The 114,034-nt window shown below is 41.3% G+C and overlaps 2 protein-coding genes across 8 annotated transcripts; one reads left to right on the top strand and one right to left on the bottom strand.

Moving 5' to 3' along the window:
• Positions 1-34,196: 34,196 nt before the first annotated feature.
• On the top strand, positions 34,197-82,115 carry HEATR1 (HEAT repeat containing 1). 5 transcript variants are annotated; one of them, XM_032608332.1, is made up of 45 exons: positions 34,197-34,316; positions 34,619-34,792; positions 35,365-35,581; positions 37,433-37,574; positions 39,092-39,193; positions 39,631-39,771; positions 40,561-40,772; positions 40,925-41,058; positions 42,301-42,403; positions 43,311-43,421; positions 43,824-43,941; positions 45,038-45,145; positions 47,723-47,818; positions 48,256-48,344; positions 49,436-49,647; positions 49,986-50,107; positions 50,677-50,868; positions 52,581-52,764; positions 52,915-53,051; positions 53,803-53,995; positions 58,485-58,654; positions 59,262-59,420; positions 60,748-60,990; positions 61,249-61,380; positions 62,482-62,582; positions 62,754-62,897; positions 64,008-64,126; positions 64,222-64,343; positions 65,876-66,004; positions 67,475-67,705; positions 68,462-68,588; positions 70,012-70,172; positions 72,714-72,760; positions 72,864-72,987; positions 73,552-73,692; positions 74,207-74,496; positions 75,150-75,300; positions 76,275-76,433; positions 76,595-76,729; positions 76,856-76,960; positions 77,046-77,214; positions 77,931-78,085; positions 78,899-79,057; positions 80,734-80,842; positions 81,812-82,112. In XM_032608332.1, the coding sequence occupies exons 2-45, from the start codon at positions 34,651-34,653 to the stop codon at positions 81,898-81,900; spliced, it is 6,426 nt and encodes a 2,141-aa protein (XP_032464223.1). In that variant the 5' UTR covers positions 34,197-34,316; positions 34,619-34,650; the 3' UTR covers positions 81,901-82,112. The 5 variants fall into 5 exon arrangements, with proteins under 5 accessions (XP_032464223.1, XP_032464226.1, XP_032464227.1 ...); XM_032608334.1 differs by having other exon boundaries at positions 34,225-34,539; XM_032608333.1 differs by having other exon boundaries at positions 34,227-34,276.
• On the bottom strand, positions 79,613-113,730 carry LGALS8 (galectin 8). 3 transcript variants are annotated; one of them, XM_032608340.1, is made up of 11 exons: positions 113,483-113,730; positions 110,344-110,493; positions 93,176-93,264; positions 92,052-92,262; positions 91,029-91,148; positions 90,155-90,211; positions 89,354-89,380; positions 89,121-89,232; positions 88,537-88,657; positions 87,638-87,803; positions 79,613-84,876 (listed from the first exon to the last, which is right to left on the bottom strand). In XM_032608340.1, exons 2-11 carry the CDS (start codon positions 110,386-110,388, stop codon positions 84,727-84,729), a joined length of 1,098 nt encoding a protein of 365 aa, XP_032464231.1. In that variant the 5' UTR covers positions 110,389-110,493; positions 113,483-113,730; the 3' UTR covers positions 79,613-84,726. The 3 variants fall into 3 exon arrangements, with proteins under 3 accessions (XP_032464231.1, XP_032464228.1, XP_032464230.1); XM_032608337.1 differs by lacking the exon at positions 89,121-89,232 and having other exon boundaries at positions 88,537-88,625; positions 113,483-113,637; XM_032608339.1 differs by lacking the exons at positions 89,121-89,232; positions 113,483-113,730 and adding an exon at positions 112,773-113,462 and having other exon boundaries at positions 88,537-88,625.
• Between the last annotated feature and the right edge of the window lie 304 nt (positions 113,731-114,034).

Genomic DNA, 114,034 nt, shown 5'->3' with positions numbered 1-114,034 from the left:
TGTATGCTTGACTTCAAGGAATTTAGAGTCAAATAAAGTAGATACACATGCAAAAAAATATAATGCAAAAATAAGAATGAAAAACCACACTAGAGGTATAAGCAAAATGCTACAAGAACATTGAAGATGAAGGAATCACTTCTGAAAGCAGAAGGTAGATTGTAAATAACCTTGTAGGGCTTCCCTTGTGGCACAGAATCCTCCTGCCAATGCAGGGGACATGGGTTCAAGCCCTGGTCCAGGAAGATCCCACATGCCGCAGAGCAACTAAACCCGTGCAGCACAACTACTGAAGCCTGTGTGCCACAACTACTGAAGCCCGCATGCCAAGAGCCCGTGCTCCACAACAAGAGAAGCCACCACAATGAGGAGCCCACGCACCACAATCAAGAGTAGCCCCCGCTCGCCGCAACTAGAGAAAGCCCGTGCACAGCAACGAAGACCCAACACAGCCAAAAATAAAATAAATAAGTAAATTTTAAAAAATAATAATAACCTTATAGATTATGAATTGGCTTTTTTGTCCTCCAAATCTGAAGTGTACAATAGTAACTGAGCCATTCAGGAAATGCATATTGATTGGTTAATCCCAAGATTAGAACATAAACAGCTAAAGTTTATGAAGCATGTACTATGTGCCAACACAATGCAGTGTGCATTGCTTATGTCACCTCGTTTAATCAAATGATGAAAAGCAGATTGGAAAGAGAAAACATTCACTTTGCTTAGTCATGCATTCATGTGCATTCCAATAGTATGCTGAAACGACATCTCTGTATAATTGCATTTCTTAGTAATTCCATAAATTCAGGAAAGCTATTAATTTATACATGTAATTTTACATATTATAATTAAATATTTTCTAATTAGACATAAATGCCAAATGATCTAGGAAATTATATTTATAATTACACACTGATTGTGAATGTACATATATATATAGCATATTACCATATATTACTAGTTATATTTAAAATGTAATTTTACTACACATTAGATACATCATTTCTGCTTCTGCTTGTTGCTTCCTCTTACCCTTTTCTTCTTGTTCTTCTTACTCTTTTTCTTCTCTTCCTCCTCCTCTTCGCCTTCCTCCTTCTCCTTCAGTGCTGTCTTTAACTACAATAAAGTAAGTATTCAAGTTCCATTTTTCCTGTTACTTATGGTAATCCTTACGGACCAAAGAATATTCCCATAGCTTTGAGAATTAGCTTTTAGTCTGTCTCTTATTATTAACCTAAAAGAAACCCCTTAGTCTTCTTTCTTTGTCCAGTGATTTTTTTCTTTCTATAATATTTCCTTTTTCCAATACCAAATTACATGGAAACGTCAGTTCTACCTAGTGCCTAGATTTTTTTTTTTTTTAGGCCGTGCCATGCAGCATGCAGGATCTTGCATGTTGAGCAGCCAGTTTTCCTATGCTGTTATCCAAAAGGGCCATGTGTGTGGCCCCTCACAGTTGCAATACAGCTGCCTCAGCCCAGGCATTCCAGGCAAGAGGGAGAGGACAGGGTCATGTCGCCATGTCCTTGTCTCCTACCTGGACCTTTTGGGAGGAAGCAGAAGCTTTCTCAGAAACAACTGTCACCTACTTTTAGGTCTCATTGGTGAGAATTCAGACACATGGCCACTGGATGCAAGGATGCTGGATGCAAGTTAAGTCAGGAAAGCAGATATCTATTTCCTGTTTGTTTTCCCCACTTTCTATAGTGGAACCATAAAGAGCTTTTATTTATGTGGCTTATATTTCTCAATATTTACCATAGCAGATATAAAAACTGAGAAATTCTGTGGTATGTACTTACACTGGAATATTATTCAGCCTTAAAAAGGAATGAAATTCTGATGCAACACAGATGAATCTTGAAAACGTTAAGTGATGGAAGCCAGACAGAAAACGACAAAGACTGTATGATTCCACTTACGTGAGGTACCTGGTATAGTCAAATTTATGGAAACAAAGTTGAATAGTGGTTACCAGGGACTGGGAGAAAGGGATATTGGCAAGTTATTGTTTCATGGGGACAGTTTATTTTGGGATGATGAAAAAGTTCTGAATATGGATAGTGGTGATGGTTGTACAATAATATGAATGTACTTAATGCCACTGAACTTGCACACTTAAAACAGTTAAAGTGTTAAATTGTGATGTATATTTTATCACAATAATAATTTTAAAAAGAAAAATCAGAAATGTTAAGAATATTTCTTAATTCACTTTAGAATAACAATAACAAACCCATAATATAGGTTTCACACAAAGAATATATTTTTATGGGCTTCCCTGGTGGCGCAGTGGTTGAGAATCTGCCTGCTAATGCAGGGGACACGGGTTCGAGCCCTGATCTGGGAGGATCCCACATGCCGTGGAGCAACTGGGCCCGTGAGCCCCAATGACTGAGCCTGCGCGTCTGGAGCCTGTGCTCCACAACAAGAGAGGCCGCGATAGTGAGAGGCCCATGCACCGCGATGAAGAGTGGCCCCCGCTTGCCACAACTAGAGAAAGCCCTCACGCAGAAATGAAGACCCACAACAGCAAAAATAAATAAATATATTAATAAACTCCTACCCCCAACATCTTAAAAAAAAGAATATATTTTTATGAAACATAACTTTTTTTAATGATTTTTTTCTTTTAATTATTTGTTTTTATTTTTGGCTGTTTTGGGTCTTTGTTGCTGTGTGCGGGCTTTCTCTAGTTGCGGTGAGCTGGGGCTACTCTTCGTTGTGGTGCGCGGGCTTCTCATTGTGGTGGCTTCTCTTGTTGTGGAGCGCGGGCTCTAGGCGCGCAGGCTTCAGTAGTTGTGGCACGCGAGCTCAGTAGTTGTGGCTCGCAGGCTCTAGAGTACGGGTCAGTAGTTGTGGCACACGGGCTTAGTTGCTCCGTGGCATGTGGGATTTTCACAAGCCGGGGCTTGAACCTGTGTCCCCTGCATTGGCAGGCAGATTCTTAACCACTGAGCCACCAGGGAAGCCCCATAACTCTATTTTCCAAGAAAAATGAAAAAAAAATGGGTGGGTGCAGTAGCATTGTTTTGCCTTTTTTGCACATCTCTTTATTATGTATCTTTTTTTTTTTTTTTTTTTTTTTTTGCGGTACGCGGGCCTCTCACTGTTGTGGCCTCTCCCGTTGCGGAGCACAGCCTCCGGACGCGCAGGCTCAGCGGCCATGGCTCACGGGCCCAGCCCCTCCACGGCACGTGGGATCTTCCCGGACCGGGGCACGAACCCGCGTCCCCTGGATTGGCAGGCGGACTCTCAACCACTGTGCCACCAGGGAAACCCTATTACGTATCTTAATAGAAGACAGCTGGATTCTTCTGTCGGCTCCTGCAATGTTTCATTATCACATGTCATATAACGTCAGGAAAATGTGACTGTACGCTCGTGAAGGGATGGGAGTGGCAAAGGCAAGTACTGTCTTCGTGTTGGAAGAAATAGTTCACAGACCCCCTGAAAGGGTCCCAGGACCACTTTGAGAACCAGTGCAGCATAAATTGGTCTTTAGTTGGGAAGCCCTGGGTTAGCCATCGAGGGGTGTCTGCCATGGTCTCATTTTCCAATTTGCGGCTTTGCCTTTTATTTGCATAACTAAATGGTCAATTCAAGTGTTAACCTCAGAACCAAGGAACAGTCTTCCCCACGATTATGTGCAGCTCCTAATGGCTTACCAAACAGAAAACGACCGGCAGTTTTGTAGTTACAGGCTCATTTTGGTTTCCCTAATATGCATTTGGATTCAGAAAGTCATAGGGTCTTTTCAGTCACGGGTCAAATAAATGTTGCCTGTGCTTTCCTTCTTCCCTTCTCTGCAAGAAGGAAGCTTCCCTCCCAAGCTCGTGGCACGAGAGAAGGATATGGAGCAGGAAGATGTGTCTGAGATGGGACAGTAGAAGGATGCATCTGCCTCCACCGTCAGCCCTTGGCTTCAGGCTGTGCAACCATCCCTGTTCTGCAGGGATTATGGAAGATGTGATTGATGACATCCAAATTTCCATTTGAAATCTTCAGCAGCTCCAAGGAGTAAACCTAAGACATTCAGTCAACTGTTGTCAATATTGAATTATACCCACCTCATTCTCTGTATGCTATTCAGCCTCCTTAGCTACGCTCTCCTAAGTGTGAGAAAGTTCACAGGGCAGCGCTGGGGGAGGGAGGCTTAGGTCATCTTCCTTAAGTGCTTCAGAAGTTAACTCTGAAATGTCAGGAGCATTGTGGGCAAATAGCAGAAAAAGCTAGAGAGGCCCTCCACCAGCATCCAAGATCTGTGCCAGTGGTTTTCTGAAGAGGCATTGGGGTTTGCAGGTGGGATACAGAGTCACCTGGGGAACTTGCTCAAAGTACACATGCTGGTTCCTTCCCCCAACCCCCTGGAGATGGATCTTGTCTCACCACCAGCCCGGCTGAAAATCACTGATATGGGTTGTTAGGAAAGAGCTTCATTAAATTTAAATTTAGCATGTGAGGCTGTGGATAACCCCATCTCTGTTTCTGAGAAACAACTGTTTACTGTTCTAGCACTCTGGAAACCTGGCAACCAGCTAAGGGAGTGCTGGCAACCCTGAGCTCCTGAAGCTTCTGTGCAGCTGCTCTGTAAGGGACCCCTGCCCTGAGGGCTCCCACCTGCCCAGCTTGGTGTTCAAGTTAGGAGGGGTACAAGACCGAGAACTTTGCAGGACCCAAAAGGGCAGCCGGGACCTATTTGTGATGATCCTGAGGATTATTAAGAAAGGAAATTCCACAAAGTCCATGTAACTCTCAGAAAGTATTTTGTTCCATTGCTTGCTTTCTTTGTCCCTCCGATTTATTTCTGGATTTCCGTCTTTACGTTTCTGCGTCTGGAACTGAATAGCAATGAAGTGAAAGTGATTGTCCTAAAGAGATATTCCCGGGTGGAAAACTAGGTTACTAAAAATCCCTGCCGCTACCCATGGGATGGTAATCTTGATGGAATTTCAGGAGGACTTGAAGGACAGTTGGAGCCCTGCCTACTCAGAGGGGGACTTTTTATCCTACTGTCTCTTATTGTAGGGAAAAGGTGATGTGGGTTACAGCTACCTAGGTATTTGGACTGAATTTGTTGCTGAACACTGAGAAATTGCCTTGCTCACACTTCCTTTTTGTATTTTTTTTTATTGAAGTATAGTTGATTTACAATGTTGTGTTAGTTTCAGGTGTACAGCACAGTGATTCAGTTATATATATATCTTATAACTATATACTTCCATTATAGTTTATTACAAGATATTGAATATAGTTCCCTGTGCTATACAGTAGGACCTTGTTGTTTATCTGTTTTATATTTAGTAGTGTATATCTGCTAATCCCACTCTCCTAATTTATCCCTCCCCCCTCTACCCCTTTGGTAACCATAAGTTTGTTCTCTATGGCTCACACTTTCTTTTTGAAAAGTCTGCTGCAGGCAAAGCCTTCTGCTCAGATGCCCTTCTTCTAAATCACACACACGGTACATGACACGGGGTGTTGGAGTGGGGGCACTAGACAGTAGACGCAAAACAGTCCTGGTATCTCTGCAAGTGACGTGATAGACACACTGCATGATCCCTGCAGCTAAAATGGGACTCCAGGCGCCGGAAGGAATGGAAAGTGATGACTCGGGTTGCCCTAATGGTATCTTAACCTCAGAGGATGTTCACAGCCAGTGCTATACAAGCAGAATGGACTGGAGCCCAGTGCATATGACGCCATCGTGGACAGAGAATGTAATGACGTCGCCTGTTATTCCCTGCTTCAAGTGTCCTGTAACGAACCTACCCGTTAAGGAGAAAATAAAGCTTTAGTTCATCACCATTTGATGTTGGAAATGCACTCTGGAAGAGGATAGAGTTTACTCATTTAAAGGGTATGTTTTAGCCAAACTTGTCCAAACCCAGCTTTTCTGTGGTCATCTTTACCATTTGTGTCCAGCAGGCAACAAACAACTAATTAGTCCTAACTATGGTCAAGGCAGTGTCCTAAAAAATCAGACAAATAACAAAGATAAAACAGACATGGAACCTGCCCTAAAGAGGATCACAAGCCAGCAGGAGAGGACATATGCATAAAGTGTTATTCTGCATGTACACATATAAGTATATACGTATATATCTGACGTCTCAGAGTAGTGGCCACAGCACCTTCCATCAAGTAGGTTGTACACAAGTGAATCATATACATGTGAGCAGCGCTATTTTAATGGAGGATGCACAGAAATAACGCTTCTAGAAAAATTTTCCCCAAGAATTCTGGAAGCCAGGGCAAGATTCCAGAGCCTTCTTTTTAATAGATATTAGTTGCTGGTATAACAAAACAAACCGTGAAATATAATGCTCAAAAAATGAATAAACCCTAGTTATAAGCTTATGTATATTCCTTACATAATTGAATGGATGATATCTTTTATTTTTGAGGTTTTTGCTCTTTCTCCATCTGTCTTTTTTTAACCATTTTTAAAATTGAAGTATAGTTAATTTACAATGTTATGTTAGTTTCAGGTGTACAACAAAGTGATTCAGTGATTCATATATATATATGAATATATATTCATATATATGAATATATATTCATATATATGTATATTTTCAGCTTTAATGTTTCAATTCTATGAAAAAGTACTGGTATTGTATAACCACATAGTTCTTATACTTTGACTTTACAATATATATACGTATTATATTTATCTAAATACTGTTCATTTATGAGGTTTCAATAATTAAACTGACTCCATTAAAATTTAAGTTTAAACAGTTACTTCTAATAGTAATGGAATGAGGTCTTGGTGGAGAAGGCAACTTTTGTGATCCAAAATCTTTTTTGTGCTGTTTTAGGAAAACAGTGCATAGAAGTGGAACTAGTCTAGGAGTTTGGTGAAAAGGCTTAAAAGCAAATTTGTAATATGTCTTCTAAGCCTCTTAATTAAAAAAAAAAAAGCAATCTGACCAGCAAATGACTAGCATACTTTTCTCTAATTTACACTCTCTTGGTCCTGCCGTAGGGGAGCAATTCTTTCCACTGAAGGCCAATACCAGTTCTGTGGGAGCGCATCAGGAAGTTCTTGGCAAGAACCTCCGAAGCCACCGCAGTAGAACCACGGAGCCAGGTCATGTGCCTTCCCATCCGCTAGGTGGCTCCGGCCCTGGGCTGCGGGTCCCTGACAGCATGACATTAATCTGTGCTGCCCCTTGTACCTGCCTCTTTCCCTCCCACCCACCTCCCCAACTGGGTGATTCCAGAGATTCCCTCTCCCTCACTTCATAACCCTGGAGGTGCGCGTGCACGCGCGCGCACACACACACACACACACACACACACGCTTTGCCTCTCTTTGCCCAGTTCCTTTGCCATTGCAGAATCATCGCTGCATCACACCATGTCTGAGGTTAGCCACGTCTCCCACATGACAACCCCGCCCCCAACTCCTCTCCTGGTTCTACTGTGAGTATCTGTTGAAAATAGGACCGGATATCCCTGGTGATGCAGTGGTTAAGAATCCGCCTGCCACTGCAGGGGACACGGGTTCGAGCCCTGGTTCAGGAAGATCCCACATGCCGCGGAGCAACTAAGCCCGTGTGCCACAAATACTGAGCCTGCGCTATAGAGCCCGCGAGCCACAACTACTGAGCCCATGTGCCACAACTACTGAAGCCCACGCGCCTGGAGCCCGTGCTCCTCAACAAGAGAAGCCACCGCAACGAGAAGCCCGTGCACCTCATTGAAGAGTAGCCCCAGCTCGCCGCAACTAGAGAAAAGACTGCACGCAGCAACAAAGACCCAACACAGCCAAAAATAAAAAGACAGATAAAAATAGAAAATAGGACCTTTGGTGGAGGAAAGTGGGGGAGAGCTTCCCTCTCCACCTCCTCCACCTCACCCCACTCCCTCTGTTCCTCTCCCCCCAACTCTAGCCCCTGGTATTGAATGTGGAAAGGAAAGGCTCTCACCGACGTCCTGCCACTGCACCTTCCTCTCCTCCCCACCACCTCGTTCCTGCCACGTGTCCATGGTGAGAAGAACGAGAGGAAGATGGGAAAAGATTGACCCCAGGAGGTTGGGGCACAGTGCTGTCCCTCACAGCCCCTGACCCCCTGGACCACACCATTACTCAGCACCCACAGGGCCCTCTGCCCACCACCCTTGTCCAGTCTTCCCCCAGCCCTTCTTTGCTCCCACATCTCCTGCCATAGTCCCTTCCTCCTTAGGGTCCCCAATCCTTGTTCCCCACTTCTTCCCAGCCTCCGAGGCTCAGTAACTTCTGCCCTGAGATCCCTGCTAGTGGTGTACACCTGGGAGGTTCTCAATCCATTTCTAGGACTGCAGCGGAGGAGACGTAAGTTCCTGACATTCAGAATTAGGTCTCTGTCAAAGTGGGGTTTGTGGGCTTCCCTGATGGTGCAGTGGTTGAGAGTCCGCCTGCCGATGCAGGAAATATTAGTGGAAATATTAGTGACATTTTCTCTGAGATGAATGATAAGAAGGAAACGGTGAAGGTCTGGGTGGCACAACATTTCAGACAGGGAACAGCAGTTATACAGCCCAAGGTAGGAATGAGTGTGTCATGTTTGAGAAACTGAAAACTTAGTGCTGATGGAGGAAAATGAGAGAGGGAGTGCCGTGGACTAAGTTACATCCTCCCAAGATTCCTATGTTGAGGCCCTAACTCTTTATGATGGTATTTGGAGGTGGGGTCTTTGGGAGGTAATTAGGGTTAGATGAGGTCATGAGGGTGGGGCCCTTGTGATGGCATCAGTGACCTCATAAGAAGAGACAGCAGAGAGCTCATGTGTTTTATCTCTCTGTCATGTGAGGACACAGCGAGAAGGTGGCCATTTGCAAGCCAGGAAGCATCCTCACCGGAAACTGAACCTTGACCTTGAACTTCCAGCCTCCGCAACTGTGAGAAAATTAATTTCTGTTGTTTAAGCCTCCCAGTCTGTGGTATTTTGTTATAGCAGCCCCAGCTAACTAGCACGGGACGTAATACCAGAGGAAGTAAGAACAGCAGGCGGAGGAACAGATCTTTTAGGACCTTGTGCACTGGGGTAAGGAATATGAAAATGTCATACCATCTGTGTGCTGCCTAGGGCTAGGTATTTCAGCCATCTCTTTCTGCACAGAAACCACCTGAACCCTTAGTGTCTTGAAGCAAACACCACCATTTATTTGCTCCTGATTTTGCAATCTAGGCAGGGCTCCGTGGGGATGACTTGGCTTTGTTCCATGAGGTATTGGCTGAGGTCCCGCATGCAGCTGTGCTCAGCTGGGGGCTCCCCTGGGGCTGGAACCACAAAGAAGTCTTCCTTAACTGTGTGTTAGGGACCGCACACAGCAACCAATGAAGCTGGATGGCTGGGGACTGGCTGGGCCTTTTGCTATCCATGTGGTTTCTCATCATTTAGTGGTCTATCTTGAACTCCTTTTTAGGTAACTGGATCCCAAGAGGGTGAAAGCAGAAGCCACAATGCCTTTTTAAGTGCTGAGACGGGAAGTCCCAGAATGTCATTTCCTCCACATCTGCCAATATTCAAAGGGGCTGGAGATGCTGAAAATAAGAAATAGTTTTATTTTCCAGCCCAACAAATCGAGAAATATCTCCTCTAACTTTTGCTTGAAAAGAGGACAGGTGTTTTTTGTTTGTTTGTTTGGTTGGTTTTTTTGGCCATGCTGTGTGGCATGTGGGATCTTAGCTCCCCAACCAGGAATCGAACCCACACCCCCTGCCGTGGACGCTCAGAGTCTTAACCACTGGATCGCCAGGGAAGTGGTTCTCTCTCTCTTTTTTTTTTTTAAAATGGTTAAGATAGTCGAATTTATGTTATATGTTTTTTACCACAAGGAAAAAAGTGATACAGCTTCTGCCTGGTTCTCTTGGGATCCTTAGCCATGTTGTGAGGAAGCCCAGACCAGCCCTGGCAGAGGGACCACGTGGAGAGATCTCCCCAGGTATGGGGTCCAGCCCCACCGAGGTCCCAGCCACCAACCAGCATCAACCACCAGGGTGTGAGTTAAGGCAACAGCAAGTCCCCCCTGCCTTCCAGGCTTCCCAGCCCTAACATTGCTGGAACAGAGACTAGCCAATTCCCTTATTAACTATAGACACCATGCTGTACATTGCATCCCCAGGGCTTACTTATTTTATAACTTGAAGTTTGTACCTCTTGACTCCCTTCACCCATTTCTCCCATCCTCCCACCGTCTCACCCCCATCTCTGGCAACCACCAGTCTATCTATGAGTTCAGTTGTTTGTTTGTTTTCAGATTCCACATATAAGCAAGATCATGTAGTATTTGTCTTCTCCGTCTGACTTACTTCACTTAGCGTAATGCCCTCAGAATCTATCCATGCTGTTGCAAATGGCAAGATTTCCTTCTCTTTTTATGGCTGAGTAATATTGCATAATATTTTTATGAGTAATAAAATATAAATATATAAAATATACTTTACACCATAATATATGGCACATTTTTCTTTATCCACTTATCCATTAATGGACTTTTAGGTTGTTTCCTTATCTTGGCTGGTGTAAATCATGCTGCAATGAACATTGGGGTGCATGTATCTTTTCAAGTTAAGGTTTTTGTTTTCTTTGGATAAATACCCAGAAGCGGATTTGCTGGATCATTTGGTAGTTCTATTTTTTATTTTTTGAGGAATGTCTATACTGTTTTCCATAGTGGCTGCACCAACTTACATTCCCATTGACAGCACACAAGTGTTCCATTTTCTCCACGTCCTTGCCAGCACTTGTTATTTCTTGTCTTTTTTTAAATTTATTTTTTAAAGTAGAGTTGAATTACAATGTTGTGTTAATTACTGCTGTACAGCACAGTGACTCCGTTATGCATATATATACATTCTTTTTCATATTCTTTTCCATTATGGTTTATCACAGTATACTGAATATAGGTTCCTGTGCTATACAGTAGGACCTGTTGTTTATCCATTCTATATATATATAACAGTTTGCATCTGCTAACCCCAAACTCCCAATTATTTCCTCCCCCACCCTCTATCCCTTGGCAATCACCAGTCTGTTCTCTATGTTCCTGATTCTGTTTCTGTTTCATAGATAGGTTCGTTTGTGTCATATTTTAGATTCCACATGTAAGTGATATCATATGTTATTTGCCTTTCTCTTCCTGACTCTGAGCACATTTTCATATACCTGTTGGCCATTAGTATGTCTTCTTTGGGAAAATGTCTATTTAGATCCTCTGACCATTTTTAACTTGGACTGGTTTTTTTTTTTTTACTACTGAGTTGTGTGAGTTCTTTATCTCTTTTGGATATTAACCCCTTATCAGATATATACTTTGCAAATATTTTCTCCCATTTGGTAGGCTGCTTTTTCATTTTGTTGATGGATTCCTTTGCTGTGCAGAAATTTCTTAGTTTGATATAGTCCCACTTATTTATTTTTGCTTTTGTCACCTTTGCTTTTGGTGTCAAATCCAAAAAATCATTGCCAAGGCTGATGTCAAGGAGCTTACTGACTATGTTTTCTTCTAGGAATTTTATAGTTTCAGGCCTTATGTCCAAGTCTTTAAACCATTTTGAGTTACTTTTTGTGTGTGGTCTAAGAGAGTGGTCCAGTTTTATTCTTCTGCGTGTAGCTGTACAGTTTTCCCAAGACCATTTATTGAAGAGACTGCCCTTTCCCTATTGTACGTTCTTGTCTCTTTTGTCATAAATTAATTGATAATATATGTGTAGATTTATTTCTGGGTTGTCAATTCTGTTCCGCTGATCTGTGTATCTGTTTTTTTTTTTTAATTTTTTATTTATTTTTATTTATTTATTTTTTTTGCAGTACGCGGGCCTCTCCCGTTGCGGAGCACAGGCTCCGGACGCGCAGGCTCAGCGGCCGTGGCTTATGGGCCCAGCCACTCCGCGGCATGTGGGATCCTCCTGGACCGGGGCACGAACCCGCGTCCCCTGCATCGGCAGTCGGACTCTCAACCACTGTGCCACCAGGGAAGCCCCTGTGTATCTGTTTTTTTTCCCAATACCATTCTATTTCCAGTCTTCCCAGTGTTAGCCATTCTGGCGGATGTGTAGTAAAATCTCACCGTGGCTTTAGTTTGACTGTTTATAATCGATGCTAAGAACATATCCATATATTTATTACACATTTAGAGACTGTCTTTTTTTTTTTTTTTTTTTTTTTTTTTGGGTACGCGGGCTTCTCACTGTTGTGGCCTCTCCCATTGCGGAGCACAGGCTCCAGACGGGCAGGCTCAGCGGCCATGGCTCACAGGCCTAGCCGCTCCGCGGCATGCGGGATCCTCCCAGACCGGGGCACGAACCCATGTCCCCTGCATCGGCAGGCAGACTCTCAACCACTGCGCCACCAGGGAAGCCCTAGAGACTGTCTTTTTTGAAATGACTGTTAAAGACTTCTGCCCATTTTTCTATTGGGTTGTCTATCTTTTCTTTTTGATTTGAAGCCGTTCCCTAAATATTCGGCATATGAGCCATTTGTCAGATATATATATGGCAAATGTTTTCTCTCTAATCTTTGGCCTGCCTTTGCACTATCTTAGTGGTGTTTTTCGAGAAACTTGTCTTTTAAGTATCACTACTCCTAGATGGCCAATTGCTAAACTCGACTTCCCAGTGGGGTCCCCCCATTTCTGTGGGTTCTCTCTAACCTAACTGCTGCCTGTGCCATTGTCTCCTAATGGCTGCGTTGAACACCCTCGGAGTGTAGTGCACCTGTTCCTGTCCTTTCGGGGCCTGCCCCATCCCAGTGGGCAGATCTGGTTCCAAGTTCTGGTATTTTCCAGTCTTCTCAGACTCCGTGCAGTTAACTAGCTGTGCCCAATCGTGTTCTGAAAATAAGTTCAGGATGTCCAAACAATTGACTTATAAATGAACTTTGGAGCCCACGACTTTGTTCATTGGGGTAGCCCTAGATATTCTCTTTCCTTCTGCCTTAGTCACTTAGGATCAAGTATCAATACTTCTAGCCAAAAGGAACTGAAATATTAAAACCATAATTGTGGATCATCAAGACACCTCTGCAACTTAGTACCAGCCTACCAATCTATGGGAGAAGTTACACTATGAGAAAATGAAACTTTTAAGCCAAGTTGAGAAATTCAACAAGTAATGATTGACATGTGTCAGTCACTGTTCCAAACTCTACAGAAGTAACAAAAGAAAAAAACCAGACACCAATCCATGCACACACGACACATATTTTAGATGGAGCAACAGATAGCAAACAAGCTAAATACGTAAAACATTTAGCACGTTAGGTAATAAGTGCTAAGGGGAGGTAGGCGTGTCATGACAGAGTTGGGTTGATAGTTTTAGATGGAATTTCCAGGTAAGGGCTCACCAAAAGAGTGATATTTGAGCAAAGACCTGAAAAAAGGGAAAGAGCCATGGAGATATCTGGGGGAAGAATACTTAAGGCAGAGGAAACAGCAAGTGCAGAGGCCCTGAGGTGGAAGTGTGTCTCTTGTATTGGAAAAGCAGCGAGCATCAAAGAGGCAAATGTGGCTGAAATCGAGAGAGAAAAGAAGAGAGAAATAGGAGAAGAAGCCAAAGAAATGTAAGGGGTAAGTAGGGCCTAATAAGTCATTGACTTACAATACGTATAAGACTACACCAATTTGGTATGGTGATGTTCAGAGGCCAAGTTCACCTCATCTGTAGATAAGAAGGATGGTTGTAATTTGGGAGTCGTTAGGAAAAGCATGCTGCAGCCCTGACAAAAAAAGGAAAAATGAGCCATGGAAAGGGAAGGGCTAGAGGCTGCACTACTGGATCAAGGGTTTGGCTGGGGGTAAGTGAGGAACACTGAGATCCTGAGTCCACAGAGACAAGAAGATTCAAGGAAAGGCCAGGACATAGGGCAGAATTAACAAACTCCAGACACAGAGGTTCGGCAGTGCCTGGCTGGCTTCTTGCAGAGAATTAATAAATGAGAAAATGGGCTGAGGTCACATTAAGAGATCTTACTGGTACACGGCTCATTATTCAAGGATCAAGTTCTCTGCAATGTCTGCCTGCTATGGGTCATTCTCTAGTCCCTTAAATTATTAGGTTTTTAAAAAATATTTCATGAAGATGTAATGATTTTTATCAGCAAAAATATTAGTCCATCTTAGGTAGTATACCAGTACTGGAAGTGAGACTTCTTTTATTACTTTTTTAAAATTCAAGATGTTGGCTGTCATCTTCAGCAACATGTGTTTTGTTAGTTCTGACTTAAACTCCTCTTTTTGGCAATTCTTCTGAAATAAGATGTATTTTTCTTTGTTGGCTTATTGGGCTCCGGTCTGATATTAGATTGCCTAAGTCGATAGCTCCCTTTGTGTAATAAAAGCTGAAGCTGTCTCTCCTCCTATGGCTTGACAGTATAGAACAAGGTAGGCGGACAGTCCCATTGAGGATCACAGACAAAATCTTTCTGTTCTCAGTTTCTTCTTATTTCCTAGCCTCAGGATCAGTGATGACTCAGGACATTATTATTATTATTATCAGTAATCATTGCTAGGTACCAATATTACTGCAAACAGTGGTTTAAAACAACACATTTATTATCTCACACTTTCTGTGGGTCAGAAATCCAGGCACAGCTAGGCTGGGTCATCTGCTTCAGCATCTCACAAACCTGCAATTAAAGTATCAGCAGAGGGGCTTCCCTGGTGGTGCAGTGGTTGAAAGTCCACCTGCCGATGCAGGGGACATGGGTTCGTGCCCCGGTCTGGGAAGATCCCACATGCCGCGGAGCGGCTAGGCCCGTGAGCCATGGCCACTGAGCCTGCACGTCCAGAGCCTGTGCTCCGCAACGGGAGAGGCCACAACAGTGAGAGGCCTGCGTACCGGGGGGAAAAAAAAAAAGGATCAGCAGGGGCTTAGGGCTCATCTAAGGCTCAAGGGAAGGACCCATGTCCAAGCTCATGTGGTTGTCGGCAGCATTCATTTCTTTGTGGGTTATTGGACTGAAGGCCTCCGTTTCTCTCTGGCTGTCAGCTGGAGGCTGCCTTAAGTTCCTTGCCAGGTGGGTCTTCCCAACAGTTCCTTGTTTCATCAAAGCCAACAAGGAGGAGAGTCTCCTGGCAAGATTAATGTCACAATTGTATGCAATGTAATCACACATATCTTGTCACCATTGCCATATTCTGTTGGTTAGAAGTAAGTCATAGGTCTCATCTTCACTCAAAAGGCGAGTGTTATATAAAGGCATGAGGACAAGTACAGGGGCTGTGGGGACCACTTTAGGACCTGTCTGCCTCTTGGGGCCAGGAAGACCAGACACACTCATGCATTCGAAGTCAACCTACCATAGGAAGGAACATCGATTTTAGCAGTACATGTTCTACCCAGGAGCCTCTCCTTTATGGTCTTCATGTAAGAGTTTCCTGATATTTTAGCCTCCATGCTCTTCCCTGGTACCTGGAGAGCAGCCTCACCCTCACACATGGCAAAGGGTCTACTTCTCCTAGCTGCTGCTACAGCTACCTGGTCCAGGTGAGGCACAGAAAGTGAAGTTACAAGTGAGCCTCCCTCAGGTGGCACATACCCAGAATTCTCTCTTAAATATATTTTTTAGTAACATGGAATATTTTCCACAGCTTAAGTGTTTGGAAAATATTTAAATAAATTTGACACCCATAAATTATAGTACACTCAAATTATGTAGCTATTAACAGAGATTTTACCATGGAAAAATGTTCCTGGAGAGGGGGGAACAGTTTGAAAAAACAGTAGATATTTCAAACATGATTCCTTTTAAATATATGCATGTATGTGTCTATAATAATGTTAAAAGTGGTTATCTCTAGGTGATAAGAATAATAGGTGATTTTATAGTTCTTTTGACTTAGCTATATCAAAAAATACAGTGAAATGTATTACTTTTGTATTGAAAGTCCAAGCTTTAGAAGTTCTTGCTCATTTTTATTTGAGAGTGTGATCTACTGGAGATTGAGGACTGTGTTATGTTTCTCTGTATTTCTAGCAAAACTCCCTTGGACATATTAAGCTCTTAATAAATGTTTTTTGACAAACATATGGGTTTCAGAAGATTCAAAACCAATGTCAAGATATTCTGTGGAGATATGCAGCAATACTAATTTATATGCAGTGTTACAAACAAAAAAAATATTTCCAAAACTTGCACTCCACTTCTTCTAAGGAACCAACTCCACTCCACCTTCCCCAATGCAATCAACTATTATAGGAGGCAAAGGTGGCAGATGGCATGGTTCCTGGTTAAGGATAGTTTAGACAAGTGAAATTCACAGATATAATCTAGTTTTTCTTGTTTTAATCTATAGTTTCAACCGTCTTCCTCGATATGACTTGTGAAATGAGTACTAAGAAGAAGAAAAATGGAAGGAATTGTCATTACATTTCCTATTTCGGACCACCACTCTAGGAGTTGGTAATAAGTATACAATTGATTTTGAACTTTAGGATGAATGAGGAGGAAAAATAAGGAACCAAGTAAATAATCCTTGTAATATTGGGAACTTACTATAAATAATTCCTTGTTATTTTTTACTTCACCCAAAACAAACTGTTTTTCACCAGGAGTGAGTGGGCTAGAGAATTTTTCCCCAAGAGTACTAGATGGTAACATATCACGATATGTTCATAAGTTGTTATTTCAGCACTGAATTTTAATGCTTACACTATTTTTAAGGAATATGGGCAAGTATAACTTGGGTCCTATTTTACAGAGGGGAATATCAAAGCATGGAAAGAGGCTAAAAAATTTTTACAAGATGGAAAAGTCAATGGCCTATTAAATAATAGATATTAATATTTTTACTTTGAAAGTCAGTGGTCCATCAGATAATAGCTATTAATATCATTGATCAATCTGTCTTTAGTATGACTAAGACCTTTTTACCTCCTACTCAATGTTTTCTTTCTTTTTTTAATGTGTGAAAAAAAAATTTTAATTTTATTGAAGTATAGATGATTTACAATGTCGTGTTAATTTCTGCTGTACAGCAAAATGATTGTTATACATATATATATTCTTTTCCATGATGGTTTACCCCAGGATATTGAATATAGTTCTTTGTGCTCTACAGTAGGACCTTGTTGTTTATCCATCCTATATATAATAGTTTGCATCTGCTAATCCCACACTCCCAATCCTTCTCTCTCCCCGTCGTTGGCAACAAGTCTGTTATCTATGTCTGTGAGTCTGTTTCCATTTCGTAAATAAGTTCGTTTGTGTCCTATTTTAGATGACACATATAAGTGATCTCATATGGTATTTGTCTTCCTCTTTCTGACTTACTGCACTTAGTATGATAATCTCTAGGTCCATCCATGCTACTCAACGTTTTCTCGATTCCTAGGAAAATAAAACAACAAATAAATAATTAGATCATTGGTCTTTTCTTTTTCCTTCTACAATCCTAATCTTTTATGATGATTAGCTCAGTTTCCCCTTCTTAGTCTACTCGTTGCCTAATCGTTTTCTCAGGACCCAAGACGGGGCTTTCAGTTACAGACTCTTCAGCCTTGGCTTAGTAACAGAGCTGTCCACCAACATCATGATCCCAGCAAGAGTTTGCTGGTGTGTTCCATCTTGGGTTTTCCCATATAATTGTAGCTACTACCTCAATCTCATCTAGGTTCAAACAGCTGCTGCACTTTCCTCATTTATCATCCCTAAAAAAAAAAAAAAGACCCTGCTATGTACTAGACACTGTGTAAGGCCTGGCTGAAGGATGGGGTGAGGAAGGGAAAACCCAGTTACAGCTGCTGCTTTCCTGTGGCCAGAATTTTTTTTCCTTTCCCTTTCACTCTATAACACACCTTCTTTCTCTACCATCTTCCACAAGTCCCTGCTTGGAAGTACCCCGGCTTTGTACGTCCTTTGTTTGAAATCTGAGCTCCACCCAGGCAAATCAACAGTCTACTTACCGCTTTTCTCTCTTTCCTTGTCTTTTAGTCTCCTTTTCTCTCTCTCTATTGAAGTCCACTTTTTCTTTCAAAAGGTCAAACTTCAATTAGACCTTGCCTCATATTAACAAATTAATATGAGGTTATGTCATGCCCTTCCAGGAGTGCCTAAAGTTGACTATTGTTCTCAGAAATGACATTCAGGGGACTTCCCTGGTGGCGCAGTGGTTAAGAATCCACCTGCCAATGCAGGGGACACGGGTTCGAGCTCTGGCCCGGGAAGATCCCACATGCCACGGAGCAACTAAGCCCGTGCGCTGCAACTACTGACCCTGCATTCTTGAGCCCGTGAGCCACAACTACTGAGCCCATGTGCCACAACTACTGAAGCCCGTGCACCTAGAGCCTGTGCTCCGCAACGAGAGAAGCCACAGCAATGAGAAGACCACGCATCACAGTGAAGAGTAGCCCCTGCTTGCTGCAACTAGAGAAAGCCCGCGTGCAGCAACGAAGACCCAATGCAGCCAAAAATAAATTAATTTTTTTAAAAAAGAAATGACATTCAGGAAGTATTGTTTTAAGTTAAATTGGCTTCCAGGTCTTCAAACATTTTTTTCTGATGTCAAAAGTAAACATTCTTTTAACAAAACCAGAAATTGCAAGGAACACAGAGAAGAAAACAGAGTTTCATCATCCTGAGTTAATGCTAATATTGGCATACATTTCTTTCAAGATCTTATTTTATGCATGTATGATTGCATATAAAAATACATGTTTACTGGGCTTCCCTGGTGGCGCAGTGGTTGAGAGTCCGCCTGCTGCTTCAGGGGACACGGGTTTGTGCCCCGGTCTGGGAAGATCCCACATGCCGCGGAGCGGCTAGGCCCGTGAGCCATGGCCGCCGAGCCTGCGCGTCCGGAGCCTGTGCTCCGCAACGGGAGAGGCCTGCGTACTGCAAAATAAATAAATTAATTAATTAATTAAAAAATTTAAAAAATACATGTTTACTGACTAGGGATAATTTGAGATACACACTTTTGGTATCTTTTTTTATTTAGCATAGAGACATTTTCCAACATAATTAAATGTGCAATTAAACAGGCAATTACCCTTGAATTACTTTCAGATGTTTCTCTTCATCTATTAATTGGGAAAAAGATCAGCCCAATAATTATGGCCATTCCTAAAGTTTGAAAATTCTAACTCCACACTGGGAAATTTTTAATCACTAAAAGTAACTTAAAACTTAAACATACAGAAAAAGCTGCTATTGCTGTAGATTTTAAACAAAGATTTCATATATTTTACTTAATGGTGCCATCCATCATGGATACCAAAATGCAGCTAAAAATAACAACAATAGTAAGACTGCAGAAGATATTCTAAGGACAGGTGAGGAAGCATGATAGCAAATACCTCTGTAGTTTGAGAATAGACTTTTGAGCTCTGTTGGAAAGTCTGGGTCTTCTGTTCAACTATGAAATAATATCCAGGTTAATTTTGATCCTGTCTTTGTGGGCTAGTGGTTAGGGAAATGATCAGAATTGGTCATCTAAGTAAAATATGGAAACCATCAATGAATATTTCCATGATGATTACAATAGTACATAGAGAAAAAATTTTTGAGAAGGATATATTGTTGTTTAAGAGACCCAAAAATTTATTTGCCTTGATAAAAGCAGGAAACCACACTTTTTACCTACTTTCTTAAGAAATATGAGATCTGACTAGATCTGTGGGAAGCTAGATTTTCAGGTAGTCTCTCAAGGCCTTGCTGTAGGAGAAAAAGCATCTGATTGGGATTAGAAAACCTGGGTTCTCGTCCTGTCATCTTCACTAACCATTTGAGTGATTTGAACAAGTTACTTCACTTATCTGAGGCTCAGATTTTTCTTCCAAAAAAAGAAAAAGGAAAAAGAAAAGACAAAAATAATGCATGCTTATTGTAAAATTTTAAGCAATATTTAAGTATGTAAAGTAAAAATGTACTTTGCCTCACTCTCTGAGTCTACTCCATGGTATAACCACTGTTTAAAATTTGGTGTACATCACTCTATACATTTCTTTATAAGCACTTAAATATATTTTTAAAATAAAAATAGGATCAAACTCTATATATTCTTTTTTTAACATCTTTATTGGAGTATAATTGCTTTACAATGGTGTGTTAGTTTCTGCTTTACAACAAAATGAATCAGTTATATATATATATACATATGTTCCCATATCTCCTGCCTCTTGTGTCTCCCTCCCTCCCACCCTCCCTATCCCACCCCTCCAGGCGGTCACAAAGCACTGAGCTGATCTCCCTGTGCTATGCAACTGCTTCCCACTAGCTATCTACCTTACGTTTGTTAGTGTATATATGTCCATGCCACTCTCTCACTTTGTCACAGCTTACCCTTCCCCCTCCCCATATCCTCAAGTCCATGCTCTAGTAGGTCTGTGTCTTTATTCTTGTCTTACCCCTAGGTTCTTCATGACATTTTTTTTCTTAAATTCTATATATATGTGTTAGCATACGGTATTTGTCTCTCTCTTTCTGACTTACTTCACTCTGTATGACAGACTCTAGGTCTATCCACCTCATTACAAATAGCTCAATTTCGTTTCTTTTTATGGCTGAGTAATATTCCATTGTATATATGTGCCACATCTTCTTTATCCATTCATCCGATGATGGACACTTAGGTTGTTTCCATCTCCTGGCTATTGTAAATAGAGCTGCAATGAACATTTTGGTACATGACTGTTTTTGAATTATGGTTTTCTCAGGGTATATGCCCAGTAGTGGGATTGCTGGGTCATATGGTAGTTCTATTTGTAGTTTTTTAAGGAACTTCCATACTGTTCTCCACAGTGGCTGTATCAATTTACATTCCCACCAACAGTGCAAGAGGGTTCGTGGACATTCCAACTGCAGTCTTATATTTCGTGGTACTTAGATACCCTAATTGGTGAAACAATTTCCATTACTGATGGACATTTACTTTGACCCCAATTTTTCACCATCTAAAAGTCATGAAACAGGGACTTCCCTGGCGGTCCAACGGTTAAGACTCCATGCTTCCACTGCATGGGGTGTGGGTTTGATCCCTGGTTGGGGAACTAGGATCTTGTGTGCCTAGTGGCGTGGCCAAAAAGTAAAAAATAAAAATAAAAAATCATGAAACAAGCACATTGGAACATATATTCTCATGTGTATGTATTAGGTTCCTTTAGGATAGCTTTTTAAAAATGAGCCAAAAGGTATATATATTTTAAGTTTGTGTAGGTGGTGAGAAACTGCGCTCCAAAATCATACCATTTGATGTTTCCCCTAATTCCCCCTGCACACTTTAGCCAACATTAAATATCACATATCTTCTTATATTCTGCCAGTCTGATCAGTGAAAATGGAAACTTATTGAAACTTTCTTAATCTATAAAAGGAAGAGTTGGATTGCATGATCTCTAAGGACGTCTGGGTTCTAAAATGTTACATGTGGAATTATGTGGAAAACATAATTGCTTTCCCTAAAGACATAAATGTCTGCCATCATAATGGACTTTTCCGGGCCCTTCCTGACCCATCTGCAAAACTATAATGCACAGTCCTGAGAGTTTCTGCTGAGGGTTCCAGAGGAGGTTGGACATCTATTTAGAGATATGGGACCTGACAATCTCATCTAAAGTGAACGAAGACAACTGTTGCTATTTTCAGCATTTTTAACTAAAAGGGAGGAAACTGTACCAAAAAAAAAGTAACAAAAAGGCTAAAAATATATAATCCTTCCTTCAATACTGTATGTTATAAATAAACCAAGGACAACAGCTCGGTACTTAAGATCTAGCATTTGATAGGGACTCTGTAACTATTGGTAATAATTCTACTGATGAAACTATCTCTGTTAATGTCTTCTTTCTGGCTAAACTTTAGATATGTAGATATTAGGCTAATGCTAATAAAATTTTCAGTTAGCCCTAGGGGGAAAAAAAGATTATGACAGAGCAATGGAAATCTACCCAGGGGAAGGTTAATTTGATTGATGTGCCCTTCTGGCTTTGGCACTCAATTGCTCTATTAAGAGTTACGTCTTTTAAGTAGCAGTTTGGAAGCTGTCTCCTAGATTTGAGGTACTGCTGAGTTTCCCTCCAGCTCCGAAAGTCGGTAAAGGCTTATGTCTTAATTACCATTGGTTTTTGTTTAATGCTTTCCTTTCAGGTAGCTCTTTTTTTTTTTTTTTTTGCGGTATGCGGGCCTCTCACTGCTGTGGCATCTCCCGCTGCGGAGCAGAGGCTCCAGACACGCAGGCTCAGCGGCCATGGCTCATGGGCTCAGCTGCTCCGCGGCATGTGGGATCTTCCCGGACCGGGGCATGAACCCGTGTCCCCTGCATCTGCAGGCAGACTCTCAACCACTGCGCCACCAGGGAAGCCCCAGGTAGCTCTTTTTATTTCATAAAATCCTTGTGCAGTTTTAAAACTTTTACCTTTCAAATTTTCAATCAATCATACTATAAAAATGGAGGAAATAATTTCTAAATGGCACCTGTAGGGATTTTAAAAAATATTTTATTTATTTATTTACTTTGGGCTGAGTTGGGTCTTAGTTGCGTTGCACAGGCTCCAGAGCGTGTGGGCTCTGTAGTTGCGGCACCTGCTCTCTAGCTGTGGCCCACAGGCTCAGTAGTTGCTGTGCGCGGGTTTAGTTGCCCCGCAGCATATGCGATCTGAGTTCCCAGACGAAGGATCGAACTTCAGTCCCCTGCATTGGAAGGTGATTCTTAACCACTGGACCACCAGGGAGGTCCCTGTAGGGAAATTTATTAAAATGTTAACATAACCCCAGGACTGAACTATCATAATCACCTCCTACTGGCCTCTCTACCCCCAGCCTTGGCTCCTTTGACCCAACCTACAACGTCCCTGCCTTATAGAAGATTTGGCTTAGATCATCTTCCATATCTGATCTTGGTCTCCCGATCCCACTTCCTTCCTCGCCTTTTTCCTTCTAGCCTACCCCCACGTTCTGGGTGTGTCAGCCTGGCAGTTCTCCGAATTCTCTATTCTGTATCCTCATGCCTTTTCACAGGTGGACCCACTACCCAGAATGACTTGTCCCCCGGCATGTCATCCCCTTGTTCGTTTCTATTCAACGTTTCAAGATGCAGCTCAAATGTCACCTTCTCTGGGCAGATGACCTCCCCAGGGAAAGCTGACCCCTTTTGTGCCCTCAGTGTCTGGCCTCGTGCCTGTTAAACAGAGGGCAGAGGTTATTTTCAATGGCTGCTTTCTGTACTAGACTCTGCTAACGCCTCTTTCTGGGTAAATATAGGCTCTGTGTATCGGTCATCTTTCCAGCATTTATCAAAGTGCCGGGCATACTGTACAGACGTAATCAGTGTTCATTGAACTGACTTGAATTGAATGACATAGTGGCAAATCTGAGTGTATTTGGAGACTCATTTTATTGGTGATCATGGAATAAGTTCCAAGAAAGCATTGTCATATAAACTACACTTATAAATCATGCAAACTCCGAACGAATCACGTCTGTGGCACGGTGATCTAGTCTCCTTATTATTGGGAGAAGGAGGTATGAGAAAGATTTCATTCTGTTATTTTTACAGTCTTCTTTGATGTACTTCTTGTACAATAGCCATGGTTCCCTAAAGATTCTGTGATCTTTTGAGCTGTTTGAAAGCACATTCAATGAAAACACAAGACTAACCACATGTGTGAAGTAAAATACAATTTGCTTTGTTAGTTTTCATCCAATTAATTTTTTAAAGGTATACCACCATCCCCAGCCTTTAAAATGTTCAAAGAATTTTGACGTGACCAATTTTGGAGCTTTAATGGAATGGATTCCCCCTCTACCTATCTGACAGTCCAAAATAATAACTGCCTATACATAAATACCTCACCCTTTAATCTAAGGCCTTCAATTCCTTAATGTCTGCAATTATGCTGATAGCTTAACATTTTTATAAGTATAATGACTTTTACAGAAAAGTCCTCTGAGATACATACTGAAAAATTTCTCAGTGTCTTTATAAGTATATTAAATGGAGTTAATTCATTTCATTAATCCGTCTGTAATAGAAACCTGATTCCCAGAATGGAATGTCTTTTTCAAAGTATGCTGTTTGTTCCCAGGCTAAAGAAAAGCCTTTAAAAAAGAATAGCATAAGGTGTAAACATCCAGTTATAAAATAAATAAGTACTAAGGTTGTAACAACACGGTGACTATAGTTAGCACTGCTTTATGATATATAGGAAAATTAAGAGAATAAATCCTGAGTTCTCATCATAAGAAGAAAAATTTTTCCTTTTTTCTTTCCTTTTACTGTATCTATCTACACGAGAAGATGGATTTTAGCTGTACCTAGTGTGGTGGTAGGTTAATTATTTCTCAATCAAACTGGAAAAAAATAGCATATCACAAAATGTCCATTTTTATTTAAATACTTGTTAATAGATATTCTCTAATCAATTATATGGAGTTATTTATGAAGAAAAATGTTAACTATATTAATTAAGGTTTAAATATTAGCGGCTGACTTAAAATGGAAAATGACATGTAAAAATGGTTTGTATGCATAGATAAATTAGAAAAAGACCTTTGATTATATCTTTCATTTTTAATTGATCTTTGATTATTGTTTAAAACTATCAAATTATAGTTTTAAGTTTATAATTTAAATTTTATACTTATATTAACTGTATATTTAATTATATATAATTATGCTTTTTAAAATCTACCATTCCACACAATAAAGTGACAACAGTCTGTTTACAGCTGTGGAATGTTGGATTGTTACAGAGTTCCAGATATGGAATTAGGAAGTTAATGGGTCCAAACATATTTTGAATTCCTGATGCATATTTCCGAATTGCTTCTGAAAGGGTGACACCACTTTATAGTATCACTGGTAATACATGAAAATATAAATTAAAAATCTGCTTTTTCTAGGAATAAACAATATTACTTTGTAAAAGAAGTTTGCTAATTTAGTAGATATTTGGTGCATTATTCTAATCTACATTGTTTGCTTTCTAACAGAGTTCAACATTTTCCTGTAAATTTAATAATTGGATTTTGTGTGTGTGAATCATTTGTTTCTGATTTTTGGCTGTTTGTCTATTGAAATCTTAGTGTTTTTCTCATTATTATTATGAGCTATGTGTTATATGCATACATATGTACATATATAATATCTTTTATCTTCTATGTTTTCTGTTTTCTCACTCTTGTTGATTGTCTTTTAAAAGTTGTTTAGTTTGTTTACATGTTATTTTAAAAAGCAGAACTACTTAAATTTGTCATTTATATGTAGTTATACCTGCTGACCTTTTCCTCAATAATTGTTTTCTGAAACTTCTAGGAAGTCCTCTCTCATGACATCCCCCAAATTGATAAATACACAATTCCATTATTTTCTGGGTTTTCTAATATTTAAGTTTTTATATAAATTTTGGCATTTGATTATGATGAAACTTGGTGTCATTTTCTTCTTGTTTCTTGTGTGGGTGTTTATTGAGCTTCCTGGATCTATGGATTCATCATTGTTCATCAATTTGGAAAATGTCCAGCCATTATCTCTTCAAATGTTTTTTCTGCCTGCTCCCTTCCTTTGGGGAGTCTAATTACAAATACATTGTCCAATTGAAGTTGTCCCATAGTTTACTGATGCTTTGTTCATTTTTTAAAAAAATTTTCTTTTCCCTGGGTGTTTCATTTGAATAGTTTCTATTGCTATGCTTTCAAATTCACTAATCTTTTCTTCTGTGATATCTACTTTGCCATTATACCCATGCAGTGTATTTTTCATCTCACACGTTGTAGTTTCCTTCTCGAGTAGTTCAATGCAGGTCTTTTTCTTTTCTTTCTAGTATCCCATATCTCTTTTAACGTATTGAACATACGGAATACAGTTATAACAATTGTTTATTGTCCTTGTCTGCTAATTCTAACACCTGTGTTAGTTCTGTGTCTGTTTCAATTGATGTTTCTCCTCACTGCATGTTGTGTTTTCTTCCTTTTTTTGCATGCCTCATAATTTTTTTTTATTGCATGTCTCAGACATTGTGAAATTTACCTTGTTGGGTGCTGGCTGTTTTTGTTTTCCTTTAGACATGCTTGAGTTTTGCTCTGGAATGTAGTTAGGTTACTTGGAAACAGTTTCATCTTCCATGTCTTGCTGTTAAGATGTTAGGTGGGATTGGAGCAGTGGTCAGTCAGGGGCAATTATTCCCCACTTCTGAGGCAAGATCTTTCCATGAATTCTACCCAGTCATGAGACTTTCATCTCGCTGGTGACATGAGTGAGATGAAAGCCTCATGATTGGATAGAATTTCATTCCTGGTGAATACAGATATTGTTCCCTCTGATCCTTTCAGATGACTCTTTCCTCAGCTTGAGATAGCTTCCTCACAAGCAAGTGCTGACCATTACCTGAGGCGGACCCTCTGCATATCTTCAGAGCCCTCTCTGAGGTTTTTTCTTCTTCATACTTCTTCATACTTCATACTCTGACCCACAATCTCCAGCCACCTTGTCCTCCCTGGACTCTTAGCTCCATTTCTTCAACTCAGAGGGTCCGTTGTGTTCTGCCTGGGTTTCCTCTTCTTGGGCTGCAGCCAGGAGACTCTCCCAAGGCAGTAAACTGGGACAACCATGGGGCTCACTTCGTTTATGTCATGTCTTTCTAGGATCACTGGCAGCTTAATTGCCTGATGTACAGTGTCTTGAAAGCCATTGTTTCATATATTTTGTCCTCATTTTGGTTGTTTCCAGTGAGAGTGTAAAAATGGTACCTGTTACTCCATTCAGTTCAGAACTATAATTTCTTTAGGTATCTGGAATCCCTTCTTTCATATGGGTTGAAGTGCATATCTATTTTGATTTTTTTTTACTCCATCCAAATTATTTACCCCAACATTGATTAGTGAAAATTTTCTTCCCTGATTGTTGTTGATATTTACATTGCACTATTTTAAACACGCACTTAAATTGGAGTTTATTTCTGGATCACCTCTTGGGTACTGGGGATCTATTTGTCTAATTTTGCCCCAGAGCTATGCTCTTTTACTGACAGGTGCTTTGTCATATATTTTTAATATGTGATAATGCTAATCTTCCCTATTATACTTTTCCATTAAGTGTTCCTCTGAGAATTTTAAATTTTATTCTGTTATTCTTTTATATCCGTTTAAGAGGCATTTTGTCAAATTTAAAAAACCATTCTGGGATTTTTCTTAAGACTGAATTAAATATGGAAATTAACTTGAGGATGGCCCACAGAAATTTTATATAATATTTGTCTTCCTATCCAGGAGCATAATATAGCTATCAATCTTCACCACTCATTCAAATCTTTCATTTTAATTTCTAAAGGTTTTTATAGTTTCTTCACAAAGATCTTGTGAATATAAGTTTTCTCTCAGGTACTTCTGTGTATGTGTTTGCTATTGGAAATTGACCTTTTTTTTTTTATTTTTTTAGAAGATGTTGGGGGTAGGAGTTTATTAATTAATTTATTTATTTTTGCTGCGTTGGGTCTTCGTTTCTGTGTGAGGGCTTTCTCTAGTTGTGGCAAGCGGGGGCCACTCTTCATTGCGGTGCGCGGGCCTCCCACTATCGCGGCCTCTCTTGTTGCGGAGCACAGGCTCCAGACGCGCAGGCTCAGCAGTTGTGGCTCACGGACCCAGTTGCTCTGCGGCATGTGGGATCTTCCCAGACCAGGGCTCGAACCCATGTTCCCTGCATTAGCAGGCAAATTCCCAACCACTGCACCACCAGGGAAGCCCGGAAATTGACCTTTATTTTGTCAATTTGTTTTTCTACAATTACAGATAAAATGTTCGTGACGCCACATGTGTGCCTGTGCGTCTGTGTGTATATACTTGCACTGATCTGGCTTCCCATATTCTATACTATATCCAGTTGTTTTTAGAACTGAACCCTTGACTTTTCTAATCATGTCACTAGGAAATAATGGTATTTTTGTCACTTTATTTACAATACTTAAATAATTCCATAAAATGGGTCGTGAAACTGGCTACAACATAGAGTTACACTACAAGAAATATTAGTCTGGATCCCAAATTGAACTGAAAATAAATTGAAATCTTCACAGAATTCTTTTAAAAATACCAAAGGAAGAATCCAAATGTAACACAAAACAAAAGATTTTTATTTTTTCTATTTACTTCTTGTCTATCTAATATCATCTCACACAGGGAACTGCTCTTCAATTTATCCCCAAAACTCCTCTCTCTGCCCCACATTCTTCAAATCCAGCTCACACAGAGCCAAGTCCTTCCCCCACCAGCACCACCCAAAGTTTCCTGGATTTTCTGATAACCCTATTAATTCCACTTTGCTGGCTTTCTTGGTTCTCTACTTCACCATTACCCTAAACAAAAAAAATCTTTCCAGTGGCAAATATTCAATGGAACTTAAGTTAGGATGGGCCTGGGGCAGGGGCGGGAGGTGGATTCAGGCTACCCACACCTACCGTTTAGTGTACTTATCAAACAGATGACTTTGAATGCTTCTCATTAGCTAAGAAAATATAAACATTTTAAAGTCCCGTGGTTCTCTAAAATAATGTTGAAAAACATTATTTTTATTACATGTTATAATATATGGAAGAGTTAATTAACCAATTTTTATATGATTGTACATCATTTTCAAATTTTAAAAGTTAGAAAACTGCTGCTCCACAGAAGGTACCTGGAGGTATAGCTGAATGCACTCCGGGGTCAGGAAGATGCTCTGGTGCCATCTGCTGGTTCCTGAAATTATACCAGTTGCTCTGGTTGATTTCCAAGCCATTTCTTTCAACTCCCAGCTCCCTACCAATGGCTTTCAAAATAACCAGAAAAATCATTGCAATTTTGGGTGGCAAGACCACAGTGCTCAACCTCATAATAATGTAGATTACTTTGTTTGGGACGCAACATGAAGAAACAAATTCTTAACTTCTCAGTCATTGAACTAGTCATGTATTTGTTGGCACTTGACTAAAATGTAGATTTCACATGCTGCATTTACAGTGCTAATTAGGTACATCTTACTTGGTTTGTCATCAATAGATACATTTTCAAGGAGACAGTATGCCATCAGTTGTAATATATGATGCAAATAATCTGCTAAAAATACAATTTTGAATTTTCTGAATGATTTACTTTTATTATAGTTAGAATAATTCTAAGTTATTCCTGTAACAATGCTACTCTTACTTGCATTCTGATACATATTTCTTGAACAGGAAGGAGATACAGATAGAGCTTACACATATTTACATTCATTCATTCATTTGTTCAGCTCATAAATATTTATTGTCAGCCATATACCATGCACTTTACTGTGTAGCAGGGATTCAGCCATAAACTTGAGGACGCCCTGTCTTCAACACCATCCTTGGACCAGCATAAGGTCTGAGCATGGATATCACAAATACATAAGAAATAATTTTTTTTTTAATGTAGAAGCCTGTCCCTCAAAAACTGCCACTTAGGTCTGCACATCCTATAACTCTGAATCTCCAGTCTCTGATTTTTGTATTTAAATTTCAGGGAAACAGGTCTCTTAACCTGTGTCCTCAAATAAAAGAAAAAAGCCTGTTTGAATGTTCTGGTTTGTGGATTGTACTGTTTCTGGACACTGCTTCAGAGTAGGGGGAAGATTTGAATCTGGAAGTGCTTAGATAAGAGAAAGGATAAATTGATGAACTTGTCACAATCTTCCTTTCAGACTGCATGTACACATTACATTTTTGCATAGTAAAGTATTATTCCTAAGTAGTTCCAAACATGTAATTTCTTGTTTCCTTTTTTTTTTTTTTTTTTTTTTGCGGTAAGCGGGCCTCTCCCGTTGCAGAGCAGAGGCTCCGGACGCGCAGGCTCAGCGGCCATGGCTCATGGGCCCAGCCACTCCGCGGCACGTGGGATCTTCCCGGACAGGGGCACGAACCCGTGTCCCCTGCATCGGCAGGCGGACTGTCAACCACTGCGCCACCAGGGAAGCCCATCTTGTTTCCTTTTGTTTTCCAATTTATGGTTCTGGAGGTACTCAGGAATTACTGTACTACATGTTCTCAAAAATTGGATGTGGTAACTGAGGATCCTTTAACCACATTAAAGAATTCATAGGACTCTTACATTTAAAAATAGGTAGATATAGATATAACATGAATGAAGGGTGATACTGATTCTTTACACTGGCAACTAGAAAGACATGGATTAATAAACTTGTGAATAATTTTTTATGAAAACATTTTATTGAAGTAAGGTTATAAAATTTTCCAAAAAATTAAAAAAAAACCTTTAACTTAATTTAATTTTATTTAAAATGTTCTCATTATAATCTGTACTTTTGCGTTCTTGAAGATAATTCTCTTGAAAACAAGTAAAAAATAAATATAATGTATTTATTTTTACATAATTTATATTTTTTGAAAATATATTCAAATTTTGTGCACTTTGAATGTAATTAAATTTTATTTTTTAATCTCTTTTATCATTTTTGCCAATAGAACGCAAATAATGCAAGTCTGGATTAAACAACATAATTGGTAACTTTGCTGAAATGAAGGCAAAATTTTATGGGCTAAATATATAGGATATGTATTAGCTCTACATATCTTTATTACTCATCCACAATCATCAGCCAATCAATATTGTACCCAGACAGTTACAATGGTAATTAAATGCTGCCATCTTTTGTATTTTGCTGTCTTTCAGCCGTATGAAAACATTTTCATGTTATCATTATAATTGTTTACTTGTCAAAATCGGAGGTTATAACATATCCGAGGTAACCGTGTGTGAGGTTGATTTATAACTCTTAAGTATTTAGACTGACAGGTGTGTGCCCCTCTGTATCCTTGCCCTGGCTCCAATATCATAGGGGCAGGCTCCATGCCAGCCTATATGGAGACAGTATTCTAGTGAGGGGATACAAGAAATAAATAGATATGCAAACAAATCAGATCATTTCAGGTAGCCGTAAGTGACATGAGGAAAATACAAGCATGGTGTATTTGATGGGCAGAAATTAGCCCTCTTGTGATTGGAGTAAATGGAGTAAATGTGATTGGAGATATCTCCACTTTATCAAGAAGTGTCACTCAAGTCTTAGCATAAATATTCCCTCCTCAGAGGGTACTTCTCCAACCACTCAGACTAACGATGCCCTCCCTCTGTGACCCCTATCATATGGCTTTGTATTCTTGTCATCAGACCCCTTATTACATTGCCTGATGGTTTTCTGATTTACCTGTTTGCCTTTTATCTGTCTCTTCCTGGTGGGGTGTAAGCTCCGCAAAAGTAGAGAACTTACCTGTCTTGTTCACCACCATATGCCTAGCCTGGTATAAAGTACACATGGAATGAATCAAAGTATCCATGCTCTGGATTAAAGGGGAGTGGGGTGAGGAAGGGCTTTTTAAAAGTCCTTTTTTTTTTTTTTTTTTTTTTCGGTACGCGGGCCTCTCATTGTTGTGGCCTCTCTCTTTGCGGAGCACAGGCTCCGGACGCGCAGGCTCAGCGGCCATGGCTCACGGGCCTAGCCGCTCCGCGGCATGGGGGATCTTCCCGGACCGGGGCACGAACCCGCGTCCCCTGCATCGGCAGGCGGACTCTCAACCACTGCACCACCAGGGAAGCCCTAAAAGTCCTTTTTAAAAATCCTTTTAAAAAGAACTCATTCATTCAAATCACTTATGAATTTGCTTTTTGGGGGTAGAGTCCTTGCTATGAAGAGTGACTGAAATAAGGAGTAGAATCATCACTCTGCCATATGACATCCCCCATAAGATGTAAGAATGCATGGTTAAAATACCGTCTCTGAAAACAATGTTTACACTTGCATCAAGAAATATGTATCACGGGCTTCCCTGGTGGCGCAATGGTTGAGAGTCCGCCTGCCGATGCAGGGGACGCGGGTTCGTGCCCCGGTCCGGGAAGATCCCACATGCCGCGGAGCGGCTGGGCCCGTGAGCCATGGCCGCTGAGCCTGCGCGTCCGGAGCCTGTGCTCCGCAACGGGAGAAGCCACAAGAGGCCCGCGTACCGCAAAAAAGAAAAAAAAAGAAATATGTATTACTACGGCTAAAATTTTGGATTTAATGAATGTAAAATGGCACAAGGCGTTAAAAGGATTATAAGATAGGAGGAATTGCAGAGCTACAGATGATCTATAACCAATATTTTAAATTCAAATAACAACTGAGAAAGGACACTGGCTCTGGTCCTCGGCTGAATAATCAAACCAGGAGACAGGCTTATAATCACAAAAACTGAGGTGGTAATAATCAGAAAACAATTAGGAATATATCAAAAGAATTCTTTTTAAATTCTGGAGAAATTAGATGAGAATTCTAGAGAAATTCTGGAGAAAAAGATGTAACTCAAGATCACGGCATATTTTTTTAAATCAAAGCTTTTTGAAATGAATATTACGTTTATGGATCTCTGACTTGTTCTTTTTCTTTGCTAGTTTACTTCTTTTTAAAAATATATATTTATTTACTTTTGGCTGTGTTGGGTCTTCGTTGCTGTGCGTGGGCTTTCTCTAGTTGCGGCGAGTGGGGCTACTCTTTGTTGCGGTGCGTGGGCTTCTCATTGCGGTGGCTTCTCTTGTTGCAGAGCATGGGCTCTAGGCATGCGGGCTTCAGTAGTTGTGGAACGTGGGCTCAGAAGTTGTGGCTCGCGGGCTCTAGAGCACAGGCTCAGTAGTTGTGACGCACGGGCTCAGTTGCTCCGTGGCACACGGGATCTTCCCTGACCAGGGCTCGGGCCCGTGTCCCCTGCATTGGCAGGCGGATTCTTAACCACTGTGCCACCAGGGAAGCCCTGCTAGTTTGCTTCTAAAGTAAAATTCACACGGTACCATACACCATTGGAACTGACATAAAAGTGGTTGAACCAAATACTTGCGGTAACTTTCCATTTATTTTCACTTTCATGAAGCTTTTAAAAATATGAGGATTTTTTTTTTTAGGCAAAAAACCAAATATGTCTTTGTGGATAAAAATAGGCCTGATTTTCATTTCTCACTACTTTCACTTCTCCCCAAACTGACTGCTTTTGTAAAGAAAAAAAAAATTCCTTTGAGAGATCTGTTGTTAAGGATGAAAGAGATACCACCAGAACTTGAAAAACCACACTACAAGGCAATCAACACCCCATGCAAAAGGAGGTTATTAACTCTGTAGAAATAACTAAAAAGATTTTTTTGGTTGTTTTAAATGCTGTTAAAGCAAAGCACAACGGAAGATTGTGTTCACAAAAGGGAGAGATCAGCACGGAGTATAGAAGTGAGCCCCTCAAACTGTAACTCTGTTTCCAACAGTCTCCAAGGAGGAATACTGACACCCTGGCATCGAAGAGCTCCACATCCTAAGAGCAACGAATGCATCCAAAAAAGATAGGTAGGATATCCAATTTCACTCCTGTGTCCTGTGCAGCTTCTTGGAGAGGCCAGTTCACTCCATTTGGGCACATACTGCTGCTTTGGGAACAGATTGTTGTATATCCATATGGGACAGTCGTCAGCAACACCAATCTATAGTGACACCAAGAAGACCAATGGTTATCTGAGGCCGGCAGTGGGGTGGGCATCACAGCAAAGGGGCAAGAGGGAACTTTTTAGGGGCGATGGAAACTTTCTATGTCTTGAATGGGGAGATAGTGTTACCTGCTTATTCTTTTGTTAAAACTCATCGAATTGCTAAAGTGAAGTGTGTGATTTCATTTGTAAATTACTTCTCACCAGGCTTAGTTTAAACCAACCAACCAACAAACAAAAAACAATGCGTGGCCTCCAAGAATGCAAAGTGGAGGAAGGGACGGCCCCCAAGCCCCTAGAAGGGTGTGTCCAGAATGTGCGGAGCGGCTCGCACCGCGATCAGTAGCTCATCGCCTGAAATTCGTAGCTTCTTTTCGTTTTATAGAGGAGGTAAGAAACAGAGAGATGAGAATTCGGTGTAGCTCACACCACCCAAAGGCGTTAGCGTGGGTATATGAACCCGGGCTGTGACATCACTGCGCGATGCTGCCGGTACCTAGTAAAAGCTGGATACGTATATGTTGAATGAATGATTCCGGTTACAGAACCTTAAAGCACACAAAAGGCCCGCCCAGAAACTGAAACTTCCAGCCACAAGCCAAAAACGAACCAACCACTAGCTCCCAGCTAGCGGACCGCAGATCCTGAGCCTGAAGTCCCGCGCAGCGGAGGGGCGGGGCTTCACCGCTTGGGGGCGGAGTCGTCTTTTCTCATTCCGGCAAGCTTGTACCTCTTCACTTGCCGTAGTGCCTGAAACCGGAAGTTCGGCCGAGGAGTGGTCCACGTTTCCGGGCGAGAGCTGGACTTATTGGTACCACGTGGGACCTGCTGTGAAGGTTCGTTGGCCTCTGAGTCCTGCCCCAAGTCGAGCTCCGGGTGAGCAGGAGCTGTGGGTCGGAGTGGTATACAGGGGAGCGTAAGGTGCCCGCGGGTTTTCGAGTCTCCGCGGAGTCGTGGCTGAGAAACGTTCGGCGCGGCCCCCGGGGCTGTAATTAGCTGTTAACGCTGTTGCTTTAGTGTTTGCACCTCCGGCGTCCGCGAGTCCCTGGGCAGCAAGTGATGTGCCCGCGACCGCCTTGAGTACGGAGGAAAGTTGCTTGTACGTGAGACATTTGCTGCTTACTGTTAAGCCACCTTCTTAATTTTGTAGAGGCTTCTCACGGGGTTATGTTTCTTAGCCTGTGTGTTTAGAAATCCGCTGGCCTGAAAGATGACGTCCTTAGCTCAGCAGCTCCAACGACTCGCCCTCCCTCAAAGTGATCCCAGCCTCTTATCTAGAGATGAAGTTGCCTCTTTGTTGTTTGACCCCAAGGAAGCGGCCACCATCGACAGGGACACCGCCTTTGCCATTGGTGAGCTACCCTTTAACTTAGGAAAGCTCTGGGAAGCGTGTGTTTCCTGGATGTTGGTGTATTTTCTTGTTTTCTTTTCTGACCCGCCCTCTTCCTTAGCGGTTTCTAACTTGCTAACCTCATTTACGTTGTTAAGGGGAAAGAGAATAACAAAAAGCCATGCGCTAGATGCGTGAAATGTATATAGGCAGCGGCATCTGAATGTCACAGGTGATAAACAAGGTTGGGGGGTCGTCTAAGCTGTAGAAAGGAGGAACAGTCAAAAGAGGGGGGAGGCTGTGGCTGGAGGGTTGGGGAGGAGCCTTCCTAGGACTGGCCTAATTATTGTATTGAAATTGTATTGTATTGAAAAAAGAAAAAAGGCCCCCTGCCAGAAGGTACTTTCTGTTCTCCTAGTTGGTGAGATGAGATTTATTCTCTATGTTGGAAACTAGAAATCTATGTTTGAGACTGTATTACAGATTACATATGCTAAAAGAATTCAGAGAGTTTTAGGCGAAAGTAACACTGTAAAAGAGGAGTGAGATGAGTTTGCTCGCAAAGAATTGTTAAATAAAGTGGCCTTTTCCTAGGATGCACTGGCCTGGAAGAGCTGCTTGGTATCGATCCTTCCTTTGAGCGTTTTGAAGCACCGTTGTTCAGCCAGCTAGCAAAAACCTTGGAGCGGAGCGTTCAGACCAAGGCAGTGAACAAACAGCTGGATGAAAACATTTCATTATTTCTTATCCACCTATCTCCTTACTTCCTGCTGAAGCCGGCACAGAAGTGTCTGGAGTGGTTGATCCACAGGTAGCAAATGGAATTACGGAAATAATTATGGACTAATAACATTGATCTTTTTAAATTTAAAGTTTAAAGTTGAAAAATCAGGTGTATTAAGAGATTAACACAATTTGTATTGGGTGAGGTAAGCATGCCCTTTTACTGTTGAACTCATTTCTGTTGATACTGAGAAGTAGAACTACTGAAGATCTTGAGTAAATAGTCTAGCCTCATTAGTTCTGAGGGGCTTGTGTCAGTTTGCCGTTACAAATTGTTACTGCATATTTGGGGCAAAGTATGTTATTAAACTTCTTGCCAAAATAACAACAAAAAAAAAAGGTTTGGGAACAGGTTAAGAGTATTCTCTAAAATACCATAACTTAAGAAAAACAATAATAGTTAATATGTATTGAACATTTGTACACCAGGCCTTCTGGTAAGCACTTTGTGTGCATTATCTCAGCGCTCACGACATTCCTGTGGGGAGATGCTTCTCTTATCCCCATTTTACAGTTGAGAAGACAGGTGTAGAAGAGTTAAGTAGGCTGAGTCACATGACTGGTAAGCAGAGATGCAAATTTTGTTTCCAAGGTCTGATCTTTACTTTGGAAATTGTCTCAGTAAGTTTATTCAGTTTATTTTCTCATTTATTTGTATTACATTGGTATTATATCATAGTTGACACATTTTAATTTTTTCTCCTATGTGTGTTTTAAAAGTAGAAAGGCTTCCACTTCATTAATTAGAGGCATGGGGGTAAGGGAAGCCAGTGAATCATTGAGAAAACATAAGTGTAACCTGGGTCTTCTCATTATCGTTTCATTAGATTCATCAGACCAAAAAAAAAAAAAAAATCAAACCTGTACTATTTCCCTCTGTCTTCTAGCATTTAATTTACCCCAAATAGATCGTTACTGTAAGGAGTATTTTTTACGTTTGGTTTTGCATTTATTAATTCAGGTAACTTATTTATTTAGCAAACAGTAAGTTCAATACAAGGATGAATAGGCTGCCCTTTCTTACTCTTTTGAAAGAAATGCCGCAATAAGGGTGTATACAAAGTTTGGGGCATGTGGTGCTGCCTGAAGTAGTTGAGGAGAGCTTCATGGAGAAAGTGATGTCTTGGCTAGTACTAAAGCCATATTATAGAACTAATAAAAGGCAAGGGGTGTGGTGCTGTAAGAAAGGTACAGGTGAAAGGATAGGAGAGTTTAGACAGATGTAAGAGGGATCACTTGGCTGGGAGAATTAAGAAAAGCATCTTGAAAAAGAATGCATTTGAGTTAGATCTTAAAGACTAGACAGGATGTAATGGATCTGACAGAGTTAATAAATCTGTTTTATGTTATTAGGGTGGCATGACCAATACCAAGTTTTGTAAAGTTCATGTACAAATTAAATATGGTTGTAATTTGATCTTTTTGTTTTATTCAGAGAAGATAATATGATTTTCTTTATAATTAGTCTTCTGGTTTTAGGATTATGATAGTTAGGTGAGGTGAGGAAACTAAGCTGTGGAAGGTGAACTTTGGAGCATGGAGAGAAGCTGAGTGTTGCTGCCTACTTGACCAGTTTGGTTTTCTGTTGGTTTGACTGCAGTGATCCCAAAGTCACGTTAATGTAATAATGGATTTTTAAAAAAAGTTGAGAGACAGTGAATGGATGTCAATTTTGATAGTGAATATTTTAAAATGCTACTGCATGAGAATTGGCAAACCCTGTTGAGTACTTTCATGCCTATGCTTTAAGTGAGCTATACTTTGCTTATAGTTGTATGGTTGCTTTAAGTGGGTTTAGCTCACTGATACACCGTTTGGACATGTAAGGAAATACACGCTTGTAAGTTTTGTGTCAGAATTGTTTGCTTTTTTTCCCCAGGTTCCATATCCATCTTTATAATCAGGATAGCCTCATTGCCTGTGTTCTCCCATACCACGAGACAAGAATATTTGTGCGGGTTATACAGCTTCTAAAAATTAATAATTCAAAGCACAAGTGGTTCTGGTTATTGCCAGTTAAGGTATGATTGTTGAATGACATGTATCTATAATCATTGCAAACCTTCATTAAAGGTATAATTTGGAAAAAATTAAGTCTTTGGTGCTCCTGAGAGCAGACCAAGTATTACCTCCATCACTTTTATTTCCTAACTTCCAGTTGAAACTGTTATGAATAATAGCTGGCTTTCATTTAGTACCTGATATCAGGATAGGCAATTTGTATTATCTTGGATTCTCACAAAATTCTATTTTTACAGATGAGGACAGGTTCAGAGAATTAAGTTACTTGCCAAAGTTCATGTAACTCTAAAGTGGCAGAGTTGGGATTTGAATCCAGATCTGATTATAAAGCTTGTCTTTCCACTATACCGTGCTGTCTGGCATTTTAAATTTTGGAACTGAGAAGCTTAAAACAAGTTAGAGGTGAAGAAATGCATAAAATACTTACAAAAATTAAAGGGATAAGGATAACTTGAAGGACTTTGGAAATTATTAAAGTTGTGAAGAAGATGCTAGAAAATTAATTTATAGATGAATAATAGGATGGTTGTCTTACAGGATAGCTCTGGCTAAGATCAGATAGCATGATTTTGTAGTAAAACAACTGACTTGCCATTATCACTTTGTTTGCATCTATAGTAGAGGAAAGTAGATGTATGTTGTTAGCAAGAGTTTTACTGAATGTTGAGCATGGCGATTCAGGCCAGCAGGAGGGCAAATGGAGATGAAAGTAGGTTAACAGGCTGGGCCTGTGGAATGAGTTAACTTGATGGGTGATGACAGGAGGTCCATGGTCAGAATTAGTAAAAAGAAAGGGAATGGGAATTTTTAATTAGAAGAAAAATTTAAGTGTTTGAATGTAAAGCACTTGAACTTAAAGAATGTTCAAGAAGAGAAGGCCAACCTAAAATAAAGCTTCTTAATCCAACTACTCGACGTTCACTCTGCTAATAACATCAAAATTATTTTTCCCCTAGTCTACACACAGACCCTGCTGTTCTCTAGGCACACTTGTTTCAGGTATCCAAACCCCCCTTACCTATTAAAGTTCACTTCAAATTATTTTTTCATTGATTTATTCAAAATTTATTGAGCACTAATACATGCCATGCATAGTGCTAGGCAGTGGGAAGAGCAGTATAAGTTGACCGTGTTCCTCTCTGTTTCTATTACTTGTGTTATTCTGAAGCAGTGACAGAACCATAGCACATTGGCTCAAAAACCAAATTTAACCAGTAGAGTTACTAAGAATCTAGAGAATCCAGATTTAGATAAATACATATCAAAATGCAACACGTGATAAGTAAGCGTTTTTCACTGAGTACATCCACACTCATTGCTTGGCCTTCTCTTGAATTTCTAAAGTTTGCACAATTTTATGTGTTAATTTCATCTTTACCAACAGCGATAAGGAAAGACTATATTTCGTATTTATGAACTGCAGCAGTTTGAAGCTGTTACTTTGGTAGGTACTTTAAAAATAATGATGAGTTGATGAATGTCCTAAGTAATAGCTGGTTCTTTCTGTCTATAATAGCAATCTGGAGTGCCCTTAGCTAAAGGAACTTTGGTTACCCACTGCTACAAAGATCTTGGATTCATGGATTTCATTTGTAGTCTGGTGACAAAATCTGTGAAGGTGAGTAGTAAATTGTTTCATGAACATATAATTCCATTAGAACTTCCTCTTCATACAGAAAACAAATGAAGGCCTACTCTAATAATGGTGGGACTTTGAAGAAGTGCCCTTTTTTTAAAGGATCTGCTGTTTTGGAGCATGAGCAGTGATCAGTCTTTCATCAGCAAAGCTGTTTTTCTACAAAAATAAATTATTCTCTTCCTGGCCAGATTCTATTTACAGTGACTGTTTAAACAAAGACACAGTCTAAAAATGTCAGGAAGGTTGTTCATTCTTGTCATATTTCATTGAACTGTTAGATGTGTTTATGTAATGTTACATATGGTAAAATTAAAGTGTCAGCCTGAAGTAGTTGAGGAGGGCTGTAAATATTTTTATACTTTCATCTGATTGGCCTTTCACTCTTAAAACTGTGTGTGGTTTGTGGTTTTTTCCAGGTTTTTGCTGAGTATCCTGGGAGCTCAGCTCAGTTGAGGGTGCTCTTAACTTTCTATGCTTCTACCATCGTGTCTGCTCTGGTGACCGCCGAAGACTTATCCGACAATATAGTCGCCAAGCTGTTCCCATATGTTCAAAAGGTTGGCCCTGCTCATGTGTAAAGTAGATTATTTTGTACCTGAAGGAATTTTCTTGCTTTTGAAAATTTCACGTGGACATCAATGTTTTTACATTGACAATTTATTTCAGGTGGTTAATGAGATTTAATTTATAGGTAAAAAATATGACTTCTTAAAAACTTACCAGAGTGGGATCTTAGGGCTCCTTAGGGATAAATGTTGGCTGTTTGGCCCTGCCATCTTCTCCCAGATCTGTTTTCTTAGCAGTCATGTTACCTCAGCGGAAAGAGAACGGATTAGAAAATCTCATCAGGGCAGAGGCTCTCTTACCATTCCATTTGCATTGACTTCTGCTTCTCAGTGTTTCTTCTCCCCAAGTGCCTCATTGCCTCCCACTGTCCCAGATTCCCGATGGAGGAACTGCTTTGCTTCCCACCAGTGTCCCAAAACTATTGTCTTTAATTAGGCACTGTTTTGTTCCTGATTGAAGTCTCCCTTACACAGGTGGATGTTTTCATATAAAAGAAGACTCCTTGGCTCCTCTTAGGATGTGTTGTGGAGGTTTGAGTTGGGAGACCTTCTGAGATCCCTTCTGTCATTCAAGAGACTTGTCTCATTTCCATGTCCCCTCAGGAAAAGGGGCCAACATCTTGATTTTTCACTTCCGAGGAGTGTTGACTCTCAGTGTGTGTTAGGTTGTATTAATCTCTAATTTATGACGTTTCCAATTTGTCAAAGTAAAGTAACATTTTAAGTAGGATAAAATAACACAGTTTGTCATTTTTCCCTTATATTTTAAAATATATTTAGGGATTGAAATCATCTTTACCAGATTACAGAGCTGCGACGTACATGATAATATGTCAGATTTCGGTGAAAGTGACCATGGAAGATACCTTCGTCAATTCCTTGGCTTCACAGATCATCAAAACACTGACCAGAATTCCCTCTCTGGTCAAGGATGGATTGGGGTGCTTGATAGTGCTCCTGCAGAGACAGAAGCCAGAGAGCCTGGGGAAAAAGTACGTATAATTGAATTGGCAGTGATAATTACAAGTGAATGAAGTTATTTTGAATAGTTTTTTTTCATAAGATAAATTTTACACTATTTTTAAAAATTGCCATTCATTGTCTAACTTGTGAAATCAACATCTTATGTCTTGCTTCTTCAAAGGCCATTTCCTCACTTATGTACTGTTCCTGATCTTGTTACACTACTTCATGGGATTTCTGAAACATACGACATCAGTCCTCTTCTGCGTTACATGCTTCCCCATCTGGTTGTCTCCATTGTTAATCATGTTACAGGTATGTGGTTTTACATGTTGTGTCCAGAAACTTCCTTTCTCAGATGCGATTCTCTTAAAATAGGAACCATATCCTTGTTAATATCTTTAAGATACTTAGAGTTTCTGCTAATTGTTTTTGTGTAATGTATCTATTTTTATGAATAGAGAAACATTTGAGGTGGGGAGCAGATTTAAAGGAAATCCTTGTAAAATGAGTAATATGCTCAGTGTTTTTTTTTTTTTTTAACATGTGTTCGCACACAGTCTCTACATGAAAAAGACTGGAATTATTTTAAAACAGAACACTACTCAGTACAACTTTCCCTTCTCATTTAGGTATTTAATGAACTTTAGTGATTCATTTACAATAAATATCCAGTTGCCAAAACAGTTTTTCTCCCTTGAGTCATTGAAAATATAAGATCAAGAAAATCTCATGCATGAAAATCCAAATTTAAAAAAAGCCCAAAAGTTAATTAGAAGGTGATTATTTGCATTATATGTTTTTCACCCTTCAATAAATATAGAAAGACAAGGAAGAAATACTTGGTAGCAACTCCTGTTGCTACTGGACTAAGAAAGACATACTAAGAAAGTCATTTCCATTTATTGGAAAATAAGATTTGCTTAACTCCATCTCAGTTTAAACGTGAGTTTCAGAAACATGACTAGCACGAATGAAAGTGTACTTTTCCTGTTCTGATGGTGATGAGTAATGAAGCCAGGGCTCATGTTCATTCATAAATGTGGAATGGAAGATGACAGCTCTTGGTTCGGTAAGGAGGCTTTGAGATGAAGTTTAGCCTGTATTCAGGATAGTTTATTGAGATGTAGATTCAGATCCCAACTTCACCGCTTGTAGTGTGGCCTGGGGAAAGACTATATTCTTTGGACTTCTGTTTCATTCACGAGAGAGGCAAGATAGTACTTGTTTTTTTTGTTTTTTATATTTTTATTTATTTATTTTTACATCTTTATTGGAGTATAATTGCTTTACAATGGATAGTACTTGTTTTTAAAAAATGTAGAGAATTTCAGGTAAAGGATAAATGAGGGTAATGCATACAAAAGTGGTTTGAAAAGATATAAATGACTAAACAGGTGACGTACACTTTTGAAAATAGGTAAAAAGGTGGATGTCGTTATATATATGTTTTGAAGTTATTCCTGTAGAAAGATTTTCTGCTGTAAAAAAACTTAATAGCATACACATGCGGGAAAAGTTTTCCCCAATCAATTTTAATTTGCTGTATATGCTTAGGGGAAGAAACTGAAGAGATGGATGGTCAAATCTATAGGAGACTCTTAGAAGCCATACTTACAAATATATACCTGAAGAACAACTTAGACCATTTGTTGGCTAGGTAAGCTGTTACTTTTGACATGCTTTTGATTTGTATTTTTGTGGCTTAGTATACTTTTGAGGGTTGGCTAACAGTTTTCCGGTATCCCTTTATAATGTATTTCTTGCTTTGTCCATGCCATTTCATCTAATTATAAGTACTTAGTCCAATAATTGTGGCAACAGAACGTGTAATTTCTCTTGTTTGTCTTTAGTGCTTATATGTGGTCATGGAAAGTTAATAGTGAAAGTAAATTTGGGTTATACTACATGTAATTTGTGGTGGTTTAAAATTTCCTAGTACTAAGTGGACCAAAATGCCTGAAACAATACATCACAGTTGGTAATCAGTAAATATCAATTAGAAACTTAATATTGAGGGTTGGCATGAAGTAAAGGTAGTTCAGCCTCCTGTTTTCTTTTCTTATTCGAAGGGCAACTCGATGCATTGAAAAGAATGTAGTCATGGTGGTCAGTTGTAGGTTTAAATCTTATCGCCTCCGGCTAGTAGAATAGTAAGTTCTGACAGTCAGGCTGCGTGGATCTCGGTTTGCCGTAGTGTATCGTTGGGCAGGTACCTATCCGGTGGGCGTGTCATTTGTCTCTTGCTCCCGTAGTTGGCTTGTGAATTTAATGAGGTTAAATATGCAAAGTACTGTTGAGAGCTTGGCTCTGGACTCAGACAGGGGTGGAAAACCTGCTCTACTTTTTATGGCTCAATAGGGCTCACTGAGGATTGCCTCTTGTTGCTGTTCTTGTTTGACCTCAGGCAAATTATAAGACTTCTTAGTCTGAGTTTTTGTATCTGTAAAATGAGTCTAATTTCTATCTTGTAGAGGTCTGACAGAGAGAATATTTCTAAAGCACCTAGAACGTAGTAGGTATTCAATAAATAGTAACTCTCATGTCTGCGTTGTTTTGTTCTGCAGCCTTCTTTTTGAGGAGTATATTTCATATAGCTCACAGGAAGAAATCGATTCTAATAAAGTATCTTTGCTTAATGAGCAGTTTCTTCCACTTATCAGACTTGTAGAAAGCAGGTGAGTTGTGTGTGTGTTTGTGCCCTTCTTAATGTGTACCTCTTGTTTTATAAAGAGATGATTCACAAGTCACAACTTAATATGGTGAATGAATTGTAAAGATACTGTTCTCCTTTTCAGGAAAGGACAATTATAGGATTTAAATATATTTGAAATATAAGGGAAAATAGGGGTTGTGTGGGGACTATGGAGAGTATACTTTTTTTTATATAGACTTTCTGTTGTTGAAAGAGTCATAGTAACAAACTTGATCAATATCATTTGGTTTTATATGTTCCATTTGTCAAAAATTTAAGTCTCAATCTCAGTAATTTAAAAAATTATATTTTTTCTTTTATACATGTATGGTGTGTGTGGTTAATAACTTTGTTACGAATAATGAACTCTTTAATTTCATCCCAGATATCCCAAAACATTAGATGCCGTATTAGAGGAACGCCTAAAGGAAATTACAGACCTAAAAAAACAGGAGCTTTTTCACCAATTTATCTCTCTTTCTGCAAGTGGTGGAAAGTATCAGGTAACTTTTTTTTCGGGGGAATTATGACACTTATGGGTATTTGTGTGGTTAGTTGAAAAGCTCTGGAAGGAAATTTGCTACTTCACTTCTGTTGGGGAAGTTTCATAGAGAGAGAAGATTTTATACAGTTTGCGTAGTTAGCTGAAGTAAGACTCTGAGGCAGGAATTAAATAATTGGAGAAGGGTACAGTGATTTTTAGATAACTGTGAACCTGATACTTATTTCTGGAAAAGCGTTTGGAAATTTTGTATATATGATGCTCATCAGCAATCACCAAAAGATGGCCTAACGTAGGTTTCTAGTGTTCCTTGTCTTTCTCCTGTACCCTTATCTTTCCAGCGCAGAACCCACCAGCCACGTGTGGCTGTTTAAGTCATTGATTAGGAAAAGGGAAGTGGATTTTGTTTCATGATTATGTTAGAACTTCAGAAATTTTCTGGTGATTCGCCCTAAGTCTTTATACTAGAAGTTAGACATTTAAGTAGTTCTTATAATTAGCCTTGAAAATAAATGTTAGGAAGAGAAATATGATTGTTTGGGTTTTTCTCTTCCATAATTAGACTTTTGTCTTTAATGGTATTCCATTTCCAAAACCATATGTTGATAGACTTCCTTCGTAGTCTAATTATCAATACATAAATAAAGTCGTCACTAAGTTGAGTGTCACTGTTACATCATTTAGATGAATTGCATTCTCTTCAGTGATCAGTTTTTTTGATTTATATTTTCATTTAGGCGCTAATACAGTGATTTATCTTAGGTGCTTTTCACCTTGGAATCAGATATACGTAAAGAATACAAAATCACTTCATAGAATTACTTCACTAATTTAAACCTACATGTAGACACAAGTATACATGAAATCACAACATTTACAAAACAAATTTTTATCTGCTGTTACTCATACTCTGTTCTGGAGACAAAGATTGTGCTTTACTTTTTACTTTCAGTTTGGTGTACTTTTTGGTTTCTGAAATTAGATGGTTGTTACTGAATAAGTTGGGCAGCTCGGGGTGGTTTTCTCTGGTTCTTCTTGATCATGTGCTGCTCAGATTGAATGGCGAGATCATGTGGTAATTGTGCTGAATCCTGTAGTTTTTAGCAGATTCTGATACCTCCTTGATGCTCAGTCTGAATCATCCACTTGCTCCTGTGAGACTTCTGGCCATTAATCATCTGAAAAATGTCATGACAACATCAAAGGTTTGTGTCAGATAGCCTTCATTTGTGATGTTTTTACCCTTATGATGAGCAGTGTAATTCTAGAATAAGAAATTGAAGTTACCACCTAGAATCAATACTGTTTAATTATAGAGATAAGCCTAATAAAGAATATGGGCATTCGTTGGACAAAGATTTAGGACCATACATGCCAGAAGCCACCATTTTAACCTGTGTATGTTTCCACGTTGCAGATGATTAGGTTAGCTTTAGTTGAGAGTTTTTCAACCTGGGATTTATGGATTAATTTACAGAGGGTCATAAATTATCTGAGAATTTTTTAGTTTTGAAATTTGAATTTGATAGTCTTAAGTTTAACATGAGCGTGTTTGGGGACATCAGAATGATAGCTTTTGGAGCCCTGTTCATGATTTCGGTACCTGCCAGTTGCATTTGGCTTTAAAATTTTGGTGGCTCCTAATAGTAAGTACAGAAGCTGACTTAATTTGTAAATAAAGCCTTTGGAACAAAATGATATTTTACAAAGACTTTGCAGTGATTCAAATAGAGCGGTATTTTCCAAACTTTAGTCATTCAAGCAAATTTTTTGCTGTATTAGCTGACCACTGATGTTATTATTTTTTTTAATTTTTCTTTAGTTTCTTTTAAATGGACTCATTTTTTCACATAGCTTTCTTTTTTTTAAATTGAGTTATGGTTGATTTACAATATTATATTTCAAGTGCACAACATAGTAATTCAATATTTTTATAGATTATATACTTCATACAAAGTAAATACAAAATTTTGACTATATTCCCTGTGCTATGCCTTATATCCTTGTAACTTAATTTATACCTAGTAGTTGATACTTCTTTATCCTCTTCATCTTTTTCATAGCTTTTAAATCATGCGTTTGAAGTGCTAATTGTATGTACATTTTATTGTAGGTAATACAGTTTGAAATAAGAATGTTCATCTGTTAATATCTAAAATCATCTCATGTACTACCGTTTGCATATTTGGAAAATTTCTAGACTAGATAAAAATGCTACCAGAGTTTAGTTTCTCCATAGCACATAGTAGTATAAACACACTGAACTCTAAACTTGTGTCATGGCCATTAAAACCAGATTCATATTACAAGTAGAATTTAATTTCAGCTAATCATAATTACCACGTTAAGTTTATTTAATTTTAAATTTTACTGTCTTTTTCTTTAGTTTTTTTACTTTTCAATTGGTAATTTTAAAAATACTTTAAAAATATTTTTGTTCTCTTATATTTTTAAAGAGTTATACATAATTTTTAAAGTGGTAGACGTATTCAAATTTGAAAAATATTGCTTGGCTTGATTCATTTCTGATCTGGTACAAATTATGTTTCTTTCATAAATTGCTGGTAGGTTTGTCTCATTGATTTGTTGGATAATTAAACTCAGTGAATACTGTTTTTTGTTGTAATAGGAAGATTTCAGCGCCTAGAATAAAAAGCGAGATTCCTGGAATCTCCTAATATTCTTGAAGCCATTCTTATCCTTCCTGCTTTTACTCTTAATCCCGTCCTACCCTGTCCTCCTCTGGACTTGTTAGTTTTTTCAGTGAAGGGCAGTGTATACATTCAACTTAGAGGCTTTAGTATTGTAATTGCAGTTAATGTCTGTCTTTGCATGCTTTGATTTCCTTTTCCCTTCTCTGTTAATGTCTGGACATAGGTTCTGTTCTGTTCTCGAATTCCACATTGAGCTATTTGGCTACTTGTTAGCTTTTGAGAAAATTTTGGCATTTGGCATTAAACTTTGACTTCAGTTTTATGAATTTTAGGGATTTTACTTTTTGTCTCCCAATGTTCCGACATAAATTATTTTCTGTGGGCTTATTTACTTGTTTTTTTTCTTTTCACCACCTACAGGTAGAGATATATTCAGTTTGGTTAGCAGTCTTATTTTTCTGTTATTGTGAATGATTTTATGCTTTATTTTCTTTTGTTACTTAAAAGAAAAATATGAACTTTTGGGGGCAGACTGCACTGTCATCAGCACGTGTCATCATCCTTGTAAAAACCGTGAAAATTAAAAGCTGACTTTTAACACTGCTTACTATGTCTAAAGCACTGTTTTAAGTATTGATATGTATTATTTGATCCTGTAACAACCCTTTGAGGTAGGTATTATTATTAGCCCTGTTTTATAGATGAGAATAATGAGACCTAGGAAGGTTATGTAACTTGCTCAAGGTCGCACAGCTAGTAAGTGGTGGAACTGGGATTTAAACTTAGACATTCTGGTTCTTTAGTTTGTGCTCTCCCAAAATCTAGGTTCTCATTTTAACAAGATGAACTCTTTAATGCAAAATTGTATTTTAATTGCACATCTTATTATATTTTCAATGGAAACTGGAAAGAGTTTGTACCAAACAATTATTCATCTAAAAAGGACTTATAGAGTTTGCCTGGTTCAACGCGAGTGTGCTTAGTTTTGAATTCGCATCTGGGGCAGCAGAACCTGTGTTCCTTAACTGGAATTTTGGAGTGCTTTTCACAAGACCATACTTTCTTTCTAATGTAAAGTCTTCAGAGGTTTTAGCAACAACTAAATTAATATTTTTTTCTATTGCTCAGGAGAGTATCGATGAGTCTTTCATTAAAGAAGCTATTTTAACCCGATTAGGTGATGATAGCATAGATGTTGTCTTGTCAGCTATAAGTGCATTTGAGGTGAGTGAATTTGTTGTTCATTGATGTGCATGTTTTGTTTGTAAATTTTTACTTACCCTTCTCACATGAATCTCTGCTCTAGGCAGCAGCGTATTTGGAAGTTATTCTTTCACTGGAAATTTGTTCTGTTGAGAGCACAGACTTAAGCCTGGTTGGGGAAAGCACATGGGAGTAATTAGATCATACAATTTTATATATTTGGAAGTTCTTTTAAAAAGGAAAAGTGCTTTGTGAATTTTTACCAGTAGTAAACACGTAGGGATCCTGGGAAATTGGATCCTGAATGGCACTCTTGTGAAATTGCTCTCATAGAACTTTTAAATTATACTGGAATTCTTGGGAGATAAATTCTTTATAATTCATAATTTTTTAAAGTTCGTTTAACAAGCACCATATTTGAAGCAAGCAAAAATTTATGGGTATTTTTTTCTCTCTAGATTTTCAAACAACAGTTTAGTTCAGAAGTGACAGTTTCACATCTCCTGAATCTCTTTCAAAGAGCAGAACTTTCAAAAAATAAGGGATGGTATGTATTTGTATCTCCTCATACAAATAAATTAATGAAATTCTTTTCTTTTTAATATATTTATTTATTTATTTATATTTGCCTGCGTTGGGTCTTCGTTGATGGGCGCAGGCTTTCTCTAGTTGCGGCGAGTGGGCTTCTCATTGCAGTGGCTTGTTTTGTTGCGGAGCACGGGCTCTGGGCGCATGGACTCACTCGTTGTGGCTCGCGGGCTCTAGAGCGCAGGCTCAGTAGCTGTGGCGCACGGGCTTAGTTACTTCATGGCACGTGGGATTTTCCCGGACCAGGGATTGAACCCATGTCCCCTGCATTGGCAGGTGGATTCTTAACCACTGCGCCACCAGGGAAGTGCCTGAAATTCTTATATCAAGTTCACTTTTATTTGGGTTTGTATGGATTTGTTGTAATATTCTCTATATTTGAAATTTTTCTTAATAAAATGGAAAAAGAAGTGTATAATGTATGTAATAATACTGAGATCTGGGAAGTAGGATGGGAAGGAGCTTTAATTTTTTACTTCATATAATGTATTTCTATTTTACAAGGATAGTACATTACACTTTATAATTAAAACAATTACAAATAAGTAAAAAATAAGCTCAGAATCACATGATACCTTCTGTAATGTTTTGATGAGCTTTTGTTATTTCATTTTTGGCACCTAAGCTTTTTGCATGAAAAAGTGACTAAGCTCCTTAGAGTATGAGAGCATGTCTTACAGGTTTTTGTGTCCTATTTAGTTCTTAGCATATAGTATGTGTTCAGATAATATTTTTTGAACTGATGAGTGAATCTCTGATTTCTAGTGGAGTTGAGATGTATAGTGTGATATGTCTTATGTTATAGTTAACCTAATGATTTCTCAAAAAGAAAGATTTGACAGAGTTGGTTTAAAATTAATGTTCCAGATAACTCCTTTGTTAGCATGGATTTTAAGTGATATCTTGATATTTCTCAATAATGTGTTTGTTAAAGAGACCAGGATGGTGTCAGTTGAGCTGGAAAAATGTGCTGGAAAAATGGAACGATGATTTTTTGCTGAACTGAAGTCTCTAATATGTCTCAACCAAATGTGTTTATGTATCTTTTAGGTACAACGTGCTTGAGATAGCAGCAGACATACTAATTAAAGCAGAGATACTGAGTGAAAATGAAAAGTTGTCGAATCAGGTGGTGGTGCACCTGCTGCCATTTATGGTCATCAGCAATGATGATATGGAATCTGCTGAGATGAAAATGGCTATATATTTATCAAAATCAGGAATTTGCTCTCTGCATCCTTTATTAAGAGGCTGGAAAGAAGGTAAGAAATTCAGTTGTTTTTTAGAAAAAGTGAACAGGTGACACTTTAAAAAAAGATAACCATAATTCAAAATTGGCAGTGATTGTTATTTGAAATTGTTCATTGTGTTACATGCCAGCAAGATATTTTAAAATTTTTGCTAATATGGAAAGTATACAGTGAAAAGGACACTGACCCACTGAAGAATTCGTAATTTTATGAAAAGAAAAAGAAAAAGCAAAACTTCGTAGGAAAATTATAAGACTTTTGCCTAAATTCTTTACTTGACGTGATATTTAGGTGAGTGTTAGTAACATAAGGGCCCTCTGGTGTTCAGTTCCTTTTTTTTTTTTAAACAGCTCTTGAAAATGTGATTAAAAGCACAAAGTCAGGAGAACTAATTGGTGTAGCAAGTCAGAAGATGATTGAGTTGCTGGCTGACAATATCAATTCAGGGGATCCCTCTTCAATGTTAAAGATGGTAGGTATGTTGTCGAAGTCAACCCCCTGGGTTTCCTTCTCATAATCTTATTGGATCCTCAGTGTTTGCTTTACTAGATTCTTCTTCTTTTTTTAAAATAACTTTTCCATTCTTGAGTACTTTGTTTTGTTTTAAAAGCATAGTGTTTAGTATATTTTGCAGGTTGTTTGAAATCCTTAACATTTTATGTAATTTATTTCATCCTAGTTGTATATTGGACCAGTAGGAATATAATGTCTACTTTTTAACCTTTTTTCCTCTCATTTAAAATATTGAAGTCATATTTTTTGTTAAAATATCTAAAAGAGGAGAAATTTTCTTTTGCCTTAGTAAATCTTTTAAAGGCATAAAAACATCCAGTTGGCAAGTGCAGTTGTGTTCATTATAATTTCTGAAATTATTTATTTTTATGGTTACCCAGAAATCAATGCTTACTACTTTTTTAAGGTTTTATATTTATCATCTCACTCTAAATATGAAATACATGATACCTAGATAGGCAGAGGTAGAAAAAATTGTTTTTATGCAAACCAAGAGCTACCATTCACGGAGTCTGTTTATTTTTCAAGGTGGAGGATTTAATAAGTGTTGGAGAAAAGGAGTCCTTTAGCCTGAAGCAGAAAGTGACTTTTCACGTGATCATGGCTGTACTTGTCTCCTGCTGTTCGTCTTTAAAAGAAACTCATTTTCCATTTGCGACAAGAGTCTTCAGTTTGTTGCAGAAAAAAATAAAGAAGCTTGAAAGTGTCATTACTACAGTGGTAAGGAGTGCAAACTCTCTGGAAAGTTAGATGTTAGAAAAGTGACTGCCTGGCCTGTTAATCACAGCAGAACTGAAAATCGGGGGCTGAGATGCTGAGTCTTTGGATTCTAGGGGTGAAATGCGAGTCAGCCTTGAGTAGCGATAGGTAGTGGATTAGGTGCTGTCTTTGTAAGAAATTTAATTGAATCATGGAATTTCACGTTTGTGGTGTTTGTGTCTGATAGTTGACTCTCCCCTGTATCATCTTTATTGGGTAAGTATCCAAGCTATACTTAACTACGTCTAGTGGTGAGGAATTCGCTAGATATATTAGTGCTTGAATAAAGTATTGTTTCATTCTGTTGTTTACTAGAATAGATCTTTTGTATTATTTCAATTTGGATTTTGCCAGTCTTACTATTAACCTTTGACAGTTATTACTAAGGAACATGTTTTCAGTCTTTGACAGTCTTACTAAGGAACATGTTTCTTTGACAGTCTTACTAAGGAACACGTTTCAGTTGTTGATATTTTTATGAAATACCACACCTTGGGGTTATAGATTATTTCTTTTAATATCTGCCATAAAATAGTGTCTTGTATTTAATAGTGTCTTGGTTTTATTTGTTCTCCAGACTTCAGAGGGTTCCTTGTTGTAGGAGATGCTCAACAAATCCCATCTTTTTGACGTTCACTTGTACTCTCAGGATTTTATAAGTTGTGGTCATAGCCATTATAGCTAAATTTATGTAAACTTTAAGAGACTGAATCTTCATATTTTAAAAGGTAACCCAGGGAATTCCCTGGCAGTCCAGTGGTTAGGACTCGGCACTCTTTTACTGCCAGGGCCCGGGTTTGATCTCTGGTTGGGAACTAAGATCCTGCAAGCCACGTAGCATGGCAAATAAATACATACATACACACCCCCATACCCAGATGAGCCCTTCTTAACTTCTTTCTTTATTTTTTTGAAAGTGTGGTGACCTGGACTGTACTTGTTCTCAGTGGTAAAGTGTGGACAAATGGAATGTTTTATACACACGTAGATAACAGGTGGTTTTATATTTGATGCCCTTTCTGAGAGACCCGAGCATCTTTTCGACGGTAGCAGCACTTTGAGCCAATGAAATCCCTCACTAGAGACATTATCTTAAAAGTCTGGCTTTGGGTTATTTTACTACCAAGTTATTATTCTGCGCTCACCTACGTGGAGTCTCGTTTGTTGTTTTCCTGCACCATTTCTCATGCTTCCTTTTGGCGCTTGTAGTGTAATATCTAAACACCTTAACGTTTTGCTTCTTGTTTAGAATCATCTGCAAGTTTGGGGATTTGACCATGTACCTTCTTCAGATAAGCAGTAAAAGTATGAAATGAGAAAAGTCCCTTTAAGGATCTCTTGGAAATCCAGTACCTTATTTTTCTGTTTAGAAACGTGCCTACCCTTTATTTGACGAGGATAAATTACATGAATAACATTTGTTTTTAGGGATGATGTTTTAAGAAAACATAGATAAAATGAAGCCATGATGAACTTATTTGTGTCTTGTGAATAGTGATGGTTATATCTCTTTAAAAATCTGATTAAAACTATTATTCCTCTCCCCACCCAAATACACATATAGACAAGATTTTGCAAATTACGCAGTCATATAGCCATTGCAGTCCATCTGTATAACCCATGTTCAGAACCCCTTTAAACTTGTGCTATTTTTGCTTCCTTTAACATTTCAGGAGATCCCCTCAGAATGGAATTTTGAGCTGATGATGGACAGAGGGATACCATTGGAGCTGTGGGCACATTATGTAGAACAGCTCAGGACTGCCCGGAGGATTGCTGTGGAGGACTCAGTTTTACTCGTGTTTTCACTGAAAAATTTTATTCATGCATTAAAGGCCCCTAAATCTTTTCCTAAAGGTAGGACAAGCTGTGAATCTTTTGAATGTGATACTGTGGAAAACTGAGTCATTGATTCCACAGCTTGTTCTTTGTCTTGAATGAGAAGTTCCCAGTGGTGTATTCGCATAAGTTTATGCACCTTTTCTCCTTCTCTTCACATCCCTGTAGACGATACCTGGTGGAATCCTGAGCAGCTGAAAGAAGACAGCAGAGACTACTTGTGCTTGCTCATTGGGCTCTTCGAGCTGGTTCTCAGTGGTGCTGACACCGTCCATTTTCGGGTTCTGATGAAACTTTTCATGAAGGTACTAGCTCACCTTTTTCAGGCAGACTGTCCCCTTGAAGAAGATGTTGTAGATTCTTTGAGTTATGACAGTTTTTAATGAACATGAAAGTAGACTTTTAGACAGTGACGAGCGTGTGGTGATGGATGCAGACCCTGTAAAGCAGTGCTGATTCGTGACACCCGTCGGTAGGTTGGACGGAGACTGACATTGCTGCCGGCCTCCTCATGTGTTAGGCCTGCTCAGGTGTTTAGTAATCACAATGGCCAGATATGTTCGGTTGACTACTGTCATCACCAACGAGAAACTGCAGTTCAGAGAGGTGATTTAGGATATGCAGTCGCTCAGTGAAGAGATTTCATCACGGCACCGTGACCTCCGTGCCGCCACACCCAGTGGTCAGTTCTTTGCTCTTGTCTTACTTGCCCTCTTGACAGCATTTGACACAGTTGACACTGCTCACTCCACCCTCATGGTACTTTCTTAGCGAGGTTTCCCGACATGACTTTTGTCTTGGTGTTCTGCTTGGCAACCTCATCCTTTCCATTGTTGTTAAATGTGTTCAAATGCAAAATTACAGTGAGTCTAATTCTTTCACACCCTTCCCAGTCGGTGAAAGTACCAAGCGGAGAATAATTTTAAGCGACTAGACAAAGCAAAACGTTGCAATAAATTGTTTTCTGTAATTGTACACTGGTGGAAAGAGGATTTGGAACCAGCTTATGTGAGGAAAAATTAAATTAAACTTCACTGTGTTTTGTTTTTAATTTAGGTACATCTAGAAGATGTTTTCCAGTTATTCAAGTTCTTTTCTGTTTTATGGACCTATGGTTCTAGCCTTTCAAATCCACTTAACTGCAGGGTGACAACAGTGCTGCAGACTCAAGCTCTTTATGTGGGCTTTGCAATGCTCTCTTCTCAGAAAGCTCAGTGTCAACATCAGCTGGCATCCGCATCTTCTCCAGGTACTACAAGTAGCATCGTTCTATTCCGTCGTGACCAGATGGTAATTCTTTCTCCACGTGTGGTGTGTGAAGCTTGTAGTTTGGAGAATTTCTTTTATTTTTTTATTAGTGTGGGTGGATACTCTTTTCTGTCTGTGTATGTATGTATTTGTGTGCTTATGTATTTTTGTGTATTTGTAGACTGTTTTTGGTTACTTCTAAGTATTGCTTTTAAGTTCTAAACGTCAGTGGCAAAATCCACCAAAACAGATAATAAAAATGGCAGGTGGTTAATCATGGGTTTTTAATATCCATCTGTTCATTTTTTGAATAGTAACTGGGCTGTCTAGGGAAGCCAAACCATCATAATACAATTCAGCATTCAACTGATTAATTATTACATTGGTCTCCATTCAAGCAACCCTCCTGGATTTATCTCTTTTATCAGGTATAAAGTAATTTTCAGGTTGAGCGCTCACTAATGAAACACCCAAAAATAAAACTTCTGTTTTTATAAAGTAAATTGTAAATTTTGCAAAAGATGCAGAATTTCACAAAGTTGATAAATAAGCTGTTGAGAAGTGGATTGACTTGCAAAGCTGTTGACAAATGAGCGGATCTGTCAGAATTAGACCCTATAGTGATTGAAGATGAAAAAGTTGATGAGGATGATGGAATCATTTAAGTATCAGAGGAATGAGAGCGGCCTGTGGAGAATCTGAACATGGTCTTGATTCAGTTTTTTATTCCCAAATCACTTGTTATAAATTTTCTATGAAAGCAAAGTGAATGATCATACATTTTCCCCAGAACAATTTCTCAATATTTATCTTTTATTAGCTCCTTGAAAGAGCACGTAATTACAGTTGTAACCAAAATTTTGTTATATGTGAGATAGATATACAATTTTAAGCTTTACTTACACAATAAAATCCCACGAATGTAATTTTTTCTCCACTACTTACTGAAATATTGCAGTCCCTTTTTAAGGTGGATTTACTTTTAAGAAGGTTTATCCAGGTTTTTCGGATGTGAATTTCCTGGACTTTTTTTTTTTAACATCTTTATTGGACTATAATTGCTTTACAGTGTTGTGTTAGTTTCTGCTGTATAACAAAGTGAATCAGCTATATGTATACATATATCCCCATATCCGCTCCCTCTTGCGTCTCTCTCCCACCCTCCTTATCCCACCTCTCTAGGTGGTCACAAAGCACCGAGCTGATCTCCCTGTGCTATGCAGCCGCTTCCCACTAGCTATCTATTTTACATTTGGTAGTGTATATGTGTCCAGGCTACTCTCTCACTTCGTCCCAGCTTGCCCTTCCCCCTCCCTGTGTCCTCAAGTCCATTCTCTACGTCTGTGTCTTTATTCCTATCCTGCCCTTAGGTTCATCAGAAACTTTTTTTTTCGTTTTTTAGATTCCATATATATGTGTTAGCATACGGTATTTGTTTTTCTCTTTCTGACTTACTTCACTCTGTATGACAGACTCTAGGTCCATCCACCTCACTACAAATAACTCAATTTTGTTTCTTTTTATGGCTGAGTATTCCATTATATATATGTGCCATATCTTCTTTATCCAGTCATCTGTTGATGGACACTTAGGTTGCTTCCATGTCCTAGATATTGTAAATAGTGCTGCAGTGAACATTGTGGTACATGACTCTTTTTGAATTATGGTTTTCTCAGGGTATATGTCCTGGGCATTTTTTAAACTTTTTGAATGAATACATTGTAAGCATCTTTCTATATTAATAAATATAGAATTATATATATTTTTAAAATGTCTGCAGAATATTTTGTGTGGAGATACCGTAGTTTATTAAAATAGTTATCTACTGTTAAACTTATGAGTTTTCAAAAAAACGAAGTCATAAGTAGTTAGATTTTCTAATTAGGTGTGAAATGTGCTATCCTTTGGCATCAAAGGCAGTGGCTTCTGAGGAATATATGCCTCTTTGTACATAGCATGACCAGAGGACCTAACTTTTCCTCTGGTATTGCTGCAAGACGGGCTCCCTTTCTACCCCTGCTGTCTTGCCTTCTGTCACCTCCCCACTTCCTGAAGTACTTTTGCATTTATGCTGCCTAGATATGTCACAGTTACTCCACTGAAAACAGGGGAGATGCACTCTGTTCTTCATGGAAGCTCAAGGACCACTAGAGTCCCCCGGGGCCTCAAGTAGAGGGCTGCTTCCTCATTGCACCTGTCCTCAGAGCACTCCACTGTGAATCCACAGTGAGCTTCTAGCCATACCTTTTCCCTTAGGAGTCTAGGAAGTGTTGGCTGGTATTTGTTTTCATATATTTACAAGAAAATATTATGCTGCGCAAAAGAAAAAGGGTTTGCAATATTAATATAATTGTATGAGTTAACTTTTTGTCAGTGGCTTGGGAATCTAACCAGTTTTTTTACTTTCTTTGCAAATATGTATTCCAGCTCAGGCTTGCATAGAGCAAGTCTTTGCTAAACGAATAAGAGTTTAACGTTTGTAAGCTGGAGGCTGCTGTTGGTTTGTTATGCCTTATCAATATAGTAAGTTTATCTACATGTTTAAAAGCAAAACTCAAGTATTTTTTTCAGCTTTTATGTAAAATATGCTATTTCAAATCTGAAAAAAATTAGTTGGGAGAATGAAGTCACATAGACTTTTAAGTGGAAGGACATACTTAACAGCTGATTGCTTAAATAATGTAGTTTAACCCACCTTGGGTTCCAGTAACTGACTTGAACATAGTAACCATAGTAGTTAGTACTTTGTTTTTGAATTTGGCTTTTTCTGAAAGCTCTGCCCCACTCTACTGGGAATTTTAGCAAACAGATATCTTGGCCTGATGCTGCCCTTTGTATGAATTCAACTTCTCAGCTGTTCATTTTTGGCTTTACTTTATAAATTAATGTCATGGAGACCAGGAAGGATTTCCAGCTTTCATATGACCTTCTTGGAAGAGTATGAAAGCTTGTCACACTCTTTCTTAGCATTCCAGAAGTAGTGTATGTAGAATGGATCATTTCCAGCAAGATAAAAATCACCAGAATTTGCCCCAGTAAATAGTATGGAATAAAGCTTAAATAACTAATTACCATAAAAGGAATTTAGATGTCTCTTTATCCTGGAGACTTTTCTTCAAAAAACCCTGATTCACTTGATTTCTACCAGGTCCTTGAAGCCGGTTATTTCAATGGTTTTGAAGTGGGCAGGGCATAGAACCAAGGAAGGCTTCCAGATTCTTTGTCTAAAACCAGCACAACATCCTTACAGATAAAAGGCGATGGCTGTATTTAATAATGATGCAAAAATTCTAAATAAAATACTTGCTGGGTCCAGCAACATTATTTTAGAAAATAAACATTTCCCCAGAGTTCATTCCAAAATACAAAGTTGGTTCAAAACAAGGTATTCTATTACATAACTGGCTAGAGAAAACCCATATAATCATGTCCAAAGATCTGAAAAGGCATGAGATAAAAATCAGCAATTACTCCTAATTAAGTGACAGCAGAGTAGGAGTAACATGATGAAAATACTTCTCAAATCAAAAGCTAGTATTTTTGCCACGTAATTGGCGAAACAAAAGCATTCCTGTTAAGTGCATCATTTTTACTGAACATGGTTCTAGAAGTATAGTTGGCAAAAATAGATACATTTCAGATACTAATGAGATGTATGAATGACAAAGCTGATATCCCAGATCTGTGGGGTTCTTAGGTTGACTGTTAAATAGGACATCTGCTAACCATTTGCAAACATTAAAGAAGCTTGACTCCAACCTTATTCTTTAGACAAAAATTTCACCTGAACTAAAGATTTCACATGAAAAAAAACTTAGTTTTAGTGTTAGAAGAAAATACGGAATACTAGAGGTAGATACTTTTAAAACTCTTCTAGAGTGGGGAGCACCTTTCAAAGCAGCATGTAAAACTATAAGAAAAATTCTTCTATAAAGCTATAAAATTTCCGCATCAAAAAGAAAGTGAAAACAAACATGTATTCAGGACAAAATATCTGCAAAGTATCATGCACAGATGGGTTATTTCATCTGCACTCTTGTGCAAGGATGTATGTAGAGGGTGTTTGTTGCAGCAGTTTTAATGCCAAAAGACTAGAAACAATCTAAACTTTTACCAGTAGAGTAAAATACAGTAACCAGTAAAGTAAAATACAATGGAGCATTTGTATACAGTTTTAAAAGGATATTTAATGTAGATATGTATGTACTTATATGGAAAACCCTTCCAGTATACATTGAGATGTGATAGCAGTTGGTGCAGAACAGGATATGTATGCTGTGGTCTCATTTGTGTGTTTTCAAAAGAATATAACAGAAAATGTCTAACACTTCTCTAGAATAGAAAACAAATAATTAAACAGTGACTGGTCTTCAGAGAGGGAGTTGGAGTTGAGAGGAAAACTTGCATCTTGCACCCTTTGGTACTATTGAAGTTTTATACTGTTTCAATGTTTTGAATCGTTACTGAAATTTTTTTCCCTTTGGTTTTAGTGGTGACATCTCTACTCGTTAATCTGGGAAGCCCCATAAAAGAAGTACGTAGGGCTGCCATTCATTGTCTCCAGGCCCTCAGCGGAGTGGCATCCCAGTTTCATCTGATCATAGATCATGTGGTTCCTAAAGCAGAGGAGATCACCTCAGATGCCACCTATGTTGCTCAGGTAAACTCAGTAGCAAAGAAGATTGAGAGTGTGTATGCCCGTGTGGACACATGAACCTTTTTCTCCTTTCTTGACATTCTGCTTTGCAGGGATTTTTTTTTTTTTTTTTTTTTTTTGCGGTACGCGGGCCTCTCACCGTTGTGGCCTCTCCCGTTGCGGAGCACAGGCTCCGGACGCGCAGGCTCAGCGGCCATGGCTCACGGGCCTAGCCGCTCCGTGGCATGTGGGATCTTCCCGGACAGGGGCACGAACCCGCGTCCCCTGCATCGGCAGGTGGACTCTCAACCACTGCGCCACCAGGGAAGCCCTGCAGGGATTTTTATTGACTAAGTCATTGAATTTAGAAATTGATACGTCAGTGTCTGCACATCTTTCTTCCCCCATTTTAAAAAGATAGCAATGCCATGTTTCATTTCTGCTATCTTTTTACTGGCTAAAAGGCCAGTGTTTAGCTTTTGATAGTAAGCTACCTGTTGGGTAGCGATACCCTTTCCTATTAAGGGTATTGAAAATCATGAGCAGTGTCGCATCATTTGGGAAAGAATCTTCCATAAGTAGTACATGTAACTTTTTTTTTCCAATCCGGTTTTCTTTTTTTGTATACTAGGATTTGGCTACTTTATTTGAGGAACTACAGAGAGAAAAGAAGCTGAAATCTCATCAGAAGTTGTCTGAAACTTTGAAAAACCTACTTTATTGTGTATATAGTTGCCCATCTTATATTGCAAAAGATTTGATGAAAGTACTTCAGGACGTCAGCAGTGAGGTATGTGCAGTTTAAGTGGGCTGTCCAATCCATGTGATGTTACTAAAGATTATTGTAACTGCTCACATGTGCGTAAGACTTTGTGAAGTTGCATATATACACTCAGATGTGAACATTTTATTAATTTGGGAGGGGGAAGAGTTGAGGTGGAGAAAAGAGATACAGGATACAAAAAGCAAATATTAGTGAGTTTCTTTCCATTTTAAAATTGTGTGTTATCCCTGTCTCATCATTGATGTGATTTTAAATGAATTTTACAGTTACACAGGGAAAAACACTGGCGATGCACTGCTGAAAAACTGTTAGTTTTTGTTTGTTCTTCAGGTGAAAATCCTCCACAAAGTAATATATTTGAACATAAAAGTCTGTGCACATTCCAAAATCATTTACTGATTTTTAAAATGTATGTGGCTGTACATTTTTCTGTGGGGAGAATCCAAAGCTTTCATTATGTTGTCAAGGAAGCCTGTGATTCAAAATAAAGAGGTTGTGAATCACATGTTTGTGTGGTGGTTTGTGCTGGTACAGAAAAACTGCTTCTCATCCTTGTGTTCCAGAAACGCCCGTGGACCTTACCGTTCTTGGACTGACTGCAACTTGAACTAAAAGAGGGATCAAATGGAGTAAAAGCCATTTGATTATATTGTCTTGTTGTAAGCAAACAGATGGCCTTTATCAGCTCTGTGTCGTCCCTGGTATAAACAAGGAATTGACGGTCTTGGTCTGTAAAAAACCAAGTAGTAAATATTTTAGGCTCTGTGGGCCATACAGAATGTGTTGCAGCCACTTAGCTCTGCCATTGTATTGCAAAAGCAGCCTCAGACAGTATGTAAACAAATGAGCATGCCTGTGTTTCAGTAAACAAAATTGACAAAAACAGATGGTCCTCTGGACTTGGCCTGCAAGCCGTAATTTGCTGACTCCTGGTTGAGTTATTAAAGACTTCAGATACATAATTTGAATTAATATTAATTACACAGCATTGGAAATGTAGTGTAGAAAAACTACAATTTATTTTTATAGTCCAAAACTTGAGTTTGCATTTCCTATTTTCAGAAAGTGTTAGGATGCTCACAGATTATTTTTCCTGTCATCTCTAAAGGGTTTGGAGCTTTTGACTGTTACAGACTGAACTGTCAGAGGGGACCTGGGTGCCTTACTTGGATTAATAGCTATCCCCGTGTCTTAAGAGGTCATTACTTTATTGGTTTTTTTCCTCCAGGCTAAGCTTCCAGTTTTGCAGCGTATCTTCGGATATCTTCGTACAGCAAGCAAAAACTTGTATCCATATAGATAACTATTTACTAATAAATTTTCCATACTTTAGATGGTACTTTCTCAGCTGTTGCCTGTGATTGAGCAACTGTTAGAAAAGATCCAGAAGGAGCCCACAGTTGTCCTGAAAGATGAGGTCACTGCTCTGCGTCTCATTCTGGGAAAATATAATGAATATTCAGCTTCCCTTTTACATAAGGACCCGAAGAGTCTAGATATATTTATAAAAGCTGTGCACACAACAAAGGAACTTTGCACAGGAATGCCAACCATTCAGATTACAGCCCTCGAAAAGGTCAGTGATTTCTGTCAGAAACTAAAGCATGTTCAGGGTTTCAAAGATCTGTAATGTTTTACTTCAAGAAAATAGACTGGGCATATCTTAAAGGAATATGATATATTTGACCCATGTTGCAAAACTGAATGATGTACATGAGTCATTTAAACTGACGAAATGGAGACCAGTTTCACATTGTAAAAGAGAATGATAGAAAGATCATGTTTGGAATTGAAGTTTGTTCATTTATCTCAATTGCCTTTTTTCTGCCTCTAGATTACGAAGCCGTTTTTTGCAGCTATTTCAGATGAAAAGGTTCAGCAGAAGCTTTTGTGCACATTGTTTGATTTATTGGTGAACTGTAAAAACTCACATTGTGCTCAGACTGTTAGCAGTGTTTTTAAAGGGGTAAGTTGCAAACTTCCTGCCATTTGTTTATTGATGTTTACTCTCTTCCAAGTAATACCATGTTTAAGTTTCCTCCATTTTATAATGCTTTTAGGAAGTCAGATGTTCCCATTAACCAGAATCATGGAAAAGGAAGTCATAGAGAAAGTGCAAAATCAACGTTATAAGTCTTCATCATTATTTTATTATTATTATTTTTTGTGGTACGCGGGCCTCTCACTGCTGTGGCCTCTCCCGTTGCGGAGCACAGGCTCCGGACGCGCAGGCTCAGTGGCCATGGCTCACGGGCCCAGGCGCTCCACGGCATGTGGGATCCTCCCGGACCAGGGCACGAACCCGTGTCCCCTGCATTGGCAGGCGGACTCCCAACCACTGCGCCACCAGGGAAGCCCATCATTATTTTTATTGTGTGAAATAATTATAGTTTTGAACACATAGGGTGTATGTTAGTTTGGATCTTACTCATATTAGGGAGGATCTCCCTCTTACACAAGAACAGGAATGAATGGTGGCTTCATGTTCAGCTGGGTCGTAGATTATTCTGCTTGATTTAAATAGCTGTTTAATGACATATAGAATGGAATTGAGAATCTGCTCATTGGTTTATATGTATATTGAAACCTAGCTGTAGATCAGAATAACCACCTAGTTACTTAGTGTTTTGCTTTGTTGTGCTTTTTTAGGAAAATACTTTCACAAAAATAGATAATAGTGTGGTAAAGTCTTAGTATCCAGATTCTGCAGTTTTCAGAATTTTAACATAATTACTTAGATGTCTAAGATGAGTTAAGTGGAACAAATTAAGGCACAGAGCAGTGTACATAATATGCTCCTCTGTGAGTGTGTGTATGTGTGTGTGTCTGTGTCTGTCTGTCTGTCTGTGTTTAATCTTTATAGAGCTGTTGGTATATGGAAAATTTCCCAAACAATACATAAGAAATTGTCAGTGATATTTGCCTTTGGGCATTGGACTGGGCTCTAGGGTTGTAGGGGGACAAAGTGGACAGAAACATGTTCATTGTATCTGTTTGAATCAACGTAAACTGCTCTAATTTTAACCCATGGAATCCTGTCATCACCCATTCTTCCTTCATATTCCAGATTTCCGTTAACGCTGAACAAGTCAGAATAGAACTGGAGCCACCAGATAAAACTAAGTCCTTAGGCACAATTCAGCAAACAAGGAGGCAGAAAATGCAGAAGTAAGAGCTATGAATGCAGTGAGAACACAGTTGTCCCCCAGGCCTTGGATGTTTTGGAACCATTGTGATTTTTTGATACCCATCAATTGGGTATAATCGGATACAGTCCTTTTTACTTATTAGCGTTGGTAATGTTTACTCTTCTAACTTTTTGTCTTGTCTGTTTCCCAGAAAATCACAAGATCTAGAATCTGTTCAGGAAGTTGGAGGTTCTTACTGGCAAAGAGCAACCCTCATCCTAGAATTACTGCAGCACAAAAAGAAACTCAAAAGTCCTCAGATATTAATACCGACTCTTTTTAACCTGCTGTCAAGGTAATGACACTTGCCTTTGATCTGTGAGAGAATGAGATTCTCATTCTTGCCCATCTTATTTTATTTAACATTCTCTTTTCACATTCACTTCTTCCTTAGCTAGTCTGTAAAAGAGAGCAAGTTGAATACTATAGTTGAAAGATTTAAAGAATGATTATAGGAACCCGTTGCCAGGGCCCGAAACTAACCTTCATCCTGTATTACGTAATAAATAAGCGCTTTCTCCAGCCTACTTTCCTTCCTCACTTTCAACACCATGTCCCCGGGGGCATCATTACTTGTATTTAAGGATATAGTGTGACACCCGCTATATTTTTCAGGTGTGCGTTATTAGATAGCTGTAGTGTATGCATTGCATCGCGGATGTATGCTCTCATCCAAAAAGAAAGTAATTCTCAAGGTTGTCCTCTAAGGAGATTTAAAATAGGTTGATGGAAGGTGCGATAGAGAGGAGAGGTAATGTGACATAAGCGCCTGCCTGCACTAGAAGAATCAGAGTTAGAAATCTTACGTCATGTTTATAGACTTGATGTTTTTTGGTTTTTTTAATAAGGTTATTTATTTATTTTTGGCTGCATTTGGTCTTTGTTGCTGCTTGCAGGCTTCCTGTAGATGTGGCAAGCAGGGGCTCTAGGCACGTGAGCTTCAGTAGTTGTGGCATGCGGGCTCAGTAGTTGTGGCTTGTGGGCTTTAGAGCGCAGGCTCTAGACTTGATGTTTTTTTTGTTTTTTGGTTTTTTTTTTGCGGTCCGCGGGCCTCTCACTGTTGTGGCCTCTCCCGTTGCAGAGCACAGGCTCTGGACGCGCAGGCTCAGCGGCCATGGCTCACGGGCCTAGCCGCTCCGCGGCATGTGGGATCTTCCCGGACCAGGGCACGAACCCGTGTCCCCTGCATCGGCAGGAGGACTCTCAACCACTGCGCCACCAGGGAAGCCCTAGATTTGATGTTTAAATAATGTTAATATTTTATTAACATTAAATGTTTAATGTTAATGTTTTATTTTAAATTAAATGTTTATTTAATATGTGTTCTGGACAGTGGTCATTAATGCAGCACTGAAATTGTACAACTCTTTCATTTCCCATCATTTCTCTTCTGGGCATCCTGAAGGTGTTTAGAGCCTTTGCCACCAGAGCAGGGAAGTATGGAATACACCAAACAGTTAATTCTAAGTTGTTTGCTTAACATCTGCCAAAAACTCTCTCCAGATGGCGGCAAAATACCAAAAGGTGTGTAATTTGTTGGAAGGAAAGGGGGGAAGGATTATCTACTCTGAGTATGAATGTACCTACCACTTAGAGATTTTTTATTTCTCGCCCTGTAGATGTTCTCGATGAGGAGAAGTTCAACGTGGAATTGATAGTTCAGTGCATCCGCGTTTCCGAGATGCCTCAGACCCATCACCATGCCCTTTTACTTTTGGGTACTGTTGCTGGAATATTTCCTGTAAGTGTTAATGATTTAAGACTTAAGCAGATATTTTTTTCCGTGGAAATGCGTAGGCCTGCACTGTTCTGAATTCAGTGGACATTTTGGATCTTACAGCACTGAGGGACTCTTGGCCCTGTTTCTTTAATAGCTGAGACAGTAAGCTGGTTGATCTTGCTCAGCTTTGGTTCCCCTTTTTGTGAAGTGGAGAATAATGGTAACCTTCTTCGTAGGATTGTTGTGAGAATGGGATTGGATAATTTATTGTTAGCACTTCGCAAGTGCTAGGTGCAATGTAGCTACCCAATAAGTGGTGGTATTAGTGTTATTTGGAAAAAAATCCCGTGAATCCTCAGGTAATCCTCACACAGCTTTCACAGTGACTTAAAATTAATTTGATTATAAAGTACCTCAGTTAAAGAAATTGTGTTCCTTATAGAAATACGTCATTTAAAAACTTTTGAAGAGATTGAAATTATTTTCATGTAGGGGATTTAGGTCAGATGTACTTAACCTGGAGTTGGTTCTCCATGACCTTTAGCGGGTCTCTTGATCTACTAAAATCATATGCAAGATTTAATGTGTATGGGGTTTTTTTCCCCTTGGTGTAGAGTCAGTAGATCTCAAAGGGGTTGATAATCCAGAAAAAATTAAGAATCGTTGATATTTTTCTTTTGTTTTTATTAAAATATAGTTCGTATGCCATATGAATATATAGTTAAATGCCACCCATTTAAAGTATACAATTCATTGGTTTTACTTTATTCACAGAATTGTACAATCATCACCATTATGTACTTCCTAAATGTTTTCCTCAACCCCAGAAAGAAACGCCGTATGCATTAGCATTCACTGCCTGTTTCCTTTACCACCAGCAACCCTGATCTACCTTCCCTATCCTAGACGTTTCCTGTAATGGAATCTTATAATACGTGGCCATTTTTGTGTCTGTTTTGCACTTCATGTAACGTTTCCAAGGTTCATCCGTTTTGAAGCTTGAATCAGTATTCTTTTTATGGCTGGATAATATACCATTGTACGTGTATACCACATTTTGTTTATCATTAGTTTACGGACATTCAAGTTGTTTCCACTTTTTGGCTGTTAACAGTTACGCTGCTGTGAACACTCGTATAGGAGATTTTATGTGAATGTGTTTTCAGTATTTTCAATAGGAGTGGAATTGCTGGGTCATATGCCAACTTAACTTTCTGAGAAACTGTCAGACTATTTGCCAGAGCGTCTGTACCATTTTGTACCCACCAAGCAGTGTCTGAGGGTTCTATGTCCCCACTCCCTCACAGCTGTTATTGTCTTATTATAGTCATCCTAGTGGGTATGAAGTGGTGTCTTCTGATTTGGATTTTGCATTTTCTTAATAATTGATATTGATCATCTTTTCATGTGCTTATTGACCGTTTATTTGTGGAGAAATGTCTGCAAATCCTTTGCCTATTTTTAACTTGAGTTCTTTTTATTGCTGATTTTAATGAATCTTGATACTTGATGTGCTTAAAATGGAAAATATGGAAAAATGTGTTTTCTTTCAGGATAAAGTTCTACACAACATCATGTCTATTTTTACATTTATGGGAGCCAATGTGATGCGTCTAGATGATACTTATAGTTTTCAAGTTATTAACAAGACAGTGAAAATGGTAATTCCAGCACTTATGCAGGTAATTCCAGCACTTATTCCACCATCATGGGTGTTATTTTTCTGATTTTTAAGATTTTACATAGAATGAAATTCAAGTAGTGGTAAATACAGGACATGAAAAGCCTTTCTGAAATGCTCAGGTATTTATGCCCATTAAATTTTAAAGTGGTGACGCTAAGGGGTACTCTTGGAAATAATGTCTTTTCCAGAAATACCTATAAACATGCCGAGCTGGTTCTGCTGTACTGCCAGGGTATAACTATACAAGTGCCTTAACATTCCTCTGACAAAGTGCATTTACATTTACTGTGTATCTCAGGACATTGCGTCAGTTCGATAAGACCCCGGTATAGGTCGATGAAATAGGAAGTTTTAGAGCAAATGTGTTAACATACAATTCAACAAACATTTACCAAGCATTCCCTTGAGAGCTCAGTACGCAAAGAGATGAGTGAGACCTGGTCTCTGCCGGACTAGTCTCGGCAAGGAGTGAAGACTTTGAAACTAAAAAGTAGCCTTGAACATGAATGGGCATGGCTGTCCACTTGCGTTTTCTGTTTACCCCCACTGTTGTCACTGTCTTTCCTCATGCTATTGACCATTTCAGCGATGACCATACCCAGCACCTCCTCCTTTTAATCTTGGTACAAGGTTGGTATTCTCTGTCCAGCAAGTTGGCCACTACAGGAGATGTATATAAAAAGGAAAATAACGATATGCGTTAATATGGTATATGCCAGTGGTATTTGATAAACGCTGAAGAGTTCAGGATAGGGGAAGGTCCACGTGGGCCAGGATGACCACACAGACTTTATTAAGAACTGGACTTTGAATGGGTCTGAAGAGGAGATAGGATTTGCCCCCTGAAAGGGCAGGCAGTCCCTGTCTGCACAGGCAGTGGTGTGCGCAGAGTGTGTGAGGGACGTGGAGAGCCGAAGCGGGTGGAAGTAGGGGCACCGGGCTAGCCATTCGTGCAGGTGTTTGTTCCTTCATCCTTTCATCCGTTAGGCTGTTATCTTCTGAGCACCCACACCAGGTGGTTTGAACTTTATTCTGAAAGCATCAGGGAGCTGATGGCCTTGCCACACTCTGCTTTCAGATTAAACCGTTCTTCTCGAGGCACAACTCAAATCCTGCTTGGTTTTTGCAGGACGGCCCGAGAGCAGCCTTGCTCTCAGGGCCCGTCTTTGGCATCTGCCATCTAGTGCCTCCTGTTACCTTTTCACAAGTGTATTGTGTCGCGTGGAGATGATACATCTCCTTTGGGGAAGTGCTCACGCCATGCACTTTGTAGTCCCCTCAGGGCCACAGAGTGCTGAGGACATAATCTATATATGCTCCTTGAATACTTACCGATTGGTCTTTGATTGTTAGAATTCCTTTGATAACTTTTTCGGGGCACATCTGAAGGCCTTTCCGTGTCTGCTTATAGCTTGTCTCTCGGAGGGTTATTTGCGTCTACTCAGTGTCCCTGCTTGCTGTCCTGCAGTCTGATGGTGGCGACTCTGCAGAAGTCACGAGGAACGTGGAGGGCATCGTGGTCAAGATCATGAACGTGTTTGTGGACGCGCTGCCCCACGTGCCCGAGCACAGGCGCCTGCCTGTCCTCGTCCAGCTTGTTGGCACCCTGGGCGCAGAGAGATTCCTCTGGGTTCTCCTCCTCCTGCTGTTTGAACAGTATGTCACCAAAACAGTGCTGGTGGCTGCCTTCGGAGAAAAGGTCAGAGCGTAGGGCGCGGTGACAAGAAAAAACGGGGGGTGTTTCACACAGATTTTGTGTGACTTTCCACTTTAAACGTGGGGCTGGTGATGCCTAGTGTGCGCTACTTAACAGTGTGTGCGCAGAAGGGCTTTCAAAGGTGTTTCTAGCATTCTTTGAAATTGCTTCCAGAGCCTGAGGCACTGAATACCCTCCGGAGCAACAGGGCTTCTCCTGAGAGTGACTTGACTTTTCTAAGAAACTAGGCTGGTGCCATGCTGGGTGGGTGTATTTTAATTAAGCCCCAAAGAGTACAGCTGTACAGGAATTAAGCTGTCTCCTGAACATGGTGTTGAAGGCATTTTAGGGGGCAGGGGAGGAGGGTCGGTGTCACTGAAGTCACTGAGATGCAGGTGACAGTTTTGAAGAGAGATGAGGGCAGAAGTTACACGTCCAGGGCTGTTTTTAAATGGCTTCTTAGACGTGGAATCCAGGAATAGATCTAGAGCCTACTCCAAGTAAAGTAATATGTTCATTTCTGCCAGATATCATAATGCAGTTTATCCTGGAATTATGCCTCATAATTCTCATAAATTGGCTTTTTTATGTAAGAAGCTCAGTACCTGATTCCTCTGGTCATACACGTGACCATAAGGAACAGCGTGGAGTGGCTTTCTGTGCGAAGAAGTACTTTTAAAACGTTTCCCTTATTTGTACTTACTAAGTAACATAAATTGGAGAGGTACAGTTTATGACCTACTTCTCTCCTCTACACAGGATGCTGTTTTAGAGGCAGACACTGAATTTTGGATTTCAGTCTGTTGTGAATTTACTGTCCAGAATCAGATCCAAAGCTTGATGAATATCCTTGAGTACTTAATGAAGCTGCCAGAGGAAAAAGAAGGTGGGCATTAAGTCCGATGTTAATTACTGTTTAATCTGGAAGCTTGAGAGAGGCAGAAGGCAGCTTGTCTTCAGAACCCATGGTGCATCCTTAGAAGGATTTTTTAAAGTTAGTAATTTTTATTCGAGTATACGGTTGTTACCTTCTCAAATGTTGATGGAAAACAGTAAGTGGGATTTCTGCTTGCCGTTCCTAACACGTTGACTTTCAGACCTCTGTGCCTCTTTGTGGGCTGTGGAGTGTTCCAAGTGTCTGGGATGAATTGATGGTAAAGTGACAGCAAGTTAGCAGCATCTTATTAGCTGTATCTTAGTTTCCCCTTAAAATGCGAAGCTTTTTTTTTGTTTTTTGTCCTCGCTGTGCGGCTTGAGGGATCTTAGTTCCCCAACCAGGGACTGAACCTGGGCCACGGCAGTGAAAGCGCGGAGTCCTAACCACTGGCCCGCCAGGGAGTTCCCGTGAAGACCTTTATAAGAAGAAAAATAAAGCAGGTACCACAGCAGTGGTAACTCAATATGAAAATTTTATCACGTAGGGGTCTTGAAGAAAATTCCGCTAATTACAGCACCAATGAGGTTGGCTTAAGAAAGGGCTGACGTGTTGACTGTTCTTAGTTCTCTGCCTTTGGAGCAGAACAGTGAGGTACATTAGAAAGAAGGGTCTGAAGACTCCGCAGGGACTGTTGTCTGGGTGACCGGCCGTTTACCTTGTCTGCCCTGCTTGGCCAGGTTTGGGAGGGACAGAGCTGGGAGGCGCCGGTGAGCTGTGTGTGGTGACGTGCTGAGGACGAAGCCTTCATTCTGAGTCACTCTCTAGGACAGTGGTTTTTAAATGGCCCACCATGGACCCCCAGCCATGGCACCCCAACCCCTTTCATATTTGATACATTTGAATGTGGGATTGTACAGAGTTTTAGGACAGACATCTGCAGCTTTTAGAGTTGAATGTTGAAGGCAAGGGATGACCCTCCTTTAGTCTGTTGTGGGCCATCAAAGTAAATGTCTCTGCAGCTTTGGAAGTGGGGCATGGAGCCAGTTCAGACTCCTTTTGCAGTATCTTTGTCTTCTATTTATTTGTCTCAGTTACCTTATTTTTTGTTTGGTTGGTTTTGTCTTACATACTCTATTCTCAGGGCTGTTTGGGTACTTTCTTGGTAAATATACTCCTGTCTTTCACTGATTTAGAAGAGGAAAAACTGGGTATAACAAATTATATATACACATGCATATGTATAATAATATACATATTGTATATTATGTGTATAACAGAGTAACAGATTTCTCTCTAGAAATCGTATGAATTTGAATGTGGGATTCAAATTTGAATTCAAATTCAAATTACCCTGCTCATTATGTCTGTATCTGTATACCAAAGAATCAGGTCGAAGATGAGTGAGGTCACTTGTTTTGTTGCTCTGTTTCAGAAACCCTTCCCACATCAGTATCTTACAAGAGCGAATCACAAGAAGAAATGCTACAGGTTTTTAACATAGATGCTCACACTAGCAAGCAACTGCGGCATTTTAAATTTTTGTCAGTGTCCTTCATGTCTCAGCTCCTGGCTTCCAATAATTTTATCAGAAAGGTGAGCTGTTCTTTAAATGTGTTTGCTTTTTCTGAAGGAACTGTGTTTCAGGCTAGTAAAAACAGCTCGGCAAGTGTCTCATGAAAACGTGAGGCATGCCTGTAATAGAAACAGGTAGTGCTCTTCACCTCAACATGAACACCCGTTGGGCACGATCTACTAAGACTGTATATACATAAACCCTGTGGCTCAGCAGTTCTGTTCTCAAGTGGTATATACCCGCAGAAGTGTGTGAACATGTGCACCAAAAGACATCGACAAGAATGTTCGTGGTAGCATTGTTCATGGTGCCCAGAACTGGCCACAACCCAAGTGTCCATCATCAGTGGAGTGGACAGAGCGTCTCGTCATAGCTGGACGTGGGTGCACCTCAGTGACACACAGCTATCTGGTGACTCGTCAGCATAACATCGAAGGAGAGAAGGCAGACACAGAGCAACGCATCCTGTGATCCCGGTTGTATGAAGTTCAGAAACAGGCAAAGCACGCCTGTGGTTTTAGACGTAACAACAGTGTCTATCTTTGGGAAGGAGGAAAGGGCAGGGTCAAGTAGGGGAAGGACTCTGAGGTGCTGATAACATGCTGTTTCTTTACCCAAATATAGCGAGCTCTACACACATGATTCGTGCACCTTTCTGTTTGTGTGCTAAACTTTAAATTAGAGAGGAAGAAGGAAATACAGAAACAAAATGAAGAAATAAAGAAACAGAAAGGAGGATCCAGGGTCATGACCAGGAACGTAAGAATGGCTGAGCATTCAAATATCTGTATTCTGTTTCTGTTATAATGCATGAACAGATCCGGGGGAGACCTGTGATCATTGAAATATTTAGAGAAAGAATTCAGTGAATCCAGCGCTTATTCGTGATTTCAGAAAAATAATCCTCACCACTGTGAGATGGACAGAACTCCTCAGCCTGATAAAGACATCCGTCAGAAGCCTGTGGTTCGCAGCACACTTCATGATGACACATGTGCCTGTTACAGTCTGGAACAAAGGCGCCCTCGGTCACTATTCCTACTCAGCAAAAGAAATGAAGTGTAAGAATCAGAAAGAAAGAGACTTGATGAACTTGTAGAACTGGGAGTTAGCTCAGCAAGCTCACTTGAGAGTGATCAGTGTAGACATTGCTCTGTGTCCAGCAGGCTTGCCGAGGACGGCGGTGCTTCCCAAGCACGCGGGCGGGTCAGTGTGACTGGACATCAGGCGGACACACCCATGCGATGTAAGAAACGTGCTCCATGGCTGGTAGCACCGCATGGCAGTGGGGCGAGAAAAAGGTCCAAGAACTAGAGCTGGCACGGTCTGTTTTCCAAGTGGGGGGAAGAAAGACTGATCTTACATATAAACAAAAAACAGTTTTAGGTGGATTAAAAACTTCAGTGTGAAAAGAATTACTTAGCACTTTGAGAAGAAAACCAAGGGAAAAACATCGTTGTACCTGGAGGGTGGAAAAGAATTTCTTAAGAACTTGAACCGAAAGCCACCATAAACAATGAAAAGAAAGCCACAGACTAAAAGAAGGGTATTGCTATTTATAAATCAAGAAGCATCTGTTTCTGTTAGGACAACTGGCAAAGAATATGAATTCATTGAAGAGGAATCACAAATGGCCAATGTGACAAAACAACCTCCCTAGTAAGAAGGAAAATTCAGATTATAGAGGATACCACCATGATGTTGTCAAACTGGCAGGAAGTTTAAAGTTGTTAATACAGGAAGTGGCAAGGCTTGGGGGGGACAGTCATTTTTGTACAGTGATGGGTGGCAGGAGTTGGTACAGCCACTTCAGAAAGTGCGGGGCAGTGTCCATTCAAAGTGAAGATGCTCACCCCTGCTATCTAGCAGTTTCCTTTCTCTACGAAAACTTGCCTAGATGCTCAAGGAGAAAGGTTCTTTTTTAGCACTGTTACTAACGGGGGGGAAAAAAGGGCCATAAAACTAAATATCTACCAAGAGAGGTGAGTGAATAAATAAGTCGTGGTACATGGAGAGGAATACTGTGTGCAGTTAAAACGAATGAACTAGAACAACGTAAGTTACCATAGATAGATCTCAAAAATCTAATATAATCAAGAAAGTATGTTGCCAGCTGATATGTACTGTTTGATAACATTCAGCCACAGATTCAGGTTTGTGGGGCTTGGGGTGGAAGGAGATTGGGATTAGGGAACGATACAGAGGGGACTACAGCTGTGTCCTTAAGTTTAATATCTTAAAATTAGATATGGGCTAACGAAAGATTAGCACTTTAGAAAACTAATAGGTGTTAATCGTTTGCTGTATATTTCTGAATCTTTGTAGTACTTTACAGATAGTATGAATATCTATAGAATGTAATCAAAATAAGTGAAAAGACTAATTAAATTAAGGGAAATGGAGTTATTACAGTATGACGGGGTGATCTGGACCTGATTAACTTGTAATGTCAGAAAACACTGGGGAGTGAGTTGGTCGGTCTCCGATGTTTCATTGCATTTCAAATGATTTTTCATCATCGGCTGTCATATTGTTCTAATGACGCCTTCTTTAAAATTTAGGTAGTTGAAAGTGGCGGTCCTCAGGTGTTGACAGGCCTTGAACAGAGGTATGTTACTTTTTAAAATTCGTATTTGGAAATAATTTCAAACTTTTAATCAAAAAGCTGGAAGAATAGCACACAAGACTCTTACGAGTCTCCTGTGTTTCAGGTTGCTAGAAATGGTTCTTGGCTACATTAATGCTGTAGCACAGTCCATGGAAAGAAACGCAGACAAGCTCACTGGGAAGTTTTGGCGAGCACTCCTCAGTAAAGCTTATGACATGCTGGACAAGGTGGGTGTTTATTTCTCCCTGTCTTCTGTGTTTTGTTGCTGTTCTATGTCACCGTAAAGTTATTTAACAGAAAGTTTTACTTTAAGAGTAAACTTAGCAAATAGCTTAACAGAAGGCAGCCCAGATTTTTCTTGGAAAAGAATCTCTTGATGACTGGAGATCATTTTATCTGGAAAACAGTTGTTTCCCTACCAATTATGAGAACATGTGCCTCAGTAAATATGATGCTTTAAATATTGATTCATGTCCCGCTATATAATGTTCGCTCAGTGGAGTTTCTAGTTCATCAGTAAAATCACTGGCCAAGACCACTGTTTAAGATCCAGCTGGATTGCTTAGCTCCATGGCATTGAGCCGTTCACTTAGTGTGAGCATCCTTTTGTTGTTGTTTGATAAATGTGGTTAGTAATGCCTCCCTAAAAGGTTAGTCTAACAACTAGATAGTGAGTGAAAATGCCTCGCACCTAGAAGGTGTGCAGCGAATGGAAGTCTGTCTTAAATGAGTCATCTTCCCTTTTGTATTTTTTATTTTCCTTTTTTGTTAAATGTAAAACTGCTGTGTAGGTCAATGCCTTGCTGCCCACAGAAACCTTCATCCCTGTGATCAGAGGGCTGCTGGAGAACCCACTGCCCTCTGTTCGCCGGAAAGCTTTGGATCTTTTGAACAACAAATTACAGCAGAAAACCTCCTGGAAGAAGAAAATTGTAAGTGAAGACTGTGCTACAGACCCATTTCCCATTCTTTGCTTTATCAGAGCTGCATTTAACTGCTTGAAGTTTCTCCAGTGGTACAATTTAAATAAGTGTATTATTATCCAAATACAGTGCTGTGATGCGCGTGTGTTTAAAATGTGGCGCTAATTCTGATAGGAGCCACGTATATACGTGTTATAGGAGCTCTTAGCGTGGAATTGCACCCTAGCGGTATTCTGGCTTAATATGGACCATATGTTGCCTTAACTTTAGCACGATTCTAATCCTCCTTCACTCCACACGGGTAGAGTGCTTCATATAAATACAGAATTGGTCGCAAGCACATGCGTCCATTTATCGGTAAATAAAGCAGATGGAGAAAAGGTCGCTTGTGTTTAATCGTGTGGCACAGGACGTCTTGGTCTGATCTCCATTTAGGCAGAGTCTCAAGCAGTAAAACTGGAGAAAAGGACTAGCATTTTGTTTGCACCTTTAGTTATGTGGGACGGTGGGCTGCCTTTTTCAGGTTTACCACTTCCTGGAACTGGTCCCAGTCCTTGTGGCCATGGTGAAGCATAAAAGAAAGACATTAGAAGAACAGCCAATCAACAGACAGACAGCCTTGTACACCTTAAAGCTTTTATGCAAGAATTTTGGTGCAGAAAATCCAGAGCCTTTTGTCCCTGTGCTGAACACTGCCGTGAGGCTGATTGCTCTAGGAACAAAGGAGGAGAAGAACGTCCTGGGGGGTGCCCTGCTGTGTGTGGCCGAGGTGATCTCCACGCTGGAAGCCCTGGCCATCCCTCAGCTCCCCAGGTATGTCGAGGGGACCGGACACAAGACCACCGCACGAGGTTTCTGGTATCAGCTGGAAAATAAAAGCTTAGTGACTTTTTCCCGAGTGTCAGTAGAAGTTTCATAAAATTAGATTTGTCAGAGAAGTGACCTTTTCTTCAAACCGGAAAATAATAACATTCTCGTTTACCTGGTGTGTATTGTCCCCCAGTTTTTGCTCCTCTTTGACCAGCGTTCCTCAGAAGCAGTAGGTGACAACACTGCTTCGTACAGGGGCCCAGCCGGTTGGGCCACAGCTGCCAGGTGCTGGCTCTCTCGTCGGCTCTGGTGTTTGCCATCGTGCAGCCTCGCCAGCTGGCCAGGGTTACGCGGCCTATTAGAGCTTTGCCGTCTACAAATCGAGGCAGCACCAACCTCACGGGATGCCCGTGGGGCAGTGCGTGCAGGGCTTTTTTGCCTGACACACAGCAAGTGTTAAACTGCAAGGTGGTGGTGTTATTTAAGGTGATGTTGTGTCAGTACTGTGGGCACTGGGAGAGCTCTCGCTCTCGGTCACGTAAACCGTGTAGACGTTTTGTGGGATGTCAGAGATGTAACGGACACGGTTATTTGGATTTTTTCAGAGTGACTTCTGCTCCGTTATCCTCAAAGAAACTTGTGCCCTTTCTTTCCAGCCTGATGCCGCCGTTGCTGACAACCATGAGGCGCGCCCGCGACCTGGCCTCGGGCGAGGTCTACCTGCTCAGCGCCCTGGTGGCCCTGCAGAAGGTGGCTGGGACCCTGCCGCACTTCATCAGCCCCTACCTGGAAGGTGTCTTGTTGCAGGTGAGCTGGTGACCGCGGGGGAGGGGAACGCTTACAGATCTGATCATTTTATTTGTGCTTGACATCTTTCGTTTGGCAGGAGGATTCTTATTTCTGAAAAGAGGTGCTTGTTTTTAGTGAATGTGTCCCTTTTTCACTGCCATCATCCCTCCTGTTTAGTCATGACATTGGTATGGGTGTCATGAGGCTCTTCTCTTTTTTGACTTTGCAGGATGTATTTCATTGCTTTCCTCCCCCCCCCCCCGCCGTGAGCTCCTTGGCCTTGGTCTGGTAGAGCTGCTTGTAGAAACAGGCACGCCCACTTAGTTCTTCACGTGAAGGTTTCTTAACCCTAAGGCGTCTGTCAGGGCGGAATGCCTGTGTTGCAGTCCAGACGGCGGACTAATGGCATTTCCAACAGAATGCAAATGCCCGAGTGGCCTCCCGCCCCACCCCGTGCTGTTGCATTGATCACTGGCCGTTTATGAGGTTAGGAGCCTTAAGTGCCGTGATGCAGATGACTTAACCGGTTCACGTACTCTCCAGCCAGGCCTTGAAGGTAGACTTCTTATAGAAAGGGACCTCTGCATCTGAGGAGCTTTCTAGATTCTTCAGCAAAGGAGAACGTGACTGTCTCTCCTCACGGGCCCCGGATTCCTGTTCTCTAAGATCGTCGTTCTGAGAGCTCTGTGTCCTGCCTTCCACCATCTGCCTGCATCCCTGACTCCCTCTTGGAAAGAGGCATCTGTCCATTTTTATCTATTTAATTTATGTTAAGTACTACAAATAAATATTTCTTTTTATTTATTTTATTTTCACATTCGGGGTTGGCATTAAAAGGAATCCTGTGTTGATGCTGAGTGCACTGAACTTTCCCAGTCACCAGCGTTTGGACTGGCTTTTCCATCCTTACCAGGACTTTCTGTAAGTGTGTAGACAGATGCTCCCGGCGAGGACCCGTGGTGGCCTTGATCGTTGTTGTTATATTCCTACAGGTGATTCACTTGGAGAAAATCACTAGTGAAATAGCTCCTGCCTCCCAGGCTAATGTCCATCTCATGTCCCTTAAAAAGACCCTGGCTACCACGCTGTCACCCCGAGTCTTACTGCCAGCCATCAACAAGACATACAAGCAGATTGAGAAGAACTGGAAGGTTAGACCGTACTGGGTATTAGACTTCGGAGGAGGGAGATGTGGTACTGAAATGTTTAGATTTTCACTTAAAGAAGAATATGGTGGTTTAATTCCATTATAAATGCATTAATGAACTAGAGGAATATTAACAACTGGCGTGTCTCTTGACTGTGTTTTCAGAATCTCATGGGCCCATTTATGAGCATCTTGTGCGAGCACATCGGGGTGATGAGGAAGGAGGAGCTCGCCTCCCACCAGCCCCAGCTCACCACGTTCTTCCTGGAGGCCCTGGACCTCCGCGCCCAGCACTCTGAGGTAGGCGTGTTCCCCGCCCCCGACCCCCCGTCCTGAACTTCTCAGCTGACTCAGACCTGTTGTACTTGTCAAAGTTAGGGCTAGATGTCACTACTCTGGCTAACAAATCAGCTCTTCTGTTTTCAGAATGATCTGGAGGAAATTGGAAAAACGGAAAATTACATCATTGACTGTCTCATGGCCATGGTTGTAAAACTTTCTGAGGCCACATTCAGACCCCTGTTCTTCAAGGTGAGCTCTTTTCCTCTACTTCTCCTTTTACTCACGTATCAGTTGTAAGATCTGAAGAAGAAACTAATGCTACTTTGTCTTTTAGCTGTTTGATTGGGCTAAAACAGAGGACGCCCCAAAGGACAGACTGTTGACATTTTACAACTTGGCAGATTGCATTGCTGAAAAACTGAAAGGGCTTTTTACCCTGTTTGCTGGCCACTTAGTGAAGCCTTTCGCTGACACCTTGAACCAGGTGAACATCTCCAAAACAGGTAGGTAGCTGACTCCAGGTCAGCTGGCGCCCTTGCTCTGTGCACCTTAGCGGGATGCAGTGAGTATAAGGAAGGTGGATTCTTTATAGTCAGTTGTCAGACACTGAAGTGTTGTAGCACTTTTCCTTTAGCAGTTAATTAATGTTATTAATTAACTGACTCACTTGGGAGGAAGACTAAATGGGCAGTCCTGTGTTATTGGAAGTAACTCTAAAACATTAAGATTGGTTTATTTCTTAATGCTAATAAGCAGTCCACTTGCCAAACTAAGCAATCTTAATAAGCAAGAATCTTTTTTTTTTTTTTTGCGGCCCGCGGGCCTCTCACTGCCGTGGCCTCTCCCGTTGTGGAGCACAGGCTCAGCAGCCATGGCTCACGGGCCCAGCTGCTCCGCGGCTTGTGGGATCTTCCCAGACCGGGGCACGAACCCGTGTCCCCTGCATCGGCAGGCGGACTCTCAACCACTGCGCCTCCAGGGAAGCCCTTAATAACCAAGAATCTTAACAACTCTGAAAGAACAGATCACTCCCCCAAGAGACCGTCCATTTAATTTGTGCTCTGCCTTCATCCTGATTGTGATTTCTAGATCATTTTAGAAATAACCTTCTGGTTATAGTTCTGTTAATAGCGATTTGAAGGTAAACATTGGAGATCAAATTGTGAAATTCAGTTTTTTGTTATTTTTGTTTCCATTTGTTTCTCTCCCCTATCTACAGATGAAGCGTTTTTTGACTCTGAACGTGACCCTGAAAAGTGCTGCTTGCTACTGCAGTTTATTCTGAACTGTTTATATAAAATCTTCCTCTTTGACACCCAGCATTTTCTAAGTAGAGAGAGAGCAGAAGCCTTGATGATGCCCCTGGTGGATCAGGTAACCAGTGGAATCATCTTCTGTTAAAAGATAAGCCATCAGGGCTTCCCTGGTGGCGCAGTGGTTGAGAGTCCGCCTGCCGATGCAGGGGACACGGGTTCGTGCCCCGGTCTGGGAAGATCCCACATGCCGTGGAGCGGCTGGGCCCGTGAGCCATGGCTGCTGAGCCTGCGCGTCCGGAGCCTGTGCTCCGCAACAGGAGAGGCCACAGCAGTGAGGGGCCCGCGTACTGCAAAAAAAAAAAAAAAAAAAAAAAAAAAAAAAAAAAAAAAAAAAAAAAAAAAAAAGATAAGCCATCAGTGTTACATGCCTGCAGGGTTTATATCAACCAGAACCACAGTTTGCTGGTGTTTTTTTCCTTTTCATGAAATTTTTATTTTAAAATTGATTTCTCATTTTTCATGGATGTATTAATAACTTATCTTTGTAGCGGCATTTACCGAGTGTTACTTTAAATTTTTTCAAATAAGAGATATGATGTAAGGTGTATTAAGTTTTTAAGTCTTAAAAACTGGGTTCATTGAGAATGTGTCAGGGTCTGGCTGCCCTCCTCTCAGGTTCTGCAGGGGGAAAGGGATGATGCTAAGGGCTGTGATTCCATTTGAGTTCTTATAAGGTAGTAAACTTGTTCTCTTTCTCTCTCTCTCTCTCTCTCTCTCTCGAGAGCAAACAGTACCTGGTTTTTGAGAATAAACAGCACCTTGGTTTTTGAGCCTGCTGATATCAGGAAGGGTAGTAAAGTACTACATACACTGAGTATTTTCTCAAACAGCAGTGAGACCCGTTGCTCAGTCCTTGTCTCACTGTTAACAGCTGGAAAACAGGCTTGGAGGAGAAGAGAAGTTCCAGGAACGGGTGACGAAGCACCTGATCCCATGCCTTGCACAGTTCGCAGTGGCCATGGCAGACGACTCGCTTTGGAAACCACTGAACTACCAGATCCTGCTGAAGATGAGGGACTCCTCACCCAAGGTTAGGAGCTGCAGTGCCAGCAGGGATGCTGTGCGCTCTCCCTGGGGCCTCACCGGTCTGCACTGCTGCGTGTCTTCTAGCACCAGGGTTCGGCTGTGTCAGGCAGAAGGTTGAGCCCGAGAAACTTGGTTTTCTCTTACAGGCCATTTATAAATAATGGCAGTCCTCCCCACCCCCGTGGTGTGCTAGGCACGAGCACTGAAATACTTTACACTTTTAAATATTGGAAAGACTTGAATTCCTCAAGTTTCTTATGCACCATTTAAATGTCAGTGTGCTCCCAGAGACAGCATGCTTTGTCTACAGAACATTCCTTTGAGTTAGAGCAGAGTATTATCCCTGTTGTGTATCGATCTCAGGCGTAGGCCTTGGTGGAGTAACGCACGGTAAGGGCTAGCGGTTGATGCCCATTAACGGGGGGGGCGGGGATGAGCGGAAGTTTGGAAGTTTTCAAGCTGTTCTAGCAATGAATCGCCATTCCTCAAGCTAATTATCACACTAGAACCTCAGGGGATAAAACAGACTGAAGCAGAATTTTGTTAATAAATTTATGAGTTGAAATTCACAGCATTTCTTTATTAGGAAGTAATGAAAACAATGAGGCTGTTTTGATGAACCCCCAAATTTTATTTTTTTTTTCAGATTAATGTTTTTATTACTTTAATTTTTTCTAGTTCAGTTTCCTTTTTACACGTGAAAGGATCGAAGTGCCCGAGGTTTTCTTTTTCTAGATTGGCTTGAAAGATCTTGGAAGTAAAATGTAATTAACAAAATATATTTTTCTTCTTCTTATGCTAATTCTTCTTCACAGAGGTATGGATGGGAACCCCCAAATTTTAAATTGTAGGATCTTACAAAGTTGCAGCATTAAATTTGTTGTTTTGTAATATGTTGTTTTGATTGTACAATATCAAGAAAATCCTGATTGAACACAGGCAGTAACAAACGTTTTTTCAACAACTCACTTTGCTCTATCCCAATATTCTTTACCAGAATTACCCAAAACCAGAAAGAAGACTAACATAGCTTTTGTTTCAAAGAGAATCACTAACAAAACAAACAACTGGTTGCATTCCTTGTCATAGACAAGTCATGTGAGCAACACTCCAATCTTTTAAGTTCCAAAACTAGGACATTTATGACACAACGAATGTGTTTTTTTAGTCAGGCTGAGGTGAGGGTGCGGCCAGAGCCGGCGCCTGGCCTCTCACACAACCACACTGTGACCCCAGTCAGGGTCCTGAGGACGGGAGTCCTGCCTGCAGTGGCCGGGGACACGGTCCTGCCAGGTCAGCATCACCAGCGGCCAGGCCAGCCAGTGGCTCCAGTGCAGTCACATTTGATGACACACTTGAATTTGCAGGTGGCATTTTTACTGGTTTGTTTTGTTTTAAGAAAAATGTTATAAAAAGACATTCACATGAAAGGCTTGTAGTTCTAGAACATAGATTGAAAAGCACTGATTTATAAGGTTGCCCATATTATAGACGGATCCCGAATCGTTAAACAAACTGGTATTCCAAGATGAAAGTTGGCCAGAAAGTGAAATAAACTCACGTGAGGTTAACAGTTTAGAATTCGGAGCTCATCTCAAGTTAGATCATAAAGTAATACAAGAATACTAGTTTTTTTTTTTTTTTTTTTTTAATATTCTTCACTTTTTTAATCCCTTTCAGGTTCGATTTGCTGCTCTGATTACGGTGCTGGCACTGGCTGAAAAACTGAAAGAGAATTATATCGTCTTGTTACCAGAATCCATTCCTTTCTTAGCGGAATTGATGGAAGGTAATTCCCTAACTATTAAGAAATAGAGTGAACTTCTGTGGGAATGTGCCCAATGAGAATGCACATTTGGATAGCCTGTGATGAGCTCGTGTCTCCAGCCCTCTGTGCAGAGGCTGAGCTCCTGGTTTGAGTGGGGTGCACGGGCTGCCTCATTGTCATTTGAGATTTGTTTATAGCATAATCTATCTTTACTTTTGTGTTTTTTTGCTGACATTGCAGACTATGATATTGTTTTTCTTTAACCTCATGCATGTCTATGATTGAATATTTTGGTCCACAGATACAGGGTTATTATACCAAAACATCCAGTGCCACTGCGGCTGCAATGGGGGTGGCTGCCCGTTAATGACCAGCACTTATTCTGTGCTCTACGTGGATGATGTCGTTAATCCTCACAAGGCATATGCCGTTATCCCCCTTTTATAAAGGAAAAAACTAGAGGCTTTAAGAGATTAAGTAATCTAGCTGATAAAAATGTGTGACAGGTGGAACTGGGGTTTAAGTCCAGGTTTGCGCAGTTCTGGACCGACGGCAGAACGAGCACTGTGCCACCACGCAGCCCAAGAAATAACAGTGCAGCTTATTAGCGGGGTGATGGAGGCGAGTAGACAGATGCCTTCACATTAGCGATTCACTGCTGATCCAAAACCAGGTGCCTGCACCTTTGTTTCCTCCCTCCTGGAGAGGGGCTGCGTGAACTACTAAGAGTGGCATCGCTAGGCATCTGAAATTTTTGTTTGTGCACCACTCTTTTGGGGTCTGTCTTATTCTGCTTCCCCAGTCCTAGACCGAAAGAAGGGAATGAAGGCAGGAAGGAGGAAGGCAGAGGAGGGGTTTCCAGGATGGCTTCCGCCTCAGGACTGTGCTTCATTTCTCTCTTCTGACTGACGGCCAGCGAATGCGAGATGTGAGGAACCAGGCTCTGAGAACTGAGGCAGGAAGACTGACTCATTTTGATTTTGTTTTTAGATGAATGTGAAGAGGTGGAGCATCAGTGCCAGAAGACTGTTCAACGGCTGGAAACGATCCTGGGAGAGCCGCTCCAGAGCTACTTCTAAAACCCTGGTCTCTGGTATTTCATACTGTTCAGAGGTCAGACTTACTTTTCATATTTTTATTTTGGGTGTTTAGGACCATATTACTTTTGGTGCCGCTAACACCTACTTGGACTTCTTTACAAAAGTCCCACCTGGTTTGTGCTACCACGTAAGCCTCTCCTGCCAGTTGTACAGAATATACAAAAGAGTAAATGATACATGGTATTTTTATACAGACTGCTGTTTGTTTAATTAAGACCATCGATGATGGTCTTTTCTGAGTGATGTTATTACCATTACATACATGATTGATTTTAGCACCCAAAGCGAACCCCCGTTTCGACTGTAAAGCCTTAACTTTCCTGGTAAAGGACTATCTTTTGTACGTGGTATCCGTGTCAGAGATTTCACTCAAAGCAGCTTTTACTTCAAGAAAATGAGAATGCTTTCAACGGTAAAGCCATTTGGACTTTTACTTTTCATTTTGGGCAGGTGACACTTCAGTCTTAATTTCTGCGTGTGCTCATGGAGGGGAGTAGTTGTGGGATGCATTTTCTGCTCTAGAATAGGATCGTCTCTCCTTTATCCTTCAGTCTTTGGGCGGCAGGGGGTGGAGGCAGTAGGCTGTTTATAAAACAGCCACACCTCATTGCTCCCACAAATAACGAGGGCTCAGAAACACCAGGTGGTAAGAGGGAGCCCCTTCAGGGTTAGAAATGCTCACATTTCTATCGGTGGTTAACCAAGGATTACTTTTATGAGGAAAAAAGTAAACAACAGATTTTTTTCCAAAGCTTTGAAGTTCTCTAATCTCTATACTATGTCATGGTGAAGCTGCAAAGTGAGGGCGCAAATAAAAGTAAACAAATCTGCCTTTATTTTGTTTAAGGCATTTTATTTATCTATTTATGCCTTTTTAAAATTTAAGGCCTCTAAGCACTGTTCCATAGGTGTTCAAATCAAGTCTGAAAGCCCTTGATCTAATTTAATACAGAAACTTAGTGTGGAATTGTGACAAGCAAAGGCTGATTTGCAGTCTGGAGACAGCTTGCTAGGAACACGTATTTCTCTTTATGAAACATCTCAACAGGATTCACTAATAAATGCTAATGGCTTCTTTTCAAAAAAAATCTTAAGATTTTGTATTTATTCTATCAAAGAAATGGTCAGACTTCTTAGTATCATCCACATAAAATGAAAATGAACTATGTTTAAGACTTACAGGAAACAAGGTAAGTGGGCTTTTCTTTTTTCCTAAGTGGTCCACCGTTTCCACCATCTGCCAGGCCCTCTGATGTTCTTTTCCGGAGGAGATACTAGACCCTTCTTGCCTTCTACAGCTTTCCCAACATCCTCTCCTCCACCGGTGTTTTTTTGTTTTAGCTTGGCAAGACTGAGCATAATAAATTAATATGAAAAGGTGGAAAAGAATTAAGTGCTACACTGAGTACTTTTTAAAAGTAAGACTGGTAAAACAGTATTTTTTCCACTATAGGGATACAAATAATACCTAACCAAAAGCTGTTATGAAAATATTCCCAAATCCTGGCAGAATTCAGCCCAGCGATTTAATATAAAATGATCTGACTGATCTAGCTTTTTACCTCCCCACTCCCAAGGCTTTGAAATTCCCTGTGACAAGATCTGACCTGTAAGAATTCTACAAAGAACTTCTGCCAACTCTCTTCAAAGAATAACAGAAAAAATTACAGAAATGCAACACAGTTTAACTTGCCGATACAGGTTTGATTTTAATCACTGAAGGGAGAACAGCGTTTTGATCTCAGTCACTAACGATGACGGGGTCGTCTTAGAAGAGGAGAGGCAGTGCTGGTCTGCGTGCAGACAAGCAGCAGGCACACACGGCCTCTCTCCTTCACTGGTCTCTGCTGGTGTATTTTACTTTCTGATAGGGCCTGTTCTATAATCAATCATTAAGGCTAAGCTTGACATTGCTTTGTTACCCACAAACATTTTACAAATTGAATCCATCTCTCGTCTACCTTAAACTTTCAGAGGAGACCTCTGACTCACCCTAAATCCCAATATTCTAAAATAAGCATTTACTGGTACAGAAGATCAGTGGCCTGGAGATGGACATCAAGTTAATTTCAGCACCATTTGGTTTTGTTCGTTTTGCTTTGTTTTTTGCCTCTATCTTGTGCTGTGTTCAGATCTCATAATGGTAATTATTTGGTAATGCTTACAGCTAGAAGATATAGATATTATGCTAAAGAAAATTGCCAGATGTAGGTCAACATCAATCCTCTCAATTACAGGATACGATCAAACACTGGGTATGAAGGGCAGCACTGCAGGAAGAGTGGTGTCGCCTATAGTGTCCTCAGGTGATCTAACAGAATAATTCTTTTAAGTGCCTGGTGAGTTTATGTAGTGCGTGGAGGAGAAACAATGGCACAGTGGCAAAGCACGGAAGGTTCTGAGCTGAACAGAACAGGGAACGTACGTGCCTCACTGTGTCCTCCCAGCTCCCAGCACAGTGCTGGCAAAAGACAAGCGCTCCATGCAGGGTGGCTACTGTGTTACAGCAGGCTCTTAATAAACACTTGTTGAATGTGAAGTAGGTTTAAAAAAGAGGCGGCCAGGGTACAGGAGAGAGAGCAGAAAGGCCTGTTATAATAATGGCTATAAGCTGCTGTTGCCTCAAATGTCCTCATTTTTTGCTTGACAAAGTCTCACTGCGTGACATGGACTGAGGACACCCAGTAGGATTTACAGCTCATTTTAACAATATATATAAACCATATCATGAGAGTAAGATGCATTTTAACAAGGCCAGTGTTACAGAAGTCATCTGTATTTCAGTTTTTGTAGCACACCTGTCAGCTACCAGCTCCTTACTTCCAGTAAGTGGATATCGCCATCGATTTCCAGCGTGTCGATATGACTCAGGTCTTTAAATCTGTGTCTGTATTCCAGGCTGTGTACACCGTTTACTGCAACCTTGAATTCTCTAACATCACAATAAATTATCATCTGGAAGGAAAGTATACACAACATTAGTGGTGCCCTGGGCTTAAGAGTTTGTTTCCCGCACACGAACAGGCGTGTCAAGTAAACCATTTGGTTTCCTCTCCCAGCCTGCCAGCGCCGACTCCCTGCTGCAGTTTCCAGGATCTGCCTAACGTGTATCTGTAGTGGCACTTTCTGCCTTGTCCCACTCCAGGAAGTGGCTCTCACGTGCCTGGACCCTCACACTGTCCCCAGGGCCTGCTGGCTTCCTGTCCTCAGCACGCACCCTCTCCTGCCCTGTGCTCCTGGGGAAGTGGCAAGCCACCCTCCTCGCCGACACCTGGGAAGGAGAAAGTGGCTGACCGTGACACTCGTTCACAGAAGAGCTGGTTCCCAGTCACAGGCTGGTACCAAGGGGCTTGGATCCTCACTTCGCTGCCTCAAACTCTAGGGTCTTGGGCAACTCAGACAATATGAAATCTCAGAAGTTTAGGTCACTTGCTAGGGATTGCAGAGCTGCTTGGTGACCCTGATTCCCATCCTAGCTCAGCACCTCTTGTCTGTTTCTCCAAAGCTCTTCAAAGCTCAGTGTTCTATGAACCTCTGAGTTTTGGAAGAGATTCAGTTCAGAGTCCTCACTGGTGTTAGCCCTTCAGAGTTAACTGCGATCCTTTTAAATCGCTCGTACACCTAAACCTCTTACTTCTGCTACCATGTTCCCTGTGCCAGTCTGGCCACTGACTACCATTTGTTTCTCACCCACACTGCACAGGCCAGTTGGGTGAACCCACACTGTGCTCTCCCCGGCACTCCCCGCCTCCATCCCCGGAGGCCAGACTGAGGCACAAAATCTGGATCTGCAAAGCAGCCAACTGAGTGTCTTTTTTCTTTTGCTAGGACTAGCTGCTGGGGGAGATTAGGAAGAGGGGGAAATACCATGGATAACAGCAATAACTGACACAGATGAAGGCGGCAGGGCTATACAGAGAACTGGGGAAAATAGCCATAACTGGGGATTATATGCCCACAACAGTGGTGGAAATCCCAGTTTCAACCAGGTGGAAGGGACCTTTGGTGATGGACATTTAACAAAATCTCAAGAGAACACAAAACACACAGCCTCATGCTCAGAAGGGAAAACAAACCGGCATTAGACGGATGCAGTGGGAAAAGAGTTCTCTAGACTAAGTCAGAGCAAGTGCAGAGCCAGCACCTTATGTTACAAATGGAAGAGAAATGGCAGACAGCCTAGTGGACACACTGTTGCAAAACAAAGTACATACATGTAAACATGGAACACCAAGATCCCTCAACCACCTGAACAGCTCCTAAGAACGTGAATTTGATAAAGAGCTCACAGATGACATTACAAAACCGAAAGATAGTTTTTAAATGATTCCAGCTGGAACTAACAAGTGAATCTAAAATGCCACGGAACAGAAGATACTGTTTAAAAGCAAAGCAATGGCTTTAATGGAAAGATCTGAGAATCTCAATGAAAGCCTATTAAAAAGGCAGGAGTTTAAAGCTATAGGAAAAAAGCTATCACTACAAAAAAACTGACAACAGTGATCCAACATGAGGACAACTACTCTTCCTGAAGCAGAAAACTAACAAAAGGAAAAGATTATTTAAGAGAATGTGTTATTTTCCTCTTTTATTTTGATACAGTAGTCGCAAACTTGGGGCTCAAATAGGCCAGAAAACAGGTCACGAGTTTCCAGTCACCAACCACAAGGATCAAGCTTCCTGCCGGAGCAGCCACCTCTCCCTCCAGTGAACCCACGTCACCCTTCACACCCTGACTGCCGCCTGGGTGTCAGGCGCCCCTGTGCCGCCCTTCCGACCTCCAGCGACTGGTCCGTATCGTCCCCAAAATCTGTAAAATCCAGATTACCTTCACGCCCCCACCTCCTTCTGAATTCCAAATGAGTACCCACCACTTCCAGGGAACCTATGATGAGCTTGCTCCTGTCTGTCACTCCCCAAACCAGGGCACTGCATTAGACAGGAACTTACGGATAAATATTAATGCCAAATCACCACCTTCTGTTCAGCCTGATGTTCACACTTCTAACAACTCTGAGGAGTCTTGCGAGCTCCAGTGGTCCAGAGCATGTGACAGTTTAAAATGCTGGAGAAGCCATGACCGAAATCAGTGACCCTAAATGACCACATGAGCAGTGAGTCACGTAGGCTGGTGAGGGCACCCAGCCAATCATGCAGCATCCACGTGGCGAGACTACCCGGAAGCACATCTGGGGAGAGGCTGTGTTAGAATATTCGCATCTTTGGGGGCTCAGGACTACATGCCTTCAAGTCCCGGTAGTCTAAATGTGTCTTTCTTTGAATATATACAAACAGGACCGCCTGGAACAGAGTACTGCCACCTAAGCTGTGTGTCACCGATACGACGGATAGTGCCGGCAGTCTCATGGCTCCTATGTCCTCATCTTCACTTAGGATTAAACACGCTACTCCCGCCCTGAGACAAGGTTCCTGTTCAAATTCCTATTAACTAATATGGGGCTACATAGAAACTGTCATTATGAGAACAAATGTCAGATAATTCCAATGCAAATAACGTGGCACTCGACTGGCTTGGCCATTTATGCTGATTATTTGCGTTATAAAAGACGGCATTCAAAATACAATCTACAAAAACCACACACAACCTCCACATATTAAGTTGGACTCAATTTAAATGGACCATTTATCTTGCATCTTACCCCTGCCCGCAGGATTCTTTTTCCTGTCCCATTTTCAAAAAAGATAATCATCTCACCTCAAAGTACATCCCAGGACTAAAAGGGAAACAGGTAATATTTCTCTCTTCTTCTCCCCAGGACTCCTGAAGAAAAGAATTTCTTACAAATACTTTAATATTCAGGCGTGGGTTCAGGTGGAGAGCAATATCCCTGGATTTTCCTGATAGCAGATCAACAGCAAAGCTTTTGAGAGAATTTTTTAAAACTAATTAGCCAAGTAGAAGAGAGGAGTCAAGTTTCTGCAATTTTAACAATCAGAATTAAACTCTGATTACACAAAACATGTACACACAAGGACCCAGGAATGCCGACGAAGGTGAAATTTAAAATTCCAAGTCAGCACACTGTTGGTATAAGTATGTTATTTGCAAAATAAAAATATGAAGCGCTTTAAAATCCACGTTTAAGGCTACAGGAAGAAATTAAACGGTCAGAGCAAGTGACCCAAAGGATCACGTCTGCTGCAAGAACAGGGTCCTTCCAAGCAGGACGTCTCAGCATTTACAATGCCCTGTTCTTCAAAGTGTACTACTTGCTAGGAAATAGCTCTCATTTCAAGCTTTCAGAACTCTGAACACCTCTGGAAAAGGTTCTAAAAGCAGGAACCTTATAAGACCCATGGCAAGGGGAACGAGCCCTAATAAAATTGATCTGCTCTCACAGAGCTGCCCTGCAGTTCTACAAGGGTGGGCCTCGTGGACAAAAATGCCACCCTCCTGTCTGGCCACAAAAAGCCTAGGTGCCGCCAACTACTAGTTGTCAGCAGTCTAACTTCATCTGGCTTTAAGTGTCTCACTTTTCAAATGAAGCTTATGACATTAGCCCGACTTACACCTCACGAGATTGTTGACAGGGTTACAGCTGTAAGAGACATGCAGCAGCAGCTGCATTATTACGGCCACTTACTGATACTGACCCTTTGGCGTTTGTATTTACTTCTCCTTTTATGACGACAGTCCGTCCAGGGCCCATTGAGGAGTTCAACCTCGCTACGAATGGCAGAGTCTGCAAAGAAATCCCAGTTAGCATCAGGAAGCCTGCAAAAAGGGATCTTGAGGGAAAACTGCCAAAAGACACTGGGAAATGTTTAAAGGCCATGAACCCCATGAAGGGACAGACCAAGTCTGCCTTGGTCCCAGGTGGGTCCCTGGCTCACAGCAAACACTCCATTTTTCAGACAGTGAAATGAATGGATGTGGGGAGGGACCTGACATCTTCTGCCTGAGTGAAATGCCCTCTGAGAAAGTCACCTCGGCTGGCCTGAAGCGTGCACTGCTTCAGCCCGGAGGCGAAGCGGCTGAGGTAGGGGGAGCTACAGAAACACACTAATGGCTCAGGGACCTGATGTCCGGTTGACTGATAGCCGTCCAGGACACCAGTGCAAACACAGGGTGGCTGCTTTGGGCTTGTACTGAGGGTAGCGGTTACGCGTATCAGCTAACTAACATTAAGTACTTGTTAGACAGAATTAAGAAAATTTTGGCTCTTCAAACCTTTGACAGTCGGTAGGTAGTATTTTGGAGCAAGTCAAAGTGTGATTGGCCGGCAAACCTTTGCTCTTGGTGTAGACAGTTCTGGGGACGATTTTATAAATGTCTCCTCTATTACTAGGCTGTAGGGAAACAGTTCTGCAATAAGGTATGGAATGAATGAACCTATCTTCCAAGGCTTCAACTATTCATTTCCTGGGCAATCTTATAAAAGGTTCCACATGTTATAGCAAAAATACTTACAAACTGTGACATGCCAGACTTTGGTACCTATTGGAAGAGAAAGACAAAATACAGATGATTGACAGGGAAGAAATACATTTTATAACATGAGCAGTTGGATCTTACTGGCTGTACCACCCAGAGCCTGGGCCGGTAGTGCCTGCTCCACTCCGGGGGGGCACATGCAGGTGGCCAGTGCTTCCTGACCGAGTGCTTTGGAGCTGCAGAGTGCCACTCAGGCTGGGAACAGACTCACTGTCCTGTTCATCTGAATCCTATAGCCTCCGCCACAAGCTGAGCCTTTCCCGAAGGCCACGTGTGGGCTTCAAACACATTTTCCTTGTTCTTCCCAGGGTGCTCCCCAAATGCTGAGATTCTAGTCTGTCTAGGAACGTGCTGAGATCAGTAAGGCCTCACTTTCTCCACACTAATAACAGCAAAAAATGTCTGAACTGCAGTTGTTTCCACAGGGGGAGAAGATACACGTGGAAGTTCGTTTGCCCATGCACTGGCTGTGCTCACTATTTATAAACACCTCCAGACAGCCCTATTCAGCAGTTCAGAGAGTTCTTTGTACAGAAGATTGGTGGGTAGTGGTCAGATCCACTGAGAGTCTAAACAGCAAAACTTATAGCACCTGGCACTCTGAAGTATATGCCTCAATTTTCGAATGATTACTTCTAGCCTATTAATTACTAAAAATATAAGTTTTCATATTAAAAACATAGTGTTTTTAAAACTCAGCCTGCCTGCCACCTAATTTACATGGCAACTAAACAAACATTTTTAAACTGGTGGTTGATTAAGAGATTTAATATTTACATTTTCTTCACTTATCTTTGTCCATTCCAGAGTAGATGCTTGGCTACTTCTTAAATCCTGAAGAAAAGTTCAGATTAATATTTAACATCCATCAGAATTCTAAATATAACCTGCTTCACATATCAAAAAAAATGATAAATGGTATTAAACATGAAAATACGACAGAAAATTATCCAAACATGCATGAACATTAGCAACCTTCTCCCCTCTATCAAGCTGGCAAATGTTAAAATCAGAACTAGTGTCAAGAAGAATGTGAGCAGGGGCTTCCCTGGTGGCGCAGTGGTTGAGAGTCCGCCTGCCGATGCAGGGGACACGGGTTCGTGCCCCGGTCCGGGAAGATCCCACGTGCCGCGGAGCGGCTGGGCCCGTGAGCCATGGCCGCTGAGCCTGCGCGTCCGGAGCCTGTGCTCCGCAACGGGAGAGGCCGCAGCAGTGAGAGGCCCGCGTACCGGAAAAAAAAAAAAAAGAAGAAGAATGTGAGCAAATGAATACAGATCTTGAGACTACTTTGTTTTACTCTCTTTGGAGGGCACGTTAGCAATTTCAATCCTAACTTAAAATGCAGGTACCCTTTGACGTCCCGCTTCTAGGAAACAATCCTAGCGAACTGCTCCACTATGCTCCTGCATCAAGGAAACGGCCCCTCTCCAGCTGTAAAGGCTGTTTGTTTTGTTGTTACTGTTTGGGTTTTTGTTGGAACCATGCTAGATTTGAGATCCTACAGACAAGCAAGCCCCAGTCAATGATTAGCATCCTACTAGTCTGAAAGATTTACTTCCAAGAAATTAACACACTAACGAGGGACATATTTACAGTTTTCAAGAAAACATCACCAAAGACCCCCTGCCGCCCCCCATGGAAGGGGACTGACCGAGCTGAAGCTGAAACCCACGGAGTGAATGATAACTTTGCCATAAATGCCCAGGGTGTCGATCTTCTCTAGGCTGATCCTGTGGGCGTAGATCAGGGTATGTTTTCCATTGACAGCCACCTGGACAAACACAGAAGACAGCCCCCCACCCCCACGAATAAAAGTTAATAAATGCATTTTAGCGGGTACCAGTGCACAGGGCACCTCCCTCTCCCGCCAGATGTCAGTACTTGTCGGGAAGACACGCTGAACACAGTACAGTCTCTGATCTCAAGGAGCTGAAAATCCCATTGGCAAGCAAAAGAAACACAGGAAAAAACCGAAGCTCAAGAGCACGGACAAGCATTAAAAAGAACGATCCAGACCCAAGTACTCCAATGGCCAGAGGAGGTTTAGGGGAGAAGTGCTGGTGGGAGCAGGCTTTGAGGGTCAGAGGGGTCTGCACCTCGGGTGGGGAGTCTCCACCTGAGCCGTCAAGTCCTCCACAGGCTCGTGGGCCAGGAGGTGGAGGCGCCTCCAGGACCACACACACCCAAGCAAGCAGCGGCAGCACTGACGACACGCAGCGGGGTTGCTATGAGCTTCTCTGGGTCTAGAATCTTAAGATCCTACGGGACTAGGCTGCGGCAGGATGCTACTTTACAAACCCCAACTCCTACGCCCAGATCTCATCTGTCAGTTCAGACTCTCCCACCCTGCGGGTCCTGCTGTCTGGGGTTTACTTTCCCATCCTGAGTGTAAGGCTGTGCCAAGTCAGAAGGAAGCTCAGCCCCGCGAGGAGCAACAATCTAACAAAAGCCCGCTGCGCTGGCCTCGCCCTCTGCCGGCACGGTGACCCCGGCAGGGATGCTGGCTGTGCCTGCCTCACAGCAAGGTCCCCGCCGGGCCCTCCTCTAGAGGAACATGATAAAGGCAAACTCTTCCTCTGGATTTAGGACACGCAAGGGTGAGTTCACTCATGTGAAAAGCTTCCCTCGTGCTTATCCTCACGAATGAGGATCTAACCCGTTCTCCAAAACCTGCCTGGAATTTGTCTTTCAGCACCATGATCACGATCTCAAAAGATTTTTCTTTATTGAAAGGCATGTCATAGGTGATCTCTTCCCAGCCCCACTTCTCATTTTTCAGAGTGTTGCAAACAATGCAGTTGGCCCTTCTGAACCGTGGATTGAAATGAAAGGCCACGTCTGCTCGAGGTTTCACGCTGCTGCCACACTGTAAGTCCACCTGGAACCTGAGGAGGGGAGGAAACACAGGCTGCGTGAGGACTCAGGAAGGAAGGCGGCCTCGCAGGCCCGGCAGCGCAGAAACCCAGGCCGAGTGACAGCTGACGGATCTTCTGTTCACTCACATGCTTTTGGTGGCGGTCCACCACAAGCACCCACATTGCCCAGTCTCCCCGCAGGTGCGTTCGCCCAGGTGCCCCAAGCTCTGCCAATGGGGTAGAAGTGAAGTGTGCAAGGAAGACTCCTGGAAACGGTCTCTAAAGTCAGTTGGCATCTGCCTTCTGTCCACCCCCCACCCCTTCCCCCCAAATAGCACATGGTCCCAGGCAGCTACCCAAACACAACGTGAGGACCAGAGTCCTAGCTTCCAGGAACCACGAGAAAGAGGACCTCACCCTGGGATGGCAGGGTGAGAGCGTGAAGAGGCCCACTCCTCCAACAGCTTGCTGGTGCGCGCCCTCAGCCCTCCGGACTGTCCCCTTTAGATGTCACGTTCTTATTTAAACCACTGCTGTTCAGGCATCCACCACATAGAGCCGAGCCCAACTCTAGCTGATACAGCCTCATCCAGACTCTACCCAAAGCAAGCATTAGATAAAACCACCCAGAACAGGCCTTTAGAGATGGTGTGGGAATGTTACACTGTAACTAGACTGTGTCCCTGTCATCTGACCACAGTTCCCTTCATTAACCGTATCTCTAATTCTTTATACTAAAATCAGACTTACAAGCAACACACAATCCACATAACCTGTATTTCAGTTTTTCATTCCAATTTCCTCAGCACCGTGGCCGGGGCTGCTGTGAAAGCAAAATCAGGCCTCCGAGTATCCAAATGGTCTCTCCCTCATGATTTTTTGTTGTCCCACAATCACAACGAGTTTATTCTTGTTCTTTTCTCGTCTAACAGAATGACTTTACCTGTCTGAGTCACTAGGAACATGCCCACGTAGTACAATCAAAGTTCCAGGCTCCAACTGCTCAGAAATGGTCCCAACATAGGGGATTATCTAGGAAAAAAATAATTTTAACAAATGTTCATTTACAAAATCAAAAGACTACATTCTTAAAGGCTGCACATAAATATTACTCAGCCATAAAAAGGAACAAAACTGTGCCGTGTGCAGAGACGTGGCTGGACCTAGAGACTGTCATACGGAGTGAAGCAAGTCAGAGAGAGAAAGACAAGTGTCGTATAGTATCGCTTACATGTGGAATCTAGAAAAACGATACAGATGAACTCATTTGCAAAGCAGAAATAGAGGCACAGACGTAGAGGACATATGGGTAACAGCGGGAAAGGGGGAGTGGGATGAATTGGGACGAGAGGATTGACACATATACACTACTATGTATAAAATAGATAACCAATGAGAACCTACTGTATAGCACAGGGAATTCTACTCAGTGCTCTGTGGTGACCTAAATGGGAAGGAAATCCAAAAAGGAGGGGATATATGTATATATATAACTGATTCACTTTGCTGTAGAGCAGAAACTAACACAACATTGTAAACCAACTATACTCCAATAAAAATTAATTTGAAAAAAAAAAAAGGCTGCACACAAGTCTGCTCAGACCCTAGCATTTTCCAGGTCCTTCCTCCCCACCATTCAAACAGCTACACCGGAACAACATGGCTAGGAGACTCGCAACACCTGCACACCACTCCGAGTTCTTTAGGAAAAGACACATATTATTCACAGTACTTTTTATGTGGCTGGGGGTTCTGTGACATGCCACACCCCACCCCTCCGTCCTTCCTAAAGTTCCACTGATCCCAACAGCAGGATCCAGAAGAGGCCAGGTCCTAGGCCAGTGCTGACAGAGCTAATGATAAGCACTTAGTGCCTGCAGAGGGTGCTCCAAATGCAGCCACTCTGCTGCAACTGGGATTGCGTGCCTCGCCTTCCCTGCTGGGCTTCCAAGCTGCACCCACAGGGTACTGCCAGGAACCAGAGAACTGCATGATCTGAAGGACGTGCTGTGGGTGCCTGTGGATCTCAAGACACAGCACCTCCGTACCCCGCCTGGTCCAGGGTGCAGGCCTGGGCCCCGACTGGTGGTCCCACACAGGATTCGGGTCTCCCCCTCCCCCCTAATCAGCTGGAAGCCAGCCTCTCTGTCTGGGGCCTGACATGATCAGATCTTGTCACTCCCCTCCCCCCGATGCTCCACCCTCCCCCAGGTGATCCGCCATCCTCCCGGGCCACTGGCTATGTGGATGCATCTCCTGCACCACAACCACCTCCCTCTTCCCCCTGGGAGCCTCTGACCGCACCAAGCAGGCCAGACACCAGCATACCTTACACCAAGCTCACCCGGGTTACATCTATGCTAAAATTGATCCAGGGTAGCTCTGATTGTCAAGAAGAAGGAAATAAAACAAGAGAGGTCGTATAAAAGTAGTTGTAAATCAGTGGCTCATCGGCTGAAAATCTCAGCTCAAGCACAACCTCCTCTGTGGAGCCTTGCTCAGACTCCCTGGGCCAACTGAGTTAGCCGCCCTCTGAGGGTCAATCAGGGCACTCTGTACTCTGTTCACTTGCAAACAAATGCCTACACTGCGAGCTGCATGGGGCAGGACTGGGTCGTCACCTTTACACCCCCAGGACAGAGGTCAAGAGATGATCAATAATCACTTGGTGAATGAAGGAGCTCTCACCAGCCCGGAAACTGGGCTCTGGCAGGCCTCACGTGCAAAGGAGCAGCAACTAAGCGGCTGCTGAATGCAGTGTTGCTGCCTTAAGCAATAAGACAAGAAATCACCAAATCCAGTTGTCATCTGGTGTCACGGCAACTGCTGAAAGCAGCATGGGGGAGATGAACAAGCTTATCAGACCAGAAAACGAAAAGCATAACAGATGTATAGAGCATGGCTACAGCTGCACCTCAGAGTGGATGGTTTTCATGTATAGAGAATGTGGAAGCAATTACTCCTCTTGGCCACAGCCCAAGAATAAATAGCAGCATGTTCCATTTTCTAAATCTCTTAATAAAATGAGAACAGTTTTTGTAACTTGAGATTTTTTTATATGTTCAACTTGTATTTATGCAGATTATTTAATAACACAAAAATGTCAGTGATATAATTATCAGTGAGAAAGTGGCCTACAAAACCCCATACAGCATGGTCTTAACCAAGTTAATAATAAACATTAAAAGGGAAAAAGAGGGAGGGAGGGAGACGCAAGAGGGAAGACATATGGGAACATATGTATATGTATAACTGATTCACTTTGTTATAAAGCAGAAACTAACACACCATTGTAAAGCAATTATACCCCAATAAAGATGTTTAAAAAAAAAAAAAAGGGAAAAAGAAAACACTGTAAAGAAATAAGCCAAAAGGGAGCTTCAAGATGGCGGAAGAGTAAGACGCAGAGATCACCTTCCTCCCCACAGATACATCAGAAATACATCTACATGTGGAACAACTCCTACAGAACACCTACTTAACGCTGGCAGAAGACCTCAGACCTCCCAAAAGGTAAGAAACTCCCCAGGTAGGGCAAAAGAAAAAAGAGACAAAAGAATAGGGACGGGACCTGCACCAGTGGGAGGGAGCTGTGAAGGAAGAAAGGTTTCCACACACTAGGAGCCGCTTCGCGGGCGGAGACTGCGGGCGGTGGAGGGGGGGAAGCGTCAGTGCCACGGAGGAGAGCGCAGCAACGGGTGCGGAGGGCAAAGCAGAGAGATTCACGCACAGAGGATCCGTGCCGACCAGCACTCACCAGTGCAAGAGGCTTGTCTGCTCACCCGCCGGGGCGGGCGGGGCTGGGAGCTGAGGCTCGGGCTTCGGAGGTCAGATCCCAGGGAGAGGACTGGGGTTGGCTGCGTGAACACAGCCCGAAGGGGGCTAGTGCGCCACAGCTAGCTGGGAGGGAATCCAGGAAAAGGTCTGGAGATGCCGAAGAGGCAAGAGACTTTTTCTTGCCTCTGTTTCCTGGTGCGCCAGGAAAGGGGATTAAGAGCGCTGCTTAAAGGAGTTCCAGAGACGGGCACGAGCCGCGGCTAAAAGCGTGGACCCCAGAGACAGGCATGAGATGCTAAGGCTGCTGCTGCCGCCACCAAGAAGCCTGTGTGCGAGCACAGGTCACTCTCCACACCTCCCTTCCGGGGAGCCTGTGCAGCCCGTCACTGCCAGGGTCCCGGGATCCAGGGACAACTTCCCCGGGAGAACACACAGCGCGCCTCAGGCTGGTGCAACATCACGCCGGCCTCTGCCACCGCAGGCTCACCCCGCACTCCGTGACCCTCCCTACCCCCGGCCTGAGTGAGCCAGAGCCCCCGAAGCAGCTGCTCCTTTAACCCCGTCCTGTGTGAGAGAAGAACAGACACCCTCAGGCAACCTACACGCAGAGGCGGGTCCAAATCCAAAGCTGAACCCCGGGAGCTGTGCAAACAAAGAAGAGAAAGGGAAATTGCCCGGCAGCCTCAGGAGCAGCGGATTAAATCTCCACAGTCAACTTGATGTGCCTGCATCTCTGGAATACCTGAGTAGACACTGAATCATCACAAATTGAGGAGATGGACTTTGGGAGCAACGATGTATTATTTTCTCCCCTTTCCCTCTTTGTGTGAGTGTGTATGTGTATGCTTCTGTGTGTGATTTTCTCTGTATAGCTTTTGCTTTCACCATTTGTGCTAGGATTCTATCCGTCCGTTTTTTTTTTTGTTGTTGTTGTTTTTTACTTAAAATTTTTTTCTTAATATTTTTTAGTTCAATAACGTTTATTTTATCCTCTTTCTTTCTATTTTTTCTCCCTTTTATTCTGAGCTGTATGGATGACAGGTGCTTGGTGTTCCAGCCAGGCATCAGGGCTGTGCCACTGAGGTGGGAGAGCCAACTTCAGGACCCTGGTCCACAAGAGACCTCCCAGCTCCACGTCATATCAAACGGCGAAAATCTCCCAGAGATCTCCATCTCAACGCCAAAACCCAGCTTCACTCAATGACCAGCAAGCTACAGTGCTCTACACCCTATGCCAAACAACTAGCAAGACAGGAACACAACCCCACCCATTAGCAGAGAGGCTGCCTAAAATCATAATAAGGCCACAGACACCCAAAAACATACCACCAGACGTGGACCTGCCCACCAGAAAGACAAGATCCAGCCTCATCCACCAGAACACAGGCACTAGTCCCCTCCACCAGGAAGCCTACACAACCCACTGAACCAACCTTAGCCACTTGGGACAGACACCAAAAACAATGGGAACTACGAACCTGCAGCCTGCAAAAAGGAGACCCCAAACACAGTAAGTTAAGCAAAATGAGAAGACAGAAAAACACACAGCAGATGAAGGAGCAAGATAAAAACCCACCAGACCTAACCAATGAAGAGGAAATAGGCAGTCTACCTGAAAAAGAATTCAGAATAATGATAGTAAAGATGACCCAAAATCTTGGAAATAGAATAGAGAAAATACAAGAAACATTTAACAAGGACCTAGAAGAACTAAAGAGCAAACAAACAATGATGAACAACACAATAAATGAAATTTAAAATTCTCTAGAAGCGATCAATAGCAGAATAACTGAGGCAAAAGAAAGGATAAGTGACCTGGAAGATAAAATAATGGAAATAACTACTGCAGAGCAGAATAAAGAAAAAAGAATTAGAACTGAGGACAGTCTCAGAGACATCTGGGACAACCTTAAACACACCAACATTCGAATTATAGGGGTCCCAGAAGAAGAGAAAAAGAAAGGGACTGAGAAAATATTTGAAGAGATTATAGTTGAAAACTTCCCTAATATGGGAAAGGAAATAGTTAAGTCCAGGAAGCACAGAGAGTCCCATACAGGATAAATCCAAGGAGAAACATGCCAAGACACATATTAATCAAACTGTCAAAAATTAAATACAAAGAAAACATATTAAAAGCAGCAAGGGAAAAACAACAAATAACACACAAGGGAATCCCCATAAGGTTAACAGCTGATCTTTCAGCAGAAACTCCGCAAGCCAGAAGGGAGTGGCAGGACATATTTAAAGTGATGAAGGAGAAAAACCTGCAACCAAGATTACTCTACCCAGCAAGGATCTCATTCAGATTTGATGGAGAAATTAAAACCTTTACAGACAAGCAAAAGCTGAGAGAGTTCAGCACCACCAAACCAGCTTTACAACAAATGCTAAAGGAACTTCTCTAGGCAAGAAACACAAGAGAAGGAAAAGACCTACAATAACGAACCCAAAACCATTTAGAAAATGGAAATAGGAACATACATATCGATAATTACCTTAAATGTAAATGGATTAAATGCTCCCACCAAAAGACACAGACTGGCTGAATGGATACAAAAACAAGACCCGTGTATATGCTGTCTACAAAAGACCCACTTCAGACCTAGGGACACATACAGACTGAAAGTCAGGGGATGGAAAAAGATCTTCCATGCAAATGGAAATCAAAAGAAAGCCAGAGTAACAATTCTCGTATCAGACAAAATAGACTTTAAAATAAAGACTATGAGAAGAGACAAAGAAGGACACTACATAATGATCAAGGGATTGATCCAAGAAGAAGATATAACAATTGTAAATATTTATGCACCCAACAGAGGAGCACCTCAATGCATAAAGCAAATACTAACAGCCATAAAAGGGGAAATCAACAGTAACACAATCATAGTAGGGGACTTTAACACCCCACTTTCACCAATGGACAGATCATCCAAAATGAAAATAAATAAATAAACACAAGCTTTAAATGATACATTAAACAAGATGGACTTAATTGATATTTATAGGACATTCCATCCAAAAACAACAGAATACACATTCTTCTCAAGTGCTGATGCAACATTCTCCACAATAGATTGTATCTTGGGTCACAAATCAAGCCTCAGTAAAATTAAGAAAATTGAAATCATATCAAGTATCTTTTCCGAACACAACGCTATGAAACTAGATTTCAATTACAGGAAAAGATCTGTAAAAAATACAAACACATGGAGGCTAAACAATACACTACTTAATAACGAAGTGATCACTGAAGAAATCAAAGAGGAAATAAAAAAATACCTAGAAACAAATGACAATGGAGACACGACGACCCAAAACCTATGTGATGCAGCAAAAGCAGTTCTAAGAGGGAAGTTTATAGCGATACAATCCTACCTTAAGAAACAGGAAACATCTCAAATAAACAACCTAACCTTGCATCTAAAGCAATTAGAGAAAGAAGAAAAAAAAACTCCCAAAGTTAGCAGAAGGAAAGAAATCATAAAGATCAGATCAGGAATAAATGAAAAAGAAATGAAGGAAACGATAGCAAAGATCAATAAAACTAAAAGCTGGTTCTTTGAGAAGATAAACAAAATTGATAAACCATTAGCCAGACTCATCAAGAAAAAAAGGGAGAAGACTCAAATCAACAGAATTAGAAATGGAAAAGAAGTAACAACTGACACTGCAGAAATGAAAAGGATCATGAGAGATTACTACAAGCAACTGTATGCCAATAAAATGGACAGTAGGATACAACCAGGAAGAAATGGACAAATTCTTAGAAATGCACAACCTGCCGAGCCTGAACCAGGAAGAAACAGAAAATATGAACAGACCAATCACAAGCACTGAAACTGAAACTGTGATTAAAAATCTTCCAACAAACATGGGCTTCCCTGGTGGTGCAGTGGTTGAGAGTCAGCCTGCCGATGCAGGGAACACGGGTTCGTGCCCCGGTCCGGGTCCGCAGAGCGGCTGGGTCTGTGAGCCATGGCCACTGAGCCTGCGCGTCTGGAGCCTGTGCTCCACAACAGAAGAGGCCACAACAGTGAGAGGCCCGCATACCGCAAAAAAAAAAAAAAAAAAAAAAAAAACATCTTCCAACAAACAAAAGCCCAGGACCCGATGGCTTCACAGGCGAATTCTATCAACCATTTAGAGAAAAGCTAACACCTATCCTTCTTAAACTCTTCCAAAATATAGCAGAGGGAGGAACACTCCCAAACTCATTCTACAAGGCCACCATCACCCTGATACCAAAACCAGACAAAGATGTCACAAAGAAAGAAAACTGCAGGCCAATATCACTGATGAACATAGATGCAAAAATCCTCAACAAAATACTAGCAAACAGAATCCTACAGCACATTAAAAGTATCACACACCATGATCAAGTGGGGTTTATTCCAGGAATGCAAGGATTCTTCAATATACGCAAATCAATCAATGTGATACACCATACTGACAAATTGAAGGAGAAAAACCATATGATCATCTCCGTCAATGCAGAGAAAGCTTTCAACAAAATTCAACACCCATTTATGATAAAAACCCTGCAGAAAGTAGGCATAGAGGGAACTTTCCTCAACATAATAAAGGCCATATATGACAAACCCACAGCCAACATCATCCTCAATGGTGAAAAACTGAAACCATTTCCACTAAGATCAGGAACAAGACAAGGTCGCCCACTCGCACCACTATTATTCAACATAGTTTTGGAAGTTTTAGCCACAGCAATCAGAGAAGAAAAAGAAATAAAGGGAATGCAAACTGGAAAAGAAAAAGTAAAGCTGTCACTGTTTGCAGATGACATGATACTATACATAAAGAATCCTAAAGATGCTACCAGAAAACTACTAGAGCTAATCAATGAATTCAGTAAAGTAGCAGGATCCAAAATTAATGCACATAAATCTCTGGCATTCCTATACACGAATGATGAAAACTCTGAAAGTGAAATTAAGAAAACGCTCCCATTTACTACTGCAAACAAAAAGAATAAAATATCTAGGAATAAACCTACCTAGGGAGACAAAACACCTGTATGCAGAAAATTATAAGACACTGATGAAAGAAATTAAAGGTGATACAAATAGATGGAGAGAGATACCATGTTCTTGGATTGGAAGAATCAACATTGTGAAAATGACTATACAACCCAAAGCAATCTACAGATTTAATGCAATCCCTATCAAACTACCACTGGCATTTTTCACAGAACTAGAACAAAAAATTTCACCATTTGTATGGAAACACAAAAGACCCCGAATAGCCAAAGCAATCTGGAGAACAAAAAATGGAGCTGGAGGAATCAGGCTCCCTGACTTCAGACTATACTACAAAGCTACGGAAATTAAGACGGTATGGTACTGGCACAAAAACAGAAATATAGATCAATGGAACAGAACAGAAAGCCCAGAGATAAACCCATGCACATATGGTCACCTTATCTTTGATAAAGGAGGTAAGAATATACAGTGGAGAAAAGACAGCCTCTTCAATAAGTGGTGCTGGGAAAACCAGACAGGTACATGTAAAAGTATGAAATTAGAACACTCTGTAACACCATACACAAAAATAAACTCAAAATGGATTAAAGACCTAAATGTAAGGCCATACACTATCAAACTCTTAGAGGAAAACATACGCAGAACACTCTATGATATAAATCACAGCAAGATCCTTTTTGACCCACCCCCTAGAGAAATGGAAATAACAACAAAAATAAACAAATGGGACCTAATGAAAATTCAAAGCTTTTGCACAGCAAAGGAAACCATAAACAAGACCAAAAAGACAACCCTCAGAATGGGAGAAAATATTTGCAAATGAAGCAACTGACAAAGGATTACTCTTCAAAATTTACAAGCAGCTCATGCAGCTCAATATCAAAAAAACAAACAACCCAATCCAAAAATGGGCAGAAGACCTAAACAGACATTTCTCCAAAGAAGATATACAGATTGCCAACAAACACATGAAAGAATGCTCAACATCATTAATCATTAGAGAAATGCAAATCAAAACTACAATGAGATATCATCTCACACTGGTCAGAATGGCCATCATCAAAAAATCTAGAAACAATAAATGCTGGAGAGGGTGTGCAGAAAAGGGAACCCTCTTGCACTGTTGGTGGGAATGTAAATTGATACAGCCACTACAGAGAACAGTATGGAGGTTCCTTAAAAAACTAAAAATAGAACTACCATATGACCCAGCAATCCCACTACTGGGCATATACCCTGAGAAAACCATAATTCAAAAAGTCATGTACCAAAATGTTCATTGCAGCTCTATTTACAATAGCCAGGACATGGAAGCAACCTAAGTGTCCATCATCGGATGAATGGATAAAGAAGATGTGGCACATATATACAATGGAATATTACTCAGCCATAAAAGGAAACGAAATTGAGTTATTTGTAGAGAGGTGGATGGACCTAGAGTCTGTCATACAGAGTGAAGTAAGTCAGAAAGAGAAAAACAAATACCATATGCTAACACATATATATGGAATCTAAGAAAAAAAAAAAAGGTCATGAAGAACCTGGGACAAGACGAGAATAAAGACACAGACCTACTAGAGCATGGACTTGAGGATATGGGGAGGGGGAAGGGTAAGCTGTGACAAAATGAGAGAGTGGCATGGACATATATACACTACCAAACGTAAAATAAATAGCTAGTGGGAGGCAGCCGCATAGCATAGGGAGATCAGCTAGGTGCTTTGTGACCACCTAGAGGGGTGGGATAGGGAGGGTGGGAGGGAGGGAGATGCAAGAGGGAAGAGATATGGGAACATATGTATAACTGATTCACTTTGTTAAAAAGCAGAAACACCATTGTAAGGCAATTATACTCAAATAAAGATGTTAAAAAAAAAAAGAGATAAGCCAAAAATATTACAGCACTTTTCTTGAGGGATGACATTGTAATTTTCTTCTTCATATAGTTGTATATTTTCCAGATTTATATAATAAGCACTTATAACCACAGATTTTTTAATTATATATTTAATTTTAGGGTGAGAGTTTTTCTTTTTAATTGAAGTATAGTTGATTTACAATGCTGTCCCCATGTCTGCTGTACAGCAAAGTGCAAAGAGCTTTTTGAGACCAACCATCTATTCCCATCACTGCTAATAGATTGTTACAACTGTTAATGAGTTGTTCCAGTCTGAGAAACAACTGCGCTGCAAACTTGGGCCATTTGCTGTTTCAGTTGTCCATATTAACGGTCTACTTAGGAAAGTACCCTAACTTATATCAACAATACTCAACTTTTTTGGACCATGTGAAGGAAACAAATGCCCGACAGCCCGCTCACTTACTCACAAACATTGCTCCTGAGGAAAGGGAGAAGGGTGGTTTTCTAGGCAACCCCAAGCTTTGAGGCTTTGTTGTTTCAAAAATAATTGATGTAAAACAATAAAGTACAGATCTGAACACACTAGAGATAATACCATAAGCTTAAGCCCTAGTTCGGTTTGGTGTTACCTGCCCAAACATCCTAGCTGATTCATATTGCTTTGCCTTTTTTATGTCATTCATTAAATGTCTGCTCTACACCAGGGTCATGTTAAGGTAGCCTGCAGGTGGAAAGAAGTATGAGTCCCGTCCATCCGGGAGGAGCTGATACAGTTGGGAAGAAGTCAGATACCTATGGAAAGATTAGAGTGGAAATGTGATACTGTTTAGCGGTTCAAATTGGAATCTCCTTCCACAGGTGGAAAATCGTCTACCTTATAAACATGAGACCTCATCTGAACTGTGGCGAGAGCATACGATGAAAATCTGTCCATCGGTACCCCCAGCTCAGACTCTGAGTTAGAACTCGTGACAAGCAGCAGCCAGAATCATGCAGTATTCACTCTGGCCAGGGGGCAGCAGCTACATCTAGGGTCGGAGGCAGCAGTGGCACCAGTGGTGTCGCCAGTGCAAGAAGTACCACGTTTGTTCAGTGGTGGTGACAGACGTCTCTTAGTGAGAACAGCCCTGCAGCCTGATTTTGGCTGTTGTCTGTGATGCTGTAGTTGACAAGCCTGGTTCTTCAGTCCTGCCTGCTGATAGATATCACTTAATACATTCCTTTTCTGCTTAAATTAGGGGTTGGCTTCCATGTTTACAACCACAAACCCTGACCAATTCAACATCCACAGAAATGGGGCAGTAAGTAAGTGTCGAATAAATGCTTCAGAAAAATGTATAAACAATAATAACTGAGGTGGCCAAAGTTTATAACGAGGTATGATTTGAGCTGGGAAGAATATGGTTAGGCAGAGAGGAGAAGGAAGCCAGTTCAGGTAGAAATGTCCGTTTACAAAAGCAGAGAGGCAGGAAAAGACAAAACGTATCTGGGAGCCAGTAAATAGTAAGGGAGCAATTAAAGACAGACAGAGTTAGGGTCAGATTTTGGAAGGACATAAGGAAAGTGGGGGCTGGGAACAACAATCCAGTGGGGGTAAAATTCACTGGAGGGCAGGGGATTATTTGTGAGACTGACTCCTTCCGGGAAGCCTAGCACAAGGAGATAAGGACATAATCCAGGCTGATGGCGGCAGACACTGAGGAGGAAGGGGAGGCAGGAGATAAACACGAGCTATTTCAAAGGAAGCTGTCTATCCCGGGCCACCACCTACAATGGTAACACTGGGGAAGAAAGATTTCAGAGGGAAGATGCTGAGTTTGGCTTGGAATACTTTTAGTGTAAAGGGCTGGCAGGACATCTAAGAGGGAACATACTGAAAGGAGTGGAACACTCAGGACCAACATTAAGTGAATGGCCAAGACTCAGAAGTCAGAGTAGAGATGATTACTAGGTACAATGAGAGCTACTAGATAAACTGAGAGCGAGGAAAAGTCAGGAGCAAAGCCTCAAAGGCTGTCAGATTAGGGGGTGTGCAGAAAGAGTTAACACAGCACACCTGGCTGCTATCTTTGAAAGGCCTCCGTCCAAGGCTGGCCCATAGCTGCTGTCTAGGAGCTTGGATTTGGAGAGAGCACCCACCACCCTAGGTGAGAAGGGTGGGTTACCCACCTAAACTGTTTGTGCAAACACTATGGTTTATGCTAAAAACCTGCTTTCCTGTTTAGAGTCTGGAGTTTGGGTATGTGCTAGGCAGACGCTATCTACGCACCAAGCCCTCAATAAAAACCCTGGGCAGTGAGTCCCTAATGAGCTTCCCTGGTAAAGAACATTTCACACGTGCTGTCACAACTAGTTGCTGGGAGATTTACGTCCATCGTGTGTGACTCCACTGGCCGAATACCCTTAAAATCCTGCGCTGTTTCCCCCTGGACTTCGCCCCATGTGCCTTTTCCCTTTGTGATTTTGCTTTACATCCTTTCACTGGGATATATCATAGCCATGGGTATGACTCTATGCTGGTGAATCATCAAAACTGAGGGTGTGTGGGAGACCTCGATGCAGGGGGTGAGAAGAGAAAGAAGAGAGAAGGATCCATCAGAGAGGGCAGGTGTATCAAGGAAGTCGATTTCAAAAATGGGAGGACTGTCAATGTCTTTAACATGGAAAAATAAGGAATATCCCCCCAGCTGCCCCCCAAATGATACTAAAATGGATATCATACACTCTGATCCAGTGATTCCACTTCTACAGATTTATCCTGTAAAACACTAGCACATGCGCAGAAAGATGCATCTACAAGGATGTACAGCACAGCACTGGATACAATCATGAAAGGAAATAGCTCTTTAACCGGGGACTGGTTAAATAAGTTACAGTACATCCATACAGTGGACAAATTATGCAGCCATTAAAAATAAGTGAGTAAACTCTAAACATGCTGGTATCTGCAAAATGTGTTAAATGAAAAAAAGCAAGGTATAGCAGTTTATACGGTATGATACATTCATGTAAAGAAACAGGGTATACAAAAGGTGACACACACAACACATGCACGCACAACACACATATTCTCAGGAAGGATATACAAAAATCTGGGAGGAAATGATTGCCTTTAGGGAGGACAACTGAGCCCCAGGTAGAAGGAAAATTCATGTTTTAATGAAACCCTTAAATACTGCTTGAATTTTTAAAAATGATTTACACATATTTTTCTTTATACTTTTAAAATAATAATAAAAAAGGAAAAGCCACTGAGTTTGATGACATCAATGAATTTAAAATTTTAAAGACAGATTATCTTCAAACTGTTAGGGGCTTGACAGCGTGGAAGGACACTGAGAGAAACGGAAAACCACAAAACGGAAGCTGGTTTGGGAAGGACGATGGGAGTTTCATTTTGAACTCACAGTCTTCAAGGGCTGGCAGGGCATCTAAGAGGGCTGGAGACTCACCCTGGGTGAGAGGGCAGAACTGTACGCAGACGGTATGCAAACTGTATTCACATTCTGGTCAGTAAAGACATCAGAGAAATAAAGACAGACACTGAAGACAAGACTGATAAAGAAATTAAGAGAGTGAAAAATCAGAGGGCAGGGAGGGATAAATTAGGCGCTTGGGATTAATAGATACACACTATTATACATAAAATAGATAATCAACAAGGACCTACTGTAGAGCACAGGGAACTCTACTCAATATTCTGTAATAACCTATGTGGGAAAAGAATCTGAAAAAGAATAGATATATGTATAACTGATTCACTGTGCTGTATACCTAAAACTAAAAGAACATTGTAAATCAACCATACTCCAATATAAAATTAGAATAAAAAAAAAGAATTAGGATTCAGAAAAAAAAAGAATCAGAGGGCAGAGCCATGGTGAGGAAATTAAGGCAGCAGAAATCGACTCTCTCAAGACGGAGGTCAGGGACTTCCCTGGTGGTCCAGTGGTAAAGAATCTGGCTCCTGAGGCAGGGCATGCGGGTTCGATCCCTGGTGGGGGAGCTAAGATCCTACGTGCCGTGGGGCAACTAAGCCCGAGTGCCACAAACTACAAGGCCCACACGCTCTGGAGCCAGCGCCCCACAACTAGAGAGAGAAAACCCACACAACTCTAGTCACAACTAGAGAGAAGCCCGCGCACCACAATGAAAGATCCCGCGTGCTGCAACGAAGACCCAACACAGTCAAAAATAAAAATAAAAAATAAATAGAATATTAAAAAAACAAAAAAGGTAAGTCAGCAAAAGTAGAACAAGGGAACAAAGACGGGGAAGGACCTTCAGAGGTTAAAAAGAAAAGATTTTATTGTTTTGTTTTGTAAGGTTAAATTGCAAGGTAGAAACGGAGGTACTTAGAATACTAAGGAAAAAAGGATCAGTGTGGAAGTAAGGTTCTGAAGGAAATTGGAACCGATGAGCTTTTCAGGGCCAGGTGGGATTAATGTTAATAAGTGGTTTGTTAACTAGGAGTGACAACCCATCAGTTTAATTTCTAAATAACTTCTCAACTAACACTTAATCACGTTTTAACTCTATAAACAGCAATAATAAAATATTTAAGCAGATACTGAGTTGCCAAACAAGAGATTTCACTGAGGGCATTTCTGATATGAAGATACCGCCTTCCAAATTATTCACTCAATTTGAGCGGAAAGAAAACTGAGCCGGGCTCCTCTGGCGGTGCAGTGGTTAAGAATCCACCTGCCAATGCAGGGGACATAGGTTCGAGCCCTGGTCCAGGAAGATCCCACATGCCGCGGAGCAACTAAGCCTGTGCACCACAACTACTGAGCCTGTGCTCTAGAGCCCATGAGCCACAACTACTGAGCCTGCGTGTCACAACTACTGAAGCCCATGCACCTAGAGCCCGTGCTCCACAACAAGAGAAGCCACCACAATGAGAAGCCCATGCTCTGCAATGAAGAGTAGCCCTCGCTTGCCACAACTGGAGAAAGCCCACGTGCAGCAACAAAGACCCAACGCAGTCAAAAATAAAATAAAATTAATTTTTTTAAAAAAAGGAAAAGAAAAGTGAGCCGGACTTTTTTAAGTCTTGAAATTCTATCAACTGAACTAGTCAATGAAATATACTAAGTAGGAAAAAATTACACAGGCCAGTTATACAATTTATCTTTTCCAAGAGTTAATATGGACAGAGGGCTTCCCTGGTGGTGTAGTGGTTGAGAGTCCGCCTGCTGATGCGGGGGACGCGGGTTTGTGCCCCGGTCCGGGATGATCCCACATGCCGCGGAGCGACTGGGCCCGTGAGCCATGGCCGCTGGGCCTGCGCATCCGGAGCCTGTGCTCCGCAACAGGAGAGGCCACAACAGTGAGAGGCCCGCGTACCACAAAAAAAAAAAAAAAAAAAAAAAAAAAAAAAAAAATATATATATATATGGACAGAATTTGTCTACCACAATTTAAAAAATATATTTTAAGTCATTTTTATTGAATTAATTTTAATAACACTGTTTTACCTGGTTGGCAGCTGCCCCAAACCAAACTAAAACAAAGTCATTGTGACTGCTATTCAACATCCTCAAAGTAATCCAGCTTGTTTTTGGAATATATTGTTACAATAGTTACACTTTTCTAAAAAAATAGTTACACTTTCGACATCACATAAGTAAATAGAGCATACTATATTATTCAAAAAGATTTTATGCATTTCATTTAAAAAATCATTTTGCAAGAGGCTTCAGCTTTATCATTGACACATTCTGTACTTCATGCTCTCAAAATAAAAAAGTGCCCTAAAGCTAAGTTTTTTACTGATATTAATGAATAGTATTCAGGGTTATACGAACTAAAATTTAACATTTTACGGTATAACAGGCAATAAATGTGGACCAAAACTTTGGAAACATTAAGAAATAAAAACAGAAAGATGGCAGTTCCCTGTCTTAACAAGGCTTAATAAAGAGTATAGCAGAAACTCAATAAACACTTCCCTGTTGTTGAACTGATCACTAACAAAGTAACCAGAATGCAACAAAATATTTACTTTGGAAAGTTATCATGACCTATCCTCAGAACAGCACAAGGCCACCGGGAGCCCTGAATGCAGCTGCTGCTCGAAAGCAGCACTACTACCGCAGGCCCCTGTCCTCAGGAAATGAAACGTCAGCTGATTTTTGTTTCAATTCTGTAGTCGAGGGTGCTAACCCCAGAAATTACAGGAATCATCATTACACTCTAATACCAAGACATGCAGGAATTTTAAACTATAAAATTATTTTCTAAATAACATTCAAATAGGACATCTCTGTGATGAAGGGCAGAGCCGAAGGGCATTAACCCGACCATCCAAGCCTCCTGGCTTGCACCAACATTACTTCAGTCCCCCTTGGCAGGCAGCGTTTTTTTTTTTTTTTAAATCTTCGCAGAAAGTCAGTCTACAACTTTGAGGTGTTTTTAACTCTTAAGATGCGCAAAATTATTTTAAATGTCTAGCTGACTTCAAATTCAGCAAGTCTTCCTTTTTAAACATATGATTGAAGGCTATATCTTCTAAGCCTCATTCCTGCACAATGACAGTAAACCTTAGGGGAAAAAAAAAAGAGCTACAGCTACAAAGTAAATAACAAAAAATTGAATCCACTTACACTAATAAGACTGGTTTAAAGCCTTACTTGAAGCCTTACCAAGAATCTCCTATAAAGGGTTTACAAGAAAAAACAAAAAACGGCAGCAACTTTATCTCAGACCTAAATTCAGGATTCAGCTTCAGACACATGGAAACCAGACATTTCTAAAGATTCTCACACCACATGAAACTGAACAAGTTCATTACTTCCCAGGACGTACAATGAAATTTCCAGCAATTACATTCAGGGGTTCCTGGACCAGCCTGAGGCTGGGACGTGACCATTAGTTTTTCTCATTCTCCATCTCACCACTGGCTTTTGACATTCCCCTGCTCAACTACCAAGCAGGATTTGAAAGGCAGAGGGAAAAGCTGAGAAATTAACTTCTCGTGAACAGGCCTAATTTAAAAAGAAAATTAAAATGTGTAGACAAAGAAATCCACTTTCCCCTGAAAATTATGTCTTAGGATGGTCTGAGCCTTCCCTCCACTGTCCTCCCACGTTCTCCGTTCATAACACGTCTCATCGTCTTATACAGTTGACCCTTGAACAACACAGGTTTGAACTGTGCAGGTTTGAATCCACTTATACTCAGATTTTTTTCAATAAACACACACCACCTGATGGGCGGTTGGCTGAATCCTCAGATGCAAAACCTTGGGTACCGAGGAGGGCTGACTAAGGAACTTAAACATCTGTGGAGCTCCAAGGGCTGGATCTGGTTTTCAGTCAGGGCCCACTGCAGTCCCACCACATAGCAGGTGCTTTATGTTTACTGAATTTTACTTCTGCCCCTACCCCCCAGCAGTGGATAATGACTATCCAGTTGGACTTGCTCTCAACCCTGGCATAGGCAAAAAGTGATTTTATAGAAATTACTTACCGGGTTACAGACGACATTCTGTAGACTGTTTAAGGACAACATCATTCTTTTCCACCTTACTGTTGACTGGGGTCTCTCTTTTGGGTATGGTCTAAGATTTTAAACAAGTTTCATTTAAAGAATTCCCAGATTGAAACTGAGGCACCTGACCTGTGTAAAATCAAAATAGAGGGAAAGGAAAATAAGCACCATTTTTCTTCATAACTATTTTTAAGTACATAAATTATTTTTTTTTTTTTTTTTTTTTTATGCGTTACGCAGGCCTCTCACCGCTGCGGCCTCTCCCGCTGCGGAGAACAGGCTCCGGACGCGCAGGCCCAGCGGCCACGGCCCACGGGCCCAGCCGCTCCGCGGCACGCGGGATCCTCCCAGACCGGGGCACGAACCCGTGTCCCCTGCATCGGCAGGCGGACTCTCAACCACTGCGCCACCAGGGAAGCCCAGTACATAAATTATTTTACTGATATTTACCAAATAACAGGATGCTATAACAAAGATCTGACTCCAGTTCTTATCTAATGTACTTTACTAAATAATTTTGTATTATGAGTACAGGAAATATTGATTTTAAAACTACATCAGTAGAAAACTTCTAATTTGGAAAATTTATTAAAAATACTTATTAATGGGAGTTCCCTGGTGGCCTAGTGGTTTCACTGCTGCGGTCTGTGTTCAATCCCTGGTTGGGGTACAGGGATCCCGCAAGCCAGGCGGCACAGCCAAAAAAAAACAGAAACAAAAACTTGCCATTAAAATACTATATCAAATAATAGCAAATACTCCTGTACAGCTATCTGAGATATTCATTTAACTTTTCTCATCTGTATAATGAGAATAACAGTATTCACCTCACAGGTTTGTTCTGTGGATTAAATGAATTAATAAAGCAATGGAATAGTACATGCTTTATAAGTTTTATCTATTGTTATTAGTAGAAGGGATTGCTCTTCCTCCTCCAAATTAAACAAGTCAAAAGGAAAAAAAAAATCCAATGCCTCAAATATTAATTTCCATGTGGCTAAAAAAAAGATAAAAGCTTTAAAGGTAAAAGTACCCATCAGTACTACATATAACAGCTCCAGGGAAGACTTGAAGACTAAGCAGAACCAAAAGAGAAATGAAACTCAAGCTTCCTACATTTTACTTCCTCCGATTCTGTCATTATACCAAAGGGCAATACGCACTGATCACATGTATTACTTTTTCTCTATTAAGAAAAAACTGCATCTCCAACCCCGGACGTAACATAAACTGAGTGGTTAAGTTACAGCAAGAGGTGTTAGCTGAGCAGATGCAGGTTGTGAAAGAATTCACAGAAGTATTAACAAGGGAAGAAAAGCAAGTTTTTATTCACTTTCCAAGGGAGGAAAGGGGCCAGACACATAGAGTGGCATCGGCCCTGAAGGGTGGCGGTCTGAGTCTTTTAACGGGTTTCAAAGGGCAAAGTGCAGGAAAGAGCGGGTGGGTTCACATCTATTTTGGCCCACAGTTGTATTCTGGCTTGCTGTGTTTCTATAGGATGTGGTTTTTCTGAGAATCTGTAACTTTTTGTCTTCAGTAATTTTTCAGTCCTTGGGTGTCTCAAAGAGACATGATAGTGGCCTTTGACAGGCATTACTCTATTTTGAGCAATGTCAGATGGGCTCACAAGAGGGATTTTGCAGGTGTAATTAACATCAGCTGATGTCAAGATAGGGCGATTGTCCTGGATTAACTGGTGGGCCCAATGTAATTACATGAGCCCTTAATAAACAAAGAAGCCTGAGAGATGCGGTAGCAGAAGAAATCAGAGATTTGAAGCCTGAGAAGGATTCAACACATTCTTGGTGGCATTTCGATGGAGTGCGGGTGGGCACACACGGAAACTGCAAGAAGGAAACAAACCTGGAAAACAAACTAAAGTATCCCGGAAGTTGATTCTTCCCCAGAGAATAGAGCCCAAACTGGATAACACCTGAACTTCAGCTTGTGACACCCTAATCAGAGTACTCAGCCTGGTCCGCCTAATTTTATTTTTGGTCCCCCTAATTTTTTTTTTTTTTTTTTTTTTTTTTTTGCGGTACGTGGGCCTCTCACTGTTGTGGCCTCTCCCGTTGCGGAGCACAGACTCCACACGCGCAGGCTCAGCGGCCATGGCTCACGGGCCCAGCCGCTCCGCGGCATGTGGGATCTTCCCGGACCGGGGCACGAACCCGTGTCCCCTGCATCGGCAGGCGGACTCTCAACCACTGCGCCACCAGGGAAGCCCCGGTCCCCCTAATTTTTGATCTAAGATCTATTAAGAAAATAAGTGGGTGTAATCAAAACATCAAGTTTTATGCGCTAAATGTATACAATTTCTATTTGTCACATATACCCCAATAAAGCTGGGAAAACAAAAACCCTGCAACCCTCTTGGTTTATAAATGTAACCCCATCTATTAACTTACACATTAGTCAAAACTGTTTTGCTCCATCAAACTTGGGAAGCATCAACAAGAGCAAAAACAAAGGATACAGAGATGCCACAGCCACATTCATAATTTACATCGTTAGTAGAGAGTGACCCAATTTAAGCCACGGGCCCGAGTGAAACCAATCATTCCCAGAAACATCCACAGGCACAGGTCCTGGTATTATTAACTCTTCGTTCGCTTCCCAAGAAGCCATCACGATGCTGTTGCAATTCAGAGGACAAACGTTTCCTAACGTTTCACACTGCAGTAAATGACTGCATTTCAAAAGAGGATGTTCAGAGCCCGGGAGGGCCACGGCGGTCTGTCATTAAATTTAAAGAACCCATCATTTAAAACACCAAGAAGGAAACGTCTCCGGATTCCACTGCGCGAAGGCGGCGCTCGCTCCCGGGCGAGGAGGTCGCACGTGCGAAGACAGCACCGGACGAGGCGGTGGTCGACAGCGGGGCTTCCTCCGGGGACAGCGCCGGTTTGCCCGAGGGCTGCGACTCCCGACCATCCCTCGTCCCCGGGGCGCAGCGCGCGGGACACTGCCAGCCGCCCAGCCCGACCCTCCGCGGTGAAGACCCGCGCGACAGGGCTACCGGAGCCGGTCCCGCCCGTCTGACTCTGACACGGGGCCAGAAACACCGCAACCCCTCCTCGGCCGACGAGCCCACCGCCGCGACCGCCCTCCGACTCACCCCGGGACTGTCGTCGCGCTCGGCGTAGGAAGGAGGCTGTTCTCCGGCGGCGGCGCGTTGTCCGGGTTCCCGGCCGGGCGTGCGCGGGCGAGAACGGGAAGCGAGAGGAGTCAGTCCGCCGCCATTTTCTGGTTCGCGCGCCCCTGGCGTCGCCGTCGGCCTTGCGTCTGCGTGTGGGGTGCGCTGGCGGCTCCGTTGGGCTAGTGGCTGGTCCGCTGCTGGCCGCTCCCCCGGCGGGGCTCCCTGCACGGCCTCGGGGACTCGGACCGCCAGTGGCTTGCTGCGAGACGAGCAGAGAGGGAGGGTGCAGAGCGTGTGCTTCCAAAATTCCCGGGTGGATCTGGCCGCCTTTGCCCCGCCGCCGGGGTTGGGGGGCTGGGAAATGGGGAAGAGAGAAGGAGAGACCTTCTGCTCCCTCGGTCCGCGTGTCCCCGGCCTCCAGGGCCGGTGTGGACTTCGCAGAGGCCCCGCCTCGACCCGGTGATGGCCGAGAGGGGCCCACGCGGCCAGAGGGGCCGTCTGTGACCTTCCCTGGTCTCCCAGCTCAGCGGG

The sequence above is a fragment of the Phocoena sinus genome, chromosome 16, assembly GCF_008692025.1.
Source record: "Phocoena sinus isolate mPhoSin1 chromosome 16, mPhoSin1.pri, whole genome shotgun sequence".
Lineage (NCBI taxonomy): Eukaryota > Metazoa > Chordata > Mammalia > Artiodactyla > Phocoenidae > Phocoena > Phocoena sinus.
Note: the sequence above shows the minus strand (reverse complement) of the source record. Positions and strands in the feature narration are given on the sequence as shown.

What these genes read in the sequence shown, in the direction of transcription:
- HEATR1 (XM_032608332.1), top strand. Translation starts at nt 34,651, where the DNA reads ATGACGTCCTTAGCTCAGCAGCTCCAACGACTCGCCCTCCCTCAAAGT. An exon ending in GGACACCGCCTTTGCCATTG is followed by an intron (nt 34,793 to 35,364) that starts GTGAGCTACCCT and finishes GCCTTTTCCTAG; the next exon opens with GATGCACTGGCCTGGAAGAG. An exon ending in TGATGAAACTTTTCATGAAG is followed by an intron (nt 53,052 to 53,802) that starts GTACTAGCTCAC and finishes TTTTTAATTTAG; the next exon opens with GTACATCTAGAAGATGTTTT.
- LGALS8 (XM_032608340.1), bottom strand. Translation starts at nt 110,388, where the DNA reads ATGATGTTGTCCTTAAACAGTCTACAGAATGTCGTCTGTAACCCG. An exon ending in TGGGTTTCAGCTTCAGCTCG is followed by an intron (nt 90,212 to 91,028) that starts GTCAGTCCCCTT and finishes ACTTTTCTTCAG; the next exon opens with GATTTAAGAAGTAGCCAAGC. An exon ending in CAAAATACTACCTACCGACT is followed by an intron (nt 88,658 to 89,120) that starts GTCAAAGGTTTG and finishes CCCTTTTTGCAG; the next exon opens with GCTTCCTGATGCTAACTGGG.